This window comes from Anoplolepis gracilipes, chromosome 13 (assembly GCF_047496725.1).
Source record: "Anoplolepis gracilipes chromosome 13, ASM4749672v1, whole genome shotgun sequence".
Lineage (NCBI taxonomy): Eukaryota > Metazoa > Arthropoda > Insecta > Hymenoptera > Formicidae > Anoplolepis > Anoplolepis gracilipes.
The window spans coordinates 2237328-2375444 of record NC_132982.1 but is presented as its reverse complement, the minus strand read 5'-3'; the positions used below and the strand labels follow the sequence as shown (position 1 = coordinate 2375444).

Sequence of the window (138117 nt, the reverse complement as noted above, 5' to 3'; positions counted from 1 at the left end):
ATTTGTATAGGTATTTATAGAAATTCATTTTTTTTATACAAATTCTAGAAAATTATATTTTATTATAAAATATAGATGTATAGAAAAAATAGAGTTTTATAATACTTAATAAATAATTAAAAAGAATTTTTACAATGAGAAAAACTTATTTATTTAAAGATTTAATTTTTCTAATTAATCTATGAAAAGCTTTATAATGATCAATTTTCATGTTAACTTGCGTGTTAATTTGTTTTTATTTATATATTTTTTGTTACATTTATTTCGTCTTTTTTATTTAAAAAAATAATATTTCCTTTTCTAACGTTTTCAAATAATACAGTAGATTTGATCAATCCGAGAGTAATTAATGCTGTCATTAACCAATCACAACTATTTTTTTGAAGAATAAATAGCTGTGATTGGTTAATCACGTCATTAATTGATCTTAAGTTGATCAAATCTGCTTTATTGGAAAACACTACAAAATAATCTTAAACTCGAATGAAAAATTATATTATTTTGATGTTATTATAATTTATTATTTTATATATGTAAATGTATTACACGGAATAATGTATTGTAATCAATTAATAAAATAAAACAAACTTTTTCTTTTAAAAATAATAGTGAAATCTCGAATGTATCAAATTTATTGAGTTGTGCGGCAAGTTTCACGAAATGATATGTCTTGTTTTATAATATGACAGCTTATGTTATGTTGCGCAAGGTTAAAAAAAGTGTTGCGCTTTAAAACTTCTGCAAATTTATACAAAAGTAAGTATATAGAATATTAAATTAAAATTGAATTTTTTTACTATTAGATTAAAATTAATTTTTATTTCTATTGTTAACTAATAAAAAAATACAATTAACTTTTATATACATATTACAACTTATATGTACAATTTTTTTCATGAAATACTTATAATTAAATACATGTAAAAAATTAAATATTAATTAAGAATGCAACATACAATTTCTATTATAAAATCTTTAATTATAATATTAAATTTTTTTTCACGTATAGGCAAGAATTATATTCATCACAATTGCAAAAAAGAAAAAAGTATATCATGTATATCGTATCCGTTCTAATCTGATACGCGTCAGTATCAAGAAAGTATATAATACCTTGATCGATCTTGGTCGATTACAACTATCAGCAATTTTTGCCTTTGGTGAGAACAACTACATCTCATTTCATCATACACACGAATATTTTACGAAGTCGACGCAACTAGGCTCGACTCAACTCGACTCATTTTAGCAGCGTGAGGGGAGTATACTATATGAGGGTAGTTTGAAAAGTTCGTGGCCTAACATATAAATGACACCAGGCGTATCAAATGGTTATGGTTTTTCACAAGTTTGATCCTTCAGAGGACCTACTATAAAGTTTCAGACAGATGCATTCAGTAGTTCTTTTGTTACAATTGAGTAAAGCAAGCAAGTTGTGGTAGTTCTCGAAAAATGGATAAAATCGAATTCTACCCATTTTATCACTGCACAACATTCGATTTTATCGATTTTTCGAGAACTGCCACAACTTGCTTTACTCGATTGTAACAAAAGAACTACTAAATGCATCTGTCTGAAACTTTATAGTAGGCTCTCTGAAGGATTCAACTTGTGAAAAATCATAACCATTTGATACTCCTGGCGTCATTTATATGTTAGGTCACGAACTTTTCAAACTACCCTCGTACATACATATGCTCGGCTTAGTAGTAAACACAAAAAATAAAAAAAAGGTCAAATTTTTATTATTATCTTTGTCCCCTTTAAAACCATACAATTTTTATTTGAAATATTTTCGAAATATCTTTTATGTTTTTCGAGATATTTGCTTGCGGAAATTAAAATGGGACACTATATACAGAAAGTAGAGAGAAAAATGGTAATGGTCTCTGCTAATATATTGGCTCCTCAATTATCAAATTAACTAATAACGCTAACCAAAATTTATTTTCTGTATTATATAAAACTTAAAACAGTATAAATTAAACAATGTTGATGTCTGATAATTCGTTTGTTATTACTATAAAAACTTATCATTACACGTAATAAATAAAATTTTCAACGTATCGAAAGTTTTTTTCATAAACTATTGAAAAATCGAGTTCTAAATAACTGTGAATTGTTAAAATTACAGAATAACATTCTATCTTGAATATATTAAAGGTAAAATCACGATATATTTACTTATAAATGTTTATTTTATTATTTTATTTATTTAATAATTCAAAAATTTAATATATATATATATATTGAATCGGTCAAAGAGTCACCGTGCAAAAATTAATTTTTTCGCAAAATTAAACTTGACAGATTGCCAATTAATTAAAAATTGTATCTCTTGGTTTGAGACTATCAATTTCTTATTCCCCCTTTATCACCCTTGTAGAAAAATTGACGAGAAAAATATTGGTCCGAAAGTCGCTGAATCGAGAATCGAATCCAAGTCTTTCGCTTGCCGGGTGACTGCTCTTACCTCTAAGCTATTCAGACCCTTTCGATCCAATACTTTTCTTTGCTTTATAACTGTTGGTAAATAACGTCGTAATTTAAGCCGAGGTGCATAAATAAATATTAAGAATATTGTGTTGTCGGCTCTACATATTATCAGATATTTTGCTTGCCAATTTTTCTACAAGGAGGTAAAAAGGGAATAAAGAATTGATAGTCTTAAACCAAAAGACACAATTTCTAATTAAATTTTGGCAGTCTGTCAAGTTTAATTTCGCGAAAAAATTAATTTTCGCGTGGTGGCCCTTTGGCCGATTCAATATATACTCGTATGTATATATATATATATATTTGATAATATCTAGAGCCGACAACACAATATTATTAATATTTAAAAATTTAACTTCTTTAGTTACTAAATGTTGATTTTGTACTAAGTTTAAGTATCATTTTTGATTCATATATTTATAGTCACCAGGATGTATTACCCTCACTTTATTTCATTTTATGACAGTGTTTCTGAAAAGTACGTTTTTTTTAAATCTTTTAGTATTTTATTTAATCCAAAATATAATATCGTTAACCAATGAAACCCTATGACGTGTATTAATTGATTCTCAAATATCTAATGATTTTTTTATTACACAAAAATAAACTGGGAAGCTACATTATCATCTCTTTTTCTCTACAATTTTAATTTATTACCCCTTATAACTTTACAGAAAGCGGTCATAGAAAAAAATGTTTTATACATAAGTTTTTTAACTTTGAGGGGGACATAAGAATAAGGTATCATTGGTTTGACCTTAGACAATTGTTTGAAAATCATATTAAGATCACTTTCAATTTCTTAAATGAAAATTCTTATTTTTAATGCATAATTTTTGTAGCGTATTTCAAGAGCTTTTCAAAAGATATAATAAAGTATATAAAGTACTTAGTTTCACTATTCCGTGCATAAAAGTATTAAAGTAAGATTATCAAAAACTAGATATTTTACAAAAATTTTACATTTTATATCAAAAAATTATTAAGTTTAATCCTTATAATACAAGAAGTACTTAAGAGAAAAATATTTTATTATAGTATTTTGGAAAACTCTTAAGAGAAGCTACAAGAATATGCATTAAAAAATATGCATTTCCATTTAAGAAATTGAAGGAAACTTTTGTAATCTTCAAGTAACTATCTAAAGTCAAACCAATAACATTATCTTATGTTTCTCTCAAAGTTAAAAATCTTTTGTATGAAACATTTTTTCGTATCTTTCATACTTTTTGAAATATTTAAATAGATAAATTAAAATGTGCCACCTTGTATACGTATATAGGATGTTTCATTTATCTCTTACACTGCAAATAATTTTTATTTTTGATTGTACAACAAAATGTTTCAAATAAAAAGTTGTTTGACTTGAAGAGGGACAAAAGATGTCGCTACTGATATTTTTTTAAAAGACTTCAATGTTAAATGTTTTTTTTTATAAAATTACTGTATTTTTTTATATAAATTGATACTTACGTAACATTCTCTATAAAAAATTATAAGGGTAGAATGGCTAAAAATGAATAGTTTACGAAATATTTTATACTTAATTTTGACATAATCTTACGTAAATTATAACTACGGAATATTATACTTACGGAAATATTTCGTAATATTTTACGAAATATTTCATAATTTACGTAAGATTATATCAAAATTAAGTATAAAATATCTCATAAACTATTCATTTTCTGATCTTACCTTTTAATATTTTTATACATAAAATAACGAGAGAAATCGATTGGTGCAAAGAAAACATAGTTGTTTTAAAAAAATATGTAATTTATACATAACTATTAACTACATATTTTTTTTAATAACTAGATATTTTTTTACATTAATCGATTTCTCTCATATTATATTGTGTATAAAAGTATTAAGACAAAATGATAGGAAAATGAATATTTGACGAGATATTATATAATTTATGTAAAATTATGTCTAAAATATAAAATATCTCAAAAACTGTTCATTTTTTGGTCTATATCCTATAACTTTTATATAGAATATTGCTTAAAATTAATTTATATAAAAAAAAATATAGTAGTCCCATTTAAAAAAAACATAATAATCTTTAAATTATTCTAAAAAAGCCTTTTAAAAAAATGTCTATAGCGGCGTCTTCTATCCTCTTTCAAATCAAATTTTTATTTAAAATATTTTATTGTACAATTAAAAATAAAAAAGTTATTTGAAGTATAAGGCTGCGATCCGAAATGCGCTTACAGCGCTGAAGTATATCGCTCTATCTCTGTTTGATATTCGTTGTTAAACGAAGACAAATGATGCTTACAGCGCTGTAAACGCATTTTGGAGTTAAGAATTAAATAAAATACGCTGTATATGTATATATATTTTGTACACACAGGGTATTTAATAGACTCATAATGGAGATTATACTAATGAAATTTATCTAATATCTATATATTTAAATATATAAATGTTTACTTTTTGCAGTTTATTCATAAAAATTTAATTAAGAAAGAAAAAAAAAAGAAAGCAAGAGAAAAAACAAAAAAAAATAATTAGAAAAAAGAAGAGTAAAAAAAAAGAAAAAAGTAGAGAAGAAAGGTTTGTATATGTTTTGTTTGTATATATTTTTGTGTGTATATATTTTTTAAAATTATTTTAATACATCCAATTCTCTTTTTACATGATTTTTATATGCTTTTTTTAAGTAATTCTTTTTACATGATTTTTAAAAATAATTAGATTTTTTAAATTATTTTTATAATTTTTTATGTATATATACAAATCTTATATCGTAAAAGTAGAAAAAAATCAAATTATTTATATAATTATTAATATTTAATATTTTCTTTTTCAGAGATCCAACGGAATAATAAGCTAAAAGTGGAAAATAAGCTAACAGGATATTGAATTTTATTTTTATTTATTTAATTAAAATTGGCTCTAATTTGAATTAAAATTAATTTTGACTTAATTTGAAATTAATCTTAACTTAGATAGAAATTGACTTTGATTTGAATTAAAATTGGATTTGACTGGGATTGAAATTGACTTTGACTTGATTTGAAATTGGCTTTGACTCGATTTGAAATTGGCTTTGACTTGATTTGAAATTGGCTTTGACTTGATTTGAAATTGGCTTTGATTTGGATTATTAAATTAAACTTGATTTTGACTTAAATTGTTGAATTAAAATTAATTTTTATAAAATTATTGTATTAAATTATTTTTTATTTTTAAGTTAATGTCAAATTGAAATATAATTAAACTAATTTGATGATAATTATAAACAAAATTAATATTAAATCAAATTATTATATTAATGTATGTTTATATTACGATATTAAATTGATATTTTAATTATTTTAATTATACTTTTATTATTTAATTATTTATTTTATTATCTTATTATTTATTACTTATAAGTTAAATTTTATGTACAAAAAATTAAATAAAAGATTTTATTATTATTATTTTTATTTGAAATTTATATATATTTGATTACATTTTATTATATTATTAGTTTAAATTGATATCTAAATAATCATTATGCCTCGAAGAAAGATAGTTCGATCTGTTGAAGAAGAAGAGGAATATCAACGTAACAAGCGAGAAAGAAAGCCAAATGTCAAGCTGAAAGACGAGAAGCAAAGCGAGAAATGCTTAAGAAAAGTTCTCAATCTTTGTCAAATGATGGCTCAAATATAACACAAACCCTGTAAATTTTTCAAAAAATATAGTAATAGATTCTCAAACTGCTACTTTACCTACAAAAGTAATATATTCAGCAAATGAAACAATTACTACTGCGTCACAAGCAATTAATACATCAATCATTACAAATGTTCCTATGATAAAAAATAATAATGAAGTTAGTATAATAAATGATAACATAAAGTTATTTAACATTAACGATGATATTAATATAATTAGAAATGTTCATAACTTAAATATAGAAACTCTATTAAATAGCAATACTATTTGTTCAATACCTAGCACATCAAATAGATTAATAAACTTAGATGATAATAAGATTGAAAATTATATTAATTTACAGGAAACACCATCACAAAATGATATAATAAATGATAATAATAGAAGTAAACAAATAAAGTGGTACAAAAGAAATCGAGTTTTAGAAAAAGGATATACAAATATTAATCACAATATTCAATTAGAAAATATTGTAGAACATTATATAGGAGAAATGAATATATATTGCGAACATTGCGGTGCAAAACATTTCAATTCTGAAAAAATAGCTAATAAAGGTAACTCATTTAACGATTGTTGTAGCCATGGGACTGTTGAATTAAATTCTTTACCTCAACCTCCATATGAACTTTGTGAATTATTTACTGGAAATCATCCAAAATCAAATCATTTTTATAATCTTATTCGTGGTTACAATAACACATTTTCATTTGCGTCGTTTAATGCAAACATATCAGATTTTAGTGCGCAAAGACGTGGACCTTATTGTTTTAAAATTCAAGAACAAATTTATTACTAAATTAATACTGCATTGTATCCTTTACCTAACGAAATGCCAAGTTATGGTCAACTTTTTATCGTAGATAATAATGAAGCAACAGAATGTCGTTTATATCGAAATTCAAATCTTGATAAAGAAATTTTACAATCAATAGATAATATAATACGTACAAATAACATTTTTGCACAATCTTATCGAATGATACATGAAGAAATTCAAATGCAACAGCAAACATCTGATAACAATATACGTGAATTACAATTAGGATTTTTAACTAAAAAGGGCATCGATCGTGGCCGATACAATGTACAAAAGATAAATGAAGTTGCAGTTGTTTTTTCTACTACGGCAGATGGTGAAATTCCTGAAACCTATGTAACAATTTATAACAAAAATACTAAAACATTAAAACAAGTCAGTACGATGGATCCAAATGTAGAACCATGGATTTATCCATTATATTACACCCATACGGTAATCAAGGTTGGCACGATAATTTACAACGTAAGAATAATAATAAACGAGTAGAGCTGCATATGTAAAATATCGAATAGCTATACGTGATAATTTTAATATTTTCATTATGGGAAGACGATTATTTCAACAATGGCTGGTAGATAGTTATATAAAAATTGAAAAAGACCGAATTAATTATTGTAAACAGAATCAAAAACAATTGCAAGCTGAGACTTATCAAGGATTAATTGATTATTTAGCAAACACCGCCAATAATAACAATGTTCACATTGGAAAAATGATTATACTTCCATCAACATAAAAATATATATATATCTAATAATTCAACAACTCGTTTATTAATTTCGTCGATGTCAGCATTTCTTGCTGAAAGTATGGCACACTTAGCCATTTTATTAAATTCTTTATTTCGTATTAGATCACCATATATATCTTCTACAATATCAGCATTAATTGGTGCAATACAATAATCTGGAAGTTGTATATTATCATTAGAATCATTTAATATGCCATCTCCCAAATCCAACAAAAAATTTGCAAATTCAGTTTCCTCTAGAAGAACTCTCATGTTTTCTGTTAAAGAAAAATTTATAAAATGCTTCCAATTAGAACTAAACTTAATTAAAAGATTTACGATTTCACATCGGGTATCATGTATTTTAATAGGAAGAAGTTGCCTAAAGTCACCACCTAATACGATAATTTTTCCACCAAAAGGTAAATTATTATTCATGTTATCACACAATGTTCGATCCACAATCTCTAGAGCATGTCGTGGTGCCATTGGCGCTTCGTCCCAAATAAAAATATCCATTTTTTTTAAATATTGAGCTTCCTTTGATTGAATTTTAATGCTAGATGATGAATCAGCAAATAATGGAACTGGCAATCCAAATGTTTTATGAACCGTTCTTCCTGCTAGCAACAATGTCGCTGCAATGCCCGTAAAAGCCATTGTACATACATGTTTATTACGAATTTTGGCTAAGTGATAGATAGTTGTATATGTAAACGTTTTATGTGAACTAGCTGGACCGTCGATATAAAAACAATTACTATCATGATTATTATCGTCTAATCTATTTAATATAAGATCTACTATTTCTTTTTGCTTGTCATTTAATTGTTTATATTGTCTGACACCAATTTCCATAGTTTCTTCAAGTGTTACATAATCATTCTCTTCATTATTATCTTACAATTGTTCCATTTGTGGAAAATCAGCAAAACTTTTGCCTTCAGCACACAGCATAGCATTGATTTGCGCGTAAGCTTTCTTTTGTCCTTGTAATATTCCAAAATGTTGTACATAATCTTCCGACATTGTTACTTTAAAATTTTCCCAAAGCTGTTCAGGATACAATGGTTGACAATGTAATAATATACGTACAAATAATCTACGAAGTTGTTTTGGCATCATCCATCCAATAGCTTCGTTCATAGCTCGTTTCCATTCATCATCATCTTCAATCAAACCTAAAGCTAGACATGCCGCTGAAAATGTTTGACAAACTTCTCCATTTACAGTTTTTAACTTATCAAAACTTGTAACTCCCTTTACTGTAAGTAATAATAGTCGTAAATGGTATAATTCAGTTTGTGTTGGACTAACGGAATACATTCGTCCTATACAATTATAATGACTCTTGCGTTTACTCCAATGCGATATATTTTTACCATTAATTTTTTCTTTTTTAAATGTATAATAATGTGGAATTTTTGTATACAAATATTGTTTTGATTCTTCATCGCGAGAATTTAATGCAAAATAATCTATTAACATAGTAACTTGATCTAAAGCAGAAGTTATAATTTCTTCACTTGCTTCATTTTCAATTATAACATTTTGTTGATTAGGAAGATGGACGGGTAAACGTACTATAATATGACTTTTATCTTGCAATTTTTTCTCAAGAATACGCCAGCTTGCTTCTACAGGTCCAACATAACGAGCTTCTATAAAATTACGTATTTCATCATGATCTATAATTATATTTTCTGTTATTGGTTCAATTGTAATAGCAGCAGCATCATGTCCTTTATAAATATATTTATACAAATATTTAACTGATTTGATACTTGAAACAATTTCAACATTAATATGACAATTAAATATAATCGATAAAATAGGACAATATGGAACTACATAACGATTATCAACTATATATCCTTCAGGACGTTCAAAACTTTTGCCACTATTTCGTCGACGATAATAAGGATAAGCATCTTCATCTATTCTGGTTTCTTCATGATACAATTTAGGATAATTTTTTGAACATTTTTCATCTACTAAACACCAATCACCACAAGGTCCATGAATCATATGTTTCATGACTATGTCATGTAAAGCCTGATTTTCACAAGGATTAGGAATTTCAGCAGAAATATATTTGTCAACGATTTCTGGAGTTGTTATTTTGAAATTGTATTTTAAAGTAACTAACATGTGGACATGTGGCAAACCACGTTTTTTAAATTCAATAACATATACAAAGGCTACTACTTCTCCAAAAAATTTTTGCTTAACAATGAAATTAATTAAATAATCTTGTTTAAGATTAAAAACACGTGCACAAATATCAGGTCTATCAGAAGCTTGCTGTCCAGGCAAAAGATTTTCTTCAATTTCGCGCCATTTTGGATTACAAGTCATTGTAATAAAAAGATCTGGTTTACCAAATTTACTAACAATTGCCATTGCATCTTGATAATTTTGTAACATATTACGCGGTGATCCAATAAATGTGGATGGAAGTATAACCATCTTTCCAATACGTCCATTTAAGTTATTTGCCATAGTTTGCATGTAATCTTTTAAACCTTGATATGTTTCAGTACGTAGTTGTTTTTGATGATCTTTACAATACTTTATTCTGTCTTTTTCAATTTTCACATAATTGTTTACAAGCCACTGTTGAAATAAACGACGACCTAATAAAAAAACGTTAAATTCATCACGAATAGCCATGCGATATTTAATATACTGGCCTCTAGTTATTCGTTTATTACTATTTAATTTTGTTAAATTACAATGCCATCCTTGAGTTCCATATGGATAAAATAATGGATATATCCATGGTTCAACATTTGGATCCATACTACTAACATTTTGTACAGTTTTAGTATCTCTGTTACGTATTGTTACATATGATTCTGGAATTTCTCCATCAGCAGTTGTACGAAAAACAGCAGCAACTTCATTAGTTCTTTGAGTGTTATATCGAGCATTATATTGATCCATACCTGGTTTTAATGTAAATGATAATTGTAATTCTGGTAATATTTCTCCAGATTCTATTTCTAATTGTCGTTGATTTTCTAATTCTTCACCCATCATTTTATAAGATTGAGCAAATATATTCAATTCTCGCATTAGATGTTCAAGATTTTGTTATTTCAAAATCTAAATCTGAATTTTCAATAAGACGATTATTTATTGCTTCATTAGGATCTATAATAAAAAGTTGACCATAAATTGGATTTTCATTTTAAATAGCATATAATGTTGTATTTATTTGATAATAAATTTGTCCTTGTATTTTGAAACAATACGGACCTGATCGCCTATTTTGAAAATTAACTAAATTAGCATTAAATGATGCAAACGAAAATGAACTGTTATAACTACGAATATGTTTAAAAAATTTATTAGATTTTTCATGACTTCCGTCAAATAAAGTATGAAGAAATTAGGGAAATTTAGGCAATGATTGCAAATATATTGCACCGTGATTACAACAATCATGAAAGGAATTTCCTTTATTAGATATTTTTTCAGCTGCAAAGTGTTTGGCGTTACAATGAATGCAAATTACATCCATAGAACCAATATAGTATTCAACTATGTCGCCAGTTAACGTTGTATTATCAATATTTAAACAAGGCTGTTGTTTCTTTTGTGATTGATAAAAGGATTGATATTTCGCACGTTGTTGATATAATGGAATAGTATTTGTAGAATTTTCTCCAACTATTTTATTATTCAATTCTATTATACATTTATCATGTATATTGCCAGTAATGCAAATACTATGATTTCTTTGATCAACTGTTTTTGATAAAATAGTATTAGTAATTACTGTTTTCACATTTTGATGATGACAACGTTGATTCTCAGCTTTTCTTTCGAGATGTTGTTGTCGAAATTGTTCTTCTTCTTCCACACTGCGCTTTACTTTACGTTTTAGCATTTCGAAAAACAAATTTCGATATCAGATTATTAATTAATAATTAATATTTAATGTTTACTATTTATTATTTAATATTTTTAATAATTTTAATAATTAATAGGTATTTAATATTTTTAATCAATATTTAATATTTAATATATACACATATAAATATATATATGTACACACAACACACAAATGTGTATGTATGTGTGTATATACAACAAAAATATAAACAATATTTGTATACAACTAATTATTTAATTAAATTAATAATAATTATTTATTGTATAATTGTTTTACTAATAATCTTTACAATAATTATTTTAATATATCAATATAATTTTAATGAATATTTTAATTTTATATATAATCTTAATAATGACAAATAATAATAATATATATATATATATATATATATATATATAAGTTGTTATATTATTATAATCATCGTCACCATCACCATTACCATCTCACCATCACCATCACCATCTCACCATCTCACCATCACCATCACCATCTCACCATCACCATCACCATCTCACCATCACCATCCCACCATCCCCATCCCCATCCCCATCCCATCCCCATCCCCATCCCCATCCCCATCCCCATCCCCATCCCATCCCATCCCCATCCCATCCCCATCCCATCCCCATCCCCACCTACACCCACCCCACACACCCACTCCACCCCCACTCCATCCCCATCCATCCCCATTCCATCCCCACCCACACCCCACCCCACACCCACCACACCCCACCCCCATCCCCATCCACCCCACCCCACCCACAACCCCACCCACACCCACCACACCCCACCCCCATCCCCATCCCACCCCACCCCACCCACAACCCCACCCCCATCCCCATCATCATCATCATTTTTATTATACCAATATCATTATCATTAATAACATTATCATTATTATTGACATCAAATATAATACATATATAAAATTATAATATAATAATATAATACAATAAGTAATATAAGATAAAAGTAAAACATAAACGATACGTAATATATAATGTATATAATATAATTTTCAACTTTATACTAATGCATGAAAATAATTGATGTATAAAACTATATATAATAACTATAATACTATATAATACTTTATAATATAATAAATACTTAATATTATTTAAACGCTCATTAATTACAATTATTATTACATTAATTGTGCAAACCTTTGAAATTAGCTTATTATGTCTTCCTAAAACATATAATAATCACAAATATTAACATTAATATATAAAATAAAATATTTATATTTATAGATTTATATTTATTTTATATTTATTCTATATTTATTCTATAATAATTTGAAATAAATGCACATCAAATTAAATAAACATAATAACTCTAATAAAAGTAAAATAAATTTAAAATAATATTTATTTTATTATAGTAAATCAAATGAAATATTATGTAATAATATTAAACTTATTAAATTAATTTGTTAAACATTTAAACTATTATACTAAATTTATTCTTATATTGCTTACCTAGATTTTCAACAAAATATATTTTAATTTTGAAATGTTGTTTATTCAAATAATTTTATAGCCGTATTCCTGAAACAAAAAAAAATAATACATGTTTTTAATTAATAATATAATTTTTATATACAAATTATTATTGACATAATTATTAACATTAACCTACATTTTGCTTTTGATATATGTTGTAGAATATGCAATATTGAACAGGGTATATTAGAGCTACCGTGATTTTTGGCAGTTTTTTGGGGAAACTACGCATGTTCATGAAAAATGTTTCAAACAAAAGTTGTATGGCTTTAAAGGGAATATAAGATAGTAATAACAATTTGACCTTGGATAATCATTTAGATCACATGTAAAACATCTTCAAATGGAACCTACTATTTTTGATTACATAATATTCTTATAGCTTATGTTAAAAACTTTCTAAAACACTAATACATAACACATAATAAAGTACTTTTTTCTTAAATACTTTTTAAGTTATAAGGTTAAAAGTTAATAATTATTTTATATAAAATGTAAAATATCTTGTAATATTCAGTTTTCGCTAATCATACCTTAATTCTTTTATGCATAGCATATTGAGATCAATCAATTGGTATAAAGAAAATACAGTTAATTTAACAAAAAATATGTTGCAAATTACATATTTTCTTTATATCAACTATATGTTTTCTTTACACCAATTGATTGGTCTCATTAGTCTGTGCATAAAAGTATTAACCCTCAGCCACACAGAATGAGTCTATGAGATCCTGTGCGTTTTTCGAAAGCATGGAATTTTTGTACAGTTCAAGAGAGGATTTTGGGACCGGTGGAAGAGAAAAATTGTCCAAGAAACGCACAGAGTCTCATAGACCTACCTGTGTAGTAAGTGTTACCGAAAACTGAATATTACAAGATATTTTACATTTTATGTCAAAAAATTGTTAACTTTAAATCTTATAATACAAAAAGTACTTACAAGAAAAGTTCTTTATTATAGTGTTTTGGAAAGCTCTCATCGAGATAAGCTACAAGAATATACAATCAAAAATAGAAAGTTCCATTTGAAGATGACTTTCATGTGACGTTTAAACGACAATTTAAGGTCAAATTTTTGTCACTATCTTATATCCCCCTTGAAGCCATACAACTTTTGTTTAAAACATTATTTACAAAAATGCGTAGTTTCCTTAAAAAAATTAAAAAACTGTTAATATAATCGCTCTGATATAACACCCTGTATAATACATGTTGAATTAAAAGTAGCTCTTTTTTTATTATTGAAAATATGCAATTTTGAAATATAAAAGTAAAAATTCTAGAAAAGAAAAATGTTAATACTATTCACATATATTTTTAAGATCATATCTTAGTAATTTTAATACCTTTCAAGAGATTTTTATTCCTCGTATATTTTTTATTACAATTATTATTAACAAATAAAGTAAAGCTTAAAAATAAATATTGAATTTGTGAAAGCGAAATTTATCTCACACGGTGCTTTGTATACAAAATAAAGTTTAAAATTGTACGGTTTTACATAAAGTTATAATAATATACAAAAATTACAATATTTTAAAGTTACATATTATGAACTAAAATTACAATATTTTAAAGTTACATATTATGAACTAAAAGAAAGAATCACGTAATTCAAAACATATATTACTTAGAATTAAACTCCGTAATATTATCAAAAGGAAAGTGAGAATCATGAGATGTAAATTTACATCAATAATTATCATTTCTTTTATGTATTACTTTATGATAAAGCTAAGAAAAATGATTTTTACTTTAATGTAAATGGCATATATTGACTATTATAACATTTAAATATATAATTACAACATAAAAGATATAAATGTTTAATAAAATATAACGTTTATAAAATTATAAACAACGGGTTAATTAAAACGACCTGACTAGCCAAAATTATTAAATTTATTCACACGACGTTTTGACCATATGGTTGTGGTCCTTTTCAAGTGTAACTATAAAGAAAATATATAACGGATCAAAAAATTTAATGGATACAATTTTTACCGGATTAAACACAAACAATACAATATAATGTCGTTAAAAAACTAGTCTACTCACACGTAAATTAAGAAAGAGAAGAAAGAATTCAATGGGACATGTTTAAAAGTAGAACTTAATGATGGAATAATTAAATATGTCACTTAGTTAAAATCAATGGTTATTAAATTTGAGATGAACACAAACAACGAGACACGTCATGTCAGCATGAGTTTTTAAACCAAACTGTCAATGTTTAAAAAGAAAAACAGTTCAAACGACCTTTATAATTTTGTCATAAATATTATTTAAATTTTTGGTATCTCTTTGTAGGTTAATCGTGGAGTTAAATTTCTTAATGAAAAACATTTCAGCTATTTCTCTTTTCTTAATAAATTTTTTATCATGTAAAATAACCGGCTTGTCCCACTCAAAATCATGCCCAAATTCAACTCTGTGCTTGCTAACGACTGATTGATTGGTAGGATGTAATTTTATATTGTTAAGATGTTCTTTAATACGTGTGCGTACATGTCGTTTTGTTTGGCCTATGTAGAGCGCATCGCAATCCTTACACTGTAATTTATAAACAACATCAGTTCTACTGTCAGTATGTAATCTGTCTTTACGCTTAATCAATGTATTAAGTTTATTAGTTATAGTCATAACGACGTTCAAACCAGCGTCACACACAATACGACGCAAACAAAAGCTAAATTCATTAACATAAGGAATTGAAATAAAAAGGCTGTTTTTTTGTAATTCCTTCCCCCGGGAGTCAAATTCTAAATTATCGCGATTTTTTAAAAAATTGATCCTTTTTTTGATGTGTCGTCTAATAAGGTTGTCAGGGAAACAATTATTACGCAGCGGACATTGTCGTGGATGATTTAGAGTCTCATTGTTTCCCTGACAACCTTATTGGACGACACATCAAAAAGAGGATCAATTTTTTAAAAAATCGCGACATCTATCATATAGAAAATTATCTTGCTTGCCTTGCTTTCTGGAACTTGATTATTTATTGAATTTTATATTATTGTATTAGAAAATATTATATTAATTATAAAAGAGAGGAAGAGAGAGAAAGAGAAAGAGAGAGAAAATTCAATATGTAATATGTATATACAAGATGATTCACGTAACAGTCGTCACAATTTTTTAGACATTTTCACCAATTTAAAGAAAAATTTATATAGTGAAAATTATATATAATCTGCTTTACGCAAGCTATAACATGCAATAAAAAAAAATGAAAAAAAAAAATTTTTTTTATAGAAAAATCAAAGTCACCTTCAATTTCTTTGATGGAACTTATTTTTCATTGTATATTTTTGTAACTTATGTCAAAAGCTTTTCAAAACATTATAAAATTAAGTACATATACATATGTATAATCCTATATATACAAACATACTAAAATTATGTTTGACAATTTATATTATATTTAAAAAAACAAAAATACATCACAATAGAATAGAAGAAAATAGAAAAAATTAGGAAGAAAAAAACTTATTTTACATACCGTATTCTTGATAACTCGTAGCGTCTTCGAAGATTCAGACAATTAGACACATTAGAGTTTATTTCTTAGATTGCCTAGGTTATATAACGCATATTCTCGTTTCTCGTTCCGTAACAAAAACAATAATCTGAAGTTACAATCGAGTGCACTAATTGCATGATTTGTAAATATATAACAAAATATTCAAATATTATTTATTTGTAAATATATGTAATAAAATATTAATTATACATATAAATTATTTATCAAAAAATTTAATTCATATATAATTTTAAAATCAACAAATTTCTATAAAAAAAATAATATTTTGTTTTTAAGACAAAATATACAGTGTTAATATCTTTGTTACTTAGAATAATTTTCATAAATTAGCGTGATTTTACTCGAAATTCTCCACATATTATCTTATTAAATACGCAATATTATCATTATCCATATATATCAATAACATTGTTATTTCTATTCATTTTGTTGTTGCAATACAAAAACAAAAAATTAGTAACAATTATTTTGCTCTCATTTTTATATTTTAGTAATTATACAATTTTAAATTTAATATGTTACGACTATCCTTATCTCTAACATAATCTAATTAAAAGTTTACAAATTATTAATGTTTTATTTAAAGTTAAAATACATAAATTATATTAATAATTTTTAATAAATAGAAACGAATAGAAAGAACGAGAGAAAGAAAAAAGGAAAGTGGGATCGAATCAAAAAGAGAGAGAGATAGAGAGAGAGAGAGAGAGAGAGAGAGAGAGAGAGAGAGAGAGAGAGAGAGAGAGAGAGAGCAGAATAAAAGAGACAATATATACACAATATTTAAATATATTTTCAAACTTTAAATTTTATTCAATAAAATACAAAACATGAACATTTAAATTTCAACATATTCTTATTAATTAATCTTTATATATTCTTATGTAATCTTCTTTATATATAAAAAATAAACGTAATTAATTTGAATTTTTCTTGCTTCGATTCTGCAAAAAAGAAATAATATAGATTTATTATATACATCTGTATGTGTGTTTGCGTGCGCATGTGTACAACTTAATTTGAAACTAACACACGTTTGACAGAAAAAATTAACAAAATAAGCATTTTAACAATGATATAGTTATATTATAGAAGATTTTGAAAATATCTAGATCATTTCTAGGCAATAATATAGGCTTATTGACATATTCTTATTGTTTTTATAAGGAGTTATACAATGTTTTAATTTTATTGAGGCATAAAAAATAAGAAAAACAATAAACTAAGTTCTATTTCTCAAGATAAACTTTGATTTTAAAACGTGCGTAATGAATATCAGATTTAATAATTTTAAATATAATAATTAATCAATCATTTAAATTTGTTACTTAAAAAAGTTGTTATTTAAGACCCTTATTAGCTCTCCGCACCTAATCATTAAATTATGTCGATAGTTATTAAATTATGATGTCAAAAGAGAGAAATCAGACGAGCTTCTTTTTTGCAAAATATATAGAAACGAATTTTTTTAATGCGATCATTCATGTTCAATAAAAAATTAGATTAATAAAATTTACCGAATTTTTTTTTATTTATTTAATGAACTTTATGTTATGTGCATAAAAAATAAAACAAATTACTTTAATAAATATTGTAAGATTTATACAGCATCCGAAATCCTATAATCAATAAAAAAATTTGATTTCTAGAGACTCTGCTAGAGACTAGAAGTCAAATTTTCTTATTCGACAGCGGATGTCATACGTCGAATATCGGACACAGTGTGAATCTTGTATAAGTTTGATAATAATAATTTAATAATAAGCTTTATAAAAAAGGAATATATATATAGCTTTTTAATATTTGCACAATAATTGTACTTGTGTGTCATTAGATGAATCTTCTATTTTTCTCTTTTTTAGTGCACATGTACCGTTGAGAACTTCTAAGAATGGCATATGTCCAGCAATTTTTTTATATCTTTTAAGCTGTTTACACTCAAATGTGGCGGTGAAGCTAAAAAATTACCAAAATATTAATTTTTATTAATTATTATTAATAAATTGTATGTATATGTGAAAAATATTGTAAAGAGACGTTATGTATAAATTAATAACGTATATATTATATGGATAAAAATATAGCATACATAAATACAAAAATAAAATTAATATTGAAATTACACCTCCTTAAAAAAAGAAATTAATCATATTACATAACGTTTCCCATACAAACAAGATAATTTTTGTAAAAACGATTATTTTTATCTTTAATTGCTTACGAGAAATAACTTTTGTAACTCTGCTGAAGTCTGATATACATATTATGTGTAATATTTAGAATATATTAAACTTATGATGTTACTAAATTTGAGAATATTATAGATATACTGTATTTTATAATAGTTAATTAAATTATTATTTTATGTAAATATAATTATATAATTTTAATATACATACCAAGAAATTGCGAACTATGAATAAAATAATAAGTTGAAAACGGTAAAGAATTATGTAAAAGAAAATATAAAGAAAAATACTCACTAATGCGTTTTGTGGAATTTAGAACTTCGCAAAATTAATTCGGTTCAGGTTTTGAGTTCAATAAACTTAATGAATCTAATATTCTCAAATTAATATATATTCTCTCTCTCTTTCTCTCTCTCTCTCTCTCTCTCTATATATATATATATATATATATATATATATATGTATATATATTTTAATACATTAACACTACACAATATATGTATAAGAAACACATACGTTTATATTTCAAGATATATTATTAGAAAATATTATGTTTATATAATTTGCTTATTGCTGCCTCAATAGTAATTGTATGTGTCTTATGTTAGTGTTTATTAAAGAGACATAATATAGTTGAAGTGTTTTATGTACAAAAACGTGTTCTGGTTTGAATAATAATATTCTGTCAAATGTATAAACTTTTAACAAAATGTGCTTGGTGTGAAAATTTTTTGTGTATAAAAGAATTTTTCTTTGAGTACCATTTTTGTAAAAAATATAAAAAATAAAGGAATTTATAAAAAGCGCGAGGCGCGAGAAGTGATGTTGCAAAAAATCAAATCAATAAAAAAATGTAAAAAATAAAAATATAAAAAAAACGAAATGGGAATAGATTTTCGTCACCTCCTCGTCGGTTATTTCTGGATTCGGCAGAGCGAGATAAGTCTGTTTTGATTTTCTAGATCGTCATAATGGATCCGCCATTTTGAATTCAATTTTATTGAAGATTCAAATGATTACTATTTACGTTACTAGACTATTTCTTATGGGATTATCTCAATGATAAAATATATTTATTTATTTATTTATTATTTATTTATTTATTAATAATCCATGGCTTTTGGCTTTGGATGGTTTCCGGTTAAATTGTTCATTTTGTTTGTGTTTTTTTGTATAGAATATAAAGATTACAATATAATAGCATATAATATATAATATAAACAAAAACATAAAATATAAAACTTAAACTATAAGCATAGACCTCAAATTGTACTTAGTACTTAGTTGTAAAATTGAAATTGGGATTGACATGAACATACAATTAAAATTGCAAAAATACTTTCTTTTTCTACTTATTCTGTCGTTACACTATTCATTTTTTGCCACCCTTTTATCCCTTCTTCTCTTTCTCATTTCTCTCCCTCTCTCTCTCCCTCTCTCTCTTTCTCTCTATCTTCCTCATTATCTCTAATCCCCGCCCTTCCTCATTCAGAAGTTCCTCCGCCTGTATTGATGTCTGTCAATTGACACTCTTTTAACACATGCGTCAAACTCTCTTCTTCATTCCCACAAACTCTGCACATCTTCTCTTCTATTTCTTTCCAATGCTGATTTCCCCTCGGCTCGTTCTCACATCTGTACCTCGCTATTAAATTCCCATCTTTCTTTTTCCTCTTTTCTTTCAGGTATTTTGGTAGATCCTCCGTCATTATTTCTTTATATATGTTGTATCTTGATTTTTCAATCCTTTTCCTTCTTTCTTTCTTCTCTAGCATCCATATATTTTCCAATACTGTCTTTACTATCTCTTGATCTCCCCCTTTTCTCCTTCTTTTTAGAACCTCTTTCCCTATTCCTATTCTTTCTAATGTTATTCTCCTTACTTTTTCCCATTTACTATCTTCTCCTTCCCTTTTTTCTTTTTCTAAGTCCAATGATAAAGTATATTTTTGTCTATACTTGTTTCTGTTAACTTAAAAGAACGCATTAAAATACCTTGTTTAAACGTAAATAGTGATCATCTCGATATTGTATTATATAAAAATCGAGTCAGAAAATGTTTTTTATGTACTCATAAATTGCACAGTTCTGTATATCGTTAATGTTATATATTTATGTACAGATATCATTTTTAATTTTAGAAGTATATGACACAATTATTATTAAAAAATTGTTGCACTGTAAAGTTACAGTTATCTGATTACATTTTGTCAGAATATATCTTAACATTTTATTAAAATATAAGTTTATTATTTAAAATTTTAGATATAAACAAATTTGTATTTGTATAAGTCCGTATTTTTTTCTTAAATATGTTCAAGATCAACTTTTATTATTAGATCGTCTTGGTCTTATATCTTTTTTGATAAAAATCGCTGAACAAATAAATAAAGATTATTGCCTTTAGTATGAAGAAGTAGATCAAAAACTTCGGTGCTCGGCATTCCATGACTAATGTAATAGGAAAAATAATTATTAGTATCTCGTAAATTAACCATATTCCAAATTGTATCTGAAATTTATAAAGAAAATTTCATTAACTAATTTTTTTTATTAAACTTACATATTAATTAAAAAAAATAATAAAAACAAATAAAATAAAAAATTGTCTAAAATATAAGGTGTTACAAATCTTATTTTAAAGATGTAATCTCATGATTTTATTGACAGATCGAGAAAATGACATAATGCTGAATAATTTGTTTAATATTTCGAGAGGTAATTACCAGCTGACTCTGGGTCACAAATTTTTTCCACCAGAGATAATTTTTGTATTTGGTGCCAAATGACGCGAGGAAATAATAACTGTACATAATAATGTGGATTGCAGAATTCAAGGTACCTACAAAATACACTTTGCTCACCAGGCATGTATTTCAAGTAAAACCATGAGGAAATGACTGTTGCACTGTGATGATAAATATGAAGAAAAGACACTTGATCTTGTTTTTTCCTCAAAACGAAGAATGCTTTCAAAGGCAAAATATTATATTAAAAATTATATTTTCCTTATAAACCTTTTTTATCTTGTCCCAGTATTTTTTTGTGTTTCAAACTAAACTTCGTTATGATTGCTTTTGTCGATAAAATGATGAAATAATGGTAATTTTTTAATGATAACGGAAGTACAGAAACACGAATGCAAATTGCCTTGCAAAATTTTTGTGAATCAACCAATACATATTAAACGTCTTAATTATTAAAATATTAGTTAATTTTATTAGTACATAAATATTTTCTTACCGTGTCCAGGAGTTCGGTCAATTTTCCGAAAAAATACCACCATCCACCTGTTAACCACTATTTGTCCGAAACATATACATAATATTGTTAAAATTATATATAATATTTATCGAAAATTGTTAAAATTTAATTTAGTTTACAATTTTTGAAAAAAACGCCTACCACTGCATATTTGATTTCTGTATCATATGATGAATTGTATCCATCAGAAAACATCTTAATAATGATATTCAATCCCTGAAATAAGCAAATAATTTTTATAGATTAATTTGTATTAAATTTTACAATTTAGTACACATTTAATGATAGAAATGTGGAATCAGAATTAAATTTACCATAAATATCAACCAGATACTGAAGAGCACTTGAAAAGTGTTATGTAAGATCATAACAGTTGTTAGTTGAAAAACTAACTAAGCCTTCAATACAAATATTAAATATGTAACGACAATACATAACGTAGAAGTCCCAGTATCCATGAAAGGCTAGGTGTCTACTACTGGATCTGTCATAGAAGAAAATATATTTCATCTAATTTAGAAAAGTTATAAAACAGGTCGAAAATTATAATAGCATGTATGCAATATAAATATAATTCGTTATATTTTATGAACAAAATCTTATATAAATAAGGAAAACAATAGGTAATAAAGAATCAACGCCGATGTAGGGCGTGAAGTATTTTCCAACCAATAATTCACATCATGTTTTATTAGACGTTTCAGACTCGTTTCGAGTCTTCTTCAGTAATTTATAATGACTATAAACAATAAAACAATCATATAAAAAACCGAAACATCTAATAAAACATGATCTGAATTATTAGTTGGAAAATATTTCACGTCCTACATCCGGGTTGGCTCTTTATTGCTTATTTTCTTTCTTAATATATTACTCTGTAATATTTAGAGTTTTTAGTTGAGTTATTTATCTTATCTATTTATAATTTTGAATAATTTTTAAAATTAATGAATTATTTAAGGAGGTGAGTTAAATGGGCTGATATTAACCAAAAAAGTGTAACGTAACGTAAAGTGTATGTAAATAACACTTTTTGAGCAAAAATCAGTCCATTTTATCCATCCTTTTTTGAAATATTTATTATTTTGATTAAATAACAAGTATATTTTATAATTTTATTAATTTTATATGTCTGTTAGAATTGTATTCAGATAATGAAGATAGATTGCAATTCACGTTTAGATTAATTATGATTAGGTTATTAATGCAAATATTAATTCATTTGCTATTTATAAGCTCTATAATTCTAATTTATATTAAATCAGATAATGGAAATTGATGTTATTTCCTTCAAAAGATTTGTCATGAATAAAAGAGATTTTTTTTTAAGTTCACTTTCTTTATAATGTTAATAAGTTCACCTTTAATATTTTTTAAAACTTCAGTATAATTTCTGACTACGTATTGTAAAAGACTCTCCATGTCGGTGACGTACTGTTCAGTAGTAAGTAATGGAAGTGTCTGAAATACAAATAAAAATATACTTTTTTATATGAAGTAAAATATATGTAACATAGCGAAAGTTTTTTTACACTTTTTATACTTGGTCCTTTTTTCTCATTATTTCATATCTTCCTCATTATTTTATACTGTAGAATTAAAAGAAAACGTATGCCGGAAAAAAATGATTAAAATTTTCTTCTTTTTCGTTCTTCTGCTAAAGTAAATAAGAATTCCAAATTATTAAATTCCAATCGCTAGTACTCAATTAATAGCAAGTAATGCAAGTAGAACGACCAAACTAGCCAATAATATCTTTATTTAATATTAAAACGACGTTTCGACCATTTGGTTGTGGTCCTTTTCAAATTTAACTACAATGAATAACAAATAAATTATAAATTAAACCAAGACGGTAAACGCAGTAAATCAATCAAAAAAAAAACCAAATAAATTTAGTACATACATTTGAGTGAACAAAGATGTATATCAATGTGTTGTACAGGAACGACATTACTTCCGAACTTTACTCTCCCGCAATTTTTACATATAATTGAACTGATTTTAGACTCGACCAGTTTTAGTTTTAATGGCCTTTTTTATGAACAGATTTTTGGAAGTCCAATGGGTTCTCCATTATCCCCGATTTTGGCCGACATAGTCATGGATGACCTAGAGTCATATTGTTTACATTCTTTAAGTTTTAACGTCACCACCTATTATCGATATGTTGACGATATCTTCGCAGTAGTTCCGCGCATAGGCTTAGACGAAATAATAAAGACCTTTAATAATTTTCACCCCCGATTGAAGTTTACCGTTGAAATAGAACATAACAATTCCATTAGTTTTTTAAATACAACGATTATGCGTGTCGACACACTTATAACCAATTGGTTTAGGAAGCCTACATGGTCGGGAAGATACATTAACTTTCACTCTAACCACCCAACAAAGTACAAAATAAATACTATATACAATCTCGTTGATCATGCCTTACTACTCTCAGATGTCAGATTCCACAAAGAGAATATAAATATAGTTCATAAAACATTACGTAATAATTGTTTCCCGGAAAAATTTGTTGAGCGACACATACAAAAAAGAATATATGTTTTGAAGAATCGCAAAACCACTAACACTGATGAATCTATCAATAAATTACAACCAAAAAACTTTTTTATGTTGCTACCTTTTATTAAAGATTTTAGTTCATGTTTGCGCCGATCAATACAAGACACGGGTTTGAGTGTAGCGTCGATAGTAACGAATAAGCTTAACATATTGATCAGACGTCGCAAAAATATGTTAAATATTGATAATAGAACTAATGTCATATATAAAATTCGTTGTAGGGATTGTGATGCGTTTTACATAGGCCAAACAAAAAGATATTTACGCACAAGGCTTAACGAACATTGTAAAAATATCAAATTGCATCCTTCGTGTCAATCCGTAATTAGTAAGCATAGATCGGAACTCGGACATGACTTTGAGTGATATAGCCCAGAGATTTTACATAACGAGAAATTTATAAAAAAGAGAGAAATAGCAGAAATGTTTTTCATCAAGAAATTTAACAACACAATAAACTTACAAAAAGACACAGAAAATCTACATAATATTTATGACAAGATTATATAAAGGTCGTCTAAAATGTTTTTTAAAAATCGAGAGTTTAGTTTCGACATTAGTTTTGACAAGACGTGTTCCGTCACTTGTTGGTTCGTCAAATCAATATGTTTAACTAACTGATACCTGTACAACACATTGATATACATCTTTGTTCACTCGAATGTATGTACTAAATTTATTTGGTTTTTTTTTTTTATTGATTTACTGCGTTTACCGTCTTGGTTCAATTTATAATTTATTTGTTATTCATTGTAGTTAAACTTGAAAAGGACCACAACAAAATGGTCGAAACGTCGTTTTAATATTAAATAAAGATATTATTGGCTAGTTTGGTCGTTCTACTTACATTACTTGCTGTAAATAAGAATGACCTAAATCTTATTTTTAATAGCTACTCAAAAGTTTGAGTAGCTATTAAAAACAAAGTTGTTTTTTGCAACATAATTCTTTCTTTCTTTGTAACACATTCTTAATATAACTATTCCACATATAAGACGAATATATTAAAAGAGATTTAAAAAGCATTTATCTTTACGAAAGCTTATAATTACCGTAATCATGTCTGTACACTGCTATCTTGTTTACATAATAATTTATCTAAAATTTGAACATTTTTTTTTTATTGTATTTTTTTCAAACGTTTCTTTTGCATATATATTAAAAATATTTCTGTTGCGTTATAATATTATAACATAAAGATATCTACTTTTATTCTGAATATAATTATAATTCTTAAACAATATTGTAATAAGTTTAGCTGCAATTAAAAATTTCTAAATTTATTTTATATATTATAATAAAACTATAATGATAAGGTTTTCTCGCCAATATAATTTTCACAATTAAATGGTTAAAGTTGTTTCATTTCAATTCGATCCATTAATAATTTTACTTATAAATGAAATATTAATTTTATTTTGTCATTTATTTAATTATGTTTTTGTAATCCCATAAAATAGAACTCGTGAAATTGATATTCTTAATAATAAAACAATAGTAAGGTTATAGAAAGCAAACGTATCACAAATAACGGTTGTAAAACAATTCAAATATTCTATACTTAGAAAACATATATATTATAATATTAAATGTATTGATATAATTTGATGAAAAGTTACATCTAAATTTTAGATGAAGAATTAAATAAGAAAATTAAATAAGAATTAAATAGAAAGATTAAGAAAGAAAAATAAGACGTGACCAAAAAGAAAGCAAGTCACGGTCAAGCTGAGTAAGCATTACGACACCCGAGCACGGAGCACATCTCGCGCTCCGACCCGGAAAACCTCATCCTTCCGCCCTCAAAATTAAAGCGATCGCGAGAACCATCACGGTCGCTCGTAATAAGTAACCTACCCATCGACACGGTTCGTCATCACGACGACCGAATACGCAATTTAATAGTAGTGTAAGACAAGTGTAATAGTACGATCGAAATATTTTTTTACTACAAGTACAAAGTGCGTTCATTTGCTGCCTGAGTTCTAACTTTTTAGGCGAATATCCCAGAAGACTCTATTCTCACGGCACGGGCACAACATTAATTGGTAGCAGCGGTGGGATTCGCCAGCACAAGTGACGCAAAAGAAATAAACGTCGTGACCAAACACATCCACTACAACGAGGAAGACAACCAGAAAACTTCTCGAACCCGGTACGCCTATCTCGTTGTGTAATCGTTCGATTTATCTATCTACCTTGTTGGCAGTGACATTCGGTTGAGCTACCGGAGGTGTTCGGATCATGTTTCCTCTCTCGCGGTATTTTAATTCCGGATTAAAAATGCTCGAGTCGTAGGACGTTAATAAAAATTTGCGTCGGTGTGTTACACGGCTTGGTGTGCTTATCGCTGACTCGGCGTCGGATGCAGCCGGACTGCAACCTGAGAAGGCACCGACCTACAGACAACAGCGAGGGCGAGCGATCGAATAAAATGCTGTTCATCATATTAATGTAAGTCGAACGAAATTAATTATTGTAACACGTGAATTTCGGAAAGACGAAGCGAACGACCAAATAATAGCGCAAACACATCGTGGCTACATAGCGGATCGGCGGAAAGAGCCATAGCTAAAAGTTTAAGAAACTCGCAAAGAATAGCAGAAACCGCGCTTAGAGACATTAGTAATAGAGTGCGCAGACAGTTAGAGGAATATTACTCGAGCGAAAGTTCTCCCGAAAGCAAACTCGGAGCGAACGTAATAGCAGAACGCGAACTCTCGGTCAACGAAATAGATCGTAGCGTAATCGCGGACCAAGACGGTCAGTCATCCGACGCCGAGTCAGCGATAAGCACACCAAGCCGTGTAACACACCGACGCGAATTTTCATTAACGTTCTACGACTCGAGCATTTTTAATCCGGAATTAAAATACCGCGAGAGAGGAAACATGATCCGAACACCTCCGGTAGCTCAACCGAACGTCACTGCCGACGAGGTAGATAGAGAAATCGAACGATTACACAACGAGATAGGCGAAGAATCGGTGGAACCACGTGCGCAGAGACACATCGAGCCGAGACCCGGAACAAGCGGTATGAACGAGAATAGTAGAGAGATGCTACAAATGTTGATGCAGGAAATTCGGGACTTGCACCTCGAAATAGATTATATTAGAGAAAGACAGGAAACGCGCAACAATGGACACCTGACGCTAGTAAATCCTAGAAGCTGAGGAAGACTACTCGCCCGACGATGTACGACACCGTCGAGGACGCGGAAATTTATCTTTAAAAGAGGCACGAAGCCTAATACCGGAATTTGATGGATCGCCAAATAAATTACAAGAATTTTTAAGCGCGACTACATACGCAGTTGAAAATATTGACCCATTAGACGAAGTCACCCTGTTAGATGCCGTACTATGCACCAAATTAAAAGGCAGAGCGATGCTAGATTTCTAGACGCAAAAAATCCGAAATTTTGTACAATTGAAGCAAGAATTAGAAGCGTGCTATGCTAGTAGAAAGAGCACTACACATCTGCAGATAGAATTCAACACGCTAAAACAGAAAACCGACGAAAGCGCGAGAGCATACGGTCTTCGAACGGACAAATTAGCCATAGAATTATACGAGTCAATGCTAGACGAACAAAACTACGGAGCACAAGCAAATAATCTTTAAAATTATACAACAGCAAGCCTTAGAGAATTTTCAAATCGGATTACACGATGACATTAAAACTATGGTACGTTCTCGAGGATACATAACACTGCAAGAAGCGATATAAGCCGCGAGCGCGGAAGAGAAGATCAAGGGATCAACATGTGCTGGCGCGCGACCAAAGAACGCTGCAACGCTCGCGTATAATCACGATAGTAAAAGGACCGCACAATGTCAGAAATGCGGAAAAATGGAGCATTACGGACGAGAATGCCGTACGAGTCAATACGCGACGCGATTTTCGTTACCAAAACCAGAGCGACCCTCGCGCGTAAATACCGTTGATAAATATAGGAACCACTGCAAAAAGACCGGACATAAGCAAGAAGAATGTTGGCTATTACACGGACGACCGTATAAGGACCAATCTAATCGTACGAAACGAAATCAAACGCCACGAGAAAATAAAAATCGGTATAACGATGAAAGAAGAAAAAAGAGATCTGATTCCGCTCGAAGTAGCGATGAGGAAGAAAAAGAAGAGAAGAAGCAACGTTGATTTGCCGCCGAGTATCACGTATCACACGTAAGACGAACGCCTCACTCACACACAGGACTAGACTTAATTGCATTACCCATGCGAGAGGCGAAAGGAGAAAAAATTAATTTATTATGCGATACGGGAGCAGCCATTTCTCTTATCAAAGTGAGAAATCTAAAAGGAGAAACGATGATAACCGAAGACAAAATAACCCTTACGGGCGTGACGGGACACCAGGTATATACCATCGGACGGATAAACGCGACGATAAAGTTACAAGACGAAAAGATAAAACATAGATTTTATGTCGTAAAAGACGATTTTCCGATTGAATACAAGGGAATAATAGGAATAGACTTTCTCAAAAAACAAGAAGCGATATGCAACTACTGAACGAAACAGCTGACAATCAGACGAAATGTACTGAGACTATATCCTTATCAAAAGATCACGTTACAGCCTCGGAGCGAGACGATAGTACAAGTGGCAACGACAATCAACATGATGGGAGTAACCCGAGCAGAGGAAATAATACCAGGCGTATTTATAGGAAACTGCCTAGTAATCCCAAAAAATTTTTATATCCCGCGAGCGTAATAAATACGAATGAAAACGAAGTCGAAATTACAATGTCACAGATAGCAATTGAGAAAATTGAAGCCGAAGAAACAACGGAGATAAATGTCGCACACTCGAAAACGGAAAAGAAAAGCCTACGACACACCGAGAAAATATTAAAAGAGTTCCGTACCAAACACCTAAATATGGAAGAGGAAAGAGCGATAAGAGATATCTGCGAGGAATACAGCAACGTGTTCCACACAGACGGAGAGTCACTCACATGTACGAACGCGGTGACACATCAAATTGCAACACGAGCAGATAGCGCACCGGTCATACGATCATATCGACTGCCCGAAAAGCATAAGACGGAAGTCAATCGACAAATGCAAGAGATGCTGAATAATGGAATAATTAGGGCAAGCGTGAGTCAATGGAACGTACTTTTATTAGTTGTTCCGAAGAAATTAGATGCATCCGGAAAACAAAAATTTAGAGTGGTGATAGATTTTCGAAAATTGAACGACCTAACAATAGGCGACTCATTCTCTCTACCGAATATTACAGACATACTAGATCAATTAGGGAACGCAAAATATTTTACTACTCTCGACTTGGCTTCAGGGTATTACCAGATCGAGATGGAAGAAAGCGACAAAAGTAAAACAGCATTTTCCACGCCGTACGGACACTATGAATTTAACAGAATGCCGTTTGGATTAAAGAACACCCGCTACATTCCAGTGATTAATGAACGCCGTGTTAAGCGGACTACAAGGGATAAAATGTCTAGTTTATTTAGACGATATTGTAATTTTTGGAACTAGTCTAAAGGAACACAATAAAAGATTAATCGAAGTATTAAAAAGATTACGTGAAAATCGATTAAAATTACAGCCCGACAAATGTGAGTTTCTAAAAAAAGAAGTGACATATCTAAACGGAATATCACCCGATCCAATTAAATTAAGGCTGAGTAGTCACCGCGGCCATATTGAAATCGTGACAAGCGAGAAATAGCGAGAAATGATACCCTGATTTATGTTGCGACTGACATGTAAATAAAAACATATTTCAACGAAATAATACTACCGATCTCTTCAGCACACTTGTAAAAATGGACAGCTGGTAATCCTTCCTCCTGACAATTGATAAATAACTGTAAATTGAGTCCGAAATGAACCCTTGAAATGCGGAAAAACACGCGATTTGACAGCTGTCGAAAGGAGAGGAAAATGTTACTTTACACAGGATGCTTTCCAATTGAGAAATCTCTAGACACTTTTATGCACATGGCGACACAAGTCGCGTTCCAATTGCAGTAACTGCCGACACAACGTTACACATCCGTACTCAGCTCGAGGGCTACTAGTCACAAATTTCTATACTATAACTAGACCGTTAACTTCCTTATATAATAGACCTAAAAAGTGACCCCGAAAAATATGTACAACATTAGTAGGATAGAGAAAAGGAGGGGATAGATATATAATATGGCTGCTATAAAAAACTCGTTTGTGAGTGACATTGTTTTAAATTCAACCAATCAGTGTGACTGTCATCCTACTAATGATGACGCATAAGTTTTATATATACTTTTCGGGGTTATGTACTTTAGGTACATGTTAGAAAAGAACGCTTAGATAGGAGTGCATAGGGGGACGGGGCGAAGCTTCGTCCCCATAAAAAAATATAACAAAACTTGAGAGCTACCAAGGCTGACAGTACTGTGTGGAAGTTTCAATGTAAAATCTTAATTCAATCTATGTCCAAATTCTTACACTACATTTATAATTTTTTATTCATAATCTTACAAAATAAATACTGAATGCATCGATGCACGATTCATTGAGCCATTTGTCTAGCAACGCTTCAGTCAAATAGCTTAGGAAAATAGCATTGAAACTTCCACACAGTACTGTCATCCTTGGTAGTTTCTACGCTCTCAAGTTTTGTTATATTTTTTTATGGAGACGGGGCGAAGCATTCCCATCTAAGCATGTACTTTACAATGCATATACAATTCCACATGGGTTTGCAACTTGCATATTTATATATTAATATAATATTATGCATTTATAAATTTCATCTATAATTATTTATATATATTATGTATATTATATAATAGTAGTAGTAGTAGTTTATTCAATCGATCCCCTTAGGGTTACAATCTTTTACATCTACGTCCACAGTCACTTAACCTATTTCTCCTAACATACCCTCCCTTGGGAGCCCTAGCGGCTGCTCCCCAGCCCCCTCGTCCCCCGAGGTTCGCACACACACCCGCCTCCTCTCACTGTCTCCCTCACTCTCGCACTCACACAGCATCCCTTACGTTTACCTATATACAAAATTATTTTCACTATTAGTCCTCTGTCCTTCGTTCCCAACTCCCCATTATTCCCTCATATCCTCTTAACCTGCTCCCCTACCCTTTTCTCTCTGAACCTGGCCATAGTACGACTTTACAACACTATTCCCCTCTCCCCTCCTCACAACCCACCCTCTCTCTCTCATCTCTTATCCCTCTTCTCATCCTCTCTCCCCTTTCTTCATTCTTTCCCTCTTCTCTCTTCTTTCCTCTTTCCTCCTTCCTTCGGCTCTCTTTCTACTTTGTCCGCTCCTTCCTCTCTGTCCCTTTATCCTTCACTACCTTCCCTCCTCTTCCTCTCTTTCCTTCTCCCCTTTTTTTGACTCTCCTTCCGCTCTCTCCGCACTCTTACAATATACCTCGTTTCTTACAAAAACATCATTTCTCCGCTCTCTCTCTCTCTCTCTCTCTCTCTCTCTCTCTCTCTCTCTCTCTCTCTCTCTCTCTCTCTCTCTCTCTCTCTCTCTCTCTCTCTCTCTCTCTCTCTCTCTCTATTTCCCCTTCTCTCCTTTCTCTCTATCCCCTTTGTTCTCTTGCCTCCTCTTGCTATACACCTTCCTTCTTTCCTCCGCGAGCCTGGCCATTGTATGACCTCACATGTTATTTCCCTTCCTACCTCGTCCCTTCCGTTTCCTCTCTCCTTTCCGACCCTCCCTCTCTCCCTTTGCTACCCACTTCTCTACAAGAAGCCTCTCTCTCATATCCCATTCTCCTTCTCTTTCTCCCTCTCTCTCTCACACTCTATCTCAATCCCTCACTCTTTTCCACTTTCTCTCGCTCTCTCTCCCTCTCGCCTTTCTCCTCTACCCGTTCATCTATCTCGCTGTTATTAACAATATTGCGCCCCTATCTTCCCCCTCCCTCCCCGCAACATTCGCCTCTCCTTTTTCAGTCTACTTCCTTCCCTTTCCTCTCTGTGCCTGGCCCTTTTCAACCTTACATACTGATCCCCTTTTCCTCCTTCCGACTCACCCTTTCTCTCCCATCTCTCTGTCCTTTCTCTTCTCCCCTCCCCCCTTTTCTTATGCTTCTCCTTTTCTTTCTTCTTCTCTCTTTCCTCCGTTTCCTCCTGCTTTCTCCGTCTCTTCATCTCTGGTCCTCTGTCCTTTTCTTCCTCTCTGTCTCCAATCTCCTCCTTCTCTTTCTCCCTTCCTCTTTGACTACATTCTCTTCATCATCACTAGGATCTCCCCCCCGCCACTCTTTCATCTCTTTCACCTCACTCCTCAGTAGTCTCACTTCCTCCACCTTCTTTCCTCTTCTTCCTACATTACATCTCTTCCCTTCTATCTTTCCTCTGCGCTCCTCCTCACTTGATTTCTCTTCTCTCTTCTATCCGATACTCGCACATAACCTCCACCTGTCACCGCCTACATCTCTCTCCCTCTGCACTCCATCATCTCCTTCATTTCGATCCTCATCTGTCTTGATTCCTCCATCTCTCCTTACCCTTTCTTCTTCATTTCCACTTTCATTCTTCTCACCTTACTCTGCTTTGTTCTTCCTGTTCTCCGTCCGTCACGACGGGCTAGCTCGCCTAACGGTAGAGGGGAGGGTCGATTGTGAGGGGTACTGTTTCCGAAGGAAGACCAGGGGGTTAATAGGCTGCGAGTAGGGGGAACCCCTTTCTCAACTAGAACACTGAGTTAATATTATAAAAACGTAGTGATAATTTTATTCAGTCGAACTACTCGGAAAGTCGCCGGTCAAATCAAAATACATTAGTGATGCTCGTTCGATATCGGCGGTATGAACGAAACAATAGACGTTAACAAACTTCGTGAGTTAATACGGAACGCACCCCGTGAGGAATACGCGACGACGGTTTGTACCGTCGCGGAAACGCCGACAAACTGGTGACAAGACAATAACCTAAAACACGACAATCGCTTACAATATCGGCGCGAATGCCGCGAACATGACGAGAAAACAATACAAAACAAAATCGCGGTCGCTACAACCTCGCACCGTTTACCAGCGTACTTGCAAGAAATGAAATAGCGTAGCCAGATGGTTGAGGCGGGTACACCGTCGACAGCTCGCGCCTCCAACAGCCGATCGCCCTGGCTATAGCGAATCGCTAGGTGAAACCCGCGACGAGACTGGTGGTCGAGAATCGAGGCCCCTTTTGGCGTACGCAAATCGCATGGTCCGCTCACGAGAATTCAGAGGTACGTTGACGAACGAGGGAGCTGGTCCTTTCCCGGACCCCGCTAAGCCTCCGCATGCGCCAGCTACGCCGCTCCTCCACCAGGGTGGCGGTAACACACACTTTCGTACCTGTCAAACACTGAGATCCTACGATTTTTCGCGGGCACTCGACAGCACTCTCGGGAGGAATCTGGCGATTCCGCCTGGCGACAACTCACGAAGACCGTAGAAAATCGACAACGAAGTAAATTTTCGACACGACGAGTCGGTTCGTGAAGAGGCGAACAATAACGTCGGGTAAGCCAACGCCTTACGATCCTTTCGAGCCCCTTGACTGCAGTCGCTCTCTAACCCCGAAACGCAAAGACCACAGCACGAAACGAAATCACTAATTTCCCGCGATAGCGCGCCCGAGTCAGAGGGGTCGACTACGCGGATCGTGTCGGTGGTGGCGTAATTCGCGTGACAATGATTCGCAAAGATGCGAAACAGCCTCACCGGTGAATACTCCCCGACGTGGTCCACAATCGTCTTCCTTGCGAGCATTGCACCGAGTATCTGCGCTAACAAGAGTCGTCGTGATTCGTCACAGGATCGTACTTTAATGAATCGTGATCGAATCTCTCGCTAAGCCCTCAGGAATCTCTATATATCCCCGCCGCCCTACCGCTCTTATCATTATCGGGGAGAGAGATTTTTGCTTCGCGCGCTCAAATGGGATTCCGCGCATGGACGTATCATGTGCTCAAGCGCCCGGGCCTTGGGGCGCATGGGGTTCGCCTCGCTCGGGTTCGGCGTGCTTCCTCGCGTGCTCCTCTCCCGGTGGGGCGACGGCTCGTTTATGCCTGTGTCGGTCCCCTCAGGACCGGACGGCACTCTTTCCTGTGCCGTTTTCCAAATTTTCCGTTGGTTGTCAGGGCGCCTTTCTCGCCCTTTGCCTTCGGGCGGCCCTGTCGTGGCGGGCCGATTCTCCGGATTTCCGCGAGGTTCCGCGAGGATGGCCGAACTCTGTTGTCGTCGCGCTCGGTATTTATCGCATTCCTGCGCTATTGTCTCCTGTGTACTGCTTCTTGTTATAACCCCGTTGTCACCGTGATTTATAGCCCGAGAATATACAATTCAATGGTAAATATTCAAATAGAACAATCGAAATCGTTCGCCTCTTTAGGAATCGCGGTAAAGCTCTCGATTACTCGACCGGTGTGTACACTCGGTTCGCGCTTCGCGATAATTTTTAGCGGGGTGGACGTCCGTCGTGACGGCCACGTCACAATATATATATTAATTATGTTGTGCTTATAGTTGCTATGTGGACAGACAATAGCACGCTAGCATTACTTACCTGTTATGAAGCAAGAAAGGAAGATCTCGATCATCCTGTTAAGAGAGGAAAAGTATGGGCATTGATAGCTAATGACCTTTTAGAACTCGGTTGACAAGGTATGTACTATTAAAAATTCATTTTCTTAAGTCTATAAAAAATTTTTTGTGAATTATTAAATGCATATTACAAATCTTTGATTTCTATGTTATATATTATTGCAAAAATATTTTTCCAGTCTTTGTGTAAATATGATGTCTTTTAAGCATTTAATTTATATGAAAATATTATTGCATATAAATTTTATTTTTATTTATAAGCATGATTTTGTTATTTTTTTATTTTGTTATTACATTCATGATGTAAATATGTTGTTCTAAATTGCACATATCTTTAAATATCTGTTTTATTTATTTTGTTACCTTACATTTGAAAGTACATGTATGTATGTATATTATACCGAGGTACGAAATACAAAACAGATATTGAAATGCATGTGCAATTTAGCAAAATGTACCTTTGGCAAATTACATATATACTCATGGATGCGTACATATCTTTGTTAATTTTGATTATATTTTGAAATTATAGTTTTCTGCAGAACAAATAAGATGGAAATTTAATACGCTTACTCGAAAATATAAAGATTGCATAGATAATAATAAAAAAACTGGTGCTAGTCTTATGACATTTAAATTTTTTGACCATATGGAAAATATTTTTGGTGATCGGAAGACTGTACAAGGTCAAAGTACAATATCATCAACTTTCACTATTGTAAGAAGAATCCAAAAGTGAAATCAACTATGCTGGCACAAAGCGATACATTCATAGCGCAAAGCGATTCTTCAATTGGTGATGAAATTGATGATAAATCACTGAGCACATCAAGTAGTGTAAGTACCAATAATGCTAAAAGAAGAATTCATGAAAATCTATCAAAACCACGCAGATTGGATAAAAATAAACAAGCTATCGAAAAGGCATTGTCAAATACAGAAACTGAATGTTCTAGTTCTACATCCGTAAGGAACACACAGAGTAAGCGCCCTCAACATGGCTCAGGGTACAGAGCAGCGGCAAGTAAAGTTGAATTAAAGAAATAATGGCTACAACATTTAAAAAATTTAACAAATAAAGATGAAATAAAAAAAGTAAGACAAGAAGCTTATGAAAAAAGAAAAGCAGAAGAAATGCAAATGAAAAAGAAATTGATAGCATTAAAAGAAAGACAGTTAAATATAAAACAAAATATTGCTCAACAAAAGCAAGAAGAAGCTAAAGACTGGCATAAAGAAAAATTAAACATTGAAAAACAGAAATGTCGATTACTGAGAGAGCTATCAGAAACTCATACTAGTAAAAGATTTAAGACTGATACAGATAGTTCATATGCAGACTGAAAGATGTGATAGTTGCGTGAATTTCTTTATTTATTCTTTATTGTTGTTCTCAAGTAAATTTTTATAGAATAAGTTTTTCAACATTCGTTTCTATAGTCAGTTTTAGGCTAATATGTAACATATACAATGCAATCAGATAGTGAAGAAATTACTAGAGCAATTCGTGAATAAACATACACTATTTGTTAGATACATACTATGATTTTAAAAAACTCCAACTTTAACAAATTATTTTAATTTTATTTTAATATGCTGGTTTTAATTTGCCCTTGGATACTCTTGATTAATTCTATTTGACTGTAAGCAATAATGATGTTTTTTTTTTCATTAATATTATTTTTAAAAATGTTTCTAATTTGAGAAATAAATATTTTATGTTAAAAAAATACTTCGTTGAAAAATAAGTACAGATATATGTGAGCATTTTTGTTGCTCAGAAGATTTTTATTTTTTGTTTGCTTTAAAAATTTTAATTTTTTGTTTTATAAAATGTACTTAAATTTATATTGTATTTTATAAAGTAATATAATAAAAATATTCCTAAATAATTTAGAATAACCTTATATATTTAGATTAATATAAATTGAGACTTATTTACTATATCATTTATTACAATAAGTATAATAAAAAAATTATAAAAATGAAAATTATTAGATATATCTCTAAGAGGTTTAATTTTTTTTATTTAATTATATATAGAGATATTTTGTAAAGGTTTGAAATAAATAAAAATACGTTTATTAAAATATATGAATATGTATTTTTTTCCTGGCTTTATTTTAAAACTGGAAAGTAGAAAAAATTATAAAATATGTAAAATATTTATAACTAATCAAGAAACAGCTCATGAAACATCTGCATTCTTCGATCTATTTCGTTTCTATGTCGATTAACATGTAAATTGTAAATTTTATTATTGTCAATCACAGCATTATCCTCAAGAAAGTCATTAATATCATCATCAAAGAATTCGTTTTCTTCATTTGCTTTTATAATAATGTTATGCATAATACAAACGGATGTTATTAATTTTGGTATAAATTCAATATCAAGTAATTCTAAAAATTTTAAACGACGGAAACGTCCTTTTAAGTATCCAAACGCCCTCTCTATTACTATTCGTGTTGAAGAATGCAAGAAATTGAATTCCGACTGTTGTGCAGTCAAGTATCCGTTGTCTTTAAAAGGTGGTACAAGCCATGGTAGCGATGGATAAGATGAATCTTCTATTATGCACATTCCATTAGGAAAAATGTTTTCCATGTCATTTTGAGCAGTATCGTAGAGTAACGACCTTCTTAAAATACGTGCATCGTGCAACGAACATAGTTCTCCACAATAAATATTTGTAAACTTCATATCTGCATCTACAACACCTTGTAACACGATAGAAAAAAACCTTTTCCGATTGCAATAATCTCTAGGATGATCAACAGGCTGTCGAATTGCGATATGCGTACAATCGATTGCTCCAATACACTTTTTTATACCTTGTTTTGCTTCAAATTTTTGGGATTACATGAGGATAGTGTTATCTCCCTCTGGTCATTTTCTCTTCGTCCAGTCTTGATAATAACCATTCCACGACGTATTACACGAAAAATCGGAGATATAGATACATCAAATCTATCTCCCATAGTTCGCAATGACTCAGTATTTGCAATATACCAAAGAAATATAAAAAACTCCACTCAGCAGAGATTTTACGCATACCAGAAGAATGAGATAGGATAAAACCACTTTGCCGCACTATGTTTATATATAATTGTTAATTATTAATTAAATTATAAAATTATTTCTTTTGTCTTCCTTTATGAGCATCTAGATTGCGCTTACATTTTGCGTTAAATTTTTATTCTTTATTTTTCTTTTTTATGAATTCTTTCTTCTGCAAATTCGGAGAAGTGGCTTTGCAAGGAAACTTCATTGGTCGATTACTCGTACAAAAATTTTTATCAAAATTAGTGAAGCAAAGTACATGACCTCTCCTTGTAAATAAAATTACTTACTGTAATTGAGTAATCAAGTTTCTAATTTCATCCATGAAAAAAGAAACTTTTAGGTAATTTTCGGGTTTGCACATTAAACCCGGCTCTAATTGAAATACGTCTTTAAGACTTAAATTATCGAATGGCTCATTGTTACAATAATTATTAGTACTGCATATCTTTTGCGATACATAACTCTGTAATTGTCTTGCATAATTAATGCCTGTTTCGATAAACGTTATATGTCTTTTACTCTTTTCATTCTTTTCAGACTCATTCTGCTCATTTTCTCTGAATTGTCTGTCGTAATATTTCTTTGCAGTAGGCCATCTAAAAGTTAAACAAAAATATTTTAGTAAATTTTTAAAGTTTATTAAAAATATTACACTATAAACATTGTTATCATATTAATAATGAATGTTAAGAGCAGTACATTGTTAAAATGCATAATATTCAAAATATCGATCTTTTTATTAATGCAAAAAATAATCACTAAATAATCTTCAATTATAAATTATAATTAAATAATACACCCTGACAGTATACAATAATAAATACATGAACGAAACAATATTTTCATTAAAAGCTTATTATACTCCTATAAAAAGTTACATAGTTATAATTCTCTTCTTTACATTTTATAAAGCAGTAGTTGTTTAATTTAAATTATTAAATAAGTATATATATGTATATAGATAATTAAATTAATAAAATAAAAATGCAATATATAAACTCCTCACAATAAATTACAGGAACACTTAAATTTTCTTGAAAAATAGGCAAAATTCAATCAACTGTAACTTTGTTAAAAATGAACGAAATTTAAATTTAAGAAAAGCGTTTTAAATGTTGAAATCTCTACTTTTGAAACCTTACCGTTCTTTTTACGTTTCTGTGAGTTTGATAATTTTTACATGCAGAAAACTACGAGCTGGACCAAATGCGAAATTTGTTTCTCGATTTGCCGACCGGTCACGTCTCTAAAAAAATTCTGCGACACTAATCTTTCTAATGTGAGAACTTGAAGTTTTCTCTACAAAATCGTTTTTTTTTAAATTTGTCTACAATTGTTTCTTACTGAGTTACCTTCGATTAAATAAAAAGTGAACACCTTGACTTTGATTGCTCATAACTTCGTTAAAAATCATCGTACTGTTATGAGCTGAAACTTTGCTCTATCAAATGGAATAATAGTCAGATTTTTTAAACAAACATTTAAATGTGCAATTAATGGATAAAAATAACGTAAAAATTATCTATTCTTCCATATTTCCTTTTAACTCAGTGAATAATTGCATGAAACAACAATAAAAGTTTGTTCTTTATGTTTTTTTTATACCTTTAAGTTCACTGAATTTGACAAAAAATCGCTGAATAGCTATGGAAATTTTTTTATGGTAGTCACTATGTTTTTATCAAGCAGAATGTACAAAAACTTGTAAAATTGCTTAATTTCAATTAGAAAATATGGAAAATAAAGTCAATTAATGACAAAAAATTAGTTTCTAGTACATCGACACTACATTTACTTTTACTAACAAGGAAAGGTATGGAAGTGTTCTCCTCCGATTATAATGAGCTTTGAATATGTTGTAGTCTAGGTCAAAATAGGAGACACATATTTTTTTTATACGGCCGTTAAGGGGGTGAAACACCTTCTTGAAAAAAATCAATTTTTTAATTTCTGAACGAATACCGTCGAAGCGGTAAGAGAGATAAAAAAAAGTTTCAAGTAAAAGTTTTACGGTTCTTAATATACTCTAAAACTGTGCAATTAAATTTTTTGAAAATGTCATATTTTTCGAAATCCCCTTTCCCCTCCCCTCAATTTTTCAAAATTTTGAAATTTATTTTATAGCAAAACCTGTAGCATATTTAATGACAAATTCAACCATATATGATAAAGTTTATTCCGAAGTCGCATTTTTCAGAAATAAACTAGAAATACTTCTACATTCCGCTATACGCACACCCCATTCGTGTCCGTCTCACGGTACTCGCTACTTACGTCAACAGTTTTTTTCTTCGCAATTTCACGGAGACATGAATTATGAATAAATAATATAAATATATATATAAGAATTTTCATATTATATATTTATAAATTATAGCAATTTTATTATTATATGTTATGTGGCAATAAATATATAATTTACTTACATGAGAAAAATAAAGCTTTTATCCATTAAAAATACAGTTAGCCGAGTAAGGAATCTTTGACAAAATGCCATGATTAATAGATACAATGCTACGTGTTATGAATAAATGTTATGAATAACAGATACTCTTACGCAATCGCAAGATAAGTTAAGTAGTGCAAATAATTTGATTTATAACCGCCTGCAGTGGAACATTACTATAAAAATCATATATTGAATTCACCCAGCAGTTTTATACACGATTTCGTTCTGTTACCATTTTGTGCATATATTACGTATGTATTAATTTTATAAAATTTTTATTATTATTGCTAATATATAATATATATATTATAAATGATAGAAACCTTTTTTAATTTTATTCTCTTTCAATTTTCTTTCTTCTTATTTTATTTCCTTTCACAAAAGATTTTTTATTTATATTTTTATGTTATTATTAGAATACAATAAAATACGGCAAAAATATATTAAAAGAAAGTAAAATTTTTTTTTAAATATCATAAAATCTTGGTTTTTTTTTTTGTTTCCTTTCAACAGAATGTTTTTTATTTTTAAGTTGTTGCAATAATATACTCTAATAAAATATGTAAACATATTGTAATAATTGTTAAAATTTAAATTTCTATATAAAAGTTTCAATTGTATTTTATACAGGGTGTCTCAGAATGACCGTATCACCTCTCGGGTGCAGGTAGAGCGGGTTAAATGGAATAGAAAAGTCCTGTACCATTTTGCGATTTTCGGAATAATTATTGAGAAATTAATTTACAAAGATCAGCAAATTCGGCGCGAGTATCAGCCCGCTGCAAAAAAGATGGCGAGAAGGATGGCCCTAAGGACGGTCGCTAAGCGCGTGCGGTGTAAATAGGCGCCATTGCCTCGCGGTTACCAGGGGCACAGACGAGAAGCGTTGATAAGAACAATAGATTAGCGATTACTATTTAACGATCGGCCTAGCGGTGGGCCGTCCTTCTCGCCATCTTTTTTGCAGCGGGCAGATACTCGCCGGATTTGCCGATCTTTGTAAATTAATTTCTCAATAATTATTCCGAAAATCGCAAAATGGTACAGGACTTTTCTATTCCATTTAACCCGCTCTACCTACACCCGAGAGGTCATTCTGAAACACCCTGTATATGTAATATGTACATTTTTTATAAATAATATATAATGTATATTTATAATATCTCTCTACGATATATAAAATTTAAAATATGTAAACTTTTAATTATTTGCTTATTAATTATTATTTTGCAAAATTCTGAAGCTATTTATATCTATTGTCACACATGCATACACCGAAAAAATCATATTCTCATTTTAAGAATATACCATTTATTTTTAGAATATCTTCCTTTAAAATAAGCGCCAAGAGGATTTTCTTACCTAAAGACAGAAATCCTCTAAAAAATAGAAAAGTATTAGATATTCTTAATATGTAAAAATATATATACACTTCTAGTCTTGAGGCTTTTGTGGCCATTGTCTAAACTGGGAACTTCCGGATGGATGCCGCGTGATTAAACAGCGTAATGCACGCAATGACGTTTCGTAAACGTTAGAGTTTGCATCTTCAGGGCTAAGAGCCCCTATACTGAGCTCTCTGGGTTGGGATTCTTATATCTTGCGAGAGGTTTTTCTATCTACGGGAAAAATATACCGTTATGCCCTCTAGTGGTGTAAGCGCAAATAGGGTTTGTATGATACAATTTAAGAATATTTTCTTTATTTCATATACTATTCTTAACAAAAGATCATTAGAGAGGAATATTCTGAATTTTTTAGAATATTTTATTGGAGGAAAGCTTTAGAAGGAATTCTTCTAAAATAGAGAATACAATTTTTTCGGTGTATGACAGATTTTATAACCTCACTTTCTAATCTCATTTTTAACAATTCATTTCTGACTCTTGCAGACAAAAAGTAATACACTTTACCGCACTATGTAACAATTATTGAAAAAATTACAGCCTATGGCCATCTTTTCCGAATGGCCATCATACCTTAGTTTACCCTATTTTTACAAAAGTGGTACATTTTGCAATAGGTTAATAAAATAGAATTTGACGAATAAAAAAATTACCTTTGGAAAAACTTTTTGTTGAGAAAACAATATTTCTCGCTTGTGGCTGCCCATCGAAATTGCTTGCACACACATCTGAAGTTAATAATATCTTCAAAGCTAATATCACTGTAGCCAAGAATAATGTTGATCACTTCTGGAGGTAAGCACATTATTGTAGCCATAATAAAAATAATTAAGTAAAACACAAAAATAATGTAATTTGAGAAGATCGAAAAAACTATTTGCGTAATATTAATCCCGTATTTAAAAGTGAAAGTACACAAAATTTCAACTGCAAGATTGTTCTTGTCTGCTTCTTCGAGAGACCACGTGTATGTACATACACTATATATTTCTTTTTATCTAATCTAGCTTTTTGAACCTTTTGTGAACCTAAAGCTTCCCTTTCCATATATGTGTGACGTGACTATGCGCACAATAGGATAATTTCTTTAAAAGACAGGATGTTTCGGTTGATGTACGTTGTGTGAGAAATTCTTTGTGTTTTTATAAAAATTTCATTCTTTCCAAACAAGAAAAAATTCTTTTAGAGGGAGACAAATGCATACTTCCTTTTAGTTCATTACATATATTTCTCAGCGCTAACATAAGATCAAATTTAGCACCGACGGAATCCCGCTTCTGAATTTGTAATGTGTGTGTGTGGATTGAGAAATACAAGTAATCACTCTAAGTAATAATTAGAATTAATAAATGATATACTTTATTTGATATTACACTCTCTGGGCGTATAGGCTGCGTCGGTGTTCGATACGCATTCTATCTGACTGCGAATTTGTGACTCTCCTCCTCAGGGTTCTGTGTCCCTGTTTTTATCTTACCCGGTCCTTCTAGATCTTTCCATTTTTGACGGTTGCCGTCGTCTTTGTTTGTCGCCTTGTTATTTGTGCGTCTATTGTCCTAAATCTAAATAATATTATTGGTCGCTCGATAACACTTCGTCAACAAGATAATATTGCCGTAACGATTTGTCTTGATTTTTAAATTATAATGACTTATAATTCGGCCATTCTGACCGTTAATCGCCCCGATTAAATAATAACAAAAATAAATTAATAAATAAAAGAAACATTCCATGTTACGCTGACTACACATTATAATTCGAATGAACGCACGCATAAGTAAACTTAGTTTTTAAAATTTATTACATAAAATACATAAAATACATAAAATATATAAATTCTTAATTGATCGATAAAATAATTATACAAAGAGATTGTTAACGCTCGCTCTAACTTGGTAACCACAGTTTCATATTTGACGCTTCCCACGTGCCGTGGTACGGAGTTTGTAATAGTTAAAAACCCTCAACGTCTATTATTACATATCGATTGTTTTTTAATACGCGGTCCACTTGGTACAGACCTTTAAAACGCGGTGTCATTTTTTGCGAGGCACCTGACGTGTTATCAAAATTTCGCACCATTACTCTATCGCTTACTTGGTATTTTTTAGCGATCTTATGCCTGCGATCATAATTGTTTTTGTTTATTTGTTGATTCCGTCAATCTGCTCATCGGCTCGTTTCGTAAGTTCGGTAAATCGCGGTGTACATCAATACATCCTTTCGCCTCTAATACATCACGCAATCCATCACCATACTCTTCCTCGCTGCCGCACGCCATAAAGTAATACGCTCGGACATTCACTTGTCTCTTTAGATACAGTATTATTGCATGCAAACTCTACATCGGGTGCTTTCCATTTAGTAACACAAGTCGACACGAGGTGACTTCAAGTACCATTTCTGCTTTCCATTACATTTGTGTCGCTTTTAGTCGATGACACAACAAGTCTACTTCCATTGACGCTGCTTAAGAAGTGAGTCAAATGTGGTTAAAGTCTATGGCCGCATAAAAAAGTTTGAATCCGAGTCAACAAAACTAGAAGAAGAAGAAGTGTGGTTAAACCTGATGTGTATGAAAAAGAGAAATTGTTGCAAGATGGAACTAAAGGTACAAAATATTTAGTTATTATTATATATTTTTGTCATTATTTAAGTTTTTTATATCAATTTTGTTTATGTTAAGTAGAAAAAATTAGTTGTCAAATGTAAAGTAACAATTATTTATCTCTGTTTTAACCTAAATTATTTTTTATTTTTGTATATATGTATATTACAGCCTATTACAATAAAAGAACTGCAATTATTGCAAAATAACAGCAAAATAATTTGAAAAAATGGTACGAAATTGATCAACTTGAGCAATCTACAAAAACCAAATTTTATCCAAATTAAAGAAAAAGAAGGTTCTACAAATGAAGAGCAAGTTGAAACAATTATAACTAAGCCAGATGTAACAATTTTAGATCAAGATTCACAAGAATCCAAACTTACATGGTCAAAGCGAGCTACTTGTGCACTTTTATCTGCTTACGAAGTCCGAAATATTGAGGCAGATAATACCAAAAAAATAAAATGTTTTGGCAATCTATTGCTAATGATCTCAATACATTATTATTATTTGAAGCTCCGGTAAGTGTAAAATAACTTTGTATATATGTATGTACATATGTGTACATATATATATATATATATATATATATATATATATGTTTAATTTATGTTAATATTTTATATTATTTGCTTATCTTTTGTAATGTTACGTCCAGGCCCGTACAAAGGATGGGTCAGAGGAAGGGCGTAACAGGAACTGTTCCGATGTCAAAAGTCTTATCGACGAGTGACTCGGTCGAGCGAGCTGCAGGTAGCAAACAGGTAAACGACGGGTGTCGTTATTACTGTTATGCGAACGCTCTCTCTCGGTGGTCCCTTTTTGGTAAGAGAATCGAATCTCTTTTATGCCGGACGGGACCTTGTGTGATCTTTCGCGTGGAGGGAGTGAGGGAGTTAAATAAGTTTACCGATCATTTAATTTTTAAATTAACATTTATTCAATTGATCCCTACCATTATACATATAACTTTATTGATATTATCAAATCCACCTTAAAATTATTTGTATAAGTGTGTGTGTGTTTGTGTGTGTGGATCGCGGGTGTTACATAAGTACGGAGGTCATCAACCAGAAAAGAAGGGAAACGTGCGAGTCTAAAGATTTTATTCTGGTTGGTATTTGTACAATAGTTTATAATAAGAAAAATAAATAATAAAGATTCACGAAAATGTAATATGTGTTACGGCGCGATTTCGCACACGGTCGTGTCGTCCGATCTATGGTCTCGGTTGGCTCGCGCGAATCGGCGGGTCGGCGCGATTTTAGACATACTTAGTAAAAGAACAGGGTTGAATAAAGGAGAAAGGAGACGATGAGAGAAAAAAAACAAAAGAGAAGGAAATTAAACTTACTATTTGGGCAGATTGGTTGCGTTTTAACTGCTGGTGTAATTGTGGCTCCAGTTGTGGTCTTACTTGGCGGGTGGTCTTGTTGAGCACTGACTCTAATAGGTTTTAAAACGTAAACGGAAATCCCGTAGTGTAGACGAATTGCTTGAGTCAGTGAACGACCGAAAAATCTGTGCCGAATGAATCTGATGTTGTGCTGTCGACTGATTTTAATTTTTGGAATGATCGTAATGCGCGAGTCTTCCCTTTTTATATTAAATCTTGAGGGCGTGTTAACAATTTGGGCGGGAGTATTTTTGAGATTTTGACGTGTAAAGGCTGTCGTTCGGTGAGATCCTTCTCCTCCTTATTTTTGATTGTTGCTGATTGGTGGGCTCTGTACGGCCTCTTAGGAAATTTGGAGATTCTTCATTTGGTTATCTCCTGGGATTATGCGGCTGTTTTTATCCATTATTTATTTAGGGGATCTCGCTTTCGGTCCTTTTCAGTCATTTCTTTGAACATCGATTTCAATGTTTAAAACATTTTTTTCGTTCCGCGGCCCTCTTATGACTGGTCGGGCAATTATTGCTTTATCTTTATAGAAGGTAAAGACGTGGAGCCGACAGTGTGTAGCGACGTTATTTGTTTCTTTCTTAAGATTATGCAGCTGTGTTTGTCGATTTATTCATTTAGAGGATCTCACTATCGATCCTTTCCGGCGTTTCCTTTGAACATCGATTTCAATGTTTTTTAAAATATTTTTCGTCGCGCGATCCCTTTTATGATTATTTGGGCGATTATTGCTTCATTTCGTGTGAGGAAAAACGTGGAGCCAACAGGACGTAACACCCCCGGCCTTAGACAAATGTTAGGGAGAGACCCAACATTTGCAGAAAAAGGGGAGAGATATGTTTTTCTCTTCTACGGATTTCGTTTAGGTTTGCTTATGTGTCTATGTTTTCGCATGCTGTTTATTTATAAAGAAAAAAGAGGAAAGAAAAAGGCAACCTCCAAAACCTCTTCCTATTTCTTTCGTCTTCCTTTTACACATTTTTTTTTTTTTTTTATGTTAAAATGCAAAACTATCTCCTCTTACGTTTTAAGAAAGAGAAAAGAAAAGCCAAAGGAGTGTTGTATTACGTTTCCTTGACCATCGTCGAAGGTTTAGATCTTTGTTTTCCCGGGTGACGTTTTATTGCTCTCAGCGAAGGAATAATAGTTAAGTATTTTTATGCTGTTTGTGGAATTAAATTATTAAGCAAGATTGTTTTGCATTTTTTTTTTATACGTGGATATTAAACTATCTTATAATGATATCATACATATGTTAACGTAATCATGCAATGTATATGTAATACTATAGAATAATGTTGTTATGTAATATTGTGGGTGTGAGGTGTATATATATATATATATATATATATATATATATATATATATATATATATATAACTATATATAAAAAATTTTTTCTTTTATTTTTATGTTAATCAATTGGGCAAATATATAAAGAAAGTGAGATTTTTATATATATATGTATATATTTTTTTTTATTATTATTATTATTATCATCACTATTGTATACATGTATATATATATTTTCTAATCCTTATTTTAATTGACGTAATAGCGATAAAGTAGTTAAATTTGTTGCAGGAGATCCACAATCGTAGCCTATTATTCCGTGTGTTTGATAAAATTTAATCATTAACATTGTTATTATTGCGACAATTTTCCTAATTCTGGAATCGATCTGAAAGTGCATATAATTAATTAACATTTGGTCTGATATGTGATATTCGCAACCGATTCGGATGTACAATTCGACTATTTTTCTTTATTCTAACTTTTACGTTGTTTTTATTTAAGATTTCTAAAACTTCGTGAGGTCCAGTATATTGATCCCCGAATTTACCTGGTTTCGGACCTTTTAACAAAAATACCTGGTCTCCCGGTTTAAATTTTTGTGGGTTGATTTTCTTATCATAATGGGTTTTTGATTTAATTTTTGCCTGTATGACGTTATCGCGCGCGTTTCTTTGAATCGTATGTAACTGTGTGGCTAGATTTATTAAGTATTCGTCGTAACTTGCTAATTTATCTTCTGATGCGAGAGATTCGTTTGATGGAATTCTCGCTATTTTACCGAAAACTAGTTCGTATGGAGTGTGTTTAGTTGCCTCGTGTACGCTGGTATTGTAATTAAACATCGCGAGACTGATCCATCTATCCCATTCTTTTTGTTCATTTGCATATTGTTTCAGATATTCTCCTAATGTGTGGTGTGATCGTTCCAGTGACCCGTTTGATTGAGGATGAAAGGCAGTTGTGCGAAATTTGCGAATTCTGAATAATTTGGCAATCTTCTTCATTAAATCACTAATAAAGTTCCGTCCTTGGTCTGTCAATACTGCCTTAGGTGCTCCGAGTATGCAGATAAATCTATCCACAAAAGCTTCTGCAATGGTTTCGGAAGTTTGATTTGGTAACGGTACTCCCATACAAAATTTTGTTAATTGGTCTTGTAACGTTAAAATATATTCGTTGCCTCTTTCGGTTTTCGGTAGTGGTCCTACAATATCCATCGCAACTTTATCGAAGGAAGATCCTGGCGTGTTGGTGATTATCATTGGTTGTTTAGTTTTAACTCGAACGAGTTTTTTTAATTGGCATTGTAAACATTGTTGAATGTATTGTTGAACGTCTAGTTTTAAATTTTCCCAGTAATAGTTATGCTTGATTCTGTTATATGTTTTTGTGACACCACGATGTCCTCCCGTAGGTAGGCAGTGCATTTCTCCGATAATAATAGGTCGTAAGTCTTTAGGAGGATATTTAATTAATCCGTTGCAAATAATTATTTTAGTCGGTGCATCGAAGAATGTTAACTGTAGTGATGATTTAATATTACTCCACGGTACATTATTGATCATTTCAGTCTTTGCAATACTAATTGTTCCTAAATTTAATTCTTCACTTATATCGCGCAAATTAGTTATAGTGGCGACAATTCGGTTTAGAGTTAGCGTTGGTCCTTCCTGTTGCGTTTCGCTAACGGGTAAGGCTATGTGGTAAAAACTTTTATGTTTTATGACCTTAGGTTCGTTTAAGGTAAGGGACCTTAGGTTTGGTAACTCGTTTCTCTCGAAGAGTTTTTGTGAACCAGAATCCAAAGGGTTCCCGTTAGTGTCGACGAAATATGCTACGTTGTCTTTTCGTAGGAATAATAATAGTTCGCGGAATTCTATGACATTAAGTCCGCGTAATTTTTGAAGGTGAGGTTTTATTTTCCGTAATTTTAGATTTTGGTTGATAATTTCCTCTTCGTCTTCTTCTTCGGTATCATTGTCTTTATCCGGCGGGTCATTTCTTTCTTCGGGTTCTTTCGTGTTGTTATTAGGAAGTTCTTTAATAATTTCGTTTTGTTTAAAATCTAATCTTGCTGTTTGACTTCTTGTTTGTATTTTATTTTGAGTAATCTGTGATTCGGGAATTTTATTTAATTTTTCGAGTGTGCAGGGTAATGTATCTGTATCGATTGTTTGGTCTGTTTCGTTTATTTCGTATTCTATTTTATCTATCTCATCGTCTGTTTCGTTGTCTGAGAAGCGTAAAGTAAAATCGTCATCTTCTTCTTCTTCGTTATCTGATTCATCTAACATTCTGGAAATTATTTCTGCGTCTCTTGGGTTATCTGGGTTTAAAATTTTATTTTTCATAATTTTACAGTCTGTTTCTTGAAAATCTACAGGATTTCGTGATAATACATCTGCATTTACGTTAGTTTTCCCAGCTTTATATACGACATCATAGTCGTATTCTAATAATTTTAATCTCCAGCGCAGTATTCGCATATTTGCATCTTGCGCGTTCTTAAACCACATTAATGGTTTATGATCTGTAACTAGAGTGACTCTCCTTCCGTATAAATAAGGTCGAAAATGTTTAACGCAGTAGACGATAGCTAATGCTTCCTTCTCGTAAGTGTCGTATTTTAATTCATTGTCTGTTAAAGTTCGTGAGGCATATGCTATGGGGCGATCTTTATTTATTTCTCCCTGCGATAATATGCCGCCCACAGCTATTCCAGAGGCGTCTGTAGTTAAAATAAACGGTTTAAAAAAGTTTGGATACTGTAATACCGGTTCCTCACATAATTTTTGTTTTAAAAATTGAAAAGATTCTTCTTGTCCAGGTGTCCATTTAAAGTAAGTATCGTTTTTCAATAATATTGTTAATGGTTTGGCAAATTGGGAAAAATTTGGTATAAATCGTCTATAATATCCTGCAAGTCTTAAGAATTGTTTAATGTTTTTCGGCGTCTTGGGTCTTGGAAATTGTTGTACTGCTTCTAATTTTTTCGGATCTGATTTTACTCTGTCCCTGCTAATTACGTGTCCTAGATACGTTACTTCTGTTTTCAAAAATTCGCATTTATCTGGTTGCAATTTTAGATTAGCCTTACGGAGTCGTTCTATTAAAGCGTTATATTTTCTTTCATGTTCTTCTAAAGAAGTAGCGTAGATAACGATATCGTCCATGTAGACGAATAATTCTTGTCCTTGTAACCCAGTTAATACTAAGTCCATTAGGCGTTGGAAAGTAGCAGGTGCGTTTTTTAGACCGAAAGGCATCCGGTCGAATTCATAGTGTCCATAAAGGGTTGTAAAAGCTGTTTTATGACAGTCTTCAGGATCCATTTTAATCTGGTGAAATCCGGATGCTAAATCGCATATCGAAAAATATCGCGCTCCTCCTAATTGATCTAATATATCGACAATATTTAGTAACGGATATGCATCCCCAATGGTTTTATCATTTAAGGCGCGGAAGTCTAGAACCATTCTCCATCGCTTATTTCCTTTTGAATCCTCCTTTTTTGGTACTATCTATATGGGAGTATTGTATGGAGACTGTGAATGTTTTACGATTCCTCCTTCAACGAGTTCCTCTACCTGTTTATTTATTTCTTCCTTATGCGTCTGAGGAAAACGGTATTGTCGAGTATTTATAGGTTGATTGTCTGTGGTTGGTATTTTATGTTGTATCACGTGCGTTGCAGTTAATTTTTCTCCCGGAATATAGAATCTATTTTGACTGTCCGTTATTAACTTTATTATACTGTCTCTCTCGATTCCGTTTAAATGTTCCAATCTTAATGATTGTATAATTTCGGTGAGTCGACCGTCCTTTTCTTCTTCGGTGATTGTTAAATATTTTTCACTCTTGATTGGTGAACTTTCTTTATGTTTTGATTTGCGCGTAGCTTTGGAATTTTTTATAATTTCTTGAGATTGATTTAATAAAAGGGAAGATGTTTATTTTTGAAGACGGTTTATTTTTGTATTTAATTTTTAAAGATTTTTTTTCATTTGAATTATTTTTTTGAGCTCTTTTAAAATGCTCTTCTTTGGTAACGTGAGAGGTTTCTGATTTAATTTTATTTGTTTCTGTAAGTAGTCCAAACTGCGTAAATTTAAAATCTGGGAAGAATAAAGGACTTCTCCCCTTATAGGTTTTTGTCGAATCACGTAGTGAGGTTTGGTAACTTCCCTCCTCGTAATCGACGGAGCTAGGATTTTCTGTCGAAGTTTGGAAATTTCCCTCCGAAATCCTAGAATTATCTCCCTTTTGGAAGGCTTGGTAACCTCTGGAGATTTTGGAATTAGTTAATTTTTTAGGAGAGGTTTGGTAACTTCCCCCTCCGAGAATGGTTGGACCTTCGAGATTTTTAGGAGAGATTTGGTAACTTTTCTCTCCGGAAAATTTTGAATTATTGATGTTTTTAATTTCCCTCTTAATTTTATTTTTATTATTATTTTCAATTTTTTCTTGATTAATTTTTTCTTCTTCGTCTTCATAATGAATTTCTTCGATGGTAGGATTTTGTTGATTTTGTTCGTTTTTTATTTCGTTATTTGTAAATTCTTCTTCCGTTGGATTAGTTAAAGTTTCCTCTGGTTCGTGATTGTTGAATAGATCGCTTAAAGATTTCAAGCGTAAGGTAGGAACTTGAACTTCCATTTCTTCATTCAGAGTGCTTATAATGTTTAAATATGCTTTTCCATCGATGTTTTCAACGATAGTATCTCCTAAATTAATTCCAGGTGCTATTTTTAATCTTGGTATATATCCGACTTTTACCTCTGGGTTTTCCACTCTTACATAAAATACTAATTCGGAACGGGGAGCCACTGTAATAGTTTCAGGTGACAAGAAAGATATGTTTATTCCGGAAACGTTTAAATGTTCTTGGGCGTAGTCGATTTTCGACGAGGTTTGTTCGAAAAAATCATTTCCGAGAATCTCAGATTGCGAGATCGGGAAATCGTTAGAAACGATATGGAAGGTAACCGGTCTTTCGAAGAGAATTAGCGTAATTTCGCCCAGAGTGTAAACAGGATAATTATTTATACCGTTTAATTTTAAGATGTTCGTACAGTTAATACTTATTCTTTCAGGTACGAAATTTTCTTTGATAACGTTTGGTCCGGATCCTGTGTCTAACATAAAAATTATCTTAATCGTGTCACTTATGGTTATTTGGACGGTAGGCACGCGACTCTGTTTGTCGAGATTTACGGTTACGGGTCTTATTTTTGTTTCGGTTTTACCTACTTGACTACTTGAGTTTTGTGTGGGCGCTTTTCTTGTTCGGGCCCCTGCTGCGCACCCGATGTCGAGGGGCCATTGTAGTTTCCCTGTGCCTTGTTTTTCTTTTGATTGTTAGTAAGGCGCACTTGGCAATTTTCTAGAAGGTGTCCTTGTTCCTTGCAGTATCGACAAAACAATGAGTTTCCGGTTCTTCCCTGTTGGTTCATGCTGGATCAGCAATTCTTTGCAACATGTCCGTAATTATTACAAATTTGACACGTGATCTTGGGCTGATTTTCATTTTGTTTCCTCCAACAGTTATTAGCTGAATGTCCAGGTTTTTCGCACCATTGACAAATTATTGAAATTCTGTTAGCTGTATTGTTCACGTTACCTTGTTGACAAATTTTTACATTGTGACCGGATTTTGAACATAATTGACATGTAATTAATTTTTCTTGTATTATATTGACCGACCGACGGACTTGAGGGTCGCGATACCGGCACTTGTCCGCGGTGTGTCCTCGTTTTTTGCAAATCTAGCAGATTAGAATGTCGATTCCTAAATCTGTGCGGTTGTTAGTGGTCTGAGATACCTGTAAATATTTTCTGCAGTCATTGGCCACGTGCCCTTGCTTATAACAGATTTGACAGATTTCTCTTGAGCTGGCGTTCTTTTGTCTTCCTGAGTGGTCCGTTCCACGTTTTTCCTCCCACGAAAATGAAGCAATAATCGCCCGACTAATCATAAAAGGGATCGCGCGACGAAAAATATTTTAAAACATTGAAATCGATGTTCAAAGGAAACGCCGGAAAGGATCGATAGTGAGATCCTCTAAATGAATAAATCAACAAACACAGCTGCATAATCCTAAGAAAGAAACAAATAATGCCGCTACGCACTGTCGGCTCCACGTCTTTACCTTCTATAAAGATAAAGCAATAATTGCTCGACCAGTCATAAGAGGGCCGCGGAACGAAAAAAATGTTTTAAACATTGAAATCGATGTTCAAAGAAATGACCGAAAAGAACCGAAAGCGAGATCCCCTAAATAAATAATGGATAAAAACAGCCACATAATCCCAGGATTACCCAGGAGATAACCAAATGAAGAATCTCCAAATTTCCTAAGAGGCCGTACAGAGCCCACCAATCAGCAACAATAAAAAATAAGGAGAAGGATCTCACCGAACGACAGCCTTTACACGTCAAAATCTCAAAAATACTCCCGCCCAAATTGTTAACACGCCCTCAAGATTTAATATAAAAAGGGAAGACTCGCGCATTACGATCATTCCAAAAATTAAAATCAGTCGATAGTACAGCATCAGATTCATTCGGCATAGATTTTTCGGTCGTTCGCTGACTCAAGCAATTCGTTTTACACTGCGGGAGTTCCGATTACGTCTTAAAACCTATTAGAGTCAGTGCTCAACAAAGACCACCCGCCGAGTAAGACCACAACTGGAGCCACAACTACACCAGCAGCTAAAACGCAACCAATCTGCCCAAATAGTAAGTTTAATTTCCTTCTCTTTTGTTTTTTTTCTCTCATCGTCTCCTTTCTCCTTTATTCAACCCTGTTCTTTTACTAAGTATGCCTAAAATCGCGCCGACCCGCCGATTCTCGCGAGCCAACCGAGACCATAGATCGGACGACACGACCGTGTGCAAAATCGCGCCGTAACACATATTACATTTCTGTAAATCTTTATTATTTTTTTTTTCTTATTATAAACTATTGTACAAATACCAACCAGAATAAAATCTTTAGACTCGCACTCGTTCCCCTTCTTTTCTGGTTGATGACCTCCGTACTTTTGTAACACCCGTGATCCACACACACAAATACACACACACTCATACAAATAATTTTAAGGCGGATTTGATAATATCAATAAAGTTATATGTATAATGGTAGGGATCAATTGAATAAATGTTAATTTAAAAATTAAATGATCGGTAAACTTATTTAACTCCCTCACTTCCTCCACGCGAAAGATCACACAAGGTCCTGTCCCGCGTAAAAGAGATTCGATTCTCTTACCAAAAAGGGACCACCGAGAGAGAGCGTTCGCATAACAGAGTAATAACGACACCCGTTTGTTTACCTGTTTGCTAACCTGCAGCTCGCTCGACCGAGTCACTCGTCGATAAGACTTTTGACATCGGAACAGTTCCTGTTACGCCCTTCCTCTGACCCATTCTTTCTACGGACCTGGACGTAACAATATATTACTCGAATGTTTTTAAAGAACTGGACTTACAAGAATTATTATTGCAAGGTGTAAACTTAAAAAGTTTAAATAAATATTTTTTAAATATTTTTTTTTAATATTTTTTAACACGATCGGACCAATATACAGGGTGTCCCACTTGGAAGTGGCCACGCCCTTTTATCTTTTAAATTAAAAGAGATAGACCATAACAAATATATGAAATTAAATGGCTTGAACCAAACTTTATTGTGAGTATAGTGATTGATTACAAAATTTATCTGTATTGAAGAACGGAGAGGTATGCATAATTTTTTTATGATAATGTAGATATTTTGATATAATAAAAGTTGTAACACTGTTTGAAACGAATACAACGATGTATAATTTAATGTAAATATTTTACATATTATACGAGGTTTTCCGGTTTGAAATATCGCGGGCGACGTCTACCATTTCATTTTCGGCCCTGCGATATAGCCAACTTTTGACTCGTGCATTAGAAGTTGACGTAAAAAAATGACAACATGACATACGTCAATTTCTAATGAACGAGTCAAAAGTTGAAGCAATATTTCAAATCGGAAAGCCTCGTATAATATGTAAAATATTTACATTTTCTACAATTTGAAATCTGTTAAAGCTCTCGGTCTATGATGATACTCAGAAGGCACTATATTTCGTAAATTAACTAATGCTTCTGATACCATTTGTTTCATACACAGAAAAAATTGTATTCTACATTATAGAATAGTCCATTAAACTGCGTGTATTTCCTACTAAAATAAGCGCCAAGTATATATTATAAATGTTAAAGAATTTCCCTCTAATAAATAGTATAATGAAATATTCTAATGAAATATTTTAATAATAATAATATACCCTCTAAACAGGTTAAAAGAGAGTTTAAAGATTGAAATACAATGAATAAAATAAGGACTTAAATATACAAATTAGAAATAAAGACTTAAATAGGATAAAAATAAGGACATTCCTTATCTTTATTCTACTTAAGTCTTTACTTCTAATTCCTGTGTAATTCCTTATTCCTTTTATTGTATTTAAACCAGATCAGGAAAAAATATAAAATGTAGACAATTGTAAAGTAGACAAATGGAATACGAATAATCTATTTTATATATTAATATATTTTATATAACCCGCTACAAAATATTTATCAAATAATATAAAACTATAGATAAATGCTGCTTAAAGAAAAAGTACATAAAATACTTATATAAATAATTATATAATGTATACTTATAATATATGCCTAAAAGTAACGTAACTGTTCCCATCAGACCCTATATAAATAGTGGAAGGATAAAAAGATATAAGATCTCTGTACTCAATTAGGAACCACTCTGGAGTGGTCCTAATTTCATAGGAGTGCAAGTGTTCGTTAAAACTAACGGTCCATAATCCTCACAAAAGAAAAAAGGGACGTTCTTGTGCATTTTGTGGTCTCACTATCCAACACAACTTTCCAAAAATAGACAAGTCTTCCCCGTAATTAATAACAAGGACCATATTAGATCTGTAACAGATACCACAAATGACTGCTTCTTTGACTGCAAGAGATTATTCTAATCTATCAGGTAAAATATTTTGAAATATTTCAAAGTTTTCACAATTTGCTAATCTGCGCTCCTTTGGATAGTACTTAACGTCATTTGAGAAGCCTCGCTTATTCAGGATCCTTACACAACATGCAAGTGCGTATCTTCTTGTAATTGAAAGAGGTAGATTTTTACGGCAACTCATATTGTCTGCTACTCTCTTTATGACAGGGCGATGTTTCCCTTCTAACCTCATTGACCAGATATTTATCATTGGTCCTATCAAATTCATAATACGGGGATAGTGCACCATGAAATGATGTTTAGATTTTAAGATCTTATTAAAAAATCTACAATACATCTCATGATGTTCGGAAATTAAAAGTTGAAAGATATATTCAGTTAACTGTTGTCTAACATATGGAGCTGTTATAATGTCTAATATTTCAGCAAGAACTACAGTTTCCAATATTAATATTAGTTATTCTACAATAATAAGTAAAAGTAAAAAATGGAATAGAAATGAGGAAATAAAAATATTTTATTCGCTCGCGCCCTTATTCCAGCTCTTTTAAACCAAAAATACTCTTGAGTCCGCTGATCCTAATTCTACTTACTTGATATACTGTACCAGGTCTAACGGTCTGCAAAGGACGTAATACGGCCTTGTGCCAATTAGGGCGTGGCACGTGAATTTTGATGAAAATGAACCGCCGAAGTGTCCTAATAATCACGACAAAGGCTATCATATAAACCCTATTTGGCACCCACACCACTAGAGGGCATAACGGAATACTTCCCCGTAGATAAAAAACCTTTTGCAAGATATATAAAGACCCCACCTAAGAGAACTCAGGATCGGAGCTCTCAGCTCTGAAGATGCAAACTGCAACGTTGGCGAAATGTCGGCATTACCCTGCTCAAACGCGGCATCCATCCGGAAGTTCTCTGTTTTAACGATTCTAATGGCTGCGAAAGCCTCAAGACTAAAACTATTACATTTTTGCCTTATTAATTTAAAGCTTCTATTGCTTCACTGCAAACATATATTAAGCTTGCTTCTGAAATTATAATTTAAAATTATTTTTTATATTTTTAAATTATAATTTAAAAATATAAAAAACGTAGTAGATCTGAAATTTCAGAATGTATAAATGCTCACTGAGTATGTATTAGCTAAAGTTCAAAGCATTCTTAAAGCAAATGTTTCAAATTTGTTAATCATATCCATAGATATCGGAAGATATATAATAATACTTATTCTTTAAGAACATAAATATACTGCAAAATTAAAAAATATATTAGTTATAATTATATATGTTAGATAAAGCTCGTTAAATTTATAATAAATCTTACGGACAACTTCATTAAAGTAAATAATATAGATCAAACGCTTTTTACCATAGACATTTGTATATGTCTATTCTTTTTACATACCCTTAAACAATACAATTTTATTAAATAAATGACGTTTGCTTTTAGATTTATCTATAGAATTTAATGTTATATAATGTAATCTGATTTTGATATAGTTTTAAGCAATGGCTCGAATTAAATGTACAATATGATTTTCTAAAGGAGACTGATCAAATGTATCGCTCTCGTAATGAATGAAATAAATTATAGTATCAAGGAACGATTTCAACACATCATTAGTAATATATGTTTCATAAAATTTTTTAGTTATAAATCCATTTGTGCTTACATGAATTGCATGTCTTATTATTCTTTCGCATTTATTACAAATTGTAATAACGTCTTTTGATGGTTGTATTAATGCTCCTTGTCTAATATTTTTTACAGAAATCAAATTATTATTATTAGTGACCCTTTTATCATGGTATTATTTATTATTAAAAAAAGGACATTTTAACGTAAAATATAATAAATTCGATGACTGTTTTTATTAAACATATATAGCTGTGTAATACTAGCAATCAGAGATATTAGAATATGAGCTCCTGCCCACTGGACGCGGAAATACTTGCCGCGCGGCAAAAAATAACGCGACAGCCAATAAATTCATCAGTTATAATAAATTAATTGACTACCGCGTTCTCTTGTCGTGCGGCCAGCATTTCCGCGTCCGGTGGACAGGAGTTCTATTTCGTATTAAACGCCATTACGCACGCGCATCATTCCATCCAATAGAAAGTGCTCACAATTTGCCTCGTCGCCCCTCCCTCAGTGGCTTCACCCCCCTTGTCTAAATACTGGGTTCACGCTCTATCTCTATCTTTTGATATCTATTAGTGCTACACGAAGATAGTTCTGCACGCGCACCATGTCGGGGCAGCACCAGAATAGAGTCAGTGCAAAGAGTAAAAAGAAACAGGAGGGAATGTATCGGTGGTGGGGGCTAGCCAAATCGCTGACGGAAGCCGCCATCTTGAGTGTCTACTTTTTTTATGCTTATTAGCATCGTCTGCTGCTGTTGTCAGAGAGACAGGCATGCGCGTATTATTTTGCACAATTATTAATTCTAAAAAAAAATAGTGAAATAAAATTATGGTGCTTTGTCAGGCCTGTGGCATAACAACAGCGCGAAATTATGGGATAACATTTCATCGGTTAATAATTGTTATTAATATAATAACAAGAATTTAATGTTTTATTTAGATATACTATTTAAAGGACAGTAAACAATGTGTTAAAGTTTCAATATTTTTAATATATATTATTTTATTTGTTGCATATTAAAATTATATGTATATTTCAATTTAATCTTATTGAATTGATTTTATTAAAAATATTAAGTATATTCCATATTTATATTTAAAACTTTGTTCTTCCAGCATTTCTGAAAAGCCATTCAATTGTGGCGCACAAAAGCAGCCATTTTGAGTGTTCACTTTTATGCTGGTATATATAGGCATTTCCGTCCGTTTAGCTCGAGCCATATGCTCCCTCGTGTTTCTTTTTACTCTTTGAGTCAGTGCATGTGTACCGAATTCGCTATATGTTTAATTCATGTTGATTGCCTCCTACTGGTGGTATTGAGAATTGTAATTTAAGTTATGCTCAATGCTAAATTCCCTCCAAAATGCGTTTCATGCGTTTACATAGTCATTTGTATCATTTGGTACGCGTATCAATTTAGTACGATACTCTTACTTGATACGCTCGTATCAAATTGATTCGGCAGCGTTTACATCGTGCGTACTAAATATTTAGAATGAATTTGATACAAATATAGTACCTGATACGCGTATCAAATGCACGATGTAAACTAGGTCTATATCTCTATGATTTATACTCTTAGACCATATAGAAATGGACCGCGCGTTAGTGGTGGGAACTGCTGGCGAGTTGATAAACAAGGACAGCAATATGAGTGCTATATATAATAAAATATACCTCATTTGCGCTAACTTGTGTCGTAACAATAGCACAGACTTCTATACAGGGTGTCCCGAAAATACCGGTAAATATTTTAATGGCAGGTTCTTTAAAACATTTTAGGACAAAAAGTTTAATACAAAAATGTCGAGGCTACAATAGTTTTCAAACTGGAAGCAATTATATTTCACGAATGATAGGGCTGAGATTTCACGCTCTCAGGTGCGGCAAAATAACAAGTGATAAAAGTGCTCTTATAAATAGCGCTCTTTTCACGATATTATGAATATTATGTTAGCACTTGTTATTTTGCCGTACCTGAGACCGTGAAATCTCAGTCCTATCATTCGTGAAATATAATTACTTCCAGTTTAAAAACTATTGTAGCCTCGATATTTTTGTATTAAGCTTTTCGTCTTAAAATGTTCTAAAGAACCTGCCATTAAAATATTTACCGGCATTTTCGGGACACCCTGTATATAACTAGACCACTAACTTCCTTATATACTAGACCTAAAAAATGACCCCGAAAAATATGTACAACATTGGTAGGATAAAGAAAAGGAGGGGATAGATATGTAATATGGCTGCTATAGGAAACTCGTTTCTGAGTGACATTGCTTTAAATTCAACCAATCAGCGTGACTGTCATACTACCAATGATGACGCATATACATAAGTTTTGTACATACTTTTCGGGGTTATGTATTTTGCCGGAGTTAGCAGTCTAGTTATATATAGAAGTCTGTGGTTAGCACAGTTTAACCCATAGACTTACTTGAATAGACTGCTCATGAAGGTAGTGGGGATATTCATCACTGAAAAAAGGACAGTTGTCGTTAATATGAGTTTCTATCTCTTTCTAACGCAGAGTAGTGGGAGAAGTATAGCGACCAATAACCGGTATCAGAGCGTGTTGTGATAGTATGCGTGTTGTTGATGTGAGTGCGTTTCATGCAGCGCGCATGCTTTGCTACGTAAGTCACGCCCACTAGAAAGAGATAGAGACTCATATTAACGACAATTATTCTTTTCTCAGTGATGGATACCCCCACTACCGTTTTTCCACCTCATAAGCAGTCTATTCTAGTAAGTCTATATGGTTTAACCAGTTACGACCACAGACTTCTATATAATACTAGACTGCCTAACTCCTTATGTATAAGGCAGTTCTAATTTTATGTACAAACAAGTATGTATGACATCCCTTTCTGCGCATGCGCTGTGAAGGCGCGTGTTACACGCATGTATACACATACTAAGTATGATAAACAAGCTTATATAAAAGATATAAAATAACTGCACATTTGTATCCCGTAATTTAATATTTATATTTCTTACTTTTTTTACTAACACATGTGTTCTGACGAGAATTAGAGACCGAAAACAGGTTAGAAGTACATGTACTGATCATAAATGGCGTCGACACATGTCAGCGCATGCGCAGAAAGGATCACCTTAGCGCTAATAGTATCTCCCCGAACGCGCTCTTAGTACATAAAATTCGAGGACACTTTATATAAGCAAAATCTAGGGAGTTAGCAGTCTAGTATTATATAGAAGTCTGTGGTTACGGTATTATATAGAAGTCTGTGGTTACGACAGTAGACGAAAATCAGGGTCCTGAGTTGCAGTGCGCATGCGCGAAAAATCCAACTAACAATATGGCAGCGTTGTTGGTTTATGTCAGAGTGAATGGAGAACAGGTTAGGCCTATTCATATAAAATAAAAATGGGCGGATATATTTGTGCAGTAACAAATTGTAAAAATGTTACGGATACAAAAGGAATTAGTTTTTTTGATTTCCGAAAGATCTTAAAAAGTAAAATTTTAATTTTAATTTTTAATTTTAATTTATTGTTAATTTATTATTTTATTGTTATTTTATAATTTTATTATTATTTATTTTTAGTTTAAATTATTTTATTATTTTTAATTTTCATTATTTTTTGGTTCTTTTCAGTTTTCTGCTGAATACAAAACATCAGGATGTGAACATAATTATTTGTGCCTTAACATTTCAACTATTTGTAACTTTTTTGATAACAAATTAAAAAATAAAAAAAAAATTTGGAAATTATTTATACTTTTTTATTTATGTGTATTTTGTTCATACTTTTAAGAACAAAATTAATTATCTTATAATTATATATTCTTTTATAAAATGCATATATAAATCTTATTCATTTGCGTTATCCTATACGTAAAATATATATAATTTACTTTTTAGTATGTTTTTTTTTATTATCTTACTTATAATATATTTTATATATAAGAAAGTATTTATAAATAAATCTTCAAAATATTATTTTTTTTAATTTTTAGTATGTTTTAATTTTTAAAGAAAAATACTTTATTTTTAATATTTTTAATTTCACATTTATACTTGGCGCATTTTCCAACCAAGAATATGGCGATAGGTCATGTGATTCATAAACCACAACATCAAAGGTGCCGACGCTACTGTCTTAACTGGTTAAACTGTGATTATGCGTTATGTAAAAGTATGTGTGGCGGCCTTAAGGAAGAGGGGGACTGAGCATAAACTCTAGCGGTGGTGCATGTCCGCGACGAGAAATAAGAAATATTTATATATAATTTTATGTATCACATATTTATATATAATTTTATATTATTTTTTATATATAACTAGAATAAAATGTTGCGTATTAAATAAAATTATTAATATAATTTTTACCTATGTATACTAATATTAATGTTTTGTTCCAATTTTTCTGAAATTCACTTTTTCGTGAATTTGTGATGGAACATCCTACACATTTAAGAGTCGGCAGGCGACACGGTGGAGACCTCATGCGGAGACTTCAGAACTACAAATTCTTTTCGACAATATTTCGGCTATAAATTAAGAAAGAATCATATTTAACAATAATATTCTTATTTAGGAGGATTGCTCGCAACCCGCTAAAGAGCGATTTTTTTAAAAAAAGGCTTAAAATAAAATTTCATAAAGTTGACATGAATAAGGTATACTGATCGTGAATGAAGTATATAGACCAGGTGCACCGATTGTAATTATAAATTTTTTAAAAGTCAAAATGCAAAATCCGGCTCTTTAGCGGGGTAATAAACTTTGCAAGAAATGTAGCAAAAAAAGTTTTATAAAGAAATATAACTTCTTCGAGGCAAAATATTACCGAATAGATTATTGTACCTAAAGTGCAAGTGCAGCTAATTGTAAGAAATTGAGTTGGCAGCACCGCTTGCTAAGGAGAGACAATGAAAGACAATAATGTCGTCTTCGTCTCTCTTGAAATGCAATGATGTTGTACTATACAGACATACACCAATACATTAAATAAGAATTCATTTTTCAATGTTGGTGACGTGACGCTGGAATTTTCTGGTCGGTCCTGCCGACCCTAAACGAGCACTATAATCCACCGACGAAACCCGCACGCGCAAGATCGAGAGCCAATCGGGGACGTCCGCGACGGCATCTCCCACCCGAGGTGAGGAGACTCGATATCACTCTGCCGCTTCGATCCGAGATCGATAGATCAGAGAGAGTTTTTTTTGTCAGTGAAATATCGATACGACTAAATTCAGTTTTTTATAAATCTCTTTATATATCAAGAGGCCAAGTCCACTGACAGCACCCGAAAATATGAACAAAATTAGTATATATTATATACATACAATAAATTTAAAAAATTTTTAAATTTTTAAAAATCGAAGCTACCCAAGACCTTTTCTTCTTATATTTATTTCTTTTTTTTTCATAAACACATCGCAGCAACTGCAGCAGCTATACGCCGTCTTCTAATTTCAGCTATAACCGCTACTGATGTTTATATTTTACGTACTCGACGTATTGATTATATTCTAACTCCATTTTTGTGAAATTGTGCCTTTAGCCTTACTAGAGGGACTCTACTAAAAATTAACTTCACACTCCATCTAGATATTCTTACGTCTATGCTCTCAACTCTCAATTCTCAATCAGTGAACTATATAGCTCTCTTTCCCACATTGATACAGTATATTGCGGTATTGATGAATCCATTTTAGGAAATCTTTCCGTTTCTACCTAGTATGCTCATAAAACGACCGAGATCAAACTTCGTGCAAACGCTTAAGAGCAGCACCAAGATAATCCTTATATTAGAGGGTGTATTTTTATTCGGATCATACGTAGTTTGGCGTCGTATGAACACTTCGCAAGGTGAATTGCTCGTTTTACTCCACAAGATTTACAATTTCTAGGTTATTTTGTTTTGCGATATATTACAAATTATAATAATTATATATAATATGTAGGTTTAATTGTAGTATTTATAAAAAATATGTATATATACAATATATGTATATAAATATAATACCAAATCATAAGATTTTTCTTCCACATGAAGTTGCACATTGATGTAGCAATTAAATCTGTGTAAATGATGCTGTGAGAGATAATTTTCTTAGTTTTAATGAGTCATTGCTCTAATATCATAATTAAATTAGTATGTTAATTTCTCTAAACTCTGCAATACACAGATTTCAGATATTATATGCATCAACAGTTCCCAAGTATATTAGAAACCTATTACATCATTGGAGAAAAATTATCTGGCAGCAATCAATTGAGAAAATTTGATTGTGCAACTTGGACACAAAAATGCAATGAACATTAAACCTTCATGGCGTTCCTGAAATTTGTAGCATCGATAGTTCTTGGCGGAGGTATAGGATACATTCTGCTTTGTATTGCTTCACCCAATGAACAAGAAATTGTGAAGGTAATTAAAAAATTTATATAATTACATAATTGCTGAGATCATATAATTATCAAAACAATAATAATTAATAGCTATTTCTTTATTATTTTTATATAAGAAAGTATAAATACTTTTTGTTGTATAATTACTATATTAAGAAAAATTTCTAAAATTTTTTAAAATTTGTATAACACTTGAAAAAACATACACATATGTTGTATATTTTAATTACACCGCTATGTAAATTTTGTACATTTTATTCTGGGAATCAGTAAAATTTTCATTATAAGCATATAATGTCAAAATTTAATAATATTATTAAATAAGGCTATAGCCTTAATAATAATGCATTTATCTCACTAATAACATCACTTGTGACATTATTTACATTATTTAAAATTATTAATTGTTACATTATTTAAAATTTTTTATTTGATGGTATTTATTTTATTATAATTATTTTTTTAATTTTGGTAACGTCAGTCACCAGTGATCACTATGACAGTTAATATATTAAAAGTAAAGTAACAATAGATTTTTTTTTAACTGAAAATTTTCAAGTCAATATAAACTTTAAAACTGCAATGTTTGATATATAATGTATGATATACACAATACATCATTCTTATAAATGATAAAATACACTTGTTTGTAGTAAAATTTCGATCTTTATTGAAATCTTTTTCAGCTAAAAGTATAAATAAATAATGTTATTTTGGGATTGTCAATATAATTATGTGATCATACATTGTTGCAAAATTATTTCAGTCAACAAACTTTTCAATGATAAGACATTAACCCATCCATAGCTAATAAGAAATGTTTTATTATTCTCTTAGGTTAACATCTGAAAATATAAAAACATTCAGAAATTAGAATCTGATAAAATATTTCAATGTCTTAATTAATTTAAACAATTTTCTTAAAATATATAAAAGTTCATTCATCACTTATAAAGTTGTTATATACAAGATCAAAGATATCATATCATTGTTAATTAATGTTTTATCTACCTATACATAACACATTACAATTATTATAAATGATTTATTTCAAAGATGGTTCACATAAAGTAGTAAAAAAAAAGTTTTGAAATTAGCTAAAGATAGTTTAACTGATTAATAAAGTAATTTTTATTCTTGCAACAATATATAATTTCATAATTTTATTGACAGATTCTTAAAGTGTAAATACTTTAATTATTTAATTTTATTATTATAATGTAAAAAAAGCTTGTAGTAATTGCATTCAATTATTAACTGATCTTTGATTGACAAGAATCTGAATAAAGGTAGAAAGTTTAATTTTATAATTTCATAATTGAAAGAATTTTTTTATCAAGAATAGTGCACTGTGAGTATTACATCAATATTTAAAGACTTGTTACTGTTTTTTAAAAAGTCTTATATTTTAATTAACAAAATAAGAAAATTCGAATTTTTAATAAAAAAGCTATATTTGGATATTTTTATAACAATACAATAAATTATTTCAGCATCTTCCACCACATTCATCACAGGAACAAAACTTTTTCAAGCTATATAAACAGCCTGAAGAATTTATGAGCCAAAATAGGTTGAACACAAGTTCTAAAAAGTATAAGCTTCAAGAGAGCACAAATATTATTGAAAAATAACATTTGTGTGCTAAGATGGATTCCACAGAGCTCATAGAAGGAAGTTTACCAGATCGCATTACAAAGAGAGATCGTGAAAGAAAAAATATTATTGAAAGACGAAGAGAAGAACGGCAATCGCTTGTCGTGGAATCCGAGCAGACTAATTATTTTAAAGATACATTTTATTCCTCTTGCAAAAAGATTAAGGATATGCTGGATGATGCACCTAATATACCGTCCTCGGCTTTGCCGGGAATTTTCGAAAAGTCCAATAAAGAAATTCAATTGCTTAAGAATTACTTATTGCAATCTAAAATATTTCTAAAAGTTTACGATATAAGACGTGCACAAGAAAATTTGCAAATGTTAGAAAACGAAGCTTCTGAATTAGAAATTAAACTTTTGCCTAAAAAGAAGTTTGGATTTAAGAATCGTAGAATCGTAAAGAAGCCTTCTGACAAAGGACACGATATCACAGATGGCTTTAAAGATCTCAAAATATCCGAGAGCATTGTAAATGGTTCGTCAAAGCAAAACAAATTGTCAAGCAAGTATGGAGATAACGCTTGTATGCTTCTGAGCAAAGTGAACGAGCAACTGGTATTGGACGCTGAGAATGTAAATAAAAATGATATTCTACTTTCTGATTTGATTCAGTGTACGGTGCGAATATATGGTACACCTAGTACATTGCATATGGTAAATCTAAAACAATGCACTATATTAGTAGGACCGGTAACATCCTCTGTGTTCGCACACGACTGTAATGAATGCGTATTCGCTTTTGCATGTCAACAGTTGCGGTTACATTCATCGACAGACTGTACTATTTATTTGCATGTTACAAGTAGGGCAATTATAGAAGATTGTACAAAGATATATGTAGCTCCTTACAACTGGTCTTACGAAGATCAGACGAACCATTTTAATCTAGCCGGCCTCGATCCAAAGATTAACAATTGGAACTGTATAGACGATTTCAATTGGTTATCGAGTGAAAAACATTCACCAAATTGGTCTATTCTTGAACCAGAATTTCGAATGAAAACGTGGGATTAAACATTTGTAAAAAAAGGAGAAAAAAGGGCGTTTAAAATTATCTATTATAATTGAAACGTTTTAAGACACTTGGTTTTTTTGCATCAAATATTGGTTTATCTACATAAATAATTATGTATATGTGTGTGAGTGTGTGTATTATGCACATACTGTACTGTACTTTTTGAAGATAAAAGTTATGTGTTTTATATACTTACAATGTAATAACATTTAGTCTTTGTGCAATATATGCTATATATGCAATTATATTTTACAATCTGCAATAGTCAAATCCTTTCAGAAATATTGAAATTTTTTACTATTTTAGAATTGGCTCTCATTTTTTTTCTTTTGTTAAATTCCCATCTTATAATATCATGTAAGAAAGAAAATTGAGAAAAAATTAATTCTTTTCAAGTTTAAATGAATAAAATTTATCTAGAGGAGATCTTTCTAAGAGGAGAAAGATTGAATATACTTTCAATTGATCCTTAAATTCCAGTACTCTAACAATTTTCAAATTTTTATTGCGGATAATGTAAATTTCTACGTACAATGTTATCTTACATACTTTTTAATATAATTTCTTTACTGATCAAATTAAGTAACATAATACTTTTCCACCATGGAATTTTCCACAAGTCTATTAAAATTCTATACTTTACACGAATCATGTATAACTAAATGTGTTGGAGGAAAATATTTAAAAAATTAATAAAAAACAAGATTGATAAATATATCTAAATAACAATTTAATAAATATATTTAAAAAATTTTAATTGAATATAGTGATATATGAATTCTATCTTCACTATATATATATACAGTTGGACCTCTTATTCTACGACCCTCTTATGCTACGAAACCTCTTATCCTACGACAAAAAAATCCTCATGTTACGACCGCGAAAAGGGAATTATACCCCCACTCTCAAATTTTTGTCGTAGGATCAGAGGTTTAAGGGGAAGATTCCGGACCGAAAATGTAGGATAAGAGGTCCGACTGTATTTAAAGGACAATAAACAATGTGTTAAAATTTCAATATTATTAATATATATTATTTTATTTGTTGCATATTAAAATTATATATTTCAATTTAATTTTATTGAGTTAATTTTATTAAAAATATTAAGTATATTCCATATTTATATTTAAAACATTGTTCTTCCAGCATCTCCGAAAAGCCATTCAATTTTGGTGCCCATAAACAGCCATTTAAAGTGTCCACTTTTATGCTGGTATATATAGGACGCGTTCGGGGGGGATACTATTAGCGCTAACAGTGTCGTTCTGTCTTTGTTACTCATTAAAAGTTGAACAAAGATAGCACGACGCTGTTAGCGCTAATAGCGTCTCTCTGAATGCGCCCACAGTCGGACCTCTTATTCTACGACATTTTCGGTCCGGAATCTTCCTCTTAAACCACTGGTCCTACGACAAAAATTTGAGAGTGGGAGTATAATTCCCCTTTCGCGGTCGTAACATGAGAGGATTTTTTGATTTGTATTAAGTTAGCCGACAATTAACGTCTTTTTAAAAAATTTTTTTACGGAATCGTTTGTATTTCGTATGAAAATGTTTGAAGTGAGATTAAAAACGTTTGTGAGTTATTGGAATAATTATAAAAAATTAATCTTTTTTCCAGTATGTAATTAGCCGACATAACTAAATATTAAAAAATCTTATAGAATCGTTTGTATTTCGTTTGAAGAGTGTTGAAGTATAATTAAAAAGGTTTGTGAGTCATTCGTTTAATTTTAATTAAATATTTTTGATCGTAAAGTTAACCGGAAGCTATATAAAACGGACGCCGTTCTGTGATTGGTCGATGTAATTAATTACATTAGTCATAGATTATAAGTTAAAAGAGTAGATAAATTTGTTTGTTTTGCTTACACTTAAAGGTCAGTGCACATGAGAAATTTTAGTAGCAATCATATGAGCAAATCGAATTCCGTACTTCTATTCCGCACCATGTGATTTTACCCTGAAAGTTCAATGTAGAAAATGCATAATCTATATTTATTACGTTATGGCTCTATGATGACTACAAAGAACAAACCTTTGGCTATCGTCGCTAAACATTAAACATTTCGGACATGAAAACCGCCCTGATCTATTCTTATTATGTTTATAGTTATCTCATGATCTGTCAAAAAAAGACTAATTGTTCGTGATATCATTAAATATTACTTGATATTATTCTCGATATTCTGTTCGAAGATCTATACGTGAACAAAATATCTGGTAAAATCACACATGTTTTGTAGTTCTATGGATTTGACATTTGTGTGCACATTTTTGACAAAATAATATATTTAACAATATATAATAATTATATTAAAGCGTGAAAAATATTAAAATATTTTTGACAAAAACAAGTAAGAAACAGAAAGAAATTAATTTCAAACAATATTTAATTTTTAAAGTGACTTATAAAATATAACCTAGTTTCAAATATTCAAGATTTTTTGTGCGAGATAATTTGTTTAGATTCGAAACCACATTTAAAAAAATCGAAATTTTTAAAAAATTAGAATATATGTGCTATACTATATATGAATACATTAAATAAATATTCATGATAAAAATTCATGAAATAATAAAAAGACTATAGGATATAGTGTAATTAATTGAACATATAGTAATACATTTGTACTTATATGTGTTGTAATTTTAATATAAATTCAAGTATATCGTCCAAGATATTTTACTTCTACATTGTACATATTCTTCTATATGTATCTTATTAGTAATTTTATATTTCTGCTTTAACATATATGATTTATTGTATTTATATTTTTATTGTATTGATTTAATTTGTAATTAGTTGTAGCATTTCAGAATCATGGAGTGGCTATTTGGTAAGCGTATTACTCCTGAGGAAATGCTCAGAAAGAATCAAAGAGCATTAAACAAGGCAATGCGAGATTTAGACAGAGAAAAAGTAAGAATGGAACAACAGGAAAAGAAAATTATAGCGGACATAAAGAAACTCGCAAAGGATGGACAAATGGTAATATAGTTATTATTTTGTTATACAATTATTTAATATTATTCTGATTTTTTTTCAAACCATTATAGGATGCTGTAAAAATTATGGCCAAAGATTTAGTTAGGACAAGACGTTACGTAAAAAAGTTTATGCTAATGAAAGCAAATATTCAAGCAGTTTCTTTAAAAATACAAACCTTACGTTCGCAAAATACAATGGCACAAGCTATGAAAGGGGTGACTAAAGCGATGCAAAATATGAATAAGTGAGTATAATTCACCAAATATCAATTTATCAACATGTATCAAATATTTTTATTGTGTTTTATTTATTTTATATCACTTATATAATTTATTTGTATTTATTAAATACAATTAAAGTATATAATTTATAATAGTTTTGTATTACTAATATCATTAATCTAATCTGTATTTTTTATTTTTATTTTATTTTTACAGACAATTAAATCTACCACAAATACAAAAAATATTACAAGAATTTGAAAAGCAGTCAGAGATAATGGATATGAAGGAAGAAATAATGAATGATGCAATAGATGATGCAATGGAAGATGAAGGAGATGAAGAAGAAAGGTATTAAGGATTTTAATATAAATATTCCTTACATCTAAATTGTCATATATAAAATATAATCAATTATTGAATTATTTTATCTTAATTAATTGTAGATTAAAAATTACTTATAGGTAATATTTATTATTATTAAAAAAATGATACATTATATTAATTTTACTGATACTATTAATTTTACTAAATTAATATTACTTTTAATGATACTATTAATTTTATTTTCACAGTGATGCCATAGTTGCTCAAGTACTGGACGAATTAGGCTTACAGTTGACGGATCAACTCTCTGGACTACCACAGGCATCTGGATCACTAAGTGTAGCTGGTTCTAAGCAACCAGTTGCTGCTGCAGCAGGCAATGAGGAAGGAGGCAATCTCGTGGACGCTGACGCGGATTTACAAGCTCGACTTGAAAATTTGCGACGTGAATAAATCAGGATTTATTAAAATGTTTATAGTTAAATAATGTACAAAAAAATGTAAAAAGAATTGGCTTTATATTGAACATTAGCTTTAAAAGAATAGCACTAATTGAGTGCTTATATGCTTATGTATACTTAATATAGGTATAAACTTTAAAATAAGTAATTCTCTTATTTGCATACAATTTTTCTGAAATATTTGCGAATTATATTTTATATGCTTGAATTGAATTTTATAACTGCATGAATTTTATAATTGCATTAAACATTCTCTATAAATATCTAAATTTCTAATACATATACATAGGAAATGTATAATAAATATGTATAATAACAATAGTATATTTTTATTCTTATGTTTAATCAATATTTAATCTGCAAAAGAAACTTTTAATATAACATATACAAGGTATTCTGTAATTGGTGAAAAACCTGCTAACGGCAGAATCTTGAGATCTTTTGAAGACGATTTTTCCTCAGCGATGTCGAGACATCAATAATTTCCGAGTTCTAAGCGATTGGAAAAAGGCGCTTTTCGAAAATTAAATTTTTTGCAGTTAAAAAATTACCAAAACTATACATTCTTCAGTTAATTTCAGATAGAGTTTTTACTCTAATAGAATTTTAATTGAAGAGTTAATTACAAAGATATATAATGATAAAAATTGGAAACTTGCAAAAAATGATGTGTCTTGATATTTTCGGTGAGGAAAAATTGACAAATGATCTCAAGAATTTGCCATTAGCAAGTTTTTTTTTACCAATTACAGGACATTCTGTATATATATATATACATATACGAAAACGTTTAGTTGTCTTAAGAACAAAATATGTAGCTGCTCCTTGCAAATTCATATTTTTTTCTTAAAACAACTATGTGTTTTCTTTACACCAATTGATTCGTCTCGATATTCATCTATGCAAAAGTATTAAGGTAAGATTACCAAAAATAAACTGAATGTTTTACAAAATATTTTGTATTTTATATCAAAATATTGTAACTTTCAACCCTTATAACTCGAAAAGCATTTAACGAAAAAATACTTAATTGTTTTTAAAAGCTCTCGAGATAAGTTACAAGAATATGCAATGAAAAGTAGGAAGTTCTATATTTAAAAAAAAGAAATTGAACATAACCTTGCTTATCTTGACAATGCTGCCCAAGGTCATATTTTAATTATATCATGTAACGCGTCACTAAAAGCCACACAATTTTTTTGTACGAAATATTTTTCGCTATAACCGCGTTTCCTGCAAAATTATGAGGGGTGATAGATCATTAAAATGGGTCACCCTCTGTATATATGTAAGTTATAAATATAACTTATCCTACATTTTCTAATTTATTTTATATTTAGAGAATATTTCCTATATCCATTTCTTTCCTATATATATAAAATGATTTTATTATCATGTAAAGTTCTAATTTTTTCATACTTTTTTCACAATCATCTTACCTTTCAATATTTTATTAAATATTACTTATATTGTTGAATATATGTATTATACTATATTTTTAGCGTTGTGAATATATATTTAATATGTTTCACATTAAGATTTCTTTAAATAAAAGTATAATAAAATTTTACTTCGTCATCATAAACATGCATATATGTATTGCTAATGAGAGAGAGAGAGAGAAAGAGATGTTATAAATTTATTCAAATTTCCCGCCAATCAAAAGTAAAATAATATATTGTTATTTATTATAATGGTAATTTATCGACGCGGTTTTTCTATTCAAGAGAGTGACGGTTTCCAATCACATTTTCCGACATCAATGAGTTCTGACAAAAAATTACATGCATTATTCTTTCTTTTTCTCTGATCATATATATATATATATATATATATATATATATTCAATTCATAGAAACATATAGAAAAAATATTTTTATATAAGCAAGAGTAAAAATTCCAGGATCGACCTTGAAAATTAAGTGACAAAGAAAGAGAGCGAGCGAGCGAGCGAGCGAGAGAGAGAGAGAGAGAGAGAGAGAGAGAGAGAGAGAGAGAGAAGGGGGGGAGAGAGTGGTAGAAAGAGACAGAAAATGATAATTTACAATAGTGTGTCTGCAACGGTTTGCGGTTTGTGTCACGATTGCTCTTTAACCATGACAAGCAATATGCATACGTATGCTATTATTGCATTATTCCTGTAGAAGAGAAATAACACGTGGTACTTGTCAGTCAGATGTGTGATAGAGTTGTACATGAGTAGCGAAGTTAATTGATCTTGCGGGATTTATCTAATAATTGAAGACGAATAATTACTCTTTTAATTCCACAGCGCACGAAAGATTATCAAAATATGATACGCTACTCAAACAGATTATTGTGACGTCACTCGATAAACGCGGCAAATTTGTGCCGTCCGGAGTCCAAATCATATTTCGCAAACATACAAGTCACAAGCTCAAGTGAGTATATACGTATTAGAATTTCTAGAAAATGGTTTGGATCTCTTGAAAATTATTTTTAAATAAAATATTAATTGCATAACTACATATACATATGTATCTTCGTTTCCAGAATACCAACGGCAATTTTTCAATAAAAATTCTCCGACGGTGAAAAAATGAGTCAGTTGCAGACTCATTTAATTGCTGCTGCTATTGGGGCAACTATTGGTGTTATAAGTGCAGCTAGTATCTTCATTTACCAGAAAGTCTTGGAGAAGCAACAACATGCTATGAAAAACGCTCACTTGGATGAAGTCGACCGTCGTCTCGCAGAGTTGCAAACAGAATTGGAAAGATTAAGGTAACGATAAGTTAAATTATCTTTTTTTTTAGTGTTTTAAATTATTGTATACAGAAAAAATATATTCTTGAAATATTCAGTTAATTAATTAATGAGTCATTAATTAGACGTTGAGATAGTAATTTATAAATTTAAATAGATATTAGAGACTTTATCATTTTGTAGAAATCGTAAGTTTTAACATCTATATGTTTTAAAAATGATTTGAGAATTTATATTTATAGGATTTATATAACATTTTTTCATCAGAATGATTAACGACATATTGGTAAAAATTTGAGTTATATTTTAAGAATATTCTATCTATTTTTGATTGCGAATTGATTATAAAATAATATATGTCCTTATTTTAGAGTACAACAAAATCAACAAAGAAAGAAGAAGTTTAGTCGTAAATGTGATAATACCTTTACTACAGCAGATAATGATACCGATGGCTTTTCAACAGCAGCCACAGATATAGATGATGAATTTTTTGATTGCTCAGATAGTGAAAATAATATAAGCGATATTGAAAATAGGTCAGTTTATTAGTACATTTATTGTTTGCTTTGTGTTTATATCAGAATTATAAATTCAATTTATGAAGAGCATTTTTCTGCGTGTTCAAATAGACTCTGCTTTAGATTGTAAATTATTCAGTGTTTGGAGTGTGCACAATTAATTAATAAATCTTAAAAAATTTGTATAGCTGCAGTCTTAGCTTTCTTTTTTTTGTTACAAAAATTACAAACCTTTAAAACTCAAAAGGAAAAGATTGCATTATGTGCTTAGTGATGCAGGACAATTGAAGCCACCTACCCTGGATTAGATCTCTCCATCTTCGATGTACATCATCATGAGGGATATGAAGAAGATGATTATCTCAAACTACGAAGTTTAATAGACAGTTATCCAGATAATGTAGATGTAGTATGGAGATATGCCAGAAGTTGTTACAAATATTCACTCTATATCACTGATCCACATGTGAAAAAAGTTACAATCTACGCAGGTACGTAATTTAATTTATACACGAATCGAATCTCTGAAATATTTAAGTAACAATAATCATCTTTCCAGGAATTAATGTCTGCGAAAAGCTTCTTAATATATCAAACGCGTATCTACATAAGTGGTATGCTATACTCGTGGGTGTATATGGTGAATTTTTGCCAATGACAGAGAAAATACAAAATGGTTACCGTTTCAAGGAACATGTAATGAAGGCCTTAGAAATAAGCCCAAATGATGGTGATTTACATCATCTACTCGGCAGATTCAGATACGAAGTAGCTAACTTAAGTTGGCTAGAAAGAAAGGTATATATTTTGATTATGATTTAATATAGCTCATATAAAATGTTGAATATACAAAGTATCCCTCATTAAATGCACTTTCTTTGCGTTGTAATTAATTAATTTCGAGTTGATTGTGCTTTCATTATCCATAGTTTTTAAAATATAATTATATATCAATACTATATTGAATCTCTAATCGTACAGATGAGTCAGCGTTTTTTTATTACATTATTTATTAATGTGTAAAAGTATTTTAAAAAATCTTTAAAAATTTATGTCTTTTTTTATCTTTCTAAAGACTAGAATAATAAATTTGAACAAATAATTTACTTAAATATATTGTTTTACGACCATTTGTTTTGAAGAAATTAACAAAATCACAGACAACAATGACCACTAGTACGGAGTAAGGGTTAATTTTAAATAAGTCTTATATTTTTATAGAAGTTTTCATTTTTAATATTTAGAATAAGAAGATATTTATACAAAAAAAATTTGTAATAATTTTTCTCTCAATATTTATGTTAAAAAATATGCTTCATATAAGATATGATAACTGAATTTTTTCTGATGATTTGTTGTGATAATAAGGTCGCCGCAACATTATTCTCGGAGCCACCAAGTGCCTCGTACGAAGATGCAATTGATAGCTTCCAGAAAGCGGAGAACTTTTCAGCCGAAATAAATCTGGAGAATCGATTATTTCTAAGCAAATGTTATATAGCATTGAGCAAATATGAATTGGCTTGTAATTGGCTGGAGAAAATTTGCGACTGTTCAATTATTAGCAAAGACGATGAAAAGATACAAAATGATGCTCGTCAACTTCTTATCAAATATTCGAGTTATCATTAGTAACACTTAATAGATCTGGATATATTCATATGTTCTAAATATGTCAATCGCGTGATGTACGTAAATAATTTATAGAATATAAGAAAGGGATAGAGGAAAGGGAAAGAAAATGTACAAGCAATTTTAAAGTTATATGGACAAAAATATATAACAATTTTATCATCAATAAACTTTTATATGAAACTGTAAAATAGCTATTATATGTCTTTTTTTGGCAAAAAATACAAATAGCATAAAACATGTTTTAAGAAAAAATTTATAATATTAATATTACAATGAAATATCAGAAAAAATATTTTAAAAGTTTCTCCTTTTATTGAGCAATTTTATTATATAAATATTAGGCCTAATGTGTTATACATTATATATTGCATATAAATAATATAAATTATATATATGTAAAATATTAAAAAAGTTAATTTACTATTATAGTTATGGTTTTATTTTCTTATTATATATCCATTTCTTAATAAAAATAAATGAGCAAATTTCATATGTTCAAATATTTTCTGCAAACATATATTCATCAATGAATCTTCAATCTCCCTTTGCTATCCTTTCTCTCTCTTTCCCTTTTTCTTTTTCCTCTTTCCTATATAATTTTAAATATTTACGATATTTTCATTTATAAAAATTATAAAAGAACAAACTTATATATATATAATATATAATAAAAATATTTTTGTGTAGAAGATCAAAAAAAGTAAAAAATATCTCTAAAAAATTGATGAAATATATAGAAATGTTATTTTAATCCTCAGGCGCCACACTTTTTTGGCCACTCTATTTTACCACTCATGGGTCAGAGTAACCCAGAGTTTCTTTTTTGTTTATATCTCGGGCTCTAATATACCTATTTTTAAGTACTTTTTTTAATCGATACGCCAGACAGTAAAGAAAAATACGTCGCTACAAATGTCACAAAATTTCTAAGACTCGAGATATTTGGCAAAAACGAAAAGTTATTTTTCAAAATTTTTAAAAATCGTGTTTTTCAAAAAATTATAATTTATTGTTAAAAAAAAATACGAAAGAGTTTTAATATACAAAAATGTAAAGGATTTAAATTGAATATTGCAAAAAAAAATTTTATGAAAGAAAATATTACGTGTATAAGGAATAGATTATTGTCATCAGATGGAAAACTCTAATCTTTTTATTGAAATGATACAAGCCCTCCTGTACTCAACAGATCAATAATGGTCCAACACAGCATCTACCAACTCAACCTGGTAGAGACTATTAGAGAGAGAGAGTGAGGGTGAAAGGGGTAGAGCAGGGAGAAGCCTTGTAATAAAATCAGGAAGAAGCCAGTAAAGACACAGTGTTTTCCAAGGAAACAGTAGAGATCCAATGTTCATAAAAGCTGCTTCAATTGCACAGTGTACATGTGAAAGTGGGTTTCCGAATATCGCATTTTAATACAATTTTTTTGCAGTCTTTATTTCAAAATAACAAAAATATCAGTTTTGAATTTCCTTATTTCTTTATACGAATCACAAATGTGAATTATCATTTTTTTTAAGTTTTTGCGTAAATTTTTGTTAACAATAAAAGGTTAAAAAAAGTTCAGAGTATTATAAATAAATTAAGGTAATAACCAGGCCAATTTCGAGCCGAACGTTAGGTCATAGGCGCGTTCCGATATTCACTGCCAGTACTGAAAATCTATAATTTACGTCACGTACACTATAGATTTTCAGTACTGGCAGTGAATATCGGAACGGGCCTCATGTATACAATTAAAGGTATTTAAAAGTATAGAGGTATTTAAAAAAAATATAATTGTCTTTTAAATTACCTATACATATTTTTGTACATAACTTTGCACTCGATTAGTCAGTTATATTAGTCAATTTAATTTCTGCTTAATTCATTTTATTAAAGAGGTCAGCCGGTTTGGAAGTAATAAAAAAAGCAACAATTTTTGTGAATTTCGTTTAGACAAATGGTTACTGTTATCAATTTCAAATTTGTACATATATTTTATTCATACTTTAAACAGCATTCATGAATTTTTATATATTATGAAACCAATGTGACATAGTTGACACATCTACGTGGGCAACAGACCTGTCTATATTAACTTTGTCAAATTGCTAACAGTGCAGAGTGAAAACAAAAGTCATCTGGTACAAAGAATTAAATTGATTTGTGATTAATAATTTTAAGTGCATACACTGAACATTATTAATCACACTAAACCTAATAAAATATCAAATTACGTATTGGGTAAAATTATACTGTTATCAAAAAGTACCCAAATAGAACAGAAAATCACGATAGTGTCAAAGTAATGTCAAATGACGAAAATATGACTACAAAAACTCACTTTTCAATTATTTGTTAATCATTTTGATGTATTTTGACATGATGCATTGTGACTTTCTGTTTTACCTTAGTAAGTTCACTTTTGTACATTTGTATTTTTTTTCTAAGTTCATTTTTATACATTTTTTTCTAATTAAATTCGTCAAAAAATATATTATTTTTCAAAAATTTATTATTTTCTTAGTCTATGGAGAAAATAGTTACAATTAATATATTAAAGATCTAAATCGTTGAGTTGTTTTCTCTTTACATTATTGTTAGCAAAATCGAAAAAATCACATTTCAAGACAAACACGTTTAAAGTAACTGTTAAACCAGCGTTATAAACCTACACAAATTTGTACTAACCGGTTTAGAATTCGAAGCTAGTCCTCTAAGGACTTAATAATTGTCATTCTCAGAGAATAAATATTCTAAGCATGAATACAATAAGTGGATCACGAAGATCATAAATAATGCATGAAATCAGCCAAAATGTTTATACTTATGTATATTGCATATTATTTTTAGGATATCCATTTCGAGAGTGTAATGCGTGGTATTTTACGTGGTACATTATACTGTGCATTGTGGTACGGTAGTATAGTAGCAGGCTTTTTATTCATTGCCTGTCCGCTTCTACCATTGTTGTTATTTAGTCCGCCGAGATTTCGAAAATGTGGAGACCTCTTATTTTCATGTTGGGAACTTTATCCTACCGTAAGTAGTTCTATTAATTAATAATATTAGAAATGTCGTATTACACAATTATGTTGTATACAAATATTGAGCCTCAATTGTTTTCGATTATAAGAATTTTAAATTCATAGAATTTTTAATGTTTTTTTATAGGCTCTGTTAAACGTGTTCGGTGTAAAAATCTATGTGTCTGGTGATCATATATCCCCTCATGAATCGGCCGTGCTCGTAATGAATCACAGAACAAGAGTAGACTGGAACTTCTTATGGGCGGCTATGTATCAAGCGTGTATGCCCAATGTAGCTTGTCATAAATTGAAGTTTATTTTGAAGGATCCTATACGGCATATTCCTGGTCCTGGTAATGTTTTGATTTTTCCTCTTATATATATAGTATATTGGATTCTCGTAATTGCTAATATATAATTTCTGGGAAAATGATGATTCTACATAAAAAAAATTAATCAAAAATATAAAATAATATTTTTTCTTTTAAGGCTTTGTTTCTGAAAGAGAAAATTAATTCTAAAATTTAAAAAAGTAAGAATATATATCTATGTTTTTTTAAATTTAAATAATCTTTAATCTTATATCATATTTTTCTTTTCGACAGCGACTCTTATTTATATATAAATAAATACATATGAAATATTTCATTTAATAAAATAATTTAAAATAATTTAAATTACACTGGAAAAATTATGTATAAATTTTTCATCTTCCCAATTGTATATATCAATGTATAAGACACTCATCTGTACATACACACACACGCACATGCTCGTGCACACAAGTTACAAGATTATGTGATGGTCAAAAATTTAATAGTTTACATATATTATATATTTAGATATTTTATATTTTAATTTGACATAATTTTATTATAATTAGATATTTTATATTTTAATTTGGCATAATTTTATTATAATTAGATATTTTAATTTGATATAATTTTACATAAATTATGAAATGTTTCGTAAACTATTTAATTTTTTATATCGTCATATTCTTATAACTTTTTACGTAGAATTTTATTCGATTTATATAAAAAAATTAGAATGATTCCATTTAAGAAAGCTGGGTTAACCTTTGCACCTTGGTAACTACATTCAAGGCCCAATCAATGGTACACAATTTTATATTTCCCTTCGAGCCAAATAACTTTTGTCTAAAACATTTTTGGTCTACTGTGCAATTTTTGAGATATTCGGCCTGTTTTAGACGCTCCACTCTGTATATATATATACAGGGTGTCCCAAACTTACCGAATCACCTGTTAATGGTGGATTCCTGAGGTCAATTAGAGACGAAAATCCTAATACCGAAATGTCAAGGCTACAATAGTTTTCAAATGGTAAGAGTTTAAAGTTGACCAATTAACATGACAAAACTTTGCGCGCTCAGGCACGTCACATATTAAAAGTGCCATCGCACTAAATTTAATTATTGACATTGAAATATTGATAAATTATGTATTTAATTTATTGTTAAGTTACTGTTATGTAGTAATTTATTGTTATTAAAATAATTTTATAAATTTATCTCCTTCATGTGCGGTTAATAAATTTCGATATTAGAATATCTCCGCAATGACAGAAAATCATTGTAGCCACCTAATTAAATTCAATGTCAATGTTGAGCGCGGAATATATATCTATGTTTTTTTAAATTTAAATAATTTTTTAAATTTAAAAAAAAAAAAAAATATATATATATAAGATGTTAAACACACAGCCTTACAAGGTGTTTTCTATCCTTTATATGCTGTCTGGATATGTGAAGGTCAATCTAATTTTTTAAAACAGAACCAGCCTAATTTTTTATACCATTCGATTTTTCAGCATTATTCGGTATAAAAACCTATAGGAGTAGGATAGTCAAAAATTTAATAATTTAACAGATATATTTTATTATTTTACTAAAATTTACTAATTTAACATAAAATATTTTATATGAAATATCTAAGAAATATTCATTTTTTTATCTTAGCTTTATACTTTTATACACACAAAATAATGACTGGAATCAATTAATGAAAAAAACGCATAGTTTTAAAAAAAGTATAAATTTTACACTGAGTATAACTACACCCTGTATATATGCAGGGTAAAGAAAACGTATGGAAACCCTGAAAAATCTCGAAAAACATAAGTTTTACAGAAAAAGAATCTAAGGCAAGATCGAAGAAGGGTCCAGCCATCTAAGGCAAGATCTATTCATTTTTTTCATTTATTTTTTCATTTATTTTATATTTTATATTAAAAAGTATCATGAAAAATTTTTAAATATCTCAAGAAATTCTTAACCAAAAGAAGTTTTATTATAGTGTTTTGGAAAGCTCTCGAAGGAAGCTACAAGAATATGCAATTAAAAATAGGGTGCTCCATTTAAGAAATTGAAGGTGACCTTCACATGACCTTCAAGCAACTACTCAAGGTCAAATCAATGACACAATGTTATGTCCCTCTTGAAACCATACAAGTTTTATCTGAAACACTTTTCTGTAAAACTTATATTTTTCGAGATTTTTCAGGGTTTCCATACTTTTGCCTCACTCTGTATATCGCTTTTTATGCACCTGTAACAGGATGGATAATGCAAATGAATGGTTTCCTTTACATAACGCGACGCTGGGAAGAAGATCAAGGGCGATTGTCGCGTACTCTCGATTATTTGATCGCGTTAGACAGTCGCACACAGTTGCTGATATTTCCTGAGGGCACTGATTTAACAAAAAGCAGTAAGGAGAAGTCGGACAAGTATGCCATACAACATCATTTACCACGATATACATATACTCTGCATCCGAAAACTACGGGTTTCGCTTATCTGGCCCAGCATCTTCAGCGCGCAAACTATCTCGATGCTGTTTATGACTTGACAATAGCGTATCCGGATTACATACCACAGTCTGAGATCGACCTGATTAGGGGCAAGTTCCCAGATGAGGTGCACTTTCATATAAGACGAATATCGTCCGCAGATATACCGATGCAAGATTTGACTTTGAGGAAATGGCTGGAGAACAGATGGTCTGATAAGGAAGGCATATTGAAACGATTTTACGAACAGAAAGGATTTTCCTCAGAAATTTGGCCGATAACGAAAACGCTACCGTTACGAGCTGCATTTGGATTCTGGAGTATATTAACAGGTACGTGAAATTCTTTTGAAATATATCTGGATCTTTTTTCATTATCAAAACAAAATAAAATAATAAAAAAATTAATTTTTTTTATTAAAGATGGTAAATTTTAAGAAAAGGGGACTCTCCTACGACTTTGAAATATGTTATTAAGGTAAAGTGACCAGATGTTTAATGCCTCAATGCAGGATGTGTCCAAGAAAAGAAAGAGAAACCTTAATAAAATACGTTTATATATTTTTATACATTTTTTAAAATATTTAAACTACAGAAGAGAGAAAGAGAGAGAGAGAGAGAGAGAGAGAGAGAGAGAGAGAGAGAGAGAGAGAGAGAGAGAGAGAGAGAGAGAGAGAGAGAGAGAGAGAGAGAGAGAGAGAGAGAGAGAGAGAGAGAGAGAGAGAGAGAGAGAGAGAGAGAGAGAGAGAGAGAGAGAGAGAGAGAGAGAGAGAGAGAGAGAGAGAGAGAGAGAGAGAGAGAGAGAGAGAGAGAGAGAGAGAGAGAGAGAGAGAGAGAGAGAGAGAGAGAGAGAGAGAGAGAGAGAGAGAGAGAGAGAGAGAGAGAGAGAGAGAGAGAGAGAGAGAGAGAGAGAGAGAGAGAGAGAGAGAGAGAGAGAGAGAGAGAGAGAGAGAGAGAGAGAGAGAGAGAGAGAGAGAGAGAGAGAGAGAGAGAGAGAGAGAGAGAGAGAGAGAGAGAGAGAGAGAGAGAGAGAGAGAGAGAGAGAGAGAGAGAGAGAGAGAGAGAGAGAGAGAGAGAGAGAGAGAGAGAGAGAGAGAGAGAGAGAGAGAGAGAGAGAGAGAGAGAGAGAGTACAAATATGTTAAAAAGTTGGAAAGATTAACTCTCTCTGTCTCTCTCTCTCCGGGACAATTCGGTCTAATCCGGGACATTTTCCGGGAATAATTTTAATGCGGGACAAAAAGCTCAAATCCGGGTCTGTCCCGCACAACCCGGGACATCTGGTCATTTTATATTAAGGTCATGACCCTGAGTAACTTCCAAAAGATTTTAGCTGTCGGTTGTTGTTTGTTAAAAAGTTATAAATAAAAGAATTTTTACGAATTGTATACAATTTTTGATATCATGTGCATTTTAGAAAGCGCATTTTTAACGTGTATCTATTTATTTAAAATATGTGATACATTGAATACGTGGGGCTCCATCCTTCTCCTTGCACCTCTGAAAAAAAATAACCTAACCCAACCCAACCTGTGTCACGAAGCAAAATCTATTTCACATTCACACTTCCGACATTTTTCAGGGTGGAGGTGCAGGGAGAGGAGCTCCCACTTATCACATTTGAATAAACAGATCCATTAAAAGTGTGCGCTTCATTATACATAGTGTGGAAAATTATGTCCTATTTAAAACTTTTTTTGATGATAACACTTTTTAATAAACAACGACTGACGGTTAAAACCTTTTGGAAGTTACTCAGAGTCATGGCAACATATCAAGGTCAAGATCATAGCTGAATCCCTTTTTCTTAAGGTTTATCTTAAAGATAAATTGTTATACATATAAATTTTTATATGAATTGTTATATAAATTATTGTATAAATTTTCTTTATTAAAAATAAATTTTTTCACATCAGGTATGACGATACTGTTACTCATTATTTCTCCGATCTTCCAATTGTGGGCTTTGATTAACGCAGCGTTTTTCATCGGACTGTCGATTCTCAGTACAGGCTTTAATCAGATTGAGATGGGGTGGTATTGGCGTTGGAAAAGCTACACCTTTCGAGCTAAACATAGTTAATCTTTCGAGAGATAAAATCCATTGAGAAATTGTAGCTCTTTATCTCTGTGATAATATTCTATATAAAATCATAAAAATGAGAAGAAAATCACATTATTTCGAAAATTTTGTGCAATATTACAATTTTAATGTAATAACATACAATTACATTGTTTTTAATTATTTTACACTTTTATGTCTTGATATCGTAGAGCTTTAAAATATAATATTGTAGTATAATTTAATGAAAAAATGGGAACATATACTATAATTTACTATTAAAAGTCTACTTGCAAAATACTAATATATAAATATTTTTGTTATTTTAATTTTTATTTGCAAAGATAGAATTTTTATTTAAAACACTATTGAAATTATATGTATTTTGAAATTCTTTTACTGCAACTTTACTCTTTTTATAAGATGTAAATATCTTTAATAATCATATCTTTAAATATAAAGTAATTTAAACTAAAAGTAAACTTAAAGTAATTAACATTTTATGTTAAAATAAAAAATTATATTTTTAACAAGAATATACACCCGCTACTCAAGAAAAAATAAAGAATGATTTTTCTCATCGGACATTATTGTTTAACTTGAAAACATTATAACTTAATAAAAAATTATCGCGAAATAATTAAGGATTTTGACTATAATAGAAATAAAAAACTACCAAAATTTAAAAAACATTTCTTATGTTTATATACTGCTTCGAAAATCAAATAAATATATCTGGATTATAAAAAGAATTAAAACATCAAAAAATAACATATAAAAATTAAAAAATAAATTAATTTTTTTAAATTAAATTTTTAAATTAAATTATTTAAGAAAATTATTTAACAATTAAGTATCAAAAATTTTTGATGGTGACTACCTCTTGAAATCAACTGTAAGAAACAAAAAATGGAAAAAGTATCTCACACACACTCACTCACATATGTGTATAATATGTATACATATACATATACATACACACAATATAAAATAATAAACGATAATGATTATATTTTGCTACAATTTTTAGTAAATAACTTTTAAACGAGTAAGAAAATCTAAATTAAGTCTTGCACAAGTGTTTATTACAATTTTATCAATATATGTGAAATTTTTACTTCACTGGCAATGTTTTTTCCTATTTTCAAAATTCTTTAAAAGAATATAAAAGTAGAGAACTTTCGCTCTACAAAATTATTTTTAAAATTACTCACTAATAATTTTTTGTTAAATGACATTTTTAAAAATTGAATAATTTTCGACGAGAAGAAAGCGTTCCTTATTTTTTCATGCAATATATTTCATGGAAATGTCTATATATGTAAAAGATATATGTATGTGCTGTATAAATTTCTTTTAGAAATCTTTCTTATCAAAAGAGAATAGCAACATTTTGGAAAATCTATTAGTTTTTACTGTAACAAATTTCTGATAAATGTTGACATAAACAAATGATAAATTGATATAAACATATTGATGTAAAATATATTTTTAACTGTATAAATTTCATAATAGCAAAGAGATATAAGCAGTATAAAGTTTTCACACAATTTTTATTAATTTTTTCTATGTGTAGTACAAATAATATATATATTTCTTTGTTTAATGTAAAATCATTATTTCTTGAACTATGTATGTGCAAAATATTATTTACAATATAAAATATAAAACATATATAAATGTCACATATAATAGGCAATATTGTATGTGCAGTTTATAATAGATATACGTTAAAAAGTATTTATATTTTCTAATGATTGTCGATTAAAAATGTAGACTAACTATCAAATGACTTTTCGAACAAAACGTGAATTCATGTGCCAAAAAAGATATAAGCAACGAAAGAGAAGTAAGAAAGAATGAGAATAAAAGAAAGAGAAAGAAAGAAGAGAAAAAAGAAAAAAAAAGAAAAAGGGTGGAAAAAAATGATGAAAAAAGTAAAAGAATAGTGAAGAGAGGGAGAGGGAGAGAGAAATAGAAAGAAAGAGAGGTGGAAAGAGGATACAAAAAATGAAAATACAGAAAAAAGAGAAGAAAGATAGAAAAGTAAAAGAGAAAAAAAGAAGAAAGAAAAAAAAGAGGAAGAAAAAAGCTTGAAAAAGTTAGAATAGTTTTATAAAAAAAGTTTATCAAATACATTAGATTAGGTTTAGATACAGATATAGTGTGCAGAAAACTATATATTGTGTCCTTATATATTTATATACCATAGACATCCATATATAATATAGATGTCTGTGATATACACACGCGTGCGTACGAATATGCAATTAAAAATAATAGGGTGTTTTATTTAAGAAATTGAAGGTGACTTTTACGTGACCTTCAAGCAACTATTCAAGGTCAAATCAATGATACCATTTTATGTCCCTTTCGTAACTATACAATTTTTGTCTAAAACGTTTTTTTGTAAAACTTATATTTTTCGAGATTTTCCAGGGTTTCCATACTTTTTCCTCCCCTTATGTATACGTATAAATTTGAAGCGTGCGCATATATACTTATTTGTATGTGTATAGTTGTAGTATAGAAGTGAATATTTTGTTTATAAGGTTGACAAAATAAAGCGTGACGAATTATTAATTTCAAAAATGTTGTTTCTAGAGAAAAATGTTTCACATAAAAGTTTTGTAACTTCAAAAAGTACATAAGATGGTATCATTGATTTGACCTTAGAGTACGGGTCAGAGTCATATAAAAATTAATCTTATTTTTTTAATAGAATTACTCTAATTTTTATATAAATCGATTCCTTGCAATATTGTGCGTAAAAAGTTATGAGTACCAAAAATTTAATAGTTTACAAGATATTTTATATTTCAATTTGATATAATTTTGCATAAATTATGAAGCTATCGATACATATATATAAATCATAACAATTATATCATAGTCATACATTTTTTTAATTCGACATAATTTTATAAAAACTATGAAATATTTATTTTCTGAAAAATTTACCTCAATATTTTTATACACAGAATAATGAAAGGAATCAATTAGTGTAAAGAATATAATTGTCTTAAAGAAGAAAAAATCATTTTTTTTTTAAATTTTGCCTGAAATATTTTTTTCTAAAATCTCTTCACTTCCAGATATATTCAACTAAATCAATTAAAATATACCTACTTGTTTTACAATTTTATGGCCTCTATATATATATATATATATAATATATATATATATATACAGGGTGTCTCATAACTAATGAGCCAACGCTCGTGAGTGGATAGAGTAGAGTAAACTAAACAAAAAAGTATTAAGTCATTTTGTGATTTTCGCAATAATTATTAAAATATTAATTAAAAACGCTTAGCGAACAATATTATACATATCTACAAGATGTCCGGTAATAATCGTCCCAACTCTCTAGGGCAGATAGAACAGGTCAAATAATTATTATAGCGCAATAATTATTTAACTATTAATTAAAAACGCTCAGGGTATGCTGAGCGCTATATGCGGCGCGCACTCATACGCTGAGCGTTTTTAATTAATATTTTAATAATTATTGCGAAAATCGAAAAACGATACAGGACTTTCATGTTCAGTTTGATCTGCTCTATAAGCCCTAGAGAGGTGAGGCGATTATTACCGGACATCTTGTACATATGTATAATATTGTTCGCTAAGCGTTTTTATTAATATTTTAATAATTATTGCGAAAATCGCAAAATGACCTAATACTTTTTTGTTCAGTTCACTGTACTCTACCCGCTTACGAGCGTTGGCTCGTTAGTTATGAGACACCCTGTATATATATATATATATATATATATATAGAGTGAATTAAAGGTGTTACCAACTAACATTTCTGAAATTGAATGAAATATGAAATTTTTATTTTCTATCAATCGTTTGGCATTAGATTTTTAAGCGAAGTTGTTAAGATTATTTCAAAGACCCTCTTGAACTAACGAGACCCAATAAGAACTGAACACTTTTTGCCATTTCACAATATTTTTTTATCTCTCGTTCCGTGTCAGAAATATTAGTCTGTAACATCTTTAGTGATTCTCCCTGTACATACACACACTCGTACACGCATATATATATATATATATATATGCGTGTATTTTTTTTCTACAATCAAAAATAAAAAAGTTTTTGGGGGTGGTACATTAAAATGGGTCACCTTCTATATATATATATATATATATATATATATATAGAAGGTGACCCATTTTAATGTACCACCCCCAAAAACTTTTTTATTTTTGATTGTAGAAAAAAAAATACTTCAGACAAAAGTTGTATGGTTTCGAGGGGGCCATAAAATTGTGCCATTGGTTTGTCATTGGTTGCCTTGGATAGTTGTTTGAAGGTTATATGAAGGTCACTTTGTGAATTTCTTAAACGGGATACCTCATATATTTTTGCATATTCTTGTAACTTACCTCAAGAGCTTTCTAAAACACTATAATAAAATATTTTTTCATTAAGTATTTTTCGAGTTATAAGGTTTCAAAATTGCAGTATTTTGACATCAAATACGAAATATTTCGTAAAATATTAATTTTTCGATTATTTTATTTTAATACTTTTAGTACATAATAATAATCATAAAGAAAATACATGATTGTTTCCTTAAAAAAAATTGAAAAATGAATATTTTACGAGATATTTCGTATTTGATATCAAAATATTGGAACTTTCAAACCTCATAACTCGAAAAATACTTAATGAAAAATATTTTATTATATGTGTTTCGGAAAGCTTTCGAAGGAAGCTACAGAATATGCAATTAATAGGGTGTCCCATTTAAGAAATTCAAGATGACCTTCACGTGACCTTCAAACAACTATCCAAGGACAAACCAATGGCACAATTTTACGACCTCCTCGAAACCATACAACTTTTATCTGAAGTATTTTTTTCTACAATCAAAAATAAAAAAGTTTTTGGGGGTGGTACATTAAAATGGGGTCACCCTGTATATACATACACAATTAGTACCTGGAATACTCAATCAAATAAATCATTTCTTTTTATAGCTTTTAAATTCAAATATATATGTACTCACACACACTCACATACATATATATATATATATATATATATATATATATATATATTTATTTATTTCTACTTATAGTTTATATTTATATATTTATTTACTTATTTATTCATTTATTTATATAATTTTATACATAACATGTTTTTTAATGTATATATCTTGATATATATTTTGATTTAATGTATTTCATATGCATTCTCAATATTTTCTGTATTACACATGTACAATTTGTAAATAGAATTTTATCCCAAATTTGGTCAAATTATAGATCATCTAAAATGGGCTTAAAAGTATATTATATGTATTTTAAATCAATTATAATTATAATCTGTGTCTATACTCTCATTAGCAATAGACATACAAATAGAATTAAATTATTGTAATGATGCAAAGTGTGTAAATAATTTTTTCAAATTATGTCTGTCTGTATATGTACAATATAGTATCATAGATCATTCTCATGTATGTAATCTTCTGCATTGTGTACAATATTTAAAACTGTAATGTATTTATTATACATTGCAAGAGTGATATATTAAATTCTAATACAATCTGCATAAAAAAAATGTATTAGAATATGTGAGACAACATTCTAAATAGTTAGAATATATACATGTGTGTATATATATATATATATATATATATATATATATATATATATATATATATATATATTCAAGCAATATAAATCTGTATATTTTACCATGATTATTGTGTAATAATGAAATAAAAATAGAATACATAAAACTATACCCACAGCAGGTAGCCCATTTCGTCAAAAACATGTATTACAAATGTGTTATATATTACATTCTCAATAAAAATTGTTATTTATTCTTATTTATATTTTATCTTTATTTGCTTTAAGTAAAGTATTATATAATTGTATTAATTATTATATTACTTATTATTTGTTTTATTATTTTTTTAACATATTTAATTTTTATTTTTCATATCGTTCATATAATAAGAGAAAGTAAATTTTGTTTGTAACAAAATATTTTCTTATTTATTGAATCTTACAATTGTGGAAAAATAAATATATCATTCTTATATAATATTTTATAAGTAAATCCTGTTAGTCTGGATTTTGTAATATAATGAATAATTCCATTGTTTTATATGTAAATAAAATGTAAATGTAAATACAATGTATTTTGTTTTCTCTTCTCTAATAATTTTTTCTTCTAAGTAGCTCCTTATAATAATATATGAATACATAATCTTAATCTAAAATGAAGATTTATGATTAATCCCGTGTTAATTCTTTATACTGAAAAGATATTGTAGCACCTTTTCAAAGACTTTATAATGCCTTTTGAGTGAAAACTATTAAGCTCTTGTGAACTTTTATTTCCATTGTTTAACTAAAAATGTTACAAATAATTAATAATTTTTCTAAGATTTTAGATAGAAGAATAAAATAGCAAAAAATTAATAAATGTTTAACTAAAATATATCATTAGTGTCATATATACAAATTTTTATAATTCTTTACAGTATATTATATACATATATTACAATACTATATTATAGAAATTTACTTTATTTTCTGACTTACCCTTTGTATTAAAAAAATTACAAATCATCAACGTCATTGTCTTCAATATCTTCTATTTCTTCTATTGGATCTTCGCCCAAATCAGAATCTAAAATTTCAGATGATGCATTTATTAATTCTTCAGAAGCTGCATTAATTTCTGATGTAGTGGTTTCTTCTGACGTCTAAAAAATATAATAAATATATTAAATATATTAAATTATTTCATTAATGTTTACTTATTTTTCTATTTCAGTACATAAATATAATAAAAGCAAAGTTAAAAGTAATTTAAACTGTGAAAGAAACCTGTGAAAGGATTTCACGACCCTCTAAATTCTTATTGACAAGATTTCCCATCCAAAAAGCTGTTGCACTATCATTAAGAACAAGCATCCCTTTGACATGGTAAATTAATTTCTCCAATATAGACTTTGCTGCAGGCACATATTTAGTCAGTAATAAGTTCTTTTTTTCTGTGCAGTCACAACATATAGCATGTAAGTATCGTGTACCACCTAAACATAACATTATATGAATTAGAAAATATTATATATTTTATTGTTTATCATGTACAAGGTGTTCAATAATTCATGGCTCTAATGTTACAGAATTTTAAATTTGGCGATTTTAAAATTGATATAAATGTTGACCTTCTTTCTATTTTGTAAAGAAGAAATTGATCCTCATTAGAGAAGTTATCATTAAAGTTAGTATCTTATCTTATATGTAACACTGTCTAACAAATGTTTCAACAAGAAAATTATTCTTTACCTTGCATCATTTTTAAAATACTAGTTACATCATCTGTTTGATACTTTAGATTATGTTCTAATATTGGCATACCAATATTTAAAAACTGTCTTATTAGAAGAGGCATATATCTTAGAAACAGTAGTATAGTAGGATTTGTTTTCAATGTTTTACAAATCTGCACAAGTTTTTGAACATTTGATGCAATGTTGTACCATACTTTTATTCTTTTTGGATCTCTACAAAAAAAATGTTTTAGCAATAAATTTAATTAATTGGAATTTATATTGACAAATTCTTAATGGAAATTACATTATGTACTAATTTATAAATGCGTTAAATATTTATCTTTAAACAAAACAATAAACTTCGTTATTTTAGGAAGAAGAAATTGTTTTTTAGAAATAATAAGATTATACTTACGAATTGACTGCTGACAATGATATATTGATACCTTTAATTAAACCATCAAATAGTTTTTTATATAATAACTGGAAAATATTTCTATTTAGAGAAGGCATTCTTGTTAAGACACTTTGGACATTTTCAAAATTGGAGACTTCCTCTGGTAACCATTCCAAAATTGACGTCACTGTATCTAATGGCGATGGTTCATTGTCTATCCAGTTATTTAATAATTGAATAATAGATAATTTATATTGAGAACCAGTATATCTATCCTCGGGCCATTCCAGGCAAAGGAATCCATAAGCTAATTTTGCTAAAATAAAATAACAATATAAGGAATTTAAAAAACTTTCGACATCCACAACAAAAAACTTATAAATTATTATAATAATAATTTTTTATTTTAACTATTTATTAAACTTACAATGTTTATTTTTATGCTGTTGGGTATAGGTTTCAGAATGTTTCATTAATGATTGACACATGTTGACAAGAGCAGTAGCTAATGATATTTCGGTAGCAATGTCCGACAGTGATTCAAAATATTTGTACGATTCCGCAACAAGTTCCTTGCAAGATCGTAATCGTGCATTTTCTGCATTAATTTGTCCAGCTAAACTACGTAATCCCTCTAACAAAAATGAATGAATAAAAAATAAAAATATTGATAAAATGTATAAAGTACATATTTTAGTAATATATTGTAATAATTTACATAATTTATATAATTTAGTAATATATTATAATTTAATATATTAATAATTAATATTATAATATTAATAATTAATAATATTAATTTATTATATTTTGTAAAATAATAATTTTTATTTTACAAAATATAATTTAATTATTTTTATTTTAGATAAATAAAATATAACTTATAATTTACAAAAATATATATCATACCTCGTAGCAACGTGTTGTACGTTACACTCAAAAATCCTTTCCAACTGAAAATTTTAGTAAGAAGGCATAATAATAATTTTGTCGCTTTCCTAAAATCATTAGTGTTATCTTGTCTCAATCTGCCAACAACATCGTCCAATTTCGAGCAAATCTTTGGCAATAGGTGTATTAAATCTTCCACAAAAGTTTTGGAAGGTTCATTTTCGAATATTGCTAAAAGTTCTCTTACAATGAAACAAATTTGTTTTATCGATATGCCTGTCATCTCAGATTGTGATGACTGTAAATTTATTTTAACATCCAAAAGATGAGCTATCTAAACAAAGTAATAATATAATATTAACAAAGATGATCAATATTAAATGATCTACAGATTTTTTTATAATCGTTATGTTTGAAAAAAAAAATTGAGATTCAATAATTTTTAAATAATCTCGAATACAAAAAGCGAGAGAATGTATATTTATGCAATTTTTTTTTCTCAATGGAATGTCTTTAGAATAACTTTCAAAGTTTGTTGAAACATTCTATATATATATAGCTAAGTTAAAAATCCTTATTAATGTACCTTTGCATCAAATTTTCTGAAATATGCTGGATTTTTAGAACATAATATAGAACTTATTTCTCTGGATTCATCTTCTATATTTACAGAAATGTTCAATTTATTTCCTTTTGTAGGCTTTTTTCCTTTTTTACTAATCTTTTTCTCAATTTTTATAAATTGTGGTAACGGAAAATAATGGAAGTAACACGGTGAAGGTTGATAATTAGTGTCACATAACATTAACAGCATATTTAGTTCACCTTGCAAATATATCAAAGTGTCTAAACGTTTTAATACTTGTTTTCGTAGTAAAGGATCTGTTTGTGTAACAAAGCCCGTGATTATTTCCCTAAGCCTGTAATAACGTTTCTTTTGCAATTAGTCACTTCAGGTAAACTTGATAAAATATTAGAAAAAAATTATATGCATAATACTAATTACATTATCAGAAGAACGAAATTTAATTTTAATACTTGCCAATTAATACTGCATATAATGAGATCTAGTATCGGAGGTTCCGGTATATCAAAATTTTGTGGCATTAACATTTTACAACCCAAAAGAGCATCTATAGCTTCCAATTCTCCATGGGCGCTAGTCTTCATGCAACATGTCTTTAGAAGTCGAAACAATATTGGTGCAATTGGACCATTTCTTTTATTTCCAAAATTTAACACATAATTTTGTGGCTCATGTTCTGCATTATTTAGTCCAAATTTAGGTACTAAATCTTCACTAATATAAATAGAAATTATATAGTATTTATTTACATTCATCATTTATGTAATCATCATGGGATTCACACATATACATATATACATGTGTGTTGTGTAACTCATGGTGTTTACATAGATACTTGAAATAAAATTAAATTAATTATATATGTATATATACGGTAAAGTATAGAAAAATCTCGAAAAATTAATAAGTTTTACAGAAAAGTGTTTCAGACAAGTTGTATAGTTTCGAGAGAAACATAAAATGGTGTCATTGATTTGACCTTGAATAGTTGCTTGAAGGTCACCTTCAATTTCTTAAATGGAACACCCTACTTTTAATTGCATATTCTTGTAGCTTACCTCAAGAGCTTTCTAAAACACTATAATAAAACTTTTTTTGATTAAGAATTTCTTGATATTTAAAAATTTTTCATATAAAATATAAAATAAATAAAACAAATGAATAGATCTTACATTAGATGGTCGGATTCTTTCTCGGTCTTGCGTTAGATTCTTTTTCTGTAAAACTTAGATTTTTTTAGGCTTTGCAGGGTTTCCATACTTTTTCCTCACCCTGTATATATATATATATATATATATATAATGCAAAAGAAAATTTAAATGTTATTTACCTGGATTGTGGTTTATCTGTCATATATGTATTAACAAACTCGTCTTCAATGCAATCACTAATTTTGTGGAGAAAGTTAATATTAATAGTTTCAGTTTCTGCAATTACTTGTGCCAATTGGTCATAAAACAAAGGTTGTGATTTTGGGCAACTTTTTACACTCTTCATTACCTTATCTGTACACATACATACAGATACTTATATTAATTTTCCTTTACTGTATCATGTTTTGTAATAATTTGTAAAGAAAATATAATGCATCAAAAAATATTAAGTTTATAACATATAAACCTCTTGGGTTTTTGATAATTTATTATATACTTTATTATATTATATAAAAATTTAAAAGATTGTATAAAATAAACATACTAAATAATTTCAGAGCTTTATCACAACTATCAGCCTTTCCTGCTAGATGTTTTATTGCCATTACTGCTCCCATGACACCTTTGCATTTTGTACTGAAAATGATTTAAATATTTATATCTTATATATATATTAAAATAAATATATATATATATATCTAAAATATTATATATATATATATCTAAAATATTATATATATATATATATATATATATATATATATATATATATTCACATATATATAATTACAAATATATATAAATACATATAAATATATTATTTTACTTTCTTACATTGGTTTAGCAGTGGTCAATTGTTTTTGCAACAGTATAAATAAGTCGTCTCGTAAAGATTCTAAAGTAGTATTGTCAACTGAACACAATTTGTACAATAAATCACTCAAAGTGCCAATTTCTTCAAGTCCGAAGCAATCTATTTTCTCTAATAAAATTCTCAGATGATTGCATTGCGATACTAAACAATCTCTTTCAATTGTATTTTCTGCCATTTTACAAAGTATAGTCATTGCATGTTTTACAGTCTGATCATTATTACCCATTAATAGAATAATCTTTTCTATAATTTCACGCTGTTTAAACAACGATTCTTTCTGACTAAGAAACTGCAATCGAAACCATTCAATTGCAAAATTAATAAACACATGTTCTTCAGATTTTAATAGTTTACTTGCTAATTGCAATATTAATGGTTGTAATTCTCGAATGATCTGGAAATAAACATAATATATAAACATAACCCATGTATATTTGTTAACAATATAAAGATTTCATATATTTTGTTTACAAAATATATACAAACCTCTTTGTAATCATTGTAAAGTATATGAAGCAAGCTTATCCTATAAAAACCACAACGTATGTTCTGTTTCAGTAGAGCTTCTGCAGGTTTTTGTTTTATCGTTCCAGAAAATACAAGGAGCAAAATGATCAAGTCTAATGGTTTTGGATTTTTATTGATATCTTTTACTACCATTATTGCAGCATGTGTCACATCTTTATTCAATAACATGCACATCTTTAATGTTTGAATTATTTGTACTTGATTTTTATAACACTCTTCAACTTTATCCCCAGTAAGAGGTTGCATTTCTATATTGCGTAGTATAAGCAACATTTGTTTGACAATATCAGAAGAAGTATAATTGTTTAGAAGAAATCTAAAAATTAGAAAAGTTATATATAACTCTAAATGTCATATTACATGTGAGAACAATTTAAAACTAAATACAAATATACCTGATGACAATTGGTATACATTCTAGTTTCATATTTATTTTTAACAAATGTAAAACTTTCATTTTATATTCTTCTAAATATTGCTTATCAAGATTAAAACTGGCAATGCAGTTTAAGATTACATTTGTCAGCTCACAATTTTCTTCCAACATTTTTGTCAATATTTCAGCAATGTTTTGATGCTGAATGTCTGACAAAATATCAGGCAAGAATAAAATTAGTTCATATTGAAACCATGATGGACATGTTTCTAATAGTTGTTCTATATTAGTAGTTACTATATCAACATTGGTTATAGTATCCAAAAACCGAAACTGATGTAACAACTGTACAGCCCAAGGTACTTTTTCTGGAGTATCTCTATAAAAATATGCAAAATGTATTAATAAAATATATGTTTTTTCTGATATTAAAATCACGTTAAATAGGATATTTCATATAGTATTGCAAGGCGTTTACTTTGAAACTTGACGTTATACAAAAAATATTTTGGGCAAAATTTGAGTTTTGCGAAAAAAAAGTTGATAATCTTAACTAAAGTTTTAACTAAAGTCGTTTTTCAAAATCATGTGACGGTCAACTTAATTTTTTTATATAAAACTACCCTAACTTTTTTATAAATCAATTTTTTGCAATATTCAGTATGAAAAAGTTTATAAGAATGGAATAATAAAAGTTGAATAGTTAATAAAATATTTTATAATTTATATAAAATTGTAAAAATAAAGTTTAAAATATTTCATTTCTAAAATATTTCTATTTCATTTTTAGTCATTCTATTTTTATAATTTTTTATGCCAAATATTGAAAAAAATCGATTTATAAAAAAATTAAGGAAATGTCCACTTAAAGAAAAAAAAATTTATTTTTACATGACTTTGAAAAATGACCTTAGTTAAAAATTAAGATCATTTTTTTCTCTAAAAATCTTATAAATTTTATTTGAAATATTTTTTTCTAACAAGGAGAGGTCATGTACTCTGCTTCACCAATTTTGATAAAAATTTGTTTATAAGTAGTTGTCATCTAATGAAGTTTGCTTGCAAAGCCATTTGATGCACTTCTCCAAATTTGCAGAGCAAAAAATTTATAAAGAAAAAAATAAAGAATAAGAATTTAATGCAAAATGTATGCGCAATCTAAATGCTCATAAAGAAAGATAAAAAGAATAATTTTATAATTTAAATAATAATTGATAATTAATAATTAACAATTATATATAAACATTAAAAAAACATTATTTATTAAAAACAATTTTACATTTTAATATTTGCATAAATTTCGCAACTTTTGGCCACATACTCTGCTTCATTGATTTTGAGGTAAATTTTTTTATGAGTACAGTTGGACCTCTTATCCTACGACCCTCTTATGTTACGAAACCTCTTATCCTACGACAAAAAATCCTCTCATGCTACGACCGCTAAAGGGGAATTATACCCCCACTCTCAAATTTTTGTCATAGAATGAGGTTTAAGGGGAAGATTTCGGACGGAAAATGTCGTAGGATAAGAGATCCGACTGTAGTTGTCTTCCAATGAAGGTTGCTTGCAAAATAATTTAATGCACTTCTCGAAATTTGCATGGAAAAAAATTCATAAAAAAAATTATTTTTTAAAAATATATATTACATATGAATTTTTCGGGAACATTTTGCGTTAAATTTTTATCCTTCATTTTTTTTCTTTATGAGTATTCTTTCTCTGCAAATTCGAAGAAGTGCATTGAATGGCTTTGCATGGAAACTTCATTGGACAACTACTCATAAAAAAATTTTTATAAAAAGTGGTGAAGCAGAGTACATGATCTCTCCTTGTAAGTTTCAGAGAAGATAGCAACATTTTATGTAAAATATCTTCTGTACATTAAACGATTTAGTTTATATAATTTATAATAAATATGTTATAATATAAATAATTATGATTTATATATAATACAAATAAAAAATCAAAATTAATGTAATTACTAAAATTTAATTATTTCTTATATCATTACTTTTACATTCCAAGAGAAAAGAATCTTATATTAATTGTTTTGCCCTTATTATTTAAATTATTATCACATATATAGCAGAAGTTAGTATTTGTGAATTTAAACTCACATTAGTAAAATTATATTGATAACAATTTTTGATATAAATATATATATATATATATATATACTTACACTAAAAGAATAGATTCATTAAGTTTAGAGATAAATATATTATATATATCTACTTGAATTTCTGTAACTTCTAGTAGTATTCTTGCCAGTGATATTTTATTTAAAGTACTAAAACTTCTATTGTCGATAGATAATTCCATATCATTTAACATTTTTTCAAAATTTTCTTCATTTCTAACATGTTCCTCTATCAAATCAATTATATCTTTTTTCTGATATTGCTTTGAGCTTAATACTTTTCTCATCTTACATTTCACAATGGCTGAAGGAACATCTACATAAACAAAGAAATTTTAATATTATTTTCATAATTCTATAATTCTATTCATCCTTTCTTGACTATAAATAAAATAATAAAATACGTAAAATAAAAAACTTACTAAGTGTATGTACACCATCATTTGATATTGTGATACCACATTTCTGCAAAAAGTTAGAAAGAACAGGTGATACATGGAAATTTTGTTTTTTTGAAGAATGTCCCTCATTGTTAATTCTATATTCCTCTGAACTTTTGTTAAGTCTATTTTTCTTCAACTCTGTAGACGAAAAAGATTTTTTATATTTATCCTGCTGCTTTTTTTGAAAAATAGATTCAGTAATTGATTTAACAGATTTAGACACCAAAGAAAGTCTTTTTTCGGAAAAATCATGACTGGAATTAATATCTTGGGCAACATGTTGTGAACTTTTATCAATTTCACTGCGTTTCTTCTTTACAGCTGTACGTTCATTATAAGAAAAGTCAAGATCACTATCTGAAGCTTCCTCCGATGAACAAGCAACTTTACGTTTCCGTCCAACTGAATGATTAACAGTATGTAAAGACCTGTTTGTCATTAATGCATCTTCTCCTGACAAATGATTATTGTTATCTTGTTGACTCGTCTTAGATGTACTCCCTGATATTTGACTGTTAAGCTGTTTTGACATTAATGTCTTAGTTTTCAATTTATTGTCAATAGTGAAAGTATTTTTATTTGACATATCTTTCTCAGTTTCAAAAAAATTTTCTCTATCTTCGATAAAAGACTTATTTTTTATTATTGACTGATTATTTAATGATTTTGATGATGATTCGATATCTGATAATATTCCATCATGAGAACTTGTTTGTTTATTGCTCGTAATAGAACTGATTCGCTCTGATAATTGACTGACTGATTGTAAATTTTTATGCAAGCCTGTATTAAACATTAATTTTCTTTTATCCATATCGGAAAGAATTTATATTCTCGAAGTTGAAAACTTTTATTTCTCCCTCCTATTCAGTACTTATACGCGCAAAAACTATATAATCAGAGAGAAGCCTGAGACTCCTGAGAGTGGTCATCCCCTCGATTTAAGCCTAATCTACAATGTGCTCTTTGCTTCTTGTTTCTTTAGAAATTAACCAATTGCAGTTGATTTTAAGAAGAATAATCGAACAGGATTGGATTAATTTCTAAGGCTGGTATTCATAGTCCGATCTTATCAACCAATAAAATGATGCTATGTGGCTACTTCATTGGTTGAACGAGATTTTAAGACGATCTTAAATATAAGATCGGACTATGAATATCGACCTAAGAAACAGGAAACAAAGAGCACATTGTAGATTAGGTCTTAGGCATATTAATTCAAGACGCCTCTATGTCCATAAAAAATGGACATTGAAACTACATAGCTATGTCCACAAAACTTCTCAGAGGATAACATCCTATGTCCACAGATTATGGTTCTGTTCCGTGCTATGTCCACAAAATTTATTATTTTGCTTATTCACTTTCACCCAAAAATAATTTGTTATTTCTCTTCACTCTGACAATAATTTACTTTTAATATCAAATAACCAAATAAATATTGTCAATATTCTAATTTTACCAATATCTTGATTTTCTGTAATTTTTTTTCTTTTATTAAACTCTATTTTTATACATTCTACATTTTACAAATTAAAAACTGATTTTATATAAAAAAATTTTCTTTCTTTCAACAATTTAATAATTTAGAACATTATATTGTTCTACAAATACAGGGTGTCCGGTAATAATCACCCAACCTTTCATGGGCAGATAGAACAAGTCAAACCGAATAGAAAAGTTCTTTATCATTTTGCGATCTTCGTAATAATTACCGAAAAATTAATTAACAAAAATTGACAAATCCGCGCAAGTACAAGCGCGCGGCGAGAAGACCCATCCTATTGCTACGCGGTTACTAGGCGCGCTACTCATACGCCATTGCTAGTCGTAGACCGCTCCTCCTATCATTCAATGAGCGCCTAGTAACCGCGTAGCAGTAGGATGGGCCTTCTCGTCGCGCGCTTGTATTCGTCTGGATTTGTCAATCTTTATTAATTAAATTTTCGGTAATTGATACGAAAATTGCAAAATGGTAGAGGACTTTTCTATTCGGTTTGACCTGCTGTATCTGCCCATGAAAGGTTGGGCGATTATTACCGGACACCCTGTATAATACAATAATAAACTTTTAAATATCGATAGATTCAATTAAATAGAATAAAGATCAGATATATTATATATATATATATATATATATATATATATATATATATATATATATATATATATACAGGGTGTCCCAGAACAATCTTCCGTCCGTAAAATGACGTATTCCTGACGCAATTTTAAGACAATTTTTCCTTTATCAAAATTTAATTTGAAGCATAGTTTTTGAGTTATAAGCAAAAATAGTTAGCAAATCACACGTCGAGTATAGAAGGCAGGCAGGAGCGGCGCGGCGCACCGCGAGCGCGGGCGCAGCTGACCGTCCGACGAGTGATTACTGCCGCATGAGTCACTAATTATTTTATCTTATAACATAAAATTATGCTTTAAATAAAATTTTGGTAAAGAAGAAAATGTCTTATAATTACGTCAGGAATAAGTGTTCCTTAAAATAACGTCGGACGCTGCGATCAGCTGATTGCTACACGTGATGTGTCTCTCAGCTGAGCCGGAAAATCAATATATCGATCGGTCTGAAGACGACAATGTCGATGACAATCGAAGGAGCGTCGCCGTCGCGAAGACGGTTATTTCTCTCTTTCTCTCACTCACTCTGTCCCTTTCTTTTACGCACATACTCAGACATACACACATCGCAATTAGCTGATTGCATCATCCGATCGGCGATCCGGAACAACTTTTGGTCATTAAACGTTATTTTAAGGAACACTTATTTTTGCTTATAAACTTTGCTCAAAAACTACACTTCAAATCAAATTTTGGTAAAGGAAAAATTGTCTTAGAATTGTGTCAGAAATATGTCATTTTACGGACGGAAGGTTGTTCTGGGACACCCTGTATATATACATATATATACAATTGGACCTCTTATCCTACGACCTTCTTATGCTACAAAACCTCTTATTCTACGACAAAAATTTGAGAGTGGGGGTATAATTCCGCTTTCGCGGTCGTAGCATGAGAGGATTTTTTGACGTAGGATAAGAGGTTTCGTAGCATAAGAGGGTCGTAAGATAAGAGATCCAACTGTATATATATATATATATGTAATGGATTAGTGAGATTTTTGCGATTAAAATGAAACCAAACACGACATAAATCGGATTATTTTTAATTAATATGTAACGTACGTTGATAAATAAATAGTGAGAATACTTACGTGTCAATCAATATAAATTCGTTCTTAATATTTTGTAATGCGATTCCACTTATTGTTAGTAGAACTGGCTATAATGAATTTATATTTGTGGCTATGCTTATGTATTTTTATGTACAGTTGGATCTCTTATCCTACGACCCTCTTATGCTACGAAACCTCTTATCCTACAACAAAAAATCCTCTCATGCTACGACCGCGAAAGGGGAATTATACCCCCACTCTCAAATTTTTGTCGTAGGATCAGAGGTTTAAGAGGAAGATTCTGGACCGAAAATGTCGTAGGATAAAGGCCGGTCTATAATGGTAGTAAGCGGTACAGAGTAAGGAGCAAGAAGTGAGGAGTATGAAATGGGATTTGCCCATTTCATTACTCCCGGCTTTTAATTCGTTAGTTGTTACTTCTTACTCCTTACTCTGTATCGCTTACTACCATTGTAGACTGGCCTTAAGAGGTCCAACTGTAGATTGGAAATTCAGATACCGTACGCATGCGCTATAGTATCTGCCTTTTGCTTACGGTTTCTGCAATTTTATGTACTTCCACCTTAACATATTTTCCTAATTTTGTGTTTAAATGACAAGTTAAGCAAAGTACGTTTTATGTAAAAAAAACAAACCTAAGTTATTTTTTCATAGGTGCTTTGATATATCTATATTAATCAGAAACATTATTATCGTTAACGATCATACCATGTTGTAAAGCACCAGTTCTCGTCCGATCATTGAAATTAAGCAACATTGGGCATTACTTGGATGGGTGACCGCTTGGGAACACCATGTACTGTTGACACTCTTCTTTTTTGCTAATTTAAATATTAATATATTTTTTTTTGTTTCAAACACATATTTAAATTATTGTAAAAATTAAAATCTGTTTTAGTTGTCTTAAAATTTTTAAATTATAAATAAATATGTAGAATGTTTGATAAAACCTTTCGATTAAAATAATATAGTACAGTCGGATCTCTTATCCTATGACATTTTCGGTCCGGAATCTTCCCCTTAAATCTCTGATCCTACGACAAAAATTTGAGAGTGGGGGTATAATTCCCCTTTCGCGAGAGGATTTTTTGTCGTAGGATAAGAGGTTTCGTAGCATAAGAGGGTCGTAGGATAAGAGGTCTGACTGTATTATTATTACGTTGATAATGAATTTTCATTACGTTGATAAATAAATAATGAGAATACTTCCCAGGTAGCACTGTTCGTTTTATAAACGTTTTCTAAACGTATCTAATACGAAAAGATGCGTTTAGAAAACGTTATAAAACGTTTATAAAACGAACATGTGCTACTTGGGTTACGTGTCAATCAATATAAATTCGTTCTTAATTTTTTGTAATGCGATTCACTTACGAGGGAAGTATCACAACTGTCCGACACTGATTTGGTTTTCCTTAAAATAAGTTGTTAAACACAAAAATCCAAGAGACATGTATTTTTTGATACGTGCGCTAATTCATGTTTAGGGGGTGAAACACTCCTTTGAAAAAAAGCGGTATTTTCTTTCAAAGTCCAATATCGTCGAAACTATAAGAGATAGCAAAAAAAAATTATTAAAATAAAAGTTTTAATTTGGTGAAAAAAAATTAACAATTTTTGAATAAAATATGAGTAGTGGGGGTTTTTTGAAAAAAAATTAAAATAAAAAATTTTTTCTCATAACTTTAAAGTACTCTTCAAACCGTTAAACTTTCATTTACCAATTTTTTTTCTATTTCTTATAGTTTCGACGATATTCGACTTTGAAAGAATAAAATACTGCTTTCTTTCAAAGGAATGTTTTATTTTCTAAACATGAATTAACGCACGCATAAAAAAATACCAGTCGCTTATGGGTCATCTACAATGGCCGTAGAACGTAAGATCACAAGCAAATTGACCAATGACAGTCAAGCATTTTCGAAAACCTTACGTTCTACGGCTATTGTAGACGAGGTTTTAGATTTGTGTGTTTAATAACATATTTTAAGGAGAATCAAATTGATGTCGGACAGTTGTGATACTTCCTTTGTTAGTAGAACCGGCTACAATGAATTTAAGGTGATTCCACAATAGCTGTCATAAGTCGGATGTCGGAAGAGTTGACCAATCATAATCGATTATTCTTCTCTGAAGTCAACTATGATTGGTCAACTCTTCGACATCCGACTTACGACAGCTATTGTGGAACCAGCCTTATACTTGTGGCTATGCGTATGTATTTTTATGTAGATTGGAAATTCAGATATCGTACGCATGCGCTATGGTATCTGCCTTCTGCTTACGGCTTCTGCAATTTTATGTGCTTCCACCTTTAAGCCGGGTCTACAATAGCTGTAGTAAGCCTTAAGTCGTAAGAAATGAACTAATTATATTCATTATTCTTCTCTAAAGTCAATTATAATTACAGTCGGATTAATGTTATTCGTAGTATATAAAAATATTGCACGCAATTACGCAATAACTAATAAAATACATTAATTAATTTATATATGAAATTTCTTATCTACAATTTATGGATATAGCACAGACTTGAACCAAACGATAAGTTTACCATCATTGTCGAAAAGTGGATGTAGCAAGGACATAAACCAAATGAGAAGTTTGACCGACAGTATCGAAAAGTGAATGTGGCTAAGTGTTTTCAATTCCTAAAAGTGGATGTAATGGCGCTGCTGCACGACATGTAGAAAGTGTCCCTCGAAAAACGCCGGCGTAGCCGCTCTTAGGTTTCTCTCTGCTTGTACGATTCTGTGAGCAACAGTTGTAATCGTTGTAATAATTTACTTTCGATAGAGATTTCTTTTGTAGAGGCTTCTCTCCTGAAACTTCAAAAAAACATCCAAATCGTGGCTTTATTCTATAATCCAATTTGTTAGCGCATAAATAAAAAGATGGTAAGCAGAGAATTACTTGGATAAATTCACAATCATAATTTGTTTATTTGCTTATAGATGTAAATTGTATTTTTCTATCAATTTATACTGTGAACGATATTGTACATTTGATAAATTTACTTGTTTATATCTGTATTACACATTGATCTTGTAAATAAATAATAATGGTGTCCAAAGTGTGTGAATTATAATTTAGAATTGTTTGTAAAATTAAGAGATATATATAAATAATGATAAGTATTTAACGAAATTTAGATATTTAGAATTGTATATATGTATGTGTATGTGTGCATGTGTATAAAAAATTTTGTTTAGATTTGAGAATGCTATTTATATCAATATTTATACAAATTATATATATTTTAAAATTGACCATAATTTATTACAATTTTGATACAAATATTTTTATATTATAACATTATGAAATCATATTTGCTTTACATATATATATATATATATATATATATATATATATATATATATATATATATATATGTATATGTATTTGATTATTTAATATTTACATTTGGCTTATAATTAACAATACTTATTAACTTATTTGTAATACTTAAAATTATATTTTATATAATTTGATTTTAGTCTCATACAATATTACTGGTACAGCCTGGCCACAGACCTGAAACGAGAACATATTCTGATTATGAAAACGTTAATGAATGTATGGAAGGTAAATATGTTACATATACGTTTATATTATATTATATATATATATATATATATATATATATATATATATATATATATTTATTCAGTTTTTCTATAATATATATAATTTTTTGCATAAAATAATTGCATATATTATAAGTTATAAAATTAATTCATTTTAAGCAGATTAATATTTATATATTTTAAGAAATATTAAAGATGTAGAAAATAATACAAGAGAATAAAATTAATTTTTTATGGGTCATCATTAAATCAGTATCAAATATATTTGTGTATTTTTATATCTTTAGAAAATTCTTATATCAATTGTAAGCTTATATTGTATGATCATCATTTATTGTTCTTTTATTGCAGGTGTATGTAAAATTTATGAAGAACATTTAAAAAGACGAAACCCAAATACTCCAACTATTACCTATGACATCAGTCAATTATTTGATTTCGTTGATCAGTTGACAGATTTATCATGTCTTGTGTATCAAAAATCGACCAATACTTATGCTCCATATAATAAGGATTGGATCAAAGAAAAGATATATGTATTATTGCGTAGGGCTGCAGGTCATAGCGAGTAATTGGTGTATAAAAATAGATATGTATGCTTTTATATATAAGATAACTTTAAAAAAGTACATTATCTATTCTATGTTATAATAAACATATATATAACTTACTATATTTTATTACTTTGATACAATAATTATGTTATATATTTTCTTCTTTCGGAACATATAGTGCACTATCCATTGCACTATATGTTGCAATTAATATTCACAATACATTAATATAGTACTCATATATATATATATTGAAATATGTATTAGCTTTAAAGAAAAGATAAGAAAGAAAGAAGATATTTATTGTAAAAGAATCAAGTAGTTTTTATTTTTATGAATGCTAATATTATATAATTAAGGAATAATATCTATATAAAAAGATAATAGATTTAGATTTCTATTTTTGTGCCAATTACCAAAATATATGAAATAGCCTTTATATTACATCTTTACAATTTTTTTAAATGTATTTCATAGAAATAACTTGATTTATGCAATATTTAATTTATAAATTATAAAAAAAAAATATTTTAAAATATAATAAATCTTATAACGTGAATTATAGAGTTTGTATGTGTGCGCGCGCGGGTGTGTATGTGTGTATATGTATAATTTTTTTTTATTAAATATTAAATCAGTTGATATATAGTATTCTAATAATAATATAAATTAATACAAAAAATAAATATTTGCACTTAAAACTAGATATGCAATTGCATCTTGCAAGTGCAAAAGTGTTGCATTTATGTAATAATAAAATTATTAATATAAAAAAGTGAAAAAAGGAACCATTATCCTACTCGTCATGGTTCTGGATTAAAAGCAAGGATTTTTTAGATTATTTTTTTACCTTTATATATGTGGAACAGTCCACACTAATAATTATCAATATTTTTTGATCCTAATAATTTTTTATTCAGTTCTTTAATAATTATCAATATTTTTTGATCCTAATAATTTTTTATTCAGTATGATAATTTCTTTGAATTTAAGAATAAAACGTTGAATTTTGCATTTTTAAAAATTCAAGTTGACCTTTATATCTTAATTAGAAAAACAAGGTATGAGCAAAAATCTAACATAAGCTCATCAAATTAAATTACTTAATATATGTGTATATTATATTTTTTTTCATCTTCTATTATATAAATAATAGACTACTGATCAGTTCTGTGAATATTCTAATACAATTAAGCGAAAAAAATTAATAAAATTAAGCGAAGAAAGTATTGTAAATATATAATTCTACTTAGAACTCAAATCATTATTTAATTTGATCAAATTCTTTGTATTTAGTTTGACAAGAAATCAAAAGATTGTCATATACATAATTAATATATTGCGATTATTACAACAGTTTCATTATTGTTTTAAAGATTTACTGTTTTAAATTTAAATATATAATCTACATTTTAATAAAAAATCATTTTTTATTAAAGAAATATTTTGCATTTTTGTACAATACGAATACATATATTCTGTTTTGTGCAATTTAAATATAATAAATATTAAAAATAATGATTCTTTACTTGTGAATGTACAATTGCATATTCAAATAAAAAATGGTTACATTTATCAAAGTATATATTTATTGATCTTTTAAAAGCATTTCTTACATTTCGTTTGCCTGATTTAAGGAAAAAATATATGAATCTATGACGAGTGTATATATAGTTACATATTTTTTTCTTAAAAATAATAATTGTGTTTTCTTTATTTCAATTAATTCTTCACATTAAAAAGTATAAGGTAAAATAAAAAAAATGAATATTTTATGAAATACTTATTCATATAATTTATGTAAAATTATGTCAGGTTGGAGTATAAAATATTTCGTAAAATATTCAATTTTTGATTATTTTTATAACTTTTTACGCCGAATATTATAAAAAATTGATTATGTAGAAAAATTAGAGATTTCATTTAAAAAAACTAGGTTGATCTTTATTTACATTTGATCTTGGCATTTATATCCAAGATTAAATATATTTTTGTCTTTTTCTTCTCTTTAAACTAAACAACTTTTATCTAAAATATTTTTTACTATAATGCGTATTTTTAGAGCTTGTAATAAAATGTAAACTTATTTTAATACTTTAGTACTAGTAAATTATTATAATATTACCAAATTAAAATAAAAAATATTTAAAAAAAAGGTATTTCTTACATCTGTTTGTAACTACATTAAAATACGGTTTATAGCTATAATTAATACATAATATAAAATTCCTCTATACATTTTGGAACCATCCAAATCAAGTTCCTGAAATTTCTGAAATTCTTTCAATCCTTATTATTACCCCAAGTAGAACAAAACGTCACGATATCAAAAAGTAACGTCAAAATGATGAGAATATAACTACAAAAATTCACTTTTCGATCATTTTTTGTCATTTTGACGTATTTCGACATAATTGTGACTTTCTACCTCAGACTCTCTAATGCAAAATAAAAATGTTACATGTCTGTCTTTACTCTTGTTTTTCATTTTATTCGTGATTACATGGTTACATAGCAAATATACATAGTATAAGAGAGAAAAAATTTGTTTACAATGAGATAAAGCTGATCCAAAATAGTGGAACTTTTGACTAGAGGGGGGAGATTTTACAATTCATAAGATTATATTTTCATATTGATTCTATTGACTCTCTCCCTTAAATCTTCTCGTTACTTTTTTTAATGTCCCAGATTTTCATGTATAAATAAAAATGAAAATATTATGCATAATCAATTTAAAATACTATATGTACACATTTGTACACACACACACACACACACACACACACACACACACACACACACACACACACACACACACACACACACACACACACACACACACACACACACACACACACACACACACACGCGCAGACACACTATATGTACAAATTTTATTTAAATAAATAAAATGTGAATAAATTAATAAATTTTGTAATATACAATCTATTTTAAGCCGTTTTTTATTTTGTTTAAATAAAAAAAATTATAATTATTTACATCATTAAAATTCCAAGAGACTTTTTGATATTAGATGTTTCCGGTAAAGAAAGAGCCCATTTTCTTAGTCCTGTTAACAAAACTGAACTTGTGACCAATATAGCGCCTCCTACGGAATATCGGTTTGGTATCTCATTAAAAAATAACACTTGCCAGAAAAATGCAAAAACAATATCTGTAGATCTTGCTATGGCCACCGGACCAGCTTGTTCTATCTGAAGGGCTAAGGTCAATAAGATTTGACCTGCGAAACTAAATAGTGCGAGTGCAACAACCAAAAGTCTATCTGTACCACAGCGTGGTAAACATAACGCGCCAATGATCCATGATATAAATGTAGTTTGTATCAAAGCAAACGAACCGAAATTTGTCATTATAACGGAGAAATGAATACCTTTCAATGCGCGCAATAAAACGTATACGTTCGCGCCAAATAAAGTAGCTGAGAAAGCAGCCACAGCACCCCATAAATCCGCATGTCCTGGATTAATATTTCCATCTGAGAGAGATTCTATGGTATTGCCAAAAATTAAAGACGGTCGTGTTATTAATACCACGCCGATCAATGTCAGACATACGGTAACGACGTTAAATAGCCCGCAGGGCTCTTTCAAAAATATTCGTGCGAATATCGCTACAAATACAGGAACAGAAAATACAACAACGGAAGCATCGGCTAATGGCATGTGTCTAAATGCGTAGAAACTTAACATGAGTCCTGTGGTACCTATAAAACTCCTTAGAATAAGTATTAATCTACGTCCCTTTGGGAAAGGATGATCACCTTTATAAATAACAATTGGTATAGCTGGTAACAATACTCCTAAAAATCTGAAGATAGCCATCTCGGTAGGGTTTATCTCTACCAAGCTCTTAACAATAACGCTACATAACGAGAAAAATAAAGACGAGAATGTCGCTAATACTATGCCTAGGTAAGGGCACGATTTACACAACAGGATAGAGAACTTTCTTTTATGGTTTGTTGTAGTGTTACTTTCCACATCAGTGTCAACTAAATGTTGCAATTCCACGTGCTCTGACATATCTGCAAAAAAGATAATTCATGTTAAAGATAAACATGTAACAAATGTTAAGATGACAGTAATTAAAAAAGTCACACTAGTTCTTATAAATTAAAAGTTTGAGAAAATAAAATATTTTCATACACACACATACACAAATTTTATCTTATTAAAGTTTCTTATTACATATTCAATTATAAAAAAATAAAAAATCCATACAAATTTTTTTCTTGCAAAATACATCAACATTAATTTTTTTAGTAACTCAATCTATATGTATTCTTTTTCTTTTCAACAAAAATAATCTTTATAACAATTAATCAAGATTTACAGCAATTTATTAATCGAAAAAGCTAATTTTTGGTAGATTTTATTAATTTATTATTAGTTACTATTAAATGCAAATAATAGCATATAAAACATTATTTTATTTTAATACATAAAAGAGCAAAAAAGTTCACTTGATTTCTCTTTCTAAATTAACTTGTGATATAATTCAATATGATGCAAGATAAAATGAATTAGAGTTACAGGAAACATAAAAAGGCTTCTAAAGACAAGTGCCAGGTATAGGAACGCAAATAAAACAACGGTTTAATAAAGAAATAACCAAACTTTATTCACAAATGTTTTGATCCATTTTTGGATCATCTTCAGTGACAAAATTAAAAAAAAGTGTTACAAAAATGAATAATTAAGACTTTTGAAATATATGTAATAAAATATCTATGTATAAATCTAATCTTAATAATATTAGGTAATATGAAATAATTCTTTTTATATATAAGGTAGGTTCATTATTGATGATAAAAAGAATTATAAAAAAAGTTTACATAATACATATATATATAAGCAAAAAATAAAATTTTTACATAAAATTCTTTATTTAAAGAAATTAAATTCAAAAAATTCAAAAATTAATGATATTTTAAGTTAGAAAAAATCAACTATCTTATTCCTATTAAGAAATATGATTAAAAAATCTAATATCTTATTTGCTAAAATGTCTTAATATATTTTATTTAATAAAAAAAATTAGTTATTTATAAAATATTACATTTGGTTTTATTGTCTTACATACATACAAGTAGTTAAAACAGTAGGATAATTAATATTATAAATTATTATTATTCTAATTATTATTATAAGTTACAATTATTCATTACTATTTGAAATATTTGTTTTTAAGAGTTTTATTTTATTAATGCAAAGTAATGATCTTTTTTTTTAATATAGATATATCGAATAATTATGTATTAATTTTGTTATATAAAAGAAATATTTTGTTATATTATAAAAGTATTAAATAAAATAATCAAATAATAAAGGATAGTTTATAATGCTTTATAATACTTTTAAAAAATAAAGGGTAAGTAAATCATTTTACATTTGGTCAATTTGGATATTACATCAGCATTATATGTAGAGTGAGGAAATAGTATGGAAATCCTGATAAATCTCGAAAAATATAAGTTTTACAGAAAAATGTTTCAGACAAAAGTTATATGGTTTCGAAAGGGACATAAGATGGTATCAATGATTCGACCTTGAATAGTCGTTTGAATGTCACGTGAAGGTCACTTCAATTTCTTAAATGAAACATATATTTTTAATTGCATATTCTTGTAGCTTACCTCGAGAGCTTTCCAAAATAAATAATGTTTAATAAAACTTCTTTTAATTAAGAATTTCCTTAGATATTTTAAAGCTTGTTATGATACTTTTTAATATAAAATATTAAATAAATGGAAAAAATAAATAGATCTTGCCTTAGATAGCCGGATCCTTCTTCGATCTTGCCTTAGATTCTTTTTCTGTAATATAATACTTATATTTTTCGAGATTTTTTCAGGGTTTCCATATTTCTTTTTCACTCTGTATAATCGCATGCAGAGAATTTTACTGCCACTTACCTATAACACTTCCAACTCATTAAATGTACATCGTATGTGAATAACCGTGAAATTGCATGACCAGTAATATATCACAGAACATAGCCTGAATCAAGGATAAAAAATGTTAACGAAATCACGATTTATTTTCTAGCACAATATTATAGATGCTATATGATTTTATATTTTCTATTTTATATTTAACTCTCAGTTACAGTTATATAGTTTAACGATTATTTCATTAAGTCTGTACGTACGTACTATCGGCGAAACTGATAGTGTTTTATGTATTTTTACTTTTCTATTTTTATTTTCTAAATTATTTGTATACGCATACACACACACACACACATACAGTTAGAATTAAGGGATTAATAATTCTTTTGTGCGTTTTCCGACAATAGAAAATTTTATCATTTGATAGCATATATATATATGTATATAATATATATATATATATATATATATATCGAAGAGAAATCTGAGAACACGCAACCACGCCGGCGTTTTTCGTGAAATTCTTGTTTCGAGTCCAGAGGTGACAGCTGAACTCCAAACTCCAACATGAAAACGCCCTCATTTGAACGTAACTAAAAATGTCGATATATTATCGACATTTTTAGTTCTATTATTGATGTTATCACTTAGAGGGAGTTTTCGATAAAATTTTTCAACTTGATAGCCAATCAACATTTTATATACAGGGTAATTCACTTTAATCAGCCAAGGCACTGACGACATATTATTAAAGACCGGTGGTCTTATGGGGTTTAGTGTGTCCGAAAAAAATTACCGACAATGCAAAGATTTTCTTGCTGTAGGTAAGAACTGTTGTACTGTTGGTAATAAAATAATGATTAGATATTACAATAAAACGCTTATTTTGTTATTTTAGAGACAGCTACACAGGAGATCTATATATTTTTGATAGTAAAACTATAACTAGATGAGTTAAATATTCACATGATTTAAATAACTCATATAATTAAGTTAAAACGGTCGATAATGTCATAATTCTTCAATTATCTCTGAGCCCACTGGGGGGTGACACCCGTTTGGACACGGAACGATTGGACACGTTCAGATTGGATACCGCATGATTGAACATTGTACGATTGGACACACACTTTGCACTATTGGATACTGCACGATTGGATACACACTTTGCACGATTGGATACCGTACATGGAAACTTTATCTTGATATATATTTTCAATATTTTTATAATACACACACACACACACACACGGGGGGGATGCAAGGGGGGCCTCCGGCCCTCTCCCTCCCGTACTCATCTCGTCCACCTCGCTTCGCGTGGAAAGTTGCAAACCCATGTGAACTTTGCTTTGCTTGCAATGTATATACATGCGAAGCGAGGTGTCCAATCGTGCAAAGTGTGTGTCCAATCGTGTGGTGTCCAATACTACGTGTCCAATCATTCCGTGTCCAAACGGGATACTCCCCCACTGGGCCTACTTGGCAGTCATAAAAATTTACTCAGGATCGAAGGTCTTTAATAATGGGCGAGTTTTTTAATTTATCGACTGATGAATCGCATGATGCGTAAATACAACACGTGTTGCATTTGCGCATCATGCGATTGATCAATTAATGAATTAAAAAACTCGCCTAATATCTCGACGGTGTCTGGGGCGGTTAAAATGAGTCACCCTATACAGTTAAGGCCCGGGCACATAAAATGGCTGCTTAAGATATCGATTGGTCGATTTTTTTATGTGTCCGAGCCTTAAAAAGGAATAGACCTTTTAACATTCACCCATTCAGAAAATGGCTGTGTGACCATCGACATTTAGAATGGACTGAGCATTGCGACAGTCAAGCGCGCGTCCGCTATCGAGAGAGAGAGAGACTACAGCTGAGGCTTTTTCTGTCTCTTTTGCATTAGCATCTCATTGGTTTTTTTGTTACTGGAAGGAGACAAAATAACCAATGAGATACTAGCAAAAAAGACAGACATAGGCCTCAGTAGAGTCCTAAATAATAGAGAAACGCCAACTTTAACTCCATCTTGCCATCGTCGCCATATTAGGTACCGCACCAATTAAAAAGACGAACGCAGTTGACGTTTCTCTATTATTTAGGACTCTAGAGTCAGTATTCATAGTCCGATCTTATATTTAAGACCATCTTAAGATTTCGTTCAACCAATGAAGTAGCCGCATAGCATTATTTTATTGGTTGAACGAGCTCTTAAGCCGTGATTACACTATAAGTTGCGGGTTCGGTTGCGGTTGGGGTTACTGTTGGACATTGGGAACCAACCAATCACAGCAAAGGTTGCTTTGCCAACCGCAACATAGCCTGCAACCTACAGTGTAATCACGGCTTTAAACTCGATTTAAATTTCGATGTGTGTGACATTTCGCCATATGATAGACTTAGTAGTCTAGTATAATATACAAAAGTCTATGGATGCCAACCAAAAAACGTGGAGAAAGATAATTATTCGCGACAAATGAATACGTAGTGATAAAACGTAAAAATATTACGTGACAAAAGGAGAGAAGAAAATAATACAAATCGAATATAAAAAACTGAAAGTGATTCTGAAACAAAACATTCTCACGCGCATATTTATACTGAATGTGTGAAAAATCAACGTGATCAATCTGATCACGTAAATATGCAACTCATATCATACCATGTTTATGTGGCCATATACATATATGATTGATACATTAGTAGGATAATCCTGATAACGACTGTGAAAGAGAATTCCATTATATATATATATATATATATATATATATTGAAACAACGCATAATGAACATCGAGGCCGCGATGATTTCAAAGCTGATCATATTGTGAAGGACACTTCGTATATATCTTGGAAAAAAAAGAAAAAAAATGAGCTGGCTACGTAATAGTCCACTGCGAACGAGCTTCAGCAAGCAACGATCTAGAAACTCTCCGCCAAAAGATGCCGATCCGTCCGCATGTTATGACAGCTTCTGCAAACATTGGCAACAAACTTACGAAATCATTCTACACTCTTTAGTAAGGAAAAAAAAGCTCCCAGAGCCTTTTTTTCGATTATTTTCATATTTACACATGTGTGTATTTTACATGGTTTTCAAAAAATTAAATGTATTTTTTTATATAAAATTTAAATTTTATAATTTTTCCTTTTTTTTCTCACAATCTGTAGTTGTAGTGTTTTTACACGTCATAATTTTTGATTGTTATGAATTATGATAATGATAAAGAATATAGTTTACTTCTATTTCTTTAATATATTATTTTAAAGGGCACAGAGATAGATGCTCATTCTATGTTTATCTGTAAGTAATAATATTGAATAGAAAAATTATAATTTTTTTTTATATTAAAAGGCTCATACATATAGACATATACATATATACACAGAGGCATACATATCGAGATAAACATTTTTTTTATTAGAAACATTATTGTAGAGAATTAATTTTAAAGATGAAAAAATTAAATAATATTCTTTTTAAGAAACTTAAATAATCTTTGATCAGAGTTTACAATGTAGCAACATATACATATGGCAACAGTAATAAAGTTGTCTGTAAGAGATAAAAGATATGATATTTATCATATAAAATATATAATGATAAACAATATATATTGTTTGAAAATTATATGTAAAGTATTAATTATTTATTTTGTCTTTTTCTTTTAATATATAATTTTGATTTATAATTACATAGCTATTAATAAATACTGTTTAAATAAATTTTATAATTTCTATAACAAAAAATTATAAAAATTTTTAAATTTTCTAATTATAATTAGATTGTAATTTATCATTAATTTATTAATTAAATTTAATTTTATATGTATATATATATAATATTGTAATAAAATCCAATTAGAAAATAAAAAATAAATATTATAAAGTAAAAATGTTAATAAGATATATAATGAATCTGTAAGCTAAAATTAACATTTAACATTAAATGTACATTATAAATACAGATTTCTTTGAATCTATTATATATATTTATATACGTACATTATTTTTATGCTGTGTTAATCTTTATCAAGAAATCTTATATGTGAACACAAATTAATTGCTAGAGACTATGAGCCAAAATTATCTTATAGCAAAAGTACCATTTAGTAATGAATTAATTTCAGCCTCTTAAAGGGGTTCCTAGTCAAGATGATGTACTTGGAGTTGTTAATCATATTGACCAAATGGTGACGTTGTTGATGCTGGAACTGAGGGATTCGAATTTACATAATCACTATCAGCAGAGCAACAATGCAACACATTCTCCATGTTTGGAATATTTATTAAGTGAAAATTTACTTGTCAAACTTTATGATTGGAGTATACATACGGGAAGGTAGATTTCTTTTTAATTTTTGTAATAAAAATTTATTATATATTTATTGTAAAATTACTATTTTTTTACAGATTTAATAATGCTGTAAGATTGGAGCAACTAAAGCTTTATGAGTTGCTCATTTCACATAGCAGTACCCTCCTCGCACATGAGCCAGTTACTAGACCACTCTTGCGATTATTAGAAGAATGTGCAAATGATGTTATGCCGTTAGAAGTAGACAAAAAATTAGTAGTATTATTGAATCAGCTATGTGTCGTTTTAATGCAAAATATGGCTTTACTTGACTTGTTTTTTCAACCAAATGCAACTGGAAAGAATAAGTAATAGTTTATTATTTATTACAATAAATGTTCTACATAAATATATTTTTACTGAATAAATAATTTTAGATTTATTATATTTAACTTATTAATACCTCATATTCATCGAGAGGGTGGTATTGGTCAGCAAGCACGTGATGCTATGTTATTATGTATGTCCCTCTCAAAAAAGAATGATGAAGTTGGATTATACATTGCTGATCAATCCAATATATGTCCTGTAAGTAGTTCGGTCGCTATTGCTTTAGAACCTAAATATGTAGAAAATGACAAAAAATAATCTTGTTTGCATTTATTTAGGTATTAGCTACAGGCTTGAGTGGGCTTTATTCTTTACTTCCAAGGAAACTTGGCATTGAAACAGACGATTGGTATCAATTGACCCCGGACGATGTGAATGACTTACCTGCGCTTATGCAGCTCATGAATTCTCTAGAATTTTGCAACGCAGTTGCGCAAGTGGCGCATCCATTAGTACAGAAACAGTTGCTCGAATTTTTATACCAAGGTTTTTTAGTTCCCGTCATGGGCCCGGCATTATTACAGGTGAATATTTAATAAAATATCAAAGAGAGAGAACATTTTAATATTAATAACATAAATTGCTCTTCTTGCTTTTCAAAAACGTTTTAAATTAATTTTTTTTATATTTTAATAATGTAATTTTACATAAGAGCATTAACTTATTTATTGGTAACATATTAACTTTTTTAATTGTATTTTGGTATTAATGCATGTGGTGAAAGAAGGTATTTACTTTCGTAACATATACGAATATGGTATGATAATACATGATATAAATGTTATTATGCGATAAAAAGTATTTGTAAAAATGTTTCATAAAAATTTAATAATAAGAGATTATACTTTTATATAATTCATAAATATTAAATAATAGAAAAAAATTTTTACATATTCATTAAAATATTTTATTTTATGCAATAAATATATATTTCTATCATTTCATAAAAAAATTGATAATTATTTCACAAATTATTTTGAAATTGCTTAAACTGTAATTTTTGTATATTTCGATATTATTGCATAATTTGCTATAAATTATATAATTTTTTATTATAATTATTATTAACTCTCCATCTGAGTCTTTTAACTTCAAAGCAGGGTTTTTTTACTGTTCTTTGGAATATATAAAAACCTGAAAAAATTCTCTTAGTGAACTACTTGTGAAAGCTTTAAGAATAAGTTTTTACCATCGTAGAAGTTGGATTGTATGTTATTTATTTTTTATAAATTTAAATCAGAGAAAAATTTACATTTCTCAAAATTGATTGGGTTTTGAAAGACTCACAGAGCTGATGGAGTGTTAATTATTAATTATAATTACATTAATTATATTAAACTTTCACAAAACAATTAGCATTTATTGTGTTAGTTGCTTATTAATTTTAATGACTTTATGTGCACAATACATCTTATGTTTCAAATATGTGAATTCATCAATGTGGTGATGGTAAAATTATGCACACTGGTACGTTGAAGCTAATAATATATACATCACTGATGTGTTTTATATGTAATTTACGGGTATTAATATCTTTTTCTATCTGGTGATATTTTTATGATGCTCATAGGATTCTCTTGGCTTGACCCTAGAACAGCTAGATGTACAACAATATTGGGTTAGTACAAATTATCAGTTTTCACAATACAGTATTTCAATTGATACTTTATATAAAAAATAGTTAAATTATTTTATAAACCCTTTCTTGCATTATTTTTTACAAATATAATTTTTAATATTGATACTGGTTGATATATTTCTAATTTTTAATTTTTTAAATTTATATTGATGTATTGTTATATCACAGACAAATTAAATTATTTGTAACATTAAGTATAATATTTAATAAATTTCTTTATATAATTCTATTTTCAATGTATTATACTATTTTAATATTTTAAAATTATCTTTACATATAAATTTAAAGTATCCATTGAAGTATTGATTTTTATGGTTATATTTCATTTATTATAAGCATAATTAATAAAAATAAGTTATGCTTTTATAAATGAATTTATAATAATAAAATAATAAACCACTTGTTATTTATAATAATAATAATAATAAAAACTGCTTGTGATTTATAATAATAAATTACAAGCATTTTAATAATATCAAATTATATGTGATATTTTATTATTTGGTATCTAATATATTACAAAGAATACTTATAATTAAAAATACTAGATCAAGTGGTTTACAAAATTTATAACAGATATTCAATTACAATACACATATTGCTATTATTGCTTTGCTTTTGCAGCTATAGTTTCTATCTCTGTGAAATTAGCACCTCATTTTTAAAAATTTAATAAGTCTGTTTTTTATTTCTGAACTGCATTAGTTCAGCAATAAGGAACAGATAGATATTGTAATTAATAGAGTTTCGGCTCTTTTAAAGAGTTCTTGAGTTCTTATTACATATCAAAACGAGTTCTATTGATTGTAAGATATTCCTGTATTTAACATTTCTATCAAAAAATAGCTATTATATAATATTTTTGTAGCTCAAATCAATAAAAATAAATTCGAAGAAGTTTTTGCGATTTTTCGTTTTTCAAACAAAGAAATTAAAAATTTCCAAAGAAGCTTCTTTTTTGAAATTAAAATTTTTTTATCGTTTTGTATATAAAAATTCTATCGGAAAATATTAGGAAATCGAATCAATCTCTATTGAAAAAGAACTTAGTCAATTTTTGTATTTTTATATTTTTGAAACATGAATTCTACAACTTTTGGAAGTATAATTTTTTTGGAGTATAATTGAAACTCTATTACATATCGAAATTTTGAAAATGCAGTGTGTTAACTTTACAAAGATATAGTTTTTGCTTTTCTTGTGATTTCATATCATTTATATAATACTTTATTCATGTAATTAGTAAAGAATTTTTATTTATCTCTACTTCTTTCTTATTATCTTCATTTTTATCATAGATCAATATTTGTATATCTTCATTTAATAAATGTTACCTAGCTCTAGTTTTCAAGTTTTATTTGTATATAATATAATGAAAGTTAACAGATATTTTATTGTGAAGTATTTAATATGAATCTTATACAGTTTGTGTATATATGCATTAGATATAATCTTGGTATGCTTTTTTCACATAGTAATGTATATTAATAATTTTTATACCCTTCTTTTACCACGCAGAAAGAGAAGTCTTATAACATGATATTGTCAAATAAACAATTTAAATACTAAAAGAAAATAACTGTGTAAGAATTAACGTTTCTTTTAATTATTCGTTTTTCTCACTTAATATATTAAAAATGAGTTCTTAAGGAGATCCAAAATTACCGACAGAACATGAATTACAGATTTTGAAAATCTCTTTTTTGGCTACAACGATTGATAAATCCTTTTTCACAATTAAAATACTTATAAAAACAACATGCGGGAGCTAATAATTTCATATAAAAATGATAAAAAATTTAAAGATGACAGTTACGTCGTAACAATATTTATTTAATATAAAAAGTTCTACGGTATGTTCGTGCAAAAGAACGTCCGCGTTTGGAATAACATAACAGAATATTAGTAAACTTTTGGAAATGACTTTAGAAGCCTAGTAAAAAAGATTTTCAAAATCTGTAAAAAATTACTTTCGTGCATCTGTAAGTGTGCGAGATTGAAACACAAACTCACGTCAGACGTGATTTTTAAAAGTTTACAAATATTCCTTCATGCAATTCCTAGTAAAAAACTATCTTATTTTGTGTGTATAAATTGCAAAACTTTTATATTAAGACTAATATAAAAAATTATATTTTTTTTTCACATTAGTAATTGGTAACAAATTTAACCCAAGAAATGCAGATTCTGGTGGCAAAATGTAATATATAATTCTTTTTGCTTATTGATTATTTTGTATATATAATACAGGCTGAGGAAAAAGTATGGAAACCTTGAAAAATTTCGAAAAATATGAGTTTTACAAAAAAAGAATCCAAGGCAAGATCGAGGAAGGATCCGGCCATTTAAGGCAAGATCTATCATTTTTTTTTCATTTATTTCACATTTTGTCTTAAAGAGTATTATGACAAACTTTATATCTCAGGAAATTCTTAACCAAAAGAAATTTTATTACTTTATTTGTTTTGGAAAACTCTCGAGGTAAGTTACAAGAATATGCAATTAAAAATAAGGTGCTCCATTTAAGAAATTGAAGGTGATCTTCACGTGACCTTCAAGCAACTATTCAAGGTCAAATCAATGACATCATTTTATGTCTCTCTCGAAACTATACAACTTGTCTAAAACATTTTTCTGTGAAACTTATATTTTTCGAGATTTTTCAGGATTTCCATACTTTTTCCTTATCCTATATATACACACTTTAATACAGGGTGTTTCAGACGACCCGGTTCTCTTCTTTTATTTTGAAAAAGAGTGATGCTAAGAAGTTGGAAAAGACATATTTATCTGAAAGCCTATCTGAAGTTTCTGATGATAGTACTTTCAGTTTTGAGAACCCATCGGAAATACCGGAAACGGGGGCAACTTAAAAATTTTAAATTGCAATATGGGGCAATATGGATAGAACTTTTAGAAAAGAAACAACTTTTGTTTGAAAAAAATTTGATATTATTTAGCATTAGAGAGAAATGATTAAAAAACCGCTTGCAATGATTATAACGCTCGAACTTCTAAATTATCTTAAAATATCGATATTTTGGTACAAATTAGGAGTTAAACATAAACATGAGTCAAATTCGTGATACGGATCACAAACCAAACATAAATACAATGATTTGTCATGTGGTTTCAACGACACGGTTGTTTGGCACATTTCTCATTAACCTAGTGAGAAATGACCATCAAATCAACATCAAATTGATATCGAATCGATGCAATTTACATCAATTCGACGTCAATTCGATGTCGACTCGATAGGTCCTTTCTCACTGGGAATTGCAAGGCGCACGATTAACCAGCTTTTACTTCTGCAGAAGTCTTGAGGACAATTGACAGGAGGGGATGAAGGATAGAAAGGTCTCCATCAAGGTAGCAGGCATTTTGAACATTTGTAATTAATTTTTGATTATTTCTGAGCGTCACAATAATTGCAAATGGTTTTGTTTATTTCTCGGTAACAGTAAAGGATATCAAATTTTTGTTCAAACAAAAGTTGTTTCTTTTTAAAAGCTCTATCTAATGATATTCATGTTGTCCCATGTTACAACTTAAAATTTTTGAGTTGCCCCCCGTTTCCGGTATTTCTGAACGGTTTTCAAAACTGAAAGTACCACTGTCAGAAACTTTAGATAGGCTTTCATGGTAAATATGTCTTCTCAACTTCTTAGCATCATCCCTTTTCAAAATAAAAGTGTTGGATGAGTGGTCTGAAACATCCTGTATTAATGATGGTTATTAAAAACAAATTTGTCAATAAAGCATGATGTTGTATTTTTCTAATTTTAATCTTAATTATTTGAAAAAAATATTTACAGACGACTGTAGAAGAATTAGTTGCAGCGACAGCTTATTTTGATTTATTTCTTCGATCTGTGACCGATCCTGGTTTGTTACGATTGCTTATTAGGTTTCTACTAGAAGATAATTACGATGATTGTAGAATATTGGATAGTTTGATACAAAGGATTTCTTCTCGATCGAGGGTAAATTGGAAAATCCTTTCTCTTACAATCTTTTTAAAAGAACATTTTTTTTTAATGTATAACTTATCTCTAAAATACTTCTTTTTTCTAATTTAGTTATGCATTGTCACTCTGGCGTTGTTCGAAACTCTGGTTAATTTAAACTGCGAAGACATCATGTTGGAACTATGTTTGAGTGCATTAAGTCCGTGTTCGCATATAATGCTTTCACAACGCAGTCGATTAAGGGATATAGATCCCTTTGGACGTGCGGCAGAAAAATTTTTATCTCTAACTCCATATTGCTGTTCCACTGCGTTTACATCGTTGGATTCTCAAACAAATTCCTTGCCCAGCACTACGTCATATGACAAATATGGATATGTCGCGACCGATTCGATGAAATCGTTACCAGCATCAATAAATTATAGTACGAGATTATCAGACAGCTTATACGGAAATTATCACGCGTATCTCTGTGATGCCAGACAAAAGATAAAAGCTTGCCGTATTGCGTGTTCTAATTGGTCTTCTCGGTATGACGGTGACTTATCAGAAAATAGTAATACATTGGCAAATGAAAATGTTATATCTGATCAATTAGAGAAGAAAACGGAAGAATCTAGAATGTTACCGCTGGAAAAAAGAATTAAGAGTGCAACGAATTGCGAAAATGACGAGAGCGGGCTGATAGACAATGTATTATTTAATTTTCAGTGTCTATTAGAAGGCAAAGATTTAAACAGCAATGAACATAATGTTAAAAATGAATTGACTATAGATACTGTATTGTCTCTCGATGAACAGACACAATTGGACGCTGATATTGCGGAATTATTAAATGAGGATATTGGAATGACAAACTATACCGAAGAAACTTGTATAGATAAAAAGGAATCTGACAGTTGTATAGATGATTCAGCTACAACCATGAATTCGCTTATGTCACTGGGAGAAAGTAGCGGTTACGAGAGCTTCGCGTTTAAAGGATCGTCAGAATCGACGCCGGAAAATGAGACAAACGAAGATCATATGAATGAAGAAATGCATCTCGTAATTAAAAAGGAGATTAATGATGATTCGAATAGTTTGACAACTGCGTCAATCAAATCAAATAAGAATAGTACTTCGTATCGACAAGATATATTTAATGGACAGCCAAATGTCGGCATATTTTTAGACGTAGTTTTACGAAAGCTCGAATGTATGACCAGCAATAACTTGTATGTCAATTTACATCTCACAGGTCTTATTAGTAGATTGGCTATATATCCGCAACCTTTATTGCAATCCTTTCTCCTGAATCATTCTCTTGTATTTCAACCTAGCATCAGATCCTTATTTCAGGTATATATTTATCAATTACTGGAAACAGTTGCATTTTTCTCAAAAAAATATTGTTATCTAGATAATTACTAAACCAATTACATTGTAATTAAATTAACATCTGCATAATTTATTATATTACAGGTGCTTGCATCGTTAAAGCACAAAATAGATCAATTTCTTTCAAAACACAGCAATGTAGATTTATTGGTTGAACAAGCAAGATTATTTCTGATTAGTCGAGAAGACAAACTAGTAAATGCGAGAAAAAATGTATTAGAAGCTGCTGCTCAATCGTCATCCATTAAAAAGCATTCTTTGACTGGTGAATCATTCTCAAGAGGTAATATTCATTCACTATTCATGAATAATAAAGAATAATAGTGAATAATAAAGAATAATAAATTTAAAAACACATTTAACTTTTAAAACTACTAGTCTGTTTCTTATCAGATAGCAAGAAATCATATGAGTTTTCTTGCGAAATAAGTTTTTGTATGCTATCATTTGTGTTCGGTAAATATAAATTAGTAAAACATAAACTTTTTCTTTAATTCATGAATTAATAAATAGCTGAATTTCGACCAAAATTGTCATAAAATAATTACTGATGATATATAATTATTTATTATTTATTAATGCAGAATATTATGGAATATAAGTGTGATTGCATGCAAAAAAGACTATTTTAATTTTTCGTATTTTGCAAGAAAAAAATTCATGTGATTTCTCTGATGTCATAATTCAATATTTTGCTGTGAGGCAGTTAACTTTAGCTATATTAATCAAATCTTTTAAAATTTTATGCTATGCATGTGGAAAAGTATTTAAAAAACGTATGTATATTAATATGATATTTTTACATATAATTAATATAGATGTACATATTAGTTTTGAAATACTGTGTCAGTTGTATTTATAGGGGAACCGAAAAGAAGAAGTTTAACATCATCATTTACACAAATGTTTAAACGATCAAGTAATAGCTTTGGTATAAGCAGCTTAACAAATTCTATCAGTCAGCCGTCCAGTATGTCGGAGGAACAATTACAAATGATTGGCTCTGGATATAGGTAAATTGTTTAAGATTTCTGATTTTTTAATTGTAATTACAGGGTGAGGAAAAAGTATAGAAACCTTGAAAAATTTCGAAAAATATGAGTTTTACAAAAAAAGAATCTAAGACAAGATCGAGGAAGGATCCGGTCATCTAAGGCAAGGTTTATCATTTTTTTCATTTATTTCACATTTTGTCTTAAAAAGTATTATGACAAACTCTATATCTCAGGAAATTCTTAACCAAAAGTTTTATTACATTATTATTTGTTTTGGAAAGCTCTCGAGGTAAGTTACAAAAATATACAATTAAAAATAAAGTGCTCCATTTAAGAAATTGAAGGTGATCTTCAAGCAACTTTTCAAAGTCAAATCAATGACACCATCTTATGTCTCTCTGGAAACTATACAACTTTTTTCTGAAACATTTTTTTGTAAAACTTATATTTTTCGAGATTTTTCAGGACATTTCCATACTTTTTCCTCACCTTATATAACTTTATATATAACATGAGAAGAAAAAAATAAGTTCTTTATGTATTACAATTAGGATGAATTTAGATAAAAACGCGCAAAAGACTTTTACTTTGTGGAATAATAGATAACTGTAAATATCTCAATCCACTAGTAAGATTTATTTTTGTAAAAATATAAGATATGTATATATTTAATTACACATTTTTTATTAATAAAAAGCACTTAACAAAGCAATTAACCAGATATTAAAGTGATTTTTGTGTAATGTTTAATTTATAATTCAAACATTGTAACTTGGATTTTACTTCAATTATTTCTAACATTATTATTAACTTTATTTTAAGAATTGTTACATCAAAATTTGAAATAATTAATTTACAAAATTTTTTTGAGTCTGATGTGTAAGCAGAAAATATATTAACTAATTCAGAAAATTTTTTGTATTCTGAATTACGATGCGCCTAAAAAATTTTCAGATTTTTATTTCATTTAAATAAATATTAATTAAATTTTTTTTATTAGATATATGAAAACTTCATGGGAATCGCCGAATGAAGTGAGTCCAGTACAAAATGTTATTCTATGTGCTGTTATATTAGACGAATGGCTTAAAGAGCTCGCAGCAATAACTCAGGAACATGCAATTATGTCTCTTACAGATGGTATTGGATTTAAAGTTTAACATGTAAGTTTATGAAAATATGGAACTTTCACACAAAGAAAATATTTAAAAGTCTCATCTGATTTTTATGAGACTTACAATATATTCAGAACAACTCAAAAGAGATACTTCTTATAAGTGCTTAATTATATATCTAAAATAATCTAAACTAATTCGGTCACCCTTAAATAATTCCCTATTATTTTTGTATAAAAAATTTTGAAGAGAGTAGTAATAAAAAAGAAGATTTTTTTGGTCTAAATTTGTTCATACATAACAAAATCATTTATCGAAACTGCATTATTGATTAAAAATTCGTTAAAATCAATCAGTCAAATGACAAAATAATAAATGTAGTGACATATTCAATAATACAATTTTGTTATTATATATGTATCTCTAATTTTGTAATATTCTGCATACATGCAAGCTCATGAAAATTAAATGGGGATTTCAAACATTAGAAAAAATAATAGTATAGTATATATATATATATATATATATATATATATATATATATATATATATATATATAAATTAAATATAATATATAAGCTTTTTATAAGATTTAAAAATAAATTATAAAATTGGCGAGTAAGAGTAAACGCTGTTTTTAATGCGCAAAAATTTTATTCTAACAATAAGTCATAATTTAATCTATTTTTCTAATGAACGTTTCGATCAATTTTATGACCTTCCTCAGTGCAAAAATACAAAAAAAGATGAGAAATACCAGTTTTTTAGCCATATAACTGTCTAATAACCTACATTAAATGACGCCAGTACATTGTTATACGAGAGTTTAAGAAAAGTTAAACCTTATTATTTTGTCATACGTTTAAAATTGAATATGAAGATATTGTTAATACGATACGAAATTGTTGAGTTGATATGTTCCTTCTTTAGTTAGTAGGCCAAGAAATGACACGTAGGTTGATTCGTCAAATTGTAAAACAAATTAGTAGGTTGGAAGTAAAAAATTGGTATTTCTCATCTGTTTTTGTATTTTTGCGCTGAGGAAGGTCATAAAATTGATCAAAACGTTCGTTACAGAATAGATTAATTATGACTTATTGTTAGAATAAAATTTTTGCGCACTAAAAACAGCGTTTGCTCTTACTCACCAATTTTCTAATTTATTTTTATACAGGGTGTCCCGAAATGATCGGTAAATATTTTAATGGCAGGTTCTTTAAAACATTTTAAGGCGAAAAATTTAATTAAAAAATGTCGAGGCTACAATAGTTTTCAAACTGGAAGCGATTATATTTTACGAATGGTTGGGCTGAAATTTCACGTACTCAGGTACGGCAAAATAACAAGTGATAAAAGAATTAGATAAATTAGATAAATTTATAGAAGCACTTTTATCACTTGTTATTTTGCCGTACCTGAGCGCGTGAAATCTCAATTCTACTATTCGTGAAATACAATCGCTTCCAATTTGAAAACTATTGTAGTCTCGACATTTTTGTATTAAACTTTTCGTTTTAAAATGTTCTAAAGAATCTGCCATTAAAATATTTACCGGTTATTTCAGGATACCCTATAAATATAATTATATATATAATAGATCATTTACTATGTTATTATATACTATTATATATATATATATATATATATGTAGATACAGGGTGTCCGGTAATAACCACCTTACCGCTCATATACAGGTAGAGCAGGTCAAACTGAGTAGAAAAGTCCTCTACCATTTTTCGATTTTCGAAATAATTATCGAGAAATTAATTAAAAAAGATCGGCAAATCCGCGTGAGTAAAGCGCGCGCGGCGAGAAGGCCGTCCCACCGCTACGCGGTTACTAGGCGCGCTACTCATACGCATCCATTTTCAGTCGTAGACCACTCCTCCTATCATTCAATGAGCGCCTAGTAACCGCGTAGCAGTAGGATGGGCCTTCTCGCCGCGCGCTTGTACTCGCCCAGATTTGTCAATCTTTGTTAATTAATTTCTCGATAATTATTTCGAAAATCGAAAAATGGTAGAGGACTTTTCTACTCAGTTTAACCTGCTCAATTTAACCTAATCTAACCTGTATATGAGCGGTGAGGCAGTTATTACCGGACACCCTGTATGTATATATATATATATAATATAATATACATATACAGGGTGTTTCATTTTGAGTGATATGGTCGATTATCTTGCGAATCGATGATTTTATCGAAAAATGTTTCAGACAAAAGTTGTTTGGTTCGAAGGGAGACATAAGATGGTACCAAACACAGTTATCTTTAAGAAAAAATCTGAATTTGCAACTAGCAGTTACACATTTTTACTTTAACATAATTATGTGTTTTAAATACATCAATTGATTTGTCTCATTATTCTGTGCCTAAAAGTATTAGGGTAAGACAATTGAAAAATGAATATTTTACGAGATATTTTATATTTTATGTCAAAATATTGCAACTTTGAAGCCTTATAACTCGAAAAGTATTTAATGAAAAAATATTTTATTATTGTGTTTTGGAAAGCTTTTGAGGTAAGCTACAAGAATATGTAATGAAAAATAGTAGGTTCCATTTAAGAAATTAGGGATGACCTTTACGTGACCTTCAAACGACTATCCAAGGTCAAACTAATGGTACCATCTTATGTCCCCCTTCGAACCAAACAACTTTTGTCTGAAACATTTTTCAATAAAATCATCGATTCACAAGATAATCGATCATATCACTTAAAATGAAACACCCTGTATACAGGGTGTCCCCGAATTAGTGGATCAACTCTCGTGGATAGATAGAGCGTGTTAAACTGAAGAGAAAAGTCTTATATTATTTTGTTAAATTCGCAATAATTAATGAGATATAAATTAATAAAGATTGTGGCCAATCCGTGTCAGTATAAGCGCGCGGCGCGAAGAAACCTTCCAGTTGTTACTTGATACTAGGCGCGTCGACGAAGCGGTGGGAGGAACGCTCTGCATTGACAACCTGAAGAGTCACACATAATCACATAGACACATAGGTCTTGTTTACACCAACATACTTTGATACGCGTACTAAATACTACTGACCAATCATAGCCATTCCATTCTTTAGAAGACTGGCCATGATTGGCTAGTATAGTACTTAATACGCGTATCAAGTGCTCGGTGTAAACTAAGTTATAGACACATCGTCGGCGCGCTTAGTATCAAGTAACAGTGGAAGGCTTCTTCGTGCCGCGCGCTCTTGCCGGACGCCGATTGATCTCTTATAATTAATATCTCATTAACTATTGCGAAAATTGTAAAATGGTACATGACTTTTTTATTCAGTTTAACCTACTCTACCTACTCTACCTGCACCTGACGGATGGTTCGCAAATTATGGGACACCCTATATATATATTTAATAGGTTTTCTTTTTTTGACAGGATTATACATATTTTTTGTAAAATAGTAAAATAATACAGTAATATGTATATCATTTTTATTTTATGACATGTAAATATTTATAACAACAGTACAATTCAAAGAATGCAAAATTAATAAAAATATATTTAATTATTATTGTAGCATATTTAAGAAAGTACGTTTTAATTTTGACTTTTGCTTTCAAAATCAAGAATTAATAATTGATAATTATTGATGATCATGAAATTTCAGTAATACAGTAGAATCTCGAAATATCATATTGTACAGGAAGCTGATGGACTGTTTTTGACTGCTACTCACGATTAAGCTGAGAGCGATCTGATTGGAAGTGATGGATACAGTTTCGAGATTTCATTGTGAATGATGAATATTTTAACAAAATATCTTAACAAAAACTAAAACAATAATCAGCACATCATAAAACATTTATATAATTCTCCTATTTTATGGATATGTACATAGAAACTAAAAAATGCGTTAATAAATATTATTGTTCAGATTTACATTTAGGATAGTTATCAACTTGTTAAAATAAAAATGTTCTAAATATTATTTGTATGTATTCTGTGATTTAAACAAATTAAGTTTTTATTCTGTAATTTGTTATTTCTTTATAAATTGTACAAAATATGTAAATGTTATATCTATTATATATCTTTATGATTGTAACTTATAAATTTGTTTGGCAATTTATTACATTTTTTTCAATATAATATTGTAACTTTTTTGGATGTTATAAATAGAGAGATCAAAATAATGCTGAGCAGAAACCAAATGAAAGATAATGCAGACAATTATATTGTTAAATTAATTTTGATACACATTTTTGTTTTAAGAAGATTATATTTCAATTAGCAAATTACATTCAAACATTGCAACAAAATGATAACATTATTAATTAGTTATTACAAGAAAGTTATTATATATATGTTAAATTTTCAAATATATTTATTATTGTTATCTATGAATATAGATAGGTTTATATATCTTGCAATTTATTTTAGTTGTACTTAATACTTTTATTGTGATTTAGATATTTATCTATTTTGTAGATATCTTAAAAACTTAATTGTATTTTGATAATGAAAGTGGAGAATATACTATCACATATATACAGAGTGGACCATTTTAATCGATTTAGTCGAATATCTTGAAAGTCAGGCCCAGGAGAGAAAAATGTTTCAGGCAAAAGTTATTTTCCAAAACACTCTAATTAAATGTTTTTTCGTGAAGTATTTTTCGAGTTATAAGGCTTCAAAGTTGCAATATTTTGACATAAAATACAAGATATCTCGTAAAATATTCATTTTTTGATTATCTTACCCTAATACTTTTATGCACAGAATAATGAGACGAATCAATTGGTGTAAAGAAAACACAGTTATCTTTAAAAAAAAATCTGAATTTGCAACTAGCAGTTACACATTTTACTTTATCATAATTATGTGTTTTAATTACGCCAATTGATTCGTCTCATTATTCTATGCATAAAAGTATTAGGGTAAGATAATCGAAAAATAAATATTTTACGAGATATCTTGTATTTTATGTCAAAATATTGCAACTTTGAAGCCTTATAACTCGAAAAGTACTTCACGAAAAAACATTTAATTACAGTTTTGAAAATCTCTCGAGATAAGCTACAAGAATATGCAATAATATATAAGGTGTCCCATTTAAAAAATTAAACATAACATTCATGTGACCTTCAAATGACTCTTCAAGGTCAGACCAATGGTACCATCTTATGGCCCGCTCAAAACGATACAACTTTTGTCTGAAACATTTTTATCTTAAACTTATGGATTTTTAGATATTACAGTGCATAGATTAAAATGGCCTACTCTGTATATATAAATATTTTTTCTGAAACTTACTTGGCTATACTTAAATTATACTATGAAAACTGTAATTTATAATATGAAAATGTTAAATATTATTTATATTTTTATAGTAATGAGATACAGAGCTTGAAATCTTGTATAACAATATATATATATATATATATATATATATATATATATATATATATAAAATATATGTGTATATATAATATATGTGTATGCGTCGTGTATGTGTACATAAAATATGTAATTTATAATAATAATGTAAAAGAATGAATATATGTGATTTGTATAAATATGTGGTGTGTTTTACATATGTTACCGGCCAAACCCGCGATTTCAGGATAAACTAATTTATTATTTATTTATATTAGGTAAATCTGACGGAGAGTGGTCATTCTCACCGTTTTTGTTCAAACTTTACAATATAGTGTATTTTTGTGTGTAAAATACGAATCTATAAGTCAAATAAATAATAAATAATAATAATAATTATAAATGTGTTATTATTTATAATAATAATTATAAATGTGATGTAAGAGTTCGGACATGGGTTGAAATAAGATTTTATATTGAAATGTCTACGTAGTACTGTCAGCCTCGGTTAGTTTCCACGCTCAAGTTTTATTATATTTTTTTATTAAATTAGGGCTTCGCCCCGTCACCCTGTGCAGTCCCACCTAAGTGTAAGATGGTTAGTAACGTATTCCCTAGATACCGGAAGTAGAGGGGGTTGAGCCTTTCAGGTAAGGGAGTGGGGATGTGCGGATAGAGTAAAACCTGGCGTGGCGAGAAACTCTCAAGTCGGCGTGAAGAAAGCAAGGAGAGTTCGGTTGTCGAGTCGATTATAAATCAGTTACTTTGTTAAAATATTGTAAGGCGGCGATAACCTACGACGTCATACGTGTCATGTGGCGTCACGATCGGCGCGCGCAACCTATGCCACCAGCGCATGGCAATCGAGGTGTATACCGGGTAAGCAAAGGAGAGGGGGCAATCGCGAGACAATAAAAACCTCGAGACCGATTAGGATCGACACTCTCCATCGAGAAAGGCGACATTTGAACAATTTAGCCGAGAGCACGGACTAAAAATAAGGGGGACTGAGTTTAAATTTCTAGTTTAGGTAAGAGGGGACGTCACGTCAGACGTGCAGGGGGAACTGCTTTCCGCCATTTTACTTTCCACATCTCATACATGTTTTCATGCATGTGAAAGCAGCGTGAGCGTCCTCGCGCTGACGTACCAACTACGTAAGCGCTAACAACGCTAAACCTTGCGCAAGCGGTCACCGCTTTCGATAACGTAACGGATGGCCAAAAGACACGTGGCAAGCGAGAGCCTAAGGAGTGCGCAGAAAACCGACGCTCGATACTCTCCTTCGAGATGCGTATCCGAACAGACACACGAGAGTCATAGCGGGTAACCTTTTGTATCTTTGAGTCTTAGAAATACGACTCGTATACGTTCAACTTAAAGTACCTTAGTCAAATCCGACCATCCGACAGTGCTCCGAAATTAAATAATAATCCTAAGAATTTCACCCGGCCTTCCTTACAACATACAGAAGTGGGATTCACACGAGAGCAATCCCAGGACCTTACAGCCGAGCAGAATTTCACCACTGATTCCACTTCGAAAGTGGATGGTACATACACGAGCCCAGCAGATTATGGATCGGGCAGCGTTGAACCGAATGACTCTGGAGCAGCTTAAAGTAGAGGCTGCGAAATACGAGCTCCCGATCACGGGAAACAAGAATACACTAATGGACTCGATTACGAGCCACTTAGAAACCCACGGACCGGTCGACGAATTTAGGCAGACCGCCCAGAAACAGGCCATAGCTCAGGTGCAGGTTTCGGGCAGCTTTCAATCCTCAGCGTCGACCTCATCTTCAGCGGCCATTACAGACGTGATGCAAGGAATGCTGGCCACCCTACAAGACCAACAGAGACAGCTCACACAGCTGTTTCAACTCCTAGCGAATCAACGAGGGGAGACGGCAACTCATCACAGAATAGACGCGCCACGGCCGGAGGAAAACCCGGGCGTCTCAGCCAGAACCAGCCCATTTGATGAGGTTGGCCGACGATCATCGGAATCGTGATCGGCAGTACAAGCTCTGGTGCACCAGATCCCGAAGTTTGCCGGCCAGGAAGAAGACAACGTTCACGCATGGACACGCCGGGTTGACAAGGTGGCACAGGTTCACGGAGCGACGGACGGCGCGACGCTATTGGCCGCATCCAGTAAGTTAACAAAGTCTGCACGTAAGTGGTACGACGTGCAAGGAGGAGCAGCAGTGGAATCTTGGATTGGCCTCCGCTTCGAATTGACCAAGATCTTCGACCATAAAGTGCTTTTCTTCCGCGTAATGCAGAAGATTGAGGCCCTAAAATGGCTGAGCATGAAGGAGTCCTTCGATGATTACGCCATAGACAAATTGGCGTTGATGCACCGGGTAGAGCTCCCGGACAGAGACAAAATTCAACTGCTGGTGAGCGGTATCCAACAAATCTCGCTGAGGGCCACGGCTTTATCTCTGGCAGCGGAATCGCTGGAGGCCTTCCTAGTGAGGATGAGGACCATCACTCAGGGGACGATGGATGCAGAAAAGAAGCCGTCTCAGTATCAGCAGCCAGCTAAGGCGAAAGACAACACCTGCAAGAATTGTGGTAAAAAAGGGCATTATCACAAAGAATGTAAAGGTGAAGTAAATTGTTTTTATTGCAAGGAAAAGGGTCATCGGAGGTTCGACTGCCCAGCACTCAAGAGGAAGGATCCAAAGCCAAATCTGCAGCGCCCCAGACAGTTGCGGCGGGGAGCACCTCCTCCGAGCCCCAAACAGTTGCTGCAGTCTGCCAAACGTCCAGCTCCTTGTTCTTTTTTCTTGGACAGCCCCTTTATTCAAGTAAGCATAGGAGAAAAGAAAAATAATTTGTCAGCTTTAATAGACACCGGTAGCCCAGTTTCATCCGTAAAAATTAGTGTTTTTAACGAACATATCAAGTCTTATTGTAATGTGTTAATTTCGGCGAAAAATAATTTAAGAAACTTGTCAAACGAGCGATTAGACGTATTGGGGATAGTAACGGTAAAATTAATTTTACAACTGTTAAAAGAAAAACAATTTCACGCGGATCTACATATTATGAATAACAATTCTTTTCAAAGAGATATTATATTAGGACGCGAGTTCTTATCATCACAAAAACTAACCTTAGTGTTCGAACCAACAACGGAAGGTCGCGAAAAAGTAAACTTGTTTTCGTGTTTACCGCTCAGCATCGATGAACAACAAACAGACCTGGACCAGGTTTTAGATAATAACACAATAGATTTCTCGTCCAAGGTTAAAGATAAATTGAAGAAACTTATTATTGACATAAACGGTCGAAGAACATTACCTGTTGAAGATGATTACAAAGTAGAGGTTGCTCTGAAGGACTCTTCGATATACGCATACTCCCCAAGACTTTTGCGCAAGTTGAACGGATGCAAATGCGCGAAATTACGGACGACTTATTACAGCGAGGCGTAATAAGGCCGAGCGTGTCTCCATACTGCGCGAGGGTCGTCCCTGTCAAAAGAAAAAGAGGGAAAATGAGACTTTGCGTGGATCTTAGACCACTTAACAGTAGAGTAATTAAGCAAAAATATCCTTCTCCGGTTATTGAAGAATGCCTCTCGCGGCTAGGCAGTAAAAAGGTCTTCACTTTGCTAGACCTAAGGGATAGCTTCCACCAAATACGGGTACACGAGAACTCAAGGAAATACTTCTCTTTCGCGACACCCGATGGTCAGTTCGAATTTACCCGGTTGCCTTTCGGCTACTGCGAGGCACCGGCCGAATTTCAAAAAAGATTACTTCAGATTCTCAACCCGTTGATACGCGAAGATAAAGTAATCGTCTACATAGACGACGTGCTTATTCCGTCGGAAACTGTAGAACAAAATTTGAATACATTAGAAAAAGTACTTGTGATTTTGAAAAAATACAGCTTTGAACTAAATTACGCAAAATGTAAATTCTTGAAGAAAGAAATCGAGTTTCTCAGATACATAGTTTCAGAAAAGAGCATTACGTTGAGTCAGCGTCATACCGAGGCTATCCAAAATTACAAGCAACCGAAAGATAAACTACAGTTACAACGTTTTCTCGGTCTCACGAACTATTTTCGAAAATTTATTAAAAATTACGCGATTATGACCAAACCACTTCAGAACTTGCTAAAGAAAAATGTCGATTACAAATTTAACAATGATTGTATCGAGGCTTTTAACGCACTTAAGAGAGAACTCACCTTGTCTCCTCTGTTGAGCTTATATGTATAATCCATCCGCGGAAACACACCTCCACACAGATGCGTGTAGCGGAGGGCTAGGGGCGATCCTCCTGCAGAAACAGAATGACAACTCGTGGGCGCCCATAGCCTATTTTAGCCAAGCGACAAATGCGGCGAAGAATAAGTACCAGCTACGAGCTCGAAATGTTAATGGTTGTACGAGCGGTCGAACGATTCCACATGTACCTCTACGGCCTGAAATTTACAATAATAACTGATTGTAACGCGATAGTGTATGCGGTAAATAAGGCAAATTTAAACCCGCGAATAGCGAGATGGACTTTGTTATTTTAGAATTATAATTTTGATATCACTCACCGCCCCGGAACCCGCATGGCACATGTAGATGCCCTCAGCGGTAGCGTGGCACATGTGGATGAACTCCCGTAGAAGAGACGGCTAGAATTTCTCCAACTTGCGGATCCGAAAATTCTAGAAATAAGTAGAAAATTAGAAATGAAAGACAGTGAGAAATTTGCTTTGGTTGACGGTCTCGTGTATAAAAAGATTAACAATCAGTTAAAATTCGTGGTTCCTGATTCTATGATAATAAATATTATAAGAGCTCATCACGATGAAATGGATTGGAAAAAACATTGTTAGGAATACAACAAAATTACTTTTCCATTACTGCAAAATTAAACTGCCTACGTCTATTGTTAACAATATAATTAATTAATAATTAATAATAAAAAAGAAAACTTCGAGGCGAAGTCAAAGTCAGGTTGGCCGAGTTGAAAGCAGCGCGAGCGTCCTCGCGCTGACGTACCAACTACGTAAGCACTAACAGCGCTAAAGCTTGCGCGAGCGGCCACCGCCTTTGACAACATAACGAGTGGCCAAAAGACACGTGGCAAGCGAGAGCCTAAGGAGTGCGCAGAAAATCGACGCTCGACATTCTCCTTCGAGACGCGTATCCGAACGGACACATGAGAATCATAGCGGGTAACCTTTTGTATTATCTCTGAGTCTTAGAAATATACGTTTGACTCAACTTAAAGTACCTTAGTCAAATCCGACCATTCGACAGTGCTCCGAAATTAAATAATAATCTTAAGAATTTCACCCGGCCTTCCTTATACATGAATAAGGGTGTTTTCATGTCTCTCTTATGAGAAATAGGCTTTTCTTTGTAATTGTAAAAATGGTTAAATGTATAGTGCCATGATGTTCCATCACAAATTCACGAAAAAGTGAATTTCAGAAAAATTGGAACAAAACATTAAAATTAGTCTACATAGGCAAAAATTATATTAATAATTTTATTTAAGTAACATTTTATTCTAGTTATATATAAAAAATAATATAAAATTATATATAAATGTGTGATACATAAAATTATATATAAATATTTCTTATTGTCAACAGATTACCAAAAAATATAAATAAAAGAATATTATAGCTGAAAAATATTGGATTATTATTACTATTATTATTATTTTTATTTGAGATTATATTGTTTTTATTTGAAATTTTATTAAAAGTGAAAATTTAATATATATTATTTAATAAATAATATTATGTTACATATACTATGTTAATTATAATATTATTAATAATTGTATATTAATTTTATTAATAAAGTAGTTTATTTATTAATATAGCCTATTAGTAATTTTATTTATTAATAAATAATAATAAAATATAAGAAATTTATTTAAAGTATAAACTTTTACAATTTTAAGCTTTATTATCCTTATTATTCTTTTATTTTACATTTACATAAATATATGAGTTTTATGACTGGGTTTTGTGAAGCGCATATCCGCTCATGTATATGTATATCTATAATATACGTAACGTACATTACTATAGATACTGGGAAAGTAATATGGCCCCCCTCGCCGGACATGCACCCCCGCTAGAGTTTATGCTCAGTCCCCCTCTTCCTTAGTCCGTGGCCGAGAGTCATTGGAAGCATTTACAATTTTGAATAAAGCACTTAATTTTTTTATATGCAAGTACAAGTATAAATTTAATATCAGAAAAGAGTTCTAGAAAAGTCCTCTTCAGAAAAGACGGTCTAATCTAATATAATCTTACAATATATTTTGTTTTTTATTAAAACAGTTGTCGGTTTTCTGATCCTATTGTTTCCTAGGAAGAACCCCTTTCAATCTCAAAAGTGGGATAGTAAATCCATTTTTCCTAAAATTTTGTTTTTCCGTTTTCTTTTCTCCAATCGTCGATCCCCTTCTCAAGGAGGGGTGTCCCGTTTGACCACGTTAATATTGGCCACGGTCCCGATTGGTCACGGTCCCGATTGGTCACGGTCCCGATTGGCCACGATTCCGATTGACCACCGTCCCGATTGACCACTGACCCGATTGATTATGTTAATATTGACGTATGTGCAATGTACGTTGTAAGACAAAGCAAAGTTCGCATGGATTTGCAACTTTCTATGCAAAGCGAGGACGGGGTGGTGCGGGAGGGGGAGAACCGGAGGCACCCCCCGTGTGTGTGTGTGTGTGTGTGGTCAATATTTACGTGGACAATCGGAACCGTGGTCAATTGGGTCTGTGGTCAATCGGGACGGTGGTCAATTGGGACCGTGGTCAATCGGGTTTGTGGTCAATCGGGTTTGTGGTCAATTGGGACGGTGGTCAATTGGGACCGTGGTCAATCGGGACCGAGGTCAATCGGGACGTTGGTCAATATTAACGTGGTCAATATCAAC

General features: G+C 30.0%; 10 protein-coding genes, 1 long non-coding RNA gene and 2 pseudogenes across 24 annotated transcripts in view; 8 read left to right on the top strand and 5 right to left on the bottom strand.

The window, feature by feature from the left end:
• Positions 1 to 8630: 8630 nt before the first annotated feature.
• Positions 8631 to 10769, bottom strand: LOC140672319 (uncharacterized). The gene is made up of 2 exons (XM_072904368.1): positions 9257 to 10769; positions 8631 to 8995 (listed from the first exon to the last, which is right to left on the bottom strand). The coding sequence occupies exons 1-2, from the start codon at positions 10767 to 10769 to the stop codon at positions 8631 to 8633; spliced, it is 1878 nt and encodes a 625-aa protein (XP_072760469.1).
• A 10432-nt stretch (positions 10770 to 21201) lies between these two features.
• Positions 21202 to 35085, bottom strand: LOC140672574 (uncharacterized). The gene is made up of 6 exons (XM_072904824.1): positions 34442 to 35085; positions 23501 to 23600; positions 22454 to 22623; positions 22281 to 22355; positions 22119 to 22175; positions 21202 to 21387 (listed from the first exon to the last, which is right to left on the bottom strand). Exons 3-6 carry the CDS (start codon positions 22505 to 22507, stop codon positions 21211 to 21213), a joined length of 363 nt encoding a protein of 120 aa, XP_072760925.1. The 5' UTR covers positions 22508 to 22623; positions 23501 to 23600; positions 34442 to 35085; the 3' UTR covers positions 21202 to 21210.
• A 19-nt stretch (positions 35086 to 35104) lies between these two features.
• Positions 35105 to 37097, top strand: LOC140672576 (uncharacterized; annotated as a pseudogene).
• A 29023-nt stretch (positions 37098 to 66120) lies between these two features.
• Positions 66121 to 68381, top strand: Tbcc (Tubulin-binding cofactor C). Its single transcript, XM_072904819.1, has one exon. The coding sequence runs from the start codon at positions 66277 to 66279 to the stop codon at positions 67300 to 67302; it is 1026 nt and encodes a 341-aa protein (XP_072760920.1). The 5' UTR covers positions 66121 to 66276; the 3' UTR covers positions 67303 to 68381.
• Positions 68382 to 69369: 988 nt separating this feature from the next.
• Positions 69370 to 71625, top strand: Vps2 (vacuolar protein sorting 2). 4 transcript variants are annotated; one of them, XM_072904731.1, is made up of 5 exons: positions 69370 to 69528; positions 70126 to 70297; positions 70366 to 70541; positions 70735 to 70869; positions 71094 to 71625. In XM_072904731.1, the coding sequence occupies exons 2-5, from the start codon at positions 70130 to 70132 to the stop codon at positions 71296 to 71298; spliced, it is 684 nt and encodes a 227-aa protein (XP_072760832.1). In that variant the 5' UTR covers positions 69370 to 69528; positions 70126 to 70129; the 3' UTR covers positions 71299 to 71625. The 4 variants fall into 4 exon arrangements, with proteins under 4 accessions (XP_072760832.1, XP_072760830.1, XP_072760833.1 ...); XM_072904729.1 differs by having other exon boundaries at positions 69371 to 69528; positions 70112 to 70297; XM_072904732.1 differs by having other exon boundaries at positions 69522 to 69662.
• A 149-nt stretch (positions 71626 to 71774) lies between these two features.
• LOC140672514 (regulator of microtubule dynamics protein 1) lies at positions 71775 to 76254 on the top strand. 2 transcript variants are annotated; one of them, XM_072904728.1, is made up of 7 exons: positions 71775 to 72222; positions 73579 to 73708; positions 73821 to 74051; positions 74405 to 74572; positions 74834 to 75045; positions 75114 to 75352; positions 75923 to 76254. In XM_072904728.1, exons 3-7 carry the CDS (start codon positions 73867 to 73869, stop codon positions 76184 to 76186), a joined length of 1068 nt encoding a protein of 355 aa, XP_072760829.1. In that variant the 5' UTR covers positions 71775 to 72222; positions 73579 to 73708; positions 73821 to 73866; the 3' UTR covers positions 76187 to 76254. The 2 variants fall into 2 exon arrangements, with proteins under 2 accessions (XP_072760829.1, XP_072760828.1); XM_072904727.1 differs by lacking the exon at positions 71775 to 72222 and adding an exon at positions 73312 to 73467.
• A 1174-nt stretch (positions 76255 to 77428) lies between these two features.
• Positions 77429 to 88239, top strand: LOC140672505 (lysocardiolipin acyltransferase 1). Of its 6 annotated transcripts, none has more exons than XM_072904707.1 (5): positions 77429 to 77582; positions 79028 to 79216; positions 79349 to 79556; positions 81783 to 82349; positions 83932 to 88239. In XM_072904707.1, exons 2-5 carry the CDS (start codon positions 79049 to 79051, stop codon positions 84096 to 84098), a joined length of 1110 nt encoding a protein of 369 aa, XP_072760808.1. In that variant the 5' UTR covers positions 77429 to 77582; positions 79028 to 79048; the 3' UTR covers positions 84099 to 88239. The 6 variants fall into 6 exon arrangements, with proteins under 6 accessions (XP_072760808.1, XP_072760812.1, XP_072760810.1 ...); XM_072904711.1 differs by lacking the exon at positions 83932 to 88239 and adding an exon at positions 83598 to 83876; XM_072904709.1 differs by lacking the exon at positions 77429 to 77582 and adding an exon at positions 77624 to 77779.
• Positions 88240 to 90253: 2014 nt separating this feature from the next.
• Fancd2 lies at positions 90254 to 99702 on the bottom strand. Its single transcript, XM_072904681.1, has 16 exons — positions 98767 to 99702; positions 98387 to 98660; positions 96221 to 96580; positions 95784 to 96141; positions 95258 to 95691; positions 94968 to 95059; positions 94600 to 94774; positions 93726 to 93983; positions 93270 to 93603; positions 92702 to 93017; positions 92220 to 92426; positions 91811 to 92108; positions 91409 to 91626; positions 90944 to 91152; positions 90656 to 90819; positions 90254 to 90461 (listed from the first exon to the last, which is right to left on the bottom strand). Exons 1-15 carry the CDS (start codon positions 99599 to 99601, stop codon positions 90673 to 90675), a joined length of 4515 nt encoding a protein of 1504 aa, XP_072760782.1. The 5' UTR covers positions 99602 to 99702; the 3' UTR covers positions 90254 to 90461; positions 90656 to 90672.
• A 2990-nt stretch (positions 99703 to 102692) lies between these two features.
• On the top strand, positions 102693 to 102806 carry LOC140672838 (5S ribosomal RNA; annotated as a pseudogene).
• Positions 102807 to 104714: 1908 nt separating this feature from the next.
• Positions 104715 to 107286, top strand: E(r) (enhancer of rudimentary). The gene is made up of 3 exons (XM_072904562.1): positions 104715 to 104895; positions 105496 to 105583; positions 105937 to 107286. The coding sequence occupies exons 1-3, from the start codon at positions 104893 to 104895 to the stop codon at positions 106155 to 106157; spliced, it is 312 nt and encodes a 103-aa protein (XP_072760663.1). The 5' UTR covers positions 104715 to 104892; the 3' UTR covers positions 106158 to 107286.
• Positions 107287 to 108609: 1323 nt separating this feature from the next.
• Positions 108610 to 112592, bottom strand: LOC140672614 (solute carrier family 35 member G1). 2 transcript variants are annotated; one of them, XM_072904902.1, is made up of 3 exons: positions 112317 to 112592; positions 112081 to 112165; positions 108610 to 110190 (listed from the first exon to the last, which is right to left on the bottom strand). In XM_072904902.1, the coding sequence occupies exon 3, from the start codon at positions 110186 to 110188 to the stop codon at positions 109139 to 109141; it is 1050 nt and encodes a 349-aa protein (XP_072761003.1). In that variant the 5' UTR covers positions 110189 to 110190; positions 112081 to 112165; positions 112317 to 112592; the 3' UTR covers positions 108610 to 109138. The 2 variants fall into 2 exon arrangements, with proteins under 2 accessions (XP_072761003.1, XP_072761004.1); XM_072904903.1 differs by having other exon boundaries at positions 112321 to 112592.
• A 1881-nt stretch (positions 112593 to 114473) lies between these two features.
• Positions 114474 to 131208, top strand: LOC140672372 (FHIP family protein AGAP011705). Of its 2 annotated transcripts, XM_072904472.1 has the most exons (12): positions 114474 to 115078; positions 116189 to 116400; positions 116472 to 116723; positions 116793 to 116943; positions 117024 to 117269; positions 118316 to 118363; positions 122203 to 122370; positions 122467 to 123696; positions 123820 to 124018; positions 124586 to 124748; positions 125731 to 125893; positions 129476 to 131208. In XM_072904472.1, exons 1-11 carry the CDS (start codon positions 114929 to 114931, stop codon positions 125888 to 125890), a joined length of 2979 nt encoding a protein of 992 aa, XP_072760573.1. In that variant the 5' UTR covers positions 114474 to 114928; the 3' UTR covers positions 125891 to 125893; positions 129476 to 131208. The 2 variants fall into 2 exon arrangements, with proteins under 2 accessions (XP_072760573.1, XP_072760574.1); XM_072904473.1 differs by lacking the exon at positions 118316 to 118363.
• A 4530-nt stretch (positions 131209 to 135738) lies between these two features.
• Positions 135739 to 138117, bottom strand: part of LOC140672617 (uncharacterized) — a 3978-nt gene continuing 1599 nt past the window's right edge. For 2 of the 3 annotated variants that reach the window (XR_012047927.1, XR_012047929.1), the window contains one exon: positions 137190 to 138117. This exon is cut by the window's right edge and continues 105 nt beyond it. This is a non-coding gene — a long non-coding RNA (uncharacterized lncRNA). Of the gene's footprint in view, positions 135870 to 137189 lie in introns of those variants that run through there. The other variant, XR_012047928.1, reaches the window with a different exon arrangement.

Excerpts from the sequence above, each read along its gene's own strand:
- LOC140672319 (XM_072904368.1), bottom strand. The coding sequence starts at position 10,769 with ATGGGTGAAGAATTAGAAAATCAACGACAATTAGAAATAGAATCTGGA. Across the intron at positions 8,996-9,256 it reads TATAATTGAAAATGAAGCAA|TAAAGGGAGTTACAAGTTTT; the intron begins GTGAAGAAATTA and ends TATTACTTACAG.
- LOC140672574 (XM_072904824.1), bottom strand. The coding sequence starts at position 22,507 with ATGATCTTACATAACACTTTTCAAGTGCTCTTCAGTATCTGGTTGATA. Across the intron at positions 22,356-22,453 it reads GTATCTGGTTGATATTTATG|GGATTGAATATCATTATTAA; the intron begins GTAAATTTAATT and ends TGCTTATTTCAG. Across the intron at positions 21,388-22,118 it reads TGACCGAACTCCTGGACACG|ATACAATTTGGAATATGGTT; the intron begins GTAAGAAAATAT and ends TATAAATTTCAG.
- Tbcc (XM_072904819.1), top strand. The coding sequence starts at position 66,277 with ATGGATTCCACAGAGCTCATAGAAGGAAGTTTACCAGATCGCATTACA.
- Vps2 (XM_072904731.1), top strand. The coding sequence starts at position 70,130 with ATGGAGTGGCTATTTGGTAAGCGTATTACTCCTGAGGAAATGCTCAGA. Across the intron at positions 70,298-70,365 it reads TCGCAAAGGATGGACAAATG|GATGCTGTAAAAATTATGGC; the intron begins GTAATATAGTTA and ends AAACCATTATAG. Across the intron at positions 70,542-70,734 it reads GCGATGCAAAATATGAATAA|ACAATTAAATCTACCACAAA; the intron begins GTGAGTATAATT and ends TTATTTTTACAG.
- LOC140672514 (XM_072904728.1), top strand. The coding sequence starts at position 73,867 with ATGAGTCAGTTGCAGACTCATTTAATTGCTGCTGCTATTGGGGCAACT. Across the intron at positions 74,052-74,404 it reads ACAGAATTGGAAAGATTAAG|AGTACAACAAAATCAACAAA; the intron begins GTAACGATAAGT and ends TCCTTATTTTAG. Across the intron at positions 75,046-75,113 it reads AAAAGTTACAATCTACGCAG|GAATTAATGTCTGCGAAAAG; the intron begins GTACGTAATTTA and ends TCATCTTTCCAG.
- LOC140672505 (XM_072904707.1), top strand. The coding sequence starts at position 79,049 with ATGCGTGGTATTTTACGTGGTACATTATACTGTGCATTGTGGTACGGT. Across the intron at positions 79,557-81,782 it reads ACGGCATATTCCTGGTCCTG|GATGGATAATGCAAATGAAT; the intron begins GTAATGTTTTGA and ends CACCTGTAACAG. Across the intron at positions 82,350-83,931 it reads ATTCTGGAGTATATTAACAG|GTATGACGATACTGTTACTC; the intron begins GTACGTGAAATT and ends TTTTCACATCAG.
- Fancd2 (XM_072904681.1), bottom strand. The coding sequence starts at position 99,601 with ATGGATAAAAGAAAATTAATGTTTAATACAGGCTTGCATAAAAATTTA. Across the intron at positions 95,692-95,783 it reads TTTACAATGATTACAAAGAG|ATCATTCGAGAATTACAACC; the intron begins GTTTGTATATAT and ends GTTTATTTCCAG. Across the intron at positions 92,109-92,219 it reads ACAGCATAAAAATAAACATT|CAAAATTAGCTTATGGATTC; the intron begins GTAAGTTTAATA and ends ATTTTATTTTAG.
- LOC140672614 (XM_072904902.1), bottom strand. The coding sequence starts at position 110,188 with ATGTCAGAGCACGTGGAATTGCAACATTTAGTTGACACTGATGTGGAA.
- LOC140672372 (XM_072904472.1), top strand. The coding sequence starts at position 114,929 with ATGAGCTGGCTACGTAATAGTCCACTGCGAACGAGCTTCAGCAAGCAA. Across the intron at positions 115,079-116,188 it reads AAATCATTCTACACTCTTTA|CCTCTTAAAGGGGTTCCTAG; the intron begins GTAAGGAAAAAA and ends AATTAATTTCAG. Across the intron at positions 116,944-117,023 it reads ATCAATCCAATATATGTCCT|GTATTAGCTACAGGCTTGAG; the intron begins GTAAGTAGTTCG and ends GCATTTATTTAG.